This window comes from Salvelinus alpinus, chromosome 27, assembly GCF_045679555.1.
Source record: "Salvelinus alpinus chromosome 27, SLU_Salpinus.1, whole genome shotgun sequence".
In the NCBI taxonomy this organism is placed as follows: domain Eukaryota; kingdom Metazoa; phylum Chordata; class Actinopteri; order Salmoniformes; family Salmonidae; genus Salvelinus; species Salvelinus alpinus.
In genome coordinates, this window is record NC_092112.1 from 11,676,408 (window position 1) to 11,793,907 (window position 117,500).

Here is a 117,500-nt window from a genome sequence, read left to right on the forward strand (position 1 = left end):
CCCTGTCACCCCTGTTCATACCCTGTCACCACTGTTCATACCCTGTCACCCCTGTTCATACCCTGTCACCACTGTTCATACCCTGTCACCACTGTTCATACCCAGTTACCACTGCGTTGCAACTCTGTTGCTCTGTCTAACTCAAAGCCTGCAAATGTCACAGAAAAACCAGATAGTAACTCCTATGGAAGAATGCCAAAAACCCTTCAGGCATTTCTTATCTGACAGCTGTGGATTCATAAACTGTCACTTTGATACAGTCACACACCTCGAGTAGAGCTGAGAGGAGCAGGAGGATCGGACTCCACAGATGCTCTTCTCCCTACCATGAAAGTTGAGATGTCACGATCACTCTGAACAGTTCCTTAACACAAACCTGTCATGTTGAGATGTCACGATCACTCTGAACAGTTCCTTAAAACAAACCTGTCATGTTGAGATGTCACGATCACTCTGGACAGTTCCTTAACAAACCTGTCATGTTGAGATGTCACGATCACTCTGGACAGTTCCTTAACAAACCTGTCATGTTGAGATGTCACGATCACTCTGGACAGTTCCTTAACAAACCTGTCATGTTGAGATGTCACGATCACTCTGGACAGTTCCTTAACAAACCTGTCATGTTGAGATGTCACGATCACTCTGGACAGTTCCTTAACAAACCTGTCATGTTGAGATGTCACGATCACTCTGGACAGTTCCTTAACAAACCTGGGTTACAGCGTGGGACACCCTCATGTGACACAAGCATTGCGTCATTTGAACCTGGTTTTTCAAGGCTGTCAGACAGCTGCTCGTTGACGAGTCGTTGTGTGTTACGCTGTTGAGGAGGTTGGGTGGAGGTGTGTTACGCTGTTGAGGAGGTTGGGTGGTGGTGTGTTACGCTGTTGAGGAGGTTGGGTGGTGGTGTGTTACGCTGTTGAGGAGGTTGGGTGGTGGTGTGTTACGCTGTTGAGAGGAGGTTGGGTGGTGGTGTGTTACGCTGTTGAGGAGGTTGGGTGGTGGTGTGTTACGCTGTTGAGAGGAGGTTGGGTGGTGTGTTACGCTGTTGAGGAGGTTGGGTGGTGGTGTGTTACGCTGCTGAGAGGAGGTTGGGTGGTGGTGTGTTACGCTGCTGAGAGGAGGTTGGGTGGTGGTGTGTTACGCTGTTGAGGAGGTTGGGTGGTGGTGTGTTACGCTGTTGAGGAGGTTGGGTGGTGGTGTGTTACGCTGTTGAGGAGGTTGGGTGGTGGTGTGTTACGCTGTTGAGGAGGTTGGGTGGTGGTGTGTTACGCTGCTGAGAGGAGGTTGGGTGGTGTGTTACGCTGTTGAGGAGGTTGGGTGGTGGTGTGTTACGCTGTTGAGGGGGTTGGGTGGTGGTGTGTTACGCTGCTGAGAGGAGGTTGGGTGGTGTGTTACGCTGTTGAGGAGGTTGGGTGGTGGTGTGTTACGCTGTTGAGGGGGTTGGGTGGTGGTGTGTTACGCTGTTGAGGAGGTTGGGTGGTGGTGTGTTACGCTGCTGAGAGGAGGTTGGGTGGTGGTGTGTTACGCTGTGGAGAGGAGGTTGGGTGGTGGTGTGTTACGCTGCTGAGAGGAGGTTGGGTGGTGGTGTGTTACGCTGTTGAGAGGAGGTTGGGTGGTGGTGTGTTACGCTGTTGAGAGGAGGTTGGGTGGTGGTGTGTTACGCTGTTGAGAGGAGGTTGGGTGGTGGTGTGTTACGCTGTTGAGGAGGTTGGGTGGTGGTGTGTTACGCTGTTGAGGAGGTTGGGTGGTGGTGTGTTACGCTGTTGAGGGGGTTGGGTGGTGGTGTGTTACGCTGTTGAGGGGGTTGGGTGGTGTGTTACGCTGTTGAGGAGGTTGGGTGGTGGTGTGTTACGCTGTTGAGAGGAGGTTGGGTGGTGTGTTACGCTGTTGAGGAGGTTGGGTGGTGGTGTGTTACGCTGCTGAGAGGAGGTTGGGTGGTGGTGTGTTACGCTGCTGAGAGGAGGTTGGGTGGTGGTGTGTTACGCTGTTGAGGAGGTTGGGTGGTGGTGTGTTACGCTGTTGAGGAGGTTGGGTGGTGGTGTGTTACGCTGTTGAGGAGGTTGGGTGGTGGTGTGTTACGCTGTTGAGGAGGTTGGGTGGTGGTGTGTTACGCTGTTGAGGAGGTTGGGTGGTGGTGTGTTACGCTGCTGAGAGGAGGTTGGGTGGTGTGTTACGCTGTTGAGGAGGTTGGGTGGTGGTGTGTTACGCTGTTGAGAGGAGGTTGGGTGGTGTGTTACGCTGTTGAGGAGGTTGGGTGGTGGTGTGTTACGATGTTGAGGGGGTTGGGTGGTGGTGTGTTACGCTGTTGAGGAGGTTGGGTGGTGGTGTGTTACGCTGTTGAGGGGGTTGGGTGGTGGTGTGTTACGCTGTTGAGGAGGTTGGGTGGTGGTGTGTTACGCTGCTGAGAGGAGGTTGGGTGGTGGTGTGTTACGCTGTTGAGAGGAGGTTGGGTGGTGGTGTGTTACGCTGCTGAGAGGAGGTTGGGTGGTGGTGTGTTACGCTGTTGAGAGGAGGTTGGGTGGTGGTGTGTTACGCTGTTGAGAGGAGGTTGGGTGGTGGTGTGTTACGCTGTTGAGAGGAGGTTGGGTGGTGGTGTGTTACGCTGTTGAGAGGAGGTTGGGTGGTGGTGTGTTACGCTGTTGAGGAGGTTGGGTGGTGGTGTGTTACGCTGTTGAGGAGGTTGGGTGGTGGTGTGTTACGCTGTTGAGGGGGTTGGGTGGTGGTGTGTTACGCTGTTGAGGGGGTTGGGTGGTGTGTTACGCTGTTGAGGAGGTTGGGTGGTGGTGTGTTACGCTGTTGAGAGGAGGTTGGGTGGTGTGTTACGCTGTTGAGGAGGTTGGGTGGTGGTGTGTTACGCTGTTGAGGGGGTTGGGTGGTGGTGTGTTACGCTGTTGAGGAGGTTGGGTGGTGTGTTACGCTGTTGAGGAGGTTGGGTAGTGGTGTGTTACGCTGTTGAGGGGGTTGGGTGGTGGTGTGTTACGCTGTTGAGAGGAGGTTGGGTGGTGGTGTGTTACGCTGTTGAGAGGAGGTTGGGTGGTGGTGTGTTATGCTGCTGAGAGGAGGTTGGGTGGTGGTGTGTTACGCTGTTGAGAGGAGGTTGGGTGGTGGTGTGTTATGCTGTTGAGGAGGTTGGGTGGTGGTGTGTTACGCTGTTGAGGAGGTTGGGTGGTGGTGTGTTACGCTGCTGAGAGGAGGTTGGGTGGTGGTGTGTTACGCTGTTGAGGAGGTTGGGTGGTGGTGTGTTACGCTGTTGAGGAGGTTGGGTGGTGGTGTGTTACGCTGTTGAGGAGGTTGGGTGGTGGTGTGTTACGCTGTTGAGGAGGTTGGGTGGTGGTGTGTTACGCTGTTGAGGAGGTTGGGTGGTGGTGTGTTACGCTGTTGAGGAGGTTGGGTGGTGGTGTGTTACGCTGTTGAGGAGGTTGGGTGGTGGTGTGTTACGCTGTTGAGGAGGTTGGGTGGTGGTGTGTTACGCTGTTGAGGAGGTTGGGTGGTGGTGTGTTCCGCTGTTGAGGAGGTTGGGTGGTGGTGTGTTACGCTGTTGAGGAGGTTGGGTGGTGGTGTGTTACGCTGTTGAGGAGATTGGGTGGTGGTGTGTTACGCTGTTGAGGGGGTTGGGTGGTGGTGTGTTACGCTGTTGAGGGGGTTGGGTGGTGTGTTACGCTGTTGAGGAGGTTGGGTGGTGGTGTGTTACACTGTTGAGAGGAGGTTGGGTGGTGTGTTACGCTGTTGAGGAGGTTGGGTGGTGGTGTGTTACGCTGCTGAGAGGAGGTTGGGTGGTGGTGTGTTACGCTGTTGAGGAGGTTGGGTGGTGGTGTGTTACGCTGTTGAGAGGAGGTTGGGTGGTGGTGTGTTACGCTGTTGAGGAGGTTGGGTGGTGGTGTGTTACGCTGTTGAGAGAGGTTGGGTGGTGGTGTGTTACGCTGCTGAGAGGAGGTTGGGTGGTGGTGTGTTACGCTGCTGAGAGGAGGTTGGGTGGTGGTGTGTTACGCTGCTGAGAGGAGGTTGGGTGGTGGTGTGTTACGCTGCTGAGAGGAGGTTGGGTGGTGGTGTGTTACGCTGTTGAGGAGGTTGGGTGGTGGTGTGTTACGCTGTTGAGGAGGTTGGGTGGTGGTGTGTTACGCTGTTGAGGAGGTTGGGTGGTGGTGTGTTACGCTGTTGAGGAGGTTGGGTGGTGGTGTGTTACGCTGTTGAGGAGGTTGGGTGGTGGTGTGTTACGCTGCTGAGAGGAGGTTGGGTGGTGTGTTACGCTGTTGAGGAGGTTGGGTGGTGGTGTGTTACGCTGTTGAGAGGAGGTTGGGTGGTGTGTTACGCTGTTGAGGAGGTTGGGTGGTGGTGTGTTACGATGTTGAGGGGGTTGGGTGGTGGTGTGTTACGCTGTTGAGGAGGTTGGGTGGTGGTGTGTTACGCTGTTGAGGAGGTTGGGTGGTGGTGTGTTACGCTGTTGAGAGGAGGTTGGGTGGTGGTGTGTTACGCTGTTGAGGAGGTTGGGTGGTGGTGTGTTACGCTGTTGAGGAGGTTGGGTGGTGGTGTGTTACGCTGCTGAGAGGAGGTTGGGTGGTGGTGTGTTACGCTGCTGAGAGGAGGTTGGGTGGTGGTGTGTTACGCTGCTGAGAGGAGGTTGGGTGGTGGTGTGTTACGCTGCTGAGAGGAGGTTGGGTGGTGGTGTGTTACGCTGTTGAGGAGGTTGGGTGGTGGTGTGTTACGCTGTTGAGGAGGTTGGGTGGTGGTGTGTTACGCTGTTGAGGAGGTTGGGTGGTGGTGTGTTACGCTGTTGAGGAGGTTGGGTGGTGGTGTGTTACGCTGTTGAGGAGGTTGGGTGGTGGTGTGTTACGCTGTTGAGGAGGTTGGGTGGTGGTGTGTTACGCTGTTGAGGAGGTTGGGTGGTGGTGTGTTACGCTGTTGAGGAGGTTGGGTGGTGGTGTGTTACGCTGTTGAGGAGGTTGGGTGGTGGTGTGTTACGCTGTTGAGGAGGTTGGGTGGTGGTGTGTTCCGCTGTTGAGGAGGTTGGGTGGTGGTGTGTTACGCTGTTGAGGAGGTTGGGTGGTGGTGTGTTACGCTGTTGAGGAGGTTGGGTGGTGGTGTGTTACGCTGCTGAGAGGAGGTTGGGTGGTGGTGTGTTACGCTGCTGAGAGGAGGTTGGGTGGTGGTGTGTTACGCTGCTGAGAGGAGGTTGGGTGGTGGTGTGTTACGCTGCTGAGAGGAGGTTGGGTGGTGGTGTGTTACGCTGCTGAGAGGAGGTTGGGTGGTGGTGTGTTACGCTGTTGAGGAGGTTGGGTGGTGGTGTGTTACGCTGTTGAGGAGGTTGGGTGGTGGTGTGTTACGCTGCTGAGGAGGTTGGGTGGTGGTGTGTTACGCTGAGAGGAGGTTGGGTGGTGGTGTGTTACGCTGCTGAGAGGAGGTTGGGTGGTGGTGTGTTACGCTGTTGAGAGGAGGTTGGGTGGTGGTGTGTTACGCTGAGAGGAGGTTGGGTGGTGGTGTGTTACGCTGCTGAGAGGAGGTTGGGTGGTGGTGTGTTACGCTGTTGAGAGGAGGTTGGGTGGTGGTGTGTTACGCTGCTGAGAGGAGGTTGGGTGGTGGTGTGTTACGCTGCTGAGAGGAGGTTGGGTGGTGGTGTGTTACGCTGTTGAGAGGAGGTTGGGTGGTGGTGTGTTACGCTGTTGAGGAGGTTGGGTGGTGGTGTGTTACGCTGTTGAGAGGAGGTTGGGTGGTGGTGTGTTACGCTGTTGAGGAGGTTGGGTGGTGGTGTGTTACGCTGCTGAGAGGAGGTTGGGTGGTGTGTTAGGGGAGGGGAAGAGGACAGGTGGGAGAGGAGAGGTGGGGAGAGGAGAGGTGGGGAGAGGAGAGAGGGGGGGGGAGAAGTGGGGAGAGGAGGGGTGGGGAGAGGAGAGGTGGGGAGAGGAGAGAGGGGGGGGGGAGAAGTGGGGAGGGGTGAGGAGAGGTGGGGAGAGGAGAGGAGAGAGGGTGGGGGAGAAGTGGGGAGAGGTGGGGAGAGGAGAGAGGGGGGGGAGAAGTGGGGAGAGGAGGGGTGGGGAGAGGAGAGGAGAGGTGGGGAGAGGAGAGGTGGGGAGAGGAGAGAGGGGGGGGGAGAAGTGGGGAGAGGAGGGGTGGGGAGAGGTGGGGAGAGGAGAGGTGGGGGGGGGAGAGGAGAGGTGGGGAGAGGAGAGAGGGGGGGGAGAAGTGGGGAGAGGAGAGGTGGGGAGAGGAGAGGTGGGAAGAGGAGAAGTGGGGAGAGGAGAGGTGGGGAGAGGAGAAGTGGGGAGATGAGAGGTGAGGAGAGGAGAGGAGGGAAGCAATCAGGAACCAGAGGCCCAGGGCCAGAGGGGACAACCTGGGAGTGACCGACCTACACCTCCCCACACCTCAGGCCCTCTGGACAAACTACAGACACCTGCTGGTTGTAAATCAGGACCAGCAGGGGATTAGGGCTGGTAGAGGGGCTGGGAGGGCAGAGGAGAGGGACTGGGCCTTCCCCAAGCAGGGGGTCAGGGCTGGTAGAGGGGCTGGGCCTTCCCCAAGCAGGGGGTCAGGGCTGGGAGAGGGACTGGGCCTTTCCCAAGCAGGGGGTCAGGGCTGGTAGAGGGACTGGGTCTTCCCCAAGCAAGGAGTCAGGGCTGGTAGAGGGACTGGGTCTTTCCCAAGCAGGGGGTCAGGGCTGGGAGAGGGACTGGGCCTTTCCCAAGCAGGGGGTCAGGGCTGGTAGAGGGACTGGGTCTTCCCCAAGCAAGGAGTCAGGGCTGGTAGAGGGGCTGGGCCTTCCCCAAGCAGGGGGTCAGGGCTGGGAGAGGGACTGGGCCTTTCCCAAGCAGGGGGTCAGGGCTGGTAGAGGGACTGGGTCTTCCCCAAGCAGGGGGTCAGGGCTGGGAGAGGGACTGGGTATTTCCCAAGCAGGGGGTCAGGGCTGGGAGAGGGACTGGGTATTTCCCAAGCAGGGGGTCAGGGCTGGTAGAGGGACTGGGAGGGCTGATAGAGGGACTGGGTCTTTCCCAAGCAGGGGGTCAGGGCTGGGAGAGGGGCTGGGAGGGCAGAGGAGAGGGACTGGGTATTTCCCAAGCAGGGGGTCAGGGCTGGTAGAGGGACTGGGATGGCTGATAGAGGGACTGGGTCTTTCCCAAGCAGGAGGCAGATTAGACCTGAACTGATATAAACTCACACCTTGCTGCTTGTTTTGACACCCAGAGAGCACAGCTGGAGTAGTGGGGGAGAAAGAGAGGGGAAGGGTTCACAGGGCTGGAGTAGTGGGGGAGAAAGGGAGGGAAAGGGTTCACAGGGCTGGAGTAGTGGGGGAGAAAGGGAGGGAAAGGGTTCACAGGGCTGGAGCAGTGGGAGGGAAAGGGTTCACAGGGCTGGAGTAGTGGGGGAGAAAGGGAGGGAAAGGGTTCACAGGGCTGGAGTAGTGGGGGAGAAAGGGAGGGAAAGAGTTCACCTGGCTGGAGTAGTGGGGGAGAAAGGGAGGGAAAGGGTTCACAGGGCTGGAGCAGTGGGGGAGAAAGGGAGGGAAAGGGTTCACAGGGCTGGAGTAGTGGGGGAGAAAGGGAGGGAAAGGGTTCACAGGGCTGGAGTAGTGGGGGAGAAAGGGAGGGAAAGGGTTCACAGGGCTGGAGTAGTGGGGGAGCACAGGGGAAGGAAGGGGGAAGTAGAGGGGGTCAGGGTTCACAGGCCTGTGGGGCTTCAGATGGTCTCCAAGATGGAGGGGAAAATAGAGAATGGTGGAGCTGCCTAGGGAGGGAAAGGCCCCGTTGAGAAAGTGAATGAGGTTTGTGAACTTTGAACTACAGGCTAATTGGTGTTCTGGTATCAGGTCTATTCCTGCTTTGATGAGCTACAGGGGGTTCATTCCAGTTCTGTTGGAGAAGTTCCCTTAAAAACTACAGGTATATTTCCAAACAATATTCTCCTAAGAAGCAGAAATAGAGCTCTGATTAAAAAAACCACTTCAATGAGGAGACATACCTGGTTAACCTCAGAGGCGTTTATGAAGAGACAGACCTGATTAACCACCTCAGAGGCTTTTATGAAAGCAAACAGAACATATAGACTTTGGAGGAAATTATAGGAGAGAGCGAGAGAGAAAGGAGAGACAATTTTAAAGAGTGCTCAGGCTGAGATACGGAGGAGAGGTGTGAGGCAGAAAATCATTCTCAGTCACACTCAACTGACACTGAAAACATTAAATGGTACAGAGCTGTTCTTCAGCCTGCTGCTTCTCTACAGCCTGCTGCCTCTCTACAGCCGGCTGCTTCTCTACAGCCTGCTGCCTCTCTACAGCCGGCTGCTTCTCTACAGCCTGCTGCTTCTCTATAGCCTGCTGCCTCTCTGCTGCTTCTCTACAGCCTGCTGCTTCTCTACAGCCTGCTGCCTCTCTACAGCCTGCTGCTTCTCTACAGCCTGCTGCTTCTCTACAGCCTGCTGCTTCTCTACAGCCGGCTGCTTCTCTACAGCCTGCTGCTTCTCTACAGCCTGCTGCCTCTCTACAGCCTGCTGCTTCTCTACAGCCTGCTGCTTCTCTACAGCCTGCTGCCTCTCTACAGCCTGCTGCCTCTCTACAGCCTGCTGCCTCTCTACAGCCTGCTGCTTCTCTACAGCCTGCTGCTTCTCTACAGCCTGCTGCTTCTCTACAGCCTGCTGCCTCTCTACAGCCTGCTGCCTCTCTACAGCCTGCTGCTTCTCTACAGCCTGCTGCTTCTCTACAGCCTGCTGCCTCTCTGCTGCTTCTCTACAGCCTGCTGCCTCTCTAAAGCCTGCTGCCTCTCTACAGCCTGCTGCTTCTCTACAGCCTGCTGCCTCTCTACAGCCTGCTGCTTCTCTACAGCCTGCTGCTTCTCTACAGCCTGCTGCTTCTCTACAGCCTGCTGCCTCTCTACAGCCTGCTGCCTCTGTGCTGCTTCTCTACAGCCTGCTGCCTCTCTGCTGCTTCTCTACAGCCTGCTGCTTCTCTACAGCCTGCTGCCTCTCTGCTGCTTCTCTACAGCCTGCTGCTTCTCTACAGCCTGCTGCCTCTCTAGACTTGGCACTCCGGTACCGCTTGCCATGCGGTAGTAGAGAACAGTCTATGACTGGGGTGGCTGGGGTCTTTTACAATTTTTAGGGCCTTCTTCTGACACCGCCTGGTGTAGAGGTCCTGGATGGCAGGCAGCTTATCCCCAGTGATGTACTGGGCCTTACGCACTACCCTCTGTAGTGCCTTGCGGTCAGAGGCCGAGCAGTTGCCGTACCAGGCAGTGATGCAACCAGTCAGGATGCTCTCGATGTTGCAGCTGTAGAACCATGGCAAATCTTTTTAGTTTCCTGAGGGGGAATAGGCTTTGTTGTGCCCTCTTCACGACTGTCTTGGTGTGTTTGGACCATTCTAGTTTGTTGGTGATGTGGACACTAAGGAACTTGAAGCTCTCAACCTGCTCCACTACAGCCCCGTCGATGAGAATGGGGGTGTGCTCGGTCCTCCTTTTCCTGTAGTCCACAATCATCTCCTTAGTCTTGGTTACATTGAGGGATAGGTTGTTATTCTGGCACCACCAGGTCTCTGACCTCCCTATAGGCTGTCTAGTCGTTGTCGGTGATCAGGCCTATCTGCAAACTTAATGATGGTGTTGGAGTCATTGCCTAAAATTGCTAGATTCCATTACAAAGGCTTGATTAAATTACAAAGGCTATATTCAATTACTAAATCTAGATTAAATTACAAAGGCTATATTCAATTACTAAATCTAGATTAAATTACAAAGGCTATATTAAATTACTAAATCTAGATTAAATTACAAAGGCTATATTCAATTACTAAATCTAGATTAAATTACAAAGGCTATATTCAATTACTAAATCTAGATTAAATTAGTATGAGAACAGTCATGCGTATAATAGACACAAAACACACCTCAACATGTTCTATCCACCAACTAGGTAATCATTCACTCTGTTAATTGAGCGGTCCAACCTCTCTGACCCTCTTTAAGTTCTTATCAGTTTCTGTTGTGTTAAATACCAACAGTAGGCTAACATATCTACAGCTAACAGCCATAGGGATGCTAATAGTGCTGCTATGTCATGTCAATGAAGCAGGTTGGTTTTGCCTACAGAACAGAGCCAGAGGGGATAAGTCTTATGAAACTTTTGGTTGCGTCCCAGGCAGTATCAGACAGTGGTGCAGCCTGGGTGCCATTTGGGACGCAGACCCGTGGATATCCTGTGGGAGATACGCTGATTACTGTACTATGCAAACTAACACACGTAGAGGACAGTTTGAACAGGAAACATATTGTGTAATAAAATGTTTTTTAAAAAGTGCCGCATTGACTGACCCACTAGTGTCCATCTGGATCAGCTGGGTTCAGACCTTATCCTTTTGTATTTTCTTTTTCTAAACCATCTGCATACTCTGGCTGTAGGCCTAGGTTCCCACTATGTGGCCAAGATACAAAGGCAAAAAATACAATGGATATCAAAAATAGTCTTTCAGTCCTAATTTAAAGGTTAGTATTAAATTTAAAATCAGATTTTTAAGAATTAAAAAAGTGTAGGACTTTGCATCTTGGCCAGATAATGACAATCATAGGCCTGTGTGTGAAGTGGAAGTGGTTCTGTTATGTTATTTCACCTTTATTTAACCAGGTAGGCTAGTTGAGAACAAGTTCTCATTTGCAACTGCGACCTGGCCATGATAAAGCAAAGCAATTCGACACATACAACAACACAAAGTTACACATGAAATAAACAAAACATACAGTCAATAATACAGTAGAAAAAAAGAAAAGTCTATATACAGTGAGTCAAAGGTGGTAGGTCCTGTCCTCTAATGGCGATGGAAAGAATAGCAGCTTGTGATGTTAACAACTTATTACATGATAATAAACACTAATAACTCTTCAAATATAATTATTACAATAACAAAAATTTAAAAAAAGCATAATTTAAAAACTATTTCTAAATACATTGTTTCAATAAGAAATCTTTAAAATTATTAAGTAAGGACATGGTTACAGGAAACACTTTGTTCAGGTAGATGGATTATAAAAAAAAAAAAAATGGAGACAGGTTGTACTAAGGCATCTGAGTAAATAATAACACCAGGTAACTCTTAAGTAAGGACCTACATTCATAAACTAATTCTCTAGCGATACTCGTATTTTAGTTGGATGACCGACCTCAAGGTTTCTTCGATTACTGAAAACCTGGCGTGTGGAAAAGTACCTCAAAATATTTAAAGAGAGAAATGAGGATAAAAAACAATCAGCTGATGATGATGTCAGGCGTATCATCATCATCAGTTTCTTTCCATTGAGAACTGATAACTTAACCAAATAGATAGTATAAACATGTTGCATGTCAGTGGTTTGAACCAGTGGTATAAAGTGAAGTCAGTGACACTGCTTTACCAAATTACCAGGACGACTTCGTCGCCATCACCGGAATGGCATGCACTTCCTTTAACGTCATCACCACTTTGCTAGAATCTCCCGGCAGCTCTTGTACACTTTGACAAGGCAGTTTAGTCTTGGCTTTGAGCTCTGAAAGAATAATAATAGGTGGGTTATAATCCCGAGTGACTTTGACACTCCAGAGAGATGGCCTTGCCGTCGATGTCGGGGGTATGTTTCATCTTCCATATTGAATTGCTGATTACCGTTCTGCATAAGATCTCGCTTGTTGGATAACAATTACGTCTGGAGCGATATCTAGCTATTTCCAAACTACTGTGGGCTAGCTGTAACGTCTTCAGATAGCAGTGAGTTAACGTTACTAGCTAGCTAACAATGTGGAGACAGAAAAAGCTAAAAAAATAAGGAACATATTTTATGGATCCGGAATGTTATGCACTTCCTTTAACGTCATCACCATCAGCGGAATGGCATGCACTTCCTTTAACGTCATCACCATCAGCACTTTGCTAGAATCTTCCGGCAGCTCTTGTACACTTTGACAAGGCAGTTCAGTCTTGGCTTTGAGCTCTGAAAGAATATTAATAGGTGGGTTATATTCCAACAGGTATAATAGAGATTTAACAGGGTGAAAGTACCTCAATTCAAAGGCGAAAGTAGTCATTTTCATTCAACTTTAACCAACAGCAAGACCACTAGTGTTGTTTTACTAAACACACATACGTGCATCGTAAACAGTATTTTACAGATCAGTAATGACTCTGAGGCTCACCTGAAACAGCGGGACCACGCAAGAAACGGCATCAGGATCTGCGAGGTCTTTCAGCAGGATGCACAGGTAGTAGATGACTGTTTGCTGAAACAAATAGGTTAACGTTGTTGACTGCCCTGCCCTTGCAAATCATCAACCTTTAAGATAAGTTATAGCAGGATTCACCTAGCTTCTCCTGAACGAGACGCAAATCAATGACTTTAGTGATGATCAAATCCACTGTAGACACGTAGATTGGCAGGAAAACAAATAGCTCAGTAGTCTTCTATTTCCTCACCATGTGAATATCTTTATTAATTTACTATGTCTTTGATTTTCCTCACCATGTGAAAAGCTTCATTAATTACTATGTCTTTGATCTTCCTCACCATGTGAATAGCTTCATTAATTACTATGTCTTTGATTTTCCTCACCATGTGAAAAGCTTCATTAATTACTATGTCTTTGATTTTCCTCACCATGTGAAAAGCTTCATTAATTACTATGTCTTTGATTTTCCTCACCATGTGAATAGCTTCATTAATTACTATGTCTTTGATCTTCCTCACCATGTGAATAGCTTCATTAATTTACTATGTCTTTGATTTTCCTCACCATGTGAAAAGCTTCATTAATTTACTATGTCTTTGATTTTCCACACCATGTGAATAGCTTCATTAATTACTATGTCTTTGATCTTCCTCACCATGTGAACAGCTTCATTAATTACTATGGCTTTGATCTTGCCCATCTCTATGAAGCCTGTAGGACTCAGTGCCGGAGGCGTCGCTAGAAGACACCTGGTCACCCAGGGAACCAATGATGAGCAGCGTCTCACACGGTCCACGTTCACAAAGTGGATGTGGACCATCATACCGACCAGGGTGATGATTATGACACTGGAGAGAACGGCTGTGTTCTGAAATGAAGTAGATGAAATTGATGTTGAACTAATTGAACCGTACGAGTGTAACAGTAGAACTTTAGTCCGTCCCCTCGCTCCGACCCGGGGTCCGTCCCCTCGCTCCGACCCGGGGTCCGTCCCCTCGCTCCGGGCGCGAACCAGGGACCCTCTGCACACATCAACAACAGTCACCCACGAAGCATCGTTACCCATCGCTCCACAAAAGCCGCGGGCCTTGCAGAGCAAGGGGAACCACTACTTCAAGGTCTCAGAGCAAGTGACGTCACCGATTGAAAGGCTATTAGCGCGCACCACCGCTAACTAGCTAGCCATTTCACATCGGTTACACAAGGTCACACCAGTAGGAGACATTTAGGCATATTTAACATATAGCATGTATCATATGATCTCTATGCATACGTCTGAGTCAACTAGTTTAGTGGTCACCAACTGTGGCTCTGGAGAGCTACTGGTATTGTGGGCTTTTGTTATATCCCAGCACTAACACACCTGATTCAACTACACAACATCGGATGCAGTTGGTTGAAACAGATTGTTAGTGTCGGGCAAGAACAAAAGCCTGCACTCCCAGGAGATCTCCAAGAGCAGGATTGTTGACCACTGATGCACGTGCCAGTAGGTATCGAGGAGGAGTCCCAAATGGCCCTATTCCATATACAGTGTAGTACTTTTTGGTTCAAAGTAGTACACTGTATAGGGAATATGGTGCCATTTGGGACTGAACCAGCCCTAGTGTCCTTACCTCAGTAAAGAAGAATATGTGTAGGCAGATAGGCAGACAGCACAAGTGTACACCACCATTCTGCCTATGGAGACTTTAGCGGGGCTGACTGTGAACTCCCTGCAAAAAAAAACCGAGTGACTTTGACACTCCAAAGAGATGGCCTTGCCGTCGATGTATGTTTCATCTTCCATATTGAATTGCTGATAACAGTTCTGCATAAGATCTCGCTTGTTGGATAACAATTACAGCTGGAGCGATATCTAGCCATTTCCAAACTACTGTGGGCTAGCTGTAACGTCTTCAGATAGCAGTGAGTTAACGTTACTAGCTAGCTAACAATGTGGAGACAGAAAAAGCAAAAAAATAACGAACATATTTTATGGATCCGGAATGGCATGCACTTCCTTTAACTAAGTATTGATTATTGCACAAACCTAGGACAAAATCGATTAGAAAACCTCTTTGACCTTCCTAGCCAGCTAACAAACTACAAACACTGAGTTGCATAGTGGGGAATGTAGTCATATTATTGATAAATTAAAGCGATTCAAAGCAACAACTCTACTAGCTTTACTACATTTCCCAGAATGCTATGCGCGGTGTAACTTTTAACCTCTGGATCAAAACAAGCCGATCAGCTGATGAAACTGGGAACAACATCTAATGAAATGTAGCTGTCGGGCAGCGAAATTATCTTAACAAGCTATACACAATAACGGTGTCTTTGTGCTGAATAAATGGCAGTGCATGCCATGTTGTCTATTAAAGTATTATTGCGTATTTCTCTGTAGAAGCAACGGTTTAGGTTACGAAACAGCCGCCGTCCGCCGGGAAAACAATCTAGCTGCCAGTTCTTGGTTACTAGGTCCATCTTTTTGGTTTGGCGAAGGATTGTTTTGATGGTTTGGTGCTTGAGAAATTGGTCGTTGGGGTTGATGTAGAGTAACTGAAAAATACGCAAGTATCATCTTTTGTTATAAGCGGATTTGTTGATGTTTTTACACAGTCACCATTGCCTATTTCTGCTGTCAAATTGGCTTAGCCAACAACAATAACAACAACAGCTAACCGTACAGTAGGCTAACTAGCAGTAGCAAGATAATTACAATGTTATTGCTGTTTGACAGCTAACGATTACTTGCACATGGGGCTTGTAAGCTAGCTGCATGTCTGGACATGTATGTAGGAAGTCGTTGTTGTGATTGTTTTGCTGACAGACAGGCACATCTGTAGAGTACTTTGATGACATAGGTCACTTTGACATAGCCATATCACAGTTCATATTAAATGTCCATCTGCTAAGTGTTTTGGGGAGTATAGAAGAGACACCACTACTAGAAGAAAAAAACGCATAATGCGCTAGAGAAGAATACATTTAAATCTTTAACACTATAGAATATAGCCATAAACATATTTCCCATCAGTTTGGTTTCGCAGTGCAGTTTTAGACTCATCGGGCACAGGTTATCGACAGAAAGGTGCACTTGTTAGCAGTAACATACTGAAGTGATCATTATGAGTGGTCAAGGTCCGTCGGTTGATAAGGGGATGAACACCATCCTGGTGTGTCAGGAGAGCTACGCCTGCGGCGGCTCAGACGAGGCCGCCTTCGAATGCGACGAGTGCGGAAGCCTGCAGTGCGTCCGCTGCGAGCTAGAGCTCCATCGTCAGGAACGCATGAGGAACCATGACCGTGTCCGCATCGCCCCGGGACACGTTCCATTCTGTGACTCTTGTAAGGGCGACAGCAGCGGGTGTGGGGTGAACGGGGGCAGGCTGAGGGCGGTGGTGCGCTGCCAGGGCTGTAAGATCAACCTGTGTCTGGATTGCCAGAAGCGGACCCACAGCGGGGTAAACAAGAGGAAGCACCCCGTGACCCCCTACCCTCCTCCGGGTCAAGCCCAGGATAATAGCCTGGAGGCTGGGGATGGAGGGGAGATGGAGGCCCTCAAGGCAAAACTGGAGAAGGTGTGCAGCTTCTTACTGGTGGATGCGAAGGAGGAGATGCAGGTGAGTGATATGACCTCGGCTACATCTGAAATGGCTTCCTATTCCCTATAATAGGGCTACTTTTGACCAGGACCCACTATAGATTTAGTGACCTACTTTTGACCAGTAGTCATGTTGTCAAAAGTAGTCCACTACCATAGTTCTCTGGTCAAAAACTATTGCACTTCTTTCTAATTTAGTGACCTACTTTTGACCAGGACCCACTATAGATTAGTGTTCCATTTGGGATGTAGACATATTATGATCCAGGTCTTGAAACAACACCCATAGAAACCATGTATCCGTAGCAACTAACCACTAGGGACTTTTTAGATCTGAAAGCCAGTCTGTATGAGCCAATGGACAGGCTTCCTGTACGGAAGGCCAAGGAGAAATCAAACATATTGGTCCTTCAACCCGGACTGCAGGCAGTCTAAGCAAATACAGGTAATATAAAATAACAATACTTAGACTGCATCCCAAATAGCACCATATTGCCTATAAAGTGCAATACTTTTTGACCAGAGACCTATGGTAGTGCACTACTTTTGACAATATGACTACTGGTCAAAAGTAGGTCACTAAATGAGAAATAGTGCACCATTTGGTACACTGTGCTCTACTACCTCGGTTGGTGATTTAAACTAGCTCGCCTCAGGCTCTGTTGTCTTTCCCCTGTAGTTGAAGGATGAGGAAGACTTTGTGAGCCGGCTGGACTGTAGGCCTGAGGAACTCCTCAAGGTCGTGTCTATCTTCGGGAACACAGGGGAGGGGAAGTCCCACACCCTGAACCATACCTTCTTCCTGGGGCGGGAGGTGTTCCAGACGTCCCCTACTCAGGAGTCATGCACCGTGGGGGTCTGGGCTGCCATGGACCCCATTCACAGGGTGGTGGTGATCGACACAGAGGGACTGCTGGGGGCAGGTGAGGAGGAGAGAGGGGCAATGACAGGAATGTTGCTAAATGTCAGCTGCTATGACATTTTTATTCACGCAATTGACACAATAGCCGTTTAATCTGCTATCATATCAAATAAAGACAACGGTGGGAGCAGTAACGTCAGGAGGCATCTACTAACATGTCCTCTTCCTCTCTATTGGCCACCCAGGATCCAATCAGGGCCAGCGCACCCGGCTGCTCCTCAAAGTCCTAGCCGTCTCCGACCTCATCATCTACCGTACCCACGCCGACCGTCTCCACGACGACCTGTTCAAGTTCCTAGGCGACGCGTCGGACGCCTATCTGAAGCACTTCACCAGGGAGCTGAAGGCCACTACGACCCGATGTGGCCTGGACGTGCCTCTGTCCACTCTGGGACCGGCTGTTATTATCTTCCATGAGACCGTTCACACCAAGCTACTGGGCTCAGGTACAGGGTTGGCATTGCCAGGCTTATCAAGCTGTTAAGGTACTATTGGATGAAAACCTAACACTTGGCTCTTGTGCAAACAGTTCAGTATAACCTATTAGAACGTTCACCCATTTACATGGGACCATCCACACCAAACTAACTGGGATCAGGTAGGTGGTTCTGGTTGGCATTTAGCCTGTCTGCCAGGCTGTTTGTGCGATCGTGCCAACTCATTGTCAATCATTTTCATGCCAATGATGGTGATAGAGTTGTCCAGAGCACAAACAGATCTGGGACCAGGCTACATCAGTTATCAGGTAAAGTTAGAATGGGCATCTGTAGAGAGATAAAATGCTGGGATCAGGTGTAGGTATCCCTGCATTTGGTTACCTGTTAGTTTTACAATTTATTTAAAAATGGTTTTATTGATTTTAATGCGCTACGTGGCCTTGCATGTGAATACATGTCTGGCTTTAAAGATATCCGGTCCTCTGGCACTGGCCTTTTATACTGAACAAAAATATAAATGCAACAATTTCAATGATTTTACTGAGTTACACTTCATGTAAGTAAATCAGTCAATTTAAATAAATTGATTAGGCCCTAATCTATTGATTTCACAGGACTAGGAATACAGATATGCATCTGTTGGTCACAGATACCTTCAAAAAAAGGTAGGGACGTGGACCAGAAAACCAGTCAGTATCTGGTGTGACCACCATTTGCCTCATGCAGTGTGACACATCTCCTTCACATAGAGTTGATCAGGCTGTTGATTGTGGCCTGTGGAATGTTGTCCCACTGCTATTCGACGGCTGTGCGAAGTTGCTGGATATTAGCTGGAACACGTCGATCCAGAGCATCGTACACGTCGATCCAGAGCATCCCAAACATGCTCAATGAGTGACGTGTCTGGTGAGTATGCAGGCCATGGAACAACTGGGACATTTTCAGCTTCCAGGTATTGTGTACAGATCCTTGTGACATGGGGCCGTGCATTATAATGCTAAAACATGAGGTGATGGCGGAGGATGAATGGCACGACAATGGGCCTCAGGATCTCGTCACAGTATCTCTGCATTCAAATTGCCATCGATAAAATGAAATTGTTGTTTGTTGTCCGTAGCTTATACCTCCCCATACCATAACCCCAGCATGGGGCTCTCTGTTCACAACGTTGACATCAGCAAACCAATGCCATACAAGTGGTCTGCAATTGTGAGGCCGGTTGGATGTACTGCTGAATTCTCTAAAATGACGTTGGTATGGTAGAAAAATTAACATTCAATTATCTGGCATCAGCTCTGGTGGACATTCCTGCAGTCAGCATGCCAATTGCACACTCCCTCAACATCTGTGGCATTGTGTTGTGTGACAAAACTGCACATTTTAGAGTGGCCTTTTATTGTCCCCAGCACAAGGTGCACCTGTGTAATGATCATGCTGTTTAATCAGCTTCTTGATATGTCACACCCGTCAGGTGGATGGATTATCTTGGCAAAGGAGAAATCCTTACTAACTGGAATGTAAAACACATTTGTGCACAAAATCTGAGAAATCAGCTTTTTGTTCGTATGGAACATTTCTGGGATCTTTTATTTCAGCTCATGAAATATGGGACCAACACTTTACATGTTGCAGACATTTTTTTCTTCCATGTTGCAGACATTTAGTTAGGAGTTTGTTGTTCCATCAGAACCAAAACATTTGGTGAGACTGTCTTCAGCCACTACGGTCCTGGTGAGACTGCCTTCAGCCACTACGGTCCTGGTGAGACTGTCTTCAGCCACTACGGTCCTGGTGAGACTGCCTTCAGCCACTACGGTCCTGGTGAGACTGTCTTCAGCCACTACGGTCCTGGTGAGACTGCCTTCAGCCACTACGGTCCTGGCCTGGTGAGACTGCCTTCAGCCACTACGGTCCTGGTGAGACTGCCTTCAGCCACTACGGTCCTGGTGAGACTGCCTTCAGCCACTACGGTCCTGGCCTGGTGAGACTGTCTTCAGCCACTACGGTCCTGGCCTGGTGAGACTGTCTTCAGCCACTACGGTCCTGGTGAGACTGCCTTCAGCCACTACGGTCCTGGCCTGGTGAGACTGCCTTCAGCCACTACGGTCCTGGTGAGACTGCCTTCAGCCACTACGGTCCTGGCCTGGTGAGACTGTCTTCAGCCACTACGGTCCTGGCCTGGTGAGACTGTCTTCAGCCACTACGGTCCTGGTGAGACTGCCTTCAGCCACTACGGTCCTGGTGAGACTGCCTTCAGCCACTACGGTCCTGGTGAGACTGCCTTCAGCCACTACCGGCCTGGTGAGACTGCCTTCAGCCACTACGGTCCTGGCCTGGTGAGGCTGTCTTCAGCCACTACGGTCCTGGCCTGGTGAGACTGTCTTCAGCCACTACGGTCCTGGACTGGTGAGACTGTCTTCAGCCACTACGGTCCTGGCCTGGTGAGACTGTCTTCAGCCACTACGGTCCTGGTGAGACTGTCTTCAGCCACTACGGTCCTGGTGAGACTGCCTTCAGCCACTACGGTCCTGGTGAGACTGCCTTCAGCCACTACGGTCCTGGCCTGGTGAGACTGTCTTCAGCCACTACGGTCCTGGTGAGACTGTCTTCAGCCACTACGGTCCTGGTGAGACTGTCTTCAGCCACTACGGTCCTGGTGAGACTGCCTTCAGCTACTACGGTCCTGGTGAGACTGCCTTCAGCCACTACGGTCCTGGTGAGACTGTCTTCAGCCACTACGGTCCTGGTGAGACTGTCTTCAGCCACTACGGTCCTGGCTTGGTGAGACTGTCTTCAGCCACTACGGTCCTGGCTTGGTGAGACTGCCTTCAGCCACTACGGTCCTGGTGAGACTGCCTTCAGCCACTACGGTCCTGGTGAGACTGCCTTCAGCCACTACGGTCCTGGTGAGACTGCCTTCAGCCACTACGGTCCTGGTGAGACTGCCTTCAGCCACTACGGTCCTGGTGAGACTGCCTTCAGCCACTACGGTCCTGGCTTGGTGAGACTGTCTTCAGCCACTACGGTCCTGGTGAGACTGTCTTCAGCCACTACGGTCCTGGTGAGACTGTCTTCAGCCACTACGGTCCTGGTGAGGCTGTCTTCAGCCACTACGGTCCTGGTGAGACTGTCTTCAGCCACTACGGTCCTGGTGAGACTGTCTTCAGCCACTACGGTCCTGGTGAGACCGGCTTCAGCCACTACGGTCCTGGTGAGACTGTCTTCAGCCACTACGGTCCTGGTGAGACTGTCTTCAGCCACTACGGTCCTGGCTTGGTGAGACTGTCTTCAGCCACTACGGTCCTGGTGAGACTGCCTTCAGCCACTACGGTCCTGGTGAGACTGCCTTCAGCCACTCTGGTCCTGGTGAGACTGCCTTCAGCCACTACGGTCCTGGTGAGACTGCCTTCAGCCACTACGGTCCTGGTGAGACTGCCTTCAGCCACTCTGGTCCTGGTGAGACTGCCTTCAGCCACTACGGTCCTGGCTTGGTGAGACTGTCTTCAGCCACTACGGTCCTGGTGAGACTGTCTTCAGCCACTACGGTCCTGGTGAGGCTGTCTTCAGCCACTACGGTCCTGGTGAGACTGTCTTCAGCCACTACGGTCCTGGCTTGGTGAGACTGTCTTCAGCCACTACGGTCCTGGTGAGACTGCCTTCAGCCACTACGGTCCTGGTGAGACTGCCTTCAGCCACTCTGGTCCTGGTGAGACTGTCTTCAGCCACTACGGTCCTGGTGAGACTGTCTTCAGCCACTACGGTCCTGGCTTGGTGAGACTGCCTTCAGCCACTACGGTCCTGGTGAGACTGCCTTCAGCCACTACGGTCCTGGTGAGACTGCCTTCAGCCACTACGGTCCTGGTGAGACTGCCTTCAGCCACTACGGTCCTGGCTTGGTGAGACTGTCTTCAGCCACTACGGTCCTGGTGAGACTGTCTTCAGCCACTACGGTCCTGGTGAGGCTGTCTTCAGCCACTACGGTCCTGGTGAGACTGTCTTCAGCCACTACGGTCATGGTGAGACTGTCTTCAGCCACTACGGTCCTGGTGAGACTGCCTTCAACCACTACGGTCCTGGCCTGGTGAGACTGTCTTCAGCCACTACGGTCCTGGTCTGGTGAGACTGTCTTCAGCCACTACGGTCCTGGTGAGACTGTCTTCAGCCACTACGGTCCTGGTGAGACTGTCTTCAGCCAGTACGGTCCTGGTGAGACTGCCTTCAACCACTACGGTCCTGGCCTGGTGAGACTGTCTTCAGCCACTACGGTCCTGGCCTGGTGAGACTGCCTTCAGCCACTACGGTCCTGGTGAGACTGTCTACAGCCACTACGGTCCTGGTGAGACTGTCTACAGCCACTACGGTCCTGGTGAGACTGTCTTCAGCCACTACGGTCCTAGTGAGACTGTCTTCAGCCACTACGGTCCTGGCCTGGTGAGACTGCCTTCAGCCACTACGGTCCTGGTGAGACTGTCTACAGCCACTACGGTCCTGGTGAGACTGTCTACAACCACTACGGACCTGGTCTGGTGAGACTGTCTTCAGCCAGTACGGTCCTGGTGAGACTGTCTACAACCACTACGGTCCTGGTCTGGTGAGACTGTCTTCAGCCAGTACGGTCCTGGTGAGACTGTCTTCAGCCACTACGGTCCTAGTGAGACTGTCTTCAGCCACTACGGTCCTGGCCTGGTGAGACTGCCTTCAGCCACTACGGTCCTGGTGAGACTGTCTACAGCCACTACGGTCCTGGTGAGACTGTCTACAACCACTACGGTCCTGGTCTGGTGAGACTGTCTTCAGCCAGTACGGTCCTGGTGAGACTGTCTACAGCCACTACGGTCCTGGTGAGACTGTCTACAACCACTACGGTCCTGGTCTGGTGAGACTGTCTTCAGCCAGTACGGTCCTGGTGAGACTGCCTTCAGCCACTACGGTCCTGGTGAGACTGCCTTCAGCCACTCTGGTCCTGGTGAGACTGTCTTCAGCCACTACGGTCCTTGTGAGATTGTCTTCAGCCACTACGGTCCTGGCTTGGTGAGACTGCCTTCAGCCACTACGGTCCTGGTGAGACTGTCTACAGCCACTACGGTCCTGGTGAGACTGCCTTCAACCACTACGGTCCTGGCCTGGTGAGACTGTCTTCAGCCACTACGGTCCTGGTCTGGTGAGACTGTCTTCAGCCACTACGGTCCTGGTGAGACTGTCTTCAGCCACTACGGTCCTGGTGAGACTGTCTTCAGCCAGTACGGTCCTGGTGAGACTGCCTTCAACCACTACGGTCCTGGCCTGGTGAGACTGTCTTCAGCCACTACGGTCCTGGTGAGACTGTCTACAGCCAGTACGGTCCTGGTGAGACTGTCTACAGCCACTACGGTCCTGGTGAGACTGTCTACAGCCACTACGGTCCTGGTGAGACTGTCTTCAGCCAGTACGGTCCTGGTGAGACTGTCTTCAGCCACTACGGTCCTGGCTTGGTGAGACTGCCTTCAGCCACTACGGTCCTGGCCTCTGGAACAGCCTCCCGGAGGATCTGAGGGCCTCAGAAACTGTAAAGATTTTAAAGAAAGATCCTTTTAGCCATGCTTTTACTGAGTATAGAGGGATTTTATTCATACTATACTATCTATACTATTATCTATTTTATTATTGTTTTACTATTTTACTATTTTCATCTTTCATTTAGAAAAGGTTTTGTGTTTTATCTTTCTCACCTTGTATTATTTGAATAGTTAAGCACCTTGAAATGCATCCCCTGTGAGAAAGGTGCTCTATGAATGAAGTTTGATTTAGGGGGACAGGGTTAGGGGCTGAGACAGAGATATAGGCCGTAGCAGGGTTGGCCTCAATTCACTTTTTCATTTTAGAAAGTGGAAATAACTTTTCATTCTGGTCACCTATAGCTAATGTCTTTCCTTCTTCTCTCTCACTCCCTCTCTCTCCTCCACATCTCTCACTCTCCCCCTCTCCTCTATATCTCTCACTCTCCCACTCTCCCTCTCTTCTTTGTCTCTCTCTCCCCCTCTATCTTTCTCTCCCCCTCTCCTCTTTATCGCTCACTCTTTCCCTCTCCTCTTTATCTCTCTCCCCCTCTTTCCCTCCTCTCTCTCTCCCCCCCCTACTCTGTTTTTCTCTCTCTCTCTCTCCTCCACCCCTCTCTCTCCCTCTCTATATATATCTCTCTCTCTCCCTCTCTCCCTCCTCTGTATCTCCCTCTCCCCCGTCTCTATCTTTCTCTCCCTCTCCTCTATATATCTCTCTCTTTCTCCTCCACCCTTCTCTCTCTCCTCTACCCTTCTCTCTCTCTCTCCCCCTCTCTCCCTCTCCTCTATATCTCTCTCTCTCCCCCTCTCTCCCTCTCCTCTATATATATATCTCTCTCCTCTCCCTCTCTCCCCCTCTATATATCTCTCTCTCTCCTCCACCCTTCTCTATATCTCTCCGTCTCCCTCCAGACAACCCATCAGAGTCTGCAGAGCGTCTGCTTCAGGAGCGTTTCAGGAAGCTGGGTCTTTTCCCCGAGGCCTTCAGCTCCATCCAGTACCGTGGGACTCGAACCTACAACCCCCCGACAGACTTCAGTGGTCTGCTGCGTAGTCTGGAGCAACAGTTAGATAACAACACTACCCGCTCACCACGTTCTGCAAACGTCATATACAGAGCCCTGCAGGTGTGTGTGTGTGTGTGTGTGTGTGTGTGTGTGTGTGTGTGTGTGTGTGTGTGTGTGTGTGTGTGTGTGTGTGTGTGTGTGTGTGTGTGTGTGTGTGTGTGTGTGTGTGTGTGTGTGTGTGTGTGTGTGTTGAGCGTTTTGTAAATAATTCATGACCCTTTCAGCAGCTGTTTTAAACCAACACCTGTGACAAAGCGCTCTCTCTCTCTCTCTCCCCGCTCTCTCTCTCCCCCGCTCTGTCTCTCTCCCCGCTCTCTCTCTCTCTCCCGCTCTCTCTCTCCCCGCTCTCTCTCTCCCCCACTCTCTCTCCCCGCTCTCTCTCTCCGACGCTCTCTCTCTCTCTCCCCCGCTCTCTCTCTCTCTCTCCCGCTCTCTCTCTCCCCCGCTCTCTCTCCCTCTCTCTCTCCCTCTCTCCCTCTATCTATCTATAGGCCCTGAGTGAGCGTTTCAGCGGGGATATCCCAGAAGAGCACCTGGCCAGTAACTCTTTCTTCCCTGATGAGTACTTCACCTGCTCCAGTATCTGTCTCAGCTGTGGGTGAGTCTCTCTGTCTGTGTTCAGTTATCCCTCAGCTGTAGGAAGGAGTGTCTCTGTCTGTGTTCAGTTATCCCTCAGCTGTAGGAAGGAGTCTCTCTGTCTGTGTTCAGTTATCTCTCAGCTGTAGGAAGTTATTCTTCTCTGTCTCAGTGTTCAGTTATCTCTCAGCTGTAGGAAGTTCTCTCTGTCTCAGTGTTCAGTTATCCCCCAGCTGTAGGAAGTTATTCTTCTCTGTCTCAGTGTTCAGTTATCTCTCAGCTGTAGGAAGTTATCTCTGTCTCTGTCTCAGTGTTCAGTTATCCCCCAGCTGTAGGAAGGAGTCTCTCTGTCTGTGTTCAGTTATCCCTCAGCTGTAGGAAGTTATCTCTGTCTCAGTGTTCAGTTATCTCTCAGCTGTAGGAAGTTATCTCTGTCTCAGTGTTCAGTTATCCCTCAGCTGTAGGAAGTTATCTCTGTCTCAGTGTTCAGTTATCCCTCAGCTGTAGGAAGTTATCTCTGTCTCAGTGTTCAGTTATCTCTCAGCTGTAGGAAGTTATCTCTGTCTCTGTCTCAGTGTTCAGTTATCCCCCAGCTGTAGGAAGGAGTCTCTCTGTCTGTGTTCAGTTATCCCTCAGCTGTAGGAAGTTATCTCTGTCTCGGTGTTCAGTTATCCCTCAGCTGTAGGAAGTTCTCTCTGTCTCAGTGTTCAGTTATCTCTCAGCTGTAGGAAGTTATCTCTCTCTGTCTCAGTGTTCAGTTATCTCTCAGCTGTCTGCTCAGTGTACAGGAATGCTTTCTATTACTGTACGATGTTCAGTATCTTGTTATTACATGGTAAATGAATATAACATTGGCGCTGCTACATACCATTAGTAATGACCTGATAATTATTCTGGAAAATACCACCAGGAAATGTAAATACAAGGAATATATTACCTCTATAACAGGACAATAAAACCACCCGTTGACTACTGATGTCTTCAGTCCTACTAACATCATCCTCTTCCTGTCAGGTCTGGCTGTATGAACAGTAATAACATAGTAATAAACACTGTAATAACCCTCTTCCTGTCAGGTCTGACTGTATGAACAGTAATAACATAGTAATAAACACTAATAACCCTCTTCCTGTCAGGTCTGACTGTATGAACAGTAATAACATAGTAATAAACACTGTAATAACCCTCTTCCTGTCAGGTCTGACTGTATGAACAGTAATAACATAGTAATAAACACTGTAATAACCCTCTTCCTGTCAGGTCTGGCTGTGTGAATAGTAATAACATAGTAATAAACACTGTAATAACCATATTCCTGTCAGGTCTGACTGTATGAACAGTAATAACATAGTAATAAACACTAATAACCCTCTTCCTGTCAGGTCTGACTGTATGAACAGTAATAACATAGTAATAAACACTGTAATAACCATATTCCTGCCAGGTCTGACTGTGTGAACAGTAATAACATAGTAATAAACACTGTAATAACCCTCTTCCTGTCAGGTCTGACTGTATGAACAGTAATAACATAGTAATAAACACTGTAATAACCCTCTTCCTGTCAGGTCTGGCTGTATGAACAGTAATAACATAGTAATAAACACTGTAATAACCCTCTTCCTGTCAGGTCTGACTGTATGAACAGTAATAACATAGTAATAAACACTGTAATAACCCTCTTCCTGTCAGGTCTGACTGTATGAACAGTAATAACATAGTAATAAACACTGTAATAACCCTCTTCCTGTCAGGTCTGACTGTATGAACAGTAATAACATAGTAATAAACACTGTAATAACCCTCTTCCTGTCAGGTCTGACTGTATGAACAGTAATAACATAGTAATAAACACTAATAACCCTCTTCCTGTCAGGTCTGACTGTATGAACAGTAATAACATAGTAATAAACACTGTAATAACCCTCTTCCTGTCAGGTCTGACTGTATGAACAGTAATAACATAGTAATAAACACTGTAATAACCCTCTTCCTGTCAGGTCTGACTGTATGAACAGTAATAACATAGTAATAAACACTGTAATAACCCTCTTCCTGTCAGGTCTGACTGTATGAACAGTAATAACATAGTAATAAACACTAATAACCCTCTTCCTGTCAGGTCTGACTGTATGAACAGTAATAACATAGTAATAAACACTACTAACCCTCTTCCTGTCAGGTCTGGTTGTGTGAATAGTAATAACATAGTAATTAAACACTACTAACCCTCTTCCTGTCAGGTCTGACTGTATGAATAGTAATAACATAGTAATAAACACTGTAATAACCCTCTTCCTGTCAGGTCTGGTTGTGTGAATAGTAATAACATAGTAATTAAACACTACTAACCCTCTTCCTGTCAGGTCTGACTGTATGAATAGTAATAACATAGTAATAAACACTGTAATAACCCTCTTCCTGTCAGGTCTGGTTGTGTGAACAGTATGAACCATCGGAAGGAGGGAGTGGACCACGAGGCTAAACACCGCTGTCGCTACTCTGCTCAATACGACAACCGCATCTACACCTGTAAAGTAGGAACACAGACAGACACAGTCTCTGTCTCTCTCTGTCTCTCTCGCTGTCTCTCTCTGTCTCTCTCTCTGTCTCTCTCGCTGTCTCTCTCGCTGTCTCTCTGTCTCTCTCTCTCTCTCTCTCTCTCTCTCTCTCTCTCTCTCTCTCTGTCTCTGTCTCTGTCTCTGTCTCTGTCTCTCACACACACCACACACACGGCTCTGTCTGAGTATGTGCTCTCTGATCCTCAGGCGTGCTATGAGGGAGGGAAGGAGGTGATTGTGGTTCCCAAGACGACAGCCTCCTCTGACTCTCCCTGGTTTAGTCTGGCCACCTACGCCTGGTCTGGGTGAGTCCTGGACACGTAGAAATCCTCATTATAATATCCTGTATCCTCAAGGAATAGAATCCTCTGTTCTGATGTCATAGTAAGTCACTACCTCAAATGGAAAATAATTGTATTTTCTGACTCTCAATGTTTTTAGCTGATCACATCTGATCTCTGACAGTATAACTGAGAGAGTGTGTTAGCTGAAGTATTGTTGTTGTTGTTGTTTACAGGTATGTGATAGAGTGTCCCAACTGTGGGGTGATCTACAGAAGCAGGCAGTACTGGTACGGGAACCAGGACCCAGTGGACACAGTGGTCAGGACTGAAATACAACACGTCTGGCCTGGGGTAAGAACAACAGATGGGAGGGAACCAGGACCCAGTAGACACAGTGGTCAGGACTGAAATACAACACATCTGGCCTGGGGTAAGAACAACAGAGGGGAGGGAACCAGGACCCAGTAGACACAGTGGTCAGAAGTCCCACACATTCCAGAGGAGTCTCTGGTTGTTTCAGTTTGGCCGAAATGAAGCATTTGTTTTAGTAAATTGACTAGAATGTACCACAATAAGCCATGCATACTGACTGACCTCCCCGCCACTCCTACTACTAGTCTTGCCCTCTCGCTGGTGGTTTCAGGCCAGTTGCTGTGAAGAGTCTCTCTGGGTTGGGGTGTTTGTATAAGAAAGCCTTGTGACGATAATATTCTGGATCCCATAATTTCTTTTAAATGTTGATGCCATATAGAAGAATTGGAATTATGACAGTGTCAAATAGTTTAAGCCAAATTCTCATCTGTTGGTCTTCCTACACTAAACATGTTTCATGAGCTGAAATAAAAGATCCCTGAAAAGTTTCATACGTACAAAGAAGCGTATTTCTCTCAAATTTTGTGCACAAATTTGTTGGTGTGACATAAAAAGAAGCTGATTTAAACAGCATGATCATTACACAGGTGCACCTTGTGCTGGGGACAATAAAAGGCCACTCTAAAATTTGCAGTTTTGTCACACAACACAATGCCACAGATGTCTCAAGTTTTGAGGGATCGTGCAATTGGCATTCTGACTGCAGGAATGTCCACCAGAGCTGTTGCCAGATAATTGAATGTGAATTTCTCTACCATAAGCCGCCACAAACTTTGTTTTAGAAAATTTGGCAGTACGTCCAACTGGCCTCACAACCACAGACCACGTGTAACCACGCCAGCCCAGGACCTCCACATCCAGCTTCTTCACCTGCGGGATCATCTGAGACCAGCCACTCGGACATCTGATGAAACTGTGGGTTTGCACAACTGAAGAATTTCTGCACAAACTCTCTGCAGAAACCGTCTCAGGGAAGTTCAACTGACTCCTTGTCATCCTCATCGGCGTCTTGACCTGACTGCAGTTCGGCGTCGTAACTGACTTCAGTGGGCAAATGCTCACCTTCGATGGCCACTGGCATACTGGAGAAGTGTGCTCTTCATGGATAAATCGCGGTTTCAACTGCACCGGGCAGATGGCAGACAGCGTGTATGGCATTGTGTGGGCGAGCGGTTTGTTGATGTTAACGTTATGAACAGAGTGCCCAATGGTGGGGTTATGGTATGAACAGGCATAAGCTATGGACAACGAACACAATTGCATTTTATCGATGGCGATTTGAGATACTGTGACGAGATCCTGGGGCCCATTGTCGTGCCATACATCACCTCATGTTTCAGCATGATAATGCACGGCCCCTTGTCACAAGAATCTGTACACATTTCCTGGAAGCTGAAAATGTCCCAGTTCTTCCATGGCCTGCATACTCACCAGACATGTCACCCGTTGAGCATGTTCGGGATGCTCTGGATTGTCGTGTACGATGCTCTGGATTGTCGTGTACAACAGTGTATTACAGTTCCCACCAATATCCAGCAACTTCGCACAGCCATTGAAGAGGAGTGAGACAACATTCCACAGGCCACAATCAATAGCCTGATCAACTTTATGTGAAGGAGATGTGTCACACTGCATGAGGCAAATGGTGGTCACACCAGATACTGACTGGTTTTCTGATCCACACCTCTACCTTTTCTTTAAGGTATTCGTGACCAACAGATGCATATCTGTATTCCCAGTCATGTGACATCCAATGATTAGGGCCTTATTAATTTATTTCAGTTGACTGATTTCCTTCTATAAACTGTAACTCAGTAAAATCTTATAAATTGTTGCGTCTTATATTTTTGTTTGGTGTATTTATTTTAATTGTTATATTTGTGATGTTTAGTTATTTTTCTTTACAGATATTCCCATCTTTAAATGGGAGGTCTTTCTTTTTAACAGTGGTATCTAATCTCCTCCATAATTCCCCAAATTAATTTGTATTGATGGCCTCTCGTTTGTCAAGCTCATAGGTCATATAGAGAGATTTGTTCCTTCGTAATAACTTCTTATATGGGCTTAGGGTCTGTTGGTATATGAGACCTGTCTGTTGATTTACAGGGTCTATGGGTCTGTTGGTATATGACACCTGTCTGTTGATTTACAGGGTCTATGTCTGTTGGTATATGACACCTGTCTGCTGATTTACAGGGTCTATGGGTCTGTTGGTATATGACACCTGTCTGCTGATTTACAGGGTCTATGTCTGTTGGTATATGACACCTGTCTGTTGATTTACAGGGTCTATGTGTCTGTTGGTATAGGACACCTGTCTGTTGATTTACAGGGTCTTGCAGTTGAACCTTCTTTGTCAAACCATTTTTTCTTTGGGAGTGCTTTCTGTTTCAGATTACATGTTTTAACCAGTTTGATGAATCTGTCAATACATTAATTACTGTCTAAATTAATGCAATCTTTAAATTTGGCCAAAAATAACTGTAAATCAAGTTTTCAATTTCCATGCTATTTAACGTTGCCTTTTATTCACGAATGCTACTTTTTTCCACTTGTCTGAGGGCGGGACGGGGTAGAGTTTAGGTTCTGGTCCACTTGTCTGAGGGTGGGACGGGGTAGAGTTTAGGTTCTGGTCCACTTGTATGAGGGCGGGACGGGGTACAGTTTAGGTTCTGGTCCACTTGTATGAGAGCGGGACGGGGTACAGTTTAGGTTCTGGTCCACTTGTATGAGAGCGGGACGGGGTACAGTTTAGGTTCTGGTCCACTTGTATGAGAGCGGGACGGGGTACAGTTTAGGTTCTGGTCCACTTGTATGAGAGTGGGACGGGGTACAGTTTAGGTTCTGGTCCACTTGTATGAGGGCGGGACGGGGTACAGTTTAGGTTCTGGTCCACTTGTATGAGAGCGGGACGGGGTAGAGTTTAGGTTCTGGTCCACTTGTATGAGGGTGGGACGAGGTAGAGTTTAGGTTCTGGTCCACTTGTATGAGGGTGGGACGGGGTAGAGTTTAGGTTCTGGTCCACTTGTATGAGAGCGGGACGGGGTAGAGTTTAGGTTCTGGTCCGCTTGTATGAGGGCGAGACGGGGTAGAGTTTAGGTTCTGGTCCACTTGTATGATGGTGGGACGGGGTAGAGTTTAGGATCTGGTCCACTTGTATGAGGGTGGGACCGGGTAGAGTTTAGGTTCTGGTCCACTTGTATGAGGGCGAGACGGGGTAGAGTTTAGGTTCTGGTCCACTTGTATGAGAGTGGGACGGGGTACAGTTTAGGTTCTGGTCCACTTGTATGAGGGCGGGACGGGGTAGAGTTTAGGTTCTGGTCCACTTGTATGAGGGCGGGACGGGGTACAGTTTAGGTTCTGGTCCACTTGTATGAGAGTGGGACGGGGTACAGTTTAGGTTCTGGTCCACTTGTATGAGGGCGGGACGGGGTACAGTTTAGGTTCTGGTCCACTTGTATGAGAGCGGGACGGGGTAGAGTTTAGGTTCTGGTCCACTTGTATGAGGGTGGGACGAGGTAGAGTTTAGGTTCTGGTCCACTTGTATGAGGGTGGGACGGGGTAGAGTTTAGGTTCTGGTCCACTTGTATGAGAGCGGGACGGGGTAGAGTTTAGGTTCTGGTCCGCTTGTATGAGGGCGAGACGGGGTAGAGTTTAGGTTCTGGTCCACTTGTATGATGGTGGGACGGGGTAGAGTTTAGGATCTGGTCCACTTGTATGAGGGTGGGACCGGGTAGAGTTTAGGTTCTGGTCCACTTGTATGAGGGCGAGACGGGGTAGAGTTTAGGTTCTGGTCCACTTGTATGAGGGCGAGACGGGGTAGAGTTTAGGTTCTGGTCCACTTGTATGAGGGTGGGACCGGGTAGAGTTTAGGTTCTGGTCCACTTGTATGAGGGTGGGACGGGGTAGAGTTTAGGCTCTGGTCCACTTGTATGAGGGTGGGACGGGGTAGAGTTTAGGTTCTGGTCCACTTGTATGATGGTGGGACGGGGTAGAGTTTAGGTTCTGGTCCACTTGTATGAGGGCGAGAGGGCATGACCCATAAAGACATTGATTTGTTTCTTGCTCCATATCTGTAATGTCATAGTGGACTGCACTGTTTCCTAGTGCAGAGCGATATGTAAAACCTGCCCAGAGAGTCACCCTTCACCCTGCCATTAACAATGTCTCTCACCTCCATCCCTCCCTCGCTCTCTCTTTCTCTCTTCTTTTCTCCCTTTCCTCCCTTCCCCTCCCCTCCTCCCTCTTCCTCTCTTCCCCTCCCCTCCTCCCTCTTCCTCTCTTCCCCTCCTCCCTCTTCCTCTCCTCTCTCATCCTCCCTCTCTCCCTCTTCTCTCTCTCGCTCTTGCCCTCTTCTCTCTCTCCCCCCTCGCCCTCTTCTCTCTCTCTCCCTCCCTCACTCCTTCTCCCCTCCTCCCTCTCTCTCCTCTCTCTTCCTCCCTCTCTCTCTCCTCTCTCCCCCCTCCCTCTTCTCGCCCTCCCCTCTCTCCTTCAGTCGGATGGTTTTCTGAAGGACAACAACAATGCAGCTCAGAGACTGTTGGACGGTGTGAACTACATCTCCCAGAGTGTGTCAGAGCTCAGTGTAAAACCTGCCAAAGCTGTCACTTCCTGGCTCACCGACCAGATTGCCCCTGCCTACTGGAAACCCAACTCCCTCATCCTGGTACGTGGTCCTCACAGCCATCTGGACATACAGGTTTAGACACAGCGGGGATCCAATCATGGGATCCATTCCTAGCCAGTGATTCCCTAAATTGAGTTATTATGCCTCAGCTGTGCTGTGAACATGTTTAGACATATTCATGTTGTCATGGATTATTGTTTGACTGTGTAAAGACTGTCCATTGCTCCTATGACTGTGTAAAGACTGTCCATTTCTCCTATGACTGTGTAAAGACTGTCCATTGCTCCTATGACTGTGTAAAGACTGTCCATTTCTCCTATGAATGTGTAAAGACTGTCCATTGCTCCTATGACTGTGTAAAGACTGTCCATTTCTCCTATGACTGTGTAAAGACTGTCCATTTCTCCTATGACTGTGTAAAGACTGTCCATTTCTCCTATGACTGTGTAAAGACTGTCCATTGCTCCTATGACTGTGTAAAGACTGTCCATTTCTCCTATGACTGTGTAAAGACTGTCAATTTCTCCTATGACTGTGTAAAGACTGTCCATTGCTCCTATGACTGTGTAAAGACTGTCCATTCCTCCTATGACTGTGTAAAGACTGTCCATTTCTCCTATGACTGTGTAAAGACTGTCCATTCCTCCTATGACTGTGTAAAGACTGTCCATTCCTCCTATGACTGTGTAAAGACTGTCCATTTCTCCTATGACTGTGTTAAGACTGTCCATTTCTCCTATGACTGTGTAAAGACTGTCCATTCCTCCTATGACTGTGTAAAGACTGTCCATTGCTCCTATGACTGTGTAAAGACTGTCCATTGCTCCTATGACTGTGTAAAGACTGTCCATTTCTCCTATGACTGTGTAAAGACTGTCCATTGCTCCGATGACTGTGTAAAGACTGTCCATTGCTCCTATGACTGTGTAAAGACTGTCCATTGCTCCTATGACTGTGTAAAGACTGTCCATTCCTCCTATGACTGTGTAAAGACTGTCCATTCCTCCTATGACTGTGTAAAGACTGTCCATTTCTCCTATGACTGTGTAAAGACTGTCCATTGCTCCTATGACTGTGTAAAGACTGTCCATTTCTCCAATGACTGTGTAAAGACTGTCCATTGCTCCTATGACTGTGTAAAGACTGTCCATTTCTCCTATGACTGTGTAAAGACTGTCCATTCCTCCTATGACTGTGTAAAGACTGTCCATTCCTCCTATGACTGTGTAAAGACTGTCCATTTCTCCTATGACTGTGTAAAGACTGTCCATTTCTCCTATGACTGTGTAAAGACTGTCCATTCCTCCTATGACTGTGTAAAGACTGTCCATTTCTCCTATGACTGTGTAAAGACTGTCCATTTCTCCTATGACTGTGTAAAGACTGTCCATTTCTCCTATGACTGTGTAAAGACTGTCCATTTCTCCTATGACTGTGTAAAGACTGTCCATTGCTCCTATGACTGTGTAAAGACTGTCCATTTCTCCTATGACTGTGTAAAGACTGTCCATTTCTCCTATGACTGTGTAAAGACTGTCCATTTCTCCTATGACTGTGTAAAGACTGTCCATTTCTCCTATGACTGTGTAAAGACTGTCCATTTCTCCTATGACTGTGTAAAGACTGTCCATTTCTCCTATGACTGTGTAAAGACTGTCCATTTCTATTATGACTGTGTAAAGACTGTCCATTTCTCCTATGACTGTGTAAAGACTGTCCATTTCTCCTATGACTGTGTAAAGACTGTCCATTTCTATTATGACTGTGTAAAGACTGTCCATTTCTCCTATGACTGTGTAAAGACTGTCCATTTCTCCTATGACTGTGTAAAGACTGTCCATTTCTCCTATGACTGTGTAAAGACTGTCCATTTCTCCTATGACTGTGTAAAGACTGTCCATTTCTATTATGACTGTGTAAAGACTGTCCATTTCTCCTATGACTGTGTAAAGACTGTCCATTTCTCCTATGACTGTGTAAAGACTGTCCATTGCTCCTATGACTGTGTAAAGACTGTCCATTTCTCCTATGACTGTCCATTTCTATTATGACTGTGTAAAGACTGTCCATTGCTCCTATGATGTGCTTGTGTTTTGAGATTGTGATATAATCTCTCTTGTGCTCTCTGTGTCTCTGTAACAGAAATGTTGTAGGTGCAGTGAGGTGTTCCAGGACAACGATACTAAGCATCACTGCCGTGCCTGTGGTGAGGGCTTCTGTGACGGCTGCTCCTCCAAGAACCGTCCCGTTCCAGAGAGGGGCTGGGGGCTCGCCCCCGTACGGGTCTGTGATGCCTGCTTCCAGAACCAGGGCATCTCAGAAGGTTTGGACATGTTGTATATCAAACATGATGTCCCAATAGGTATTTAAAGAATACTCTTAGATAAACCTGGATGTCACATGAACATCAAAATTAGGAGGTAAATCGTGTAATCAAATCAAATGTTATTTGTCACATGCGCCGAATACAACAGGTGTAGGTAGACCTTACAGTGAAACGCTTACTGACAAACCCTTAACCAACAATGCCGTTTTAAGAAAAAACAAGTGTTAAGTATTTACTAAGTAAATTGAAGTAAACAATAAATAAATACAAATAAAAATGTAAAATAATAAAATAACAGTAACGAGGCTATATACAGGGGGTACCGGTAGAGTGAATGTGCGGGGGCACAGGTTAGTCAGGGACAAGTTGAAAATGTCAGTGAAGACACTTGCCAGTTGGTCAGCTCATGCTCGGAGTACACGTCCTGGTAATCCGTCTGGCCCCGCGGCCTTGTGAATGTTGACCTGTTTAAAGGTTTTACATCGGCTACGGAGAGCGTGATCACACAGTCCTCCGGAACAGCTGGTGCTCTCATGCATGCTTCAGTGTTGCTTGCCTCAATGTTTTCCTCTTTTTTCCCCCCGGTTGACATATCTTATGAATACTATTTGTTTCTCCTTCCTTCCTTCTGTGCGTGTGTTGTAGAGCTGCTGGATGCAGCGTTGGAGGAGGAGGAAGGAGGGACACTCAGTAGGAGAGTAGGAGAGGCTGTTCAGAATACACTGGGAGCTGTGGTCACCGCTACATACATCCCTCTGGGTGAGTACTGTAGCCCTCTGGGTGAGTACTGTAGTCTAGACTACTCTGTGGTCACCAACACATACATCCCTCTGGGTGAGTACTGTAGCCCTCTGGGTGAGTACTGTAGTCTAGACTACTCTGTGGTCACCAATACATACATCCCTCTGGGTGAGTACTGTAGTCAAGACTACACTGTGGTCACCAATACATACATCCCTCTGGGTGAGTACTGTAGTCTAGACTACTCTGTGGTCACCGCTACATACATCCCTCTGGGTGAGTACTGTAGCCCTCTGGGTGAGTACTGTAGTCTAGACTACTCTGTGGTCACCAATGCATACATCCCTCTGGGTGAGTACTGTAGTCAAGACTACACTGTGGTCACCAATACATACATCCCTCTAGGTGAGTACTGTAGTCTAGACTACTCTGTGGTCACCGCTACATACATCCCTCTGGGTGAGTACTGTAGCCCTCTGGGTGAGTACTGTAGTCTAGACTACTCTGTGGTCACCAATGCATACATCCCTCTGGGTGAGTACTGTAGCCCTCTGGGTGAGTACTGTAGTCTAGACTACTCTGTGGTCACCAATGCATACATCCCTCTGGGTGAGTACCGTAGTCTAGACTACACTGTGGTCACCAATACATACATCCCTCTGGGTGAGTACTGTAGTCTAGACTACACTGTGGTCACAAATACCTACATCCCCCTGGGTGAGGATTGTAGTCTAGACTACACTGTGGTCACCAATACATACATCCCTCTGGGTGAGTACCGTAGTCTAGACTACACTGTGGTCACAAATACATACATCCCTCTGGGTGAGTACTGTAGTCTAGACTACTCTGTGGTCACCGCTACATACATCCCTCTGGGTGAGTACTGTAGTCTAGACTACACTGTGGTCACCAATACATACATCCCTCTGGGTGAGTACTGTAGTCTAGACTACACTGTGGTCACCAATACATACATCCCTCTGGGTGAGTACCGTAGTCTAGACTACACTGTGGTCACCAATACATACATCCCTCTGGGTGAGTACTGTAGTCTAGACTACACTGTGGTCACCAATACATACATCCCTCTGGGTGAGTACCGTAGTCTAGACTACACTGTGGTCACCAATACATACATCCCTCTGGGTGAGTACTGTAGTCTAGACTACACTGTGGTCACCAATACATACATCCCTCTGGGTGAGTACTGTAGTCTAGACTACTCTGTGGTCACCAACACATACATCCCTCTGGGTGAGTACTGTAGTCTAGACTACTCTGTGGTCACCAACACATACATCCATCTGGGTGAGTACTGTAGTCTAGACTACTCTGTGGTCACCAACACATACATCCCTCTGGGTGAGTACTGTAGTCTAGACTACTCTGTGGTCACCAACACATACATCCCTCTGGGTGAGTACTGTAGTCTAGACTACACTGTGGTCACCAATACATACATCCCTCTAGGTGAGTACTGTAGTCTAGACTACTCTGTGGTCACCAACACATACATCCCTCTGGGTGAGTACTGTAGTCTAGACTACTCTGTGGTCACCAACACATACATCCCTCTGGGTGAGTACTGTAGTCTAGACTACTCTGTGGTCACCAACACATACATCCCTCTGGGTGAGTACTGTAGTCTAGACTACACTGTGGTCACCAATACATACATCCCTCTAGGTGAGTACTGTAGTCTAGACTACTCTGTGGTCACCACTACATACAGTGCATTTGAAAGTATTCAAACCACTTGACTTTTTCAACATTTTGTTACGTTACAGCCTTATTCTAAAATGTATTAAATTGTTTCCCCCCCATCCTTCTACACACAATACCAAATGATGACAGTGAAAACAGGTTTTAAAAATAAATAATGAAATATCACATTTACATAAGTATTCAGACCCTTTACTCAGTACTTTGTTGAAGCACCTTTGGCAGCAATTACATCCTCGAGTCTTCTTGGGTATGATGCTACAAGTTTGGCACACCTGTATTTGGAGAGTTTCTCCCATTTTTCTCTGCAGATCCTCTCAAGCTCTGTCAGGTTGGATGGGGAGCGTCGCTGCACAGCTATTTTCAGGTCTCTCCAAAGATGTTTGATCGGGTTCAAATACAGGCTCTGCCTGGGCCACTCAAGGACATTCAGAGACTTGTCCTAAAGCCACTCCAGCGTTGCCTTGGCTGTGTGCTTAGGGTCGTTGTCCTGTTGGAAGGTGAACCTTCACCCCAGTCTGATGTCCTGAGCACTCTGTACTTGCTACTTTCATCTTTCCCTCGATCCTGACTAGTCTCCCAGTCCCTGCTGCTGAAAAACATCCCCACAGCATGATGCTGCCACCACCATGCTTCACCGTAGGGATGTTGCCAGGTTTCATCCAGATGTGACGCTTGGCATTCAGTTCAATCTTTGTTTCATCAGACTAGAGAATATTGTTTATCATGGTCTGAGAGTCTTTAGGTGCCCTTTGGCAAACTCCAAGCGGACAGTCATGTGCCTTTTACTGAGGAGTAGCTTCCGTCTGCCTACTCTACCATAAAGGCTGATTGGTGGGATCTGCAGAGAAGGTTCTCCCATCTCCACAGAGGACACTGGAGCTCTGTCAGAGTGACCATCGGTTTCTTGGTCACCTGTCTGATCAAGGCCCTTCTCCCGATTGCTCAGTTTTTCCAGGCGGCCAGTTCTAGGAAGAGTCTGGTTCCAAACGTCTTATATTTAAGATTGATGGAGGCCACTGTGTTCTTGGGGACCTGCAATGCTGCAGAAATGTTTTGATACCCTTCCCCAGATCTGTGCCTCGACACAATCCTGTCTCTGAGCTCTATGGACAATTCCTTCGACCTCATGGCTTGGTTTCTGCTCTGACATGCACTGTCAACTGTGGGACCTTATATAGACATGTGTGTGCCTTTCCAAATCATGTCCAATCAATTGAATTTACCACAGGTGGACTCCAATCAAGTTGTAGAAACATCTCAAGGATGATCGATAGAAACAGGATGCACCTGAGCTCAATTTCAAGTCTCATAGCAAAGTGTCTGAATTCTTATGTAAATAAGGTATTTGCAATTTTTTCTAAAAAACCTGTTGTTACTTTGTCATTATGGGGTATTGTGGGTAGATTGATGAGGGGAAAAAATATATTTGATCCATTTTAGAATAAGGCTGTAACGTAACAAAATGTGGAAAAAGTGTTCTGAATATTGACCACGTGACTCCCTGTATAGCGGGCCGCGGTCACGTGACTCCCTGTATAGCGGGCTGCGGTCACGTGACTCCCTGTATAGCAGGCTGCGGTCACGTGACTCCCTGTATAGCAGGCCGCGGTCACGTGACTCACTGTATAGCAGGCCGCAGTCACGTGACTCACTGTATAGCGGACACGTGACTCACTGTATAGCAGGCCGCGGTCACGTGACTCACTGTATAGCAGGCTGCGGACACGTGACTCACTGTATAGCGGGCCGCGGACACGTGACTCACTGTATAGCGGACCGCGGACACGTGACTCACTGTATAGCAGGCCGCGGTCACGTGACTCCCTGTATAGCAGGCCGCGGTCACGTGACTCCCTGTATAGCAGGCCGCGGTCACGTGACTCACTGTATAGCAGGCCGCGGTCACGTGACTCACTGTCTGTAGGAGCAAATAATTTTCGTGAACGGGGTGGTGTACGTAATTAACTGTAAGGTCAATAAGAGATAAGATTTAAAGGTGCAATATGCAGAAATCACTCCGCCTTCTCCTGGGTGCTTAAATTCTAAATGTTTGTCTGAGTTCAGTGTATGTGACATAACATGCAGTCATTGTACCATCTAAAAATATATTTTCATTAAACCAAAAATTTCATATTTTCACCTGTTTTGAAGCTGGTTTACAAAAGTAAAAGACGCAAAAAAACTGAACTTAAGACCGGGAAGCATAGAAATTGAGTAGATCTGCAGCTTGCTTTCAATGAGAATGACGGATCTATAACATGCGTTTCTATGTGAATTTGGTCGGGTCGCCCAAAAAATGACATATTGTAGCTTTAATAGAGGCTTAAGAGGGAAAACTGTGATGGGTCACTTTGACATAGCCATGTCCTCCAAAACTAAAGTGTGTGTGTGCCTGTCTGTGTATAACTGTGTGTCTGCGTGTCCTCTCCTCTCCTCTCCTCTCTCTCCAGGTCTGATGAAGGATGCAGCTCGTCCAGCCTACTGGGTTCCAGACCAGGATATCCTGTGCTGCTGTGAGTGTCAGAGAGACTTCTCCGCTCCGCGTCTCTCCATCCACCACTGCAGGGCCTGCGGCCAGGGCGTGTGTGACGACTGCTCCCCTGAACGAAGAGCGGTGCCCTCTAGGGGTTGGGACCACCCGGTGCGTGTCTGCAACACCTGCCACCAGAAACCAGGGGACCTCTAGGAGATAGGGAACACATTGGCACCCTATTCAAAAGTAGGGCACTATATATGGACTAGGGCGCCATTTGGGACGCAACAAGAGAAACAGTCAAGGGTTGTGTTCATTAGGCTCGAAATGGAAGAAAATGCTCCAAAACAGAGGGGGACTATCTGTACTTGCCCAATAAGTCGATTTTTGTTTTCCCGCTTCTAAACCTTTTTGCTACGGTGTGCCCTAATGAACACGACCCGGGTTCCACCTAAAGCTGTGGAACTCCCGTCTCTCTGTGGCTCAGGCCAGGGAGTTCTTGTTATTCATTGTGATGTCATCCGTCCTAAAGCCTTGGGACGTCACTTTATCCTTTGACGAGAGAGAGAGAGATACGTTCCTTGGCTTAAAGAAGAAGTTCATTCCACGTTTTAAGATGATTGGCCTAAATAACTACCAACCTGTATAATAATCTTGGACGCTGGGTGGTTGTATATGTACTTTTAAACGGCACGGACAGACAATAATAGAATAGCATTAATTCCTAATCGACTGTATTTATTTTATATACAGTACCAGTCAAAAGTTGACACACCTACTCATTCAAGGGTTTTTCTTTATTTTCTACTATTTTCTACATTGTAGAATAATAGTGAAGACATCAAAACTATGAAATAACACATATGGAATCATGTAGTAACCAAAAAAGTGTTCAACAAATCAAGCATTCCAGGTGAAGCTGGTTGAGAGAATGCCAAGAGAGTGCAAAGCTGTCAAGGCAAATGGTGAATGAAGAATCTCAAATATATTTTGATTTAACACTTTTTTAACACATGATTCCATAGTTTTGATGTCTTCACTATTATTCTACAATGTAGAAAATAGAAAAAAATTATGAAAACCCCTGGAATGAGTAGGTGTGTCCAAACTTTTGACTGGTACTGTATAATAATATGGGAAGTTTACTATAGTGGGGTAAAAGTTATTTGTTTTGCATAACAATGCTATCTCAAGCCCCATTTCTACCTGGTGCTAACATGGATCTTGACTACATTCTGATTTTGCCCACATTTCCAGAAATGTGTCTGTTATTCATCCAATGTGTCTGCATTGTGACCAAACTTCCTGGTCCCTTCCTTTATGAAAATTATTTCACAGCTATTCTTTCAAAAATAATATTTATATATTGTAAGACACATATTGATGTAATCAGTCAATTGTGCCACCTGTCAGTGATTTTAAAGGGCAGAATGAAGATTTAAAATGGTGTCTCTGTCCAGGTCTGTCTACACTTGTAAGGTGTCTGACTACCTCCAGAGGTGGGCAGGATGATCTGATCACAATGTATTTTTTGATTGTCTACACCAGTCTGAAAATGTGGGCACAATCAGAATGTAGACAAAAATCAGGACAAAGGACGCAAGTTAAAACCAGGTGTAAACAGGGCTATTGAGTGACAGACTGACTAGAATAGATTGCTGAGTGGGAACCATAGAATGATTAGAATTTGAACCATTCTAATTCTATGATAGGAGTTGCCTTCAAATAGTAAATGGCTCACAGAGTGTAGAATAGCTAGTGTGAAAGGATATCAACACTCTTTGGGGCTGGACCCTGAAACATTCACTTCATAGTATCACATATAAACCATTACACCACCTGAGACTGTGGTAGCTAGCTGTGCTTAATAAGATTAGCTGAAATGATCTAGCCTGGTCCCAGATCTGTTTGTGCTGTTTTGACAACTCTTATATGTACAATAGGAGTTGGCAAAACAGATTTAGGTCCCAGGCTGAAAAGTACAGGGTAGGTGCAGAGTAACCATGGAACCATGGAATCATAGAATCAGCTGTAAAGTTCTAGAACAGGTATCATGATTCATCTCATACAGAAGAACACTGCTTTAGATAGACTGAAGATCAGAACCATTTGTCTGTTTTAATGTACCATGTGTGCTTACGTAATAAAACTTGACAACCTCAGGGTGTGGTTATAGAACAAGCTGAACCTCAAAGTGTGTGTGTTATCATAAAAAAAAGCAGATTGGTTATGTGGGAGGTCTGTTGACAATGCTATTTTTTTGTTTTTTTTAATAATTCCAAGACGCCCATTCAATCACCATGGATAAAATGCATTGTTTTGAATCGTATAAACTTTACATCATTATTGAAATCTGTTTCGGATTAATAATTACCGTTATTATAAAGACAACAAAAAAAAAACTTCAATAATAAACTCACTGGCCAGTTGATGAATTGCAGTTTCTGTGGACATAATTCAGGGTTCACTGGTAGACAAATATAGTAGACAGCAAATAGTCCTGGATCCATGTTCCAGCAGTCCGTCTACGGTCAGACCCAACTCTCCACTCCGCAGCTCTACGGTCAGACCCAGCTCTCCACTCCGCAGCTCTACGGTCAGACCCAGCTCTCCACTCCGCAGCTCTACGGTCAGACCCAGCTCTCCACTTAGCAGCTCTACGGTCAGACGCAGCTCTACGGTCAGACCCAACTCTCCACTCCGCAGCTCTACGGTCAGACCCAACTCTCCACTCCGCAGCTCTACGGTCAGACCCAACTCTCCACTTGAAGTCTTGAATCTCCAGGCTGATAACTTTAGGCAGTAAGAATCTCCTTCATTCCAGTTACTTTGCAAAGAAAGGTTCTTTGTCCATTTTCCTTCTTCTCTTCCAGTTCTTTCAGACTGGTGGTCAACAGGAACAGAAGAGTAGTGAGCCCCTGACTACTACCCCTTTTAACCAAGGTCCAGTCAAGCCCTCCCCTAGCAGGCTGCCTCAGTCCTCCCCTAGCAGGCTGCCTCAGTCAAGCCCTCCCCTAGCAGGCTGCCTCGGCCAAGCCCTCCCCTAGCAGGCTGCCTCGGTCAAGCCCTCCCCTAGCAGGCTGCCTCGGTCAAGCCCTCCCCTAGCAGGCTGCCTCGGCCAAGCCCTCCCCTAGCAGGCTGCCTCGGTCAAGCCCTCCCCTAGCAGGCTGCCTCAGTCAAGCCCTCCCCTAGCAGGCTGCCTCAGCCAGGCCCTCCCCTAGCAGGCTGCCTCAGCCAGGCCCTCCCCTAGCAGGCTGCCTCAGTCAAGCCCTCCCCTAGCAGGCTGCCTCAGCCAAGCCCTCCCCTAGCAGGCTGCCTCAGTCAAGCCCTCCCCTAGCAGGCTGCCTCAGTCAAGCCCTCCCCTAGCAGGCTGCCTCAGTCAAGCCCTCCCCTAGCAGGCTGCCTCAGTCAAGCCCTCCCCTAGCAGGCTGCCTCAGTCAAGCCCTCCCCTAGCAGGCTGCCTCAGTCAAGCCCTCCCCTAGCAGGCTGCCTCAGTCAAGCCCTCCTCTAGCAGGCTGCCTCAGTCAAGCCCTCCCCTAGCAGGCTGCCTCAGTCAGGCCCTCCCCTAGCAGGCTGCCTCAGTCAGGCCCTCCCCTAGCAGGCTGCCTCAGCCAGGCCCTCCCCTAGCAGGCTGCCTCAGTCAAGCCCTCCCCTAGCAGGCTGCCTCAGCCAGGCCCTCCCCTAGCAGGCTGCCTCAGCCAGGCCCTCCCCTAGCAGGCTGCCTCAGTCAAGCCCTCCCCTAGCAGGCTGCCTCGGCCAAGCCCTCCCCTAGCAGGCTGCCTCAGTCAAGCCCTCCCCTAGCAGGCTGCCTCAGTCAAGCCCTCCCCTAGCAGGCTGCCTCAGTCAAGCCCTCCCCTAGCAGGCTGCCTCAGTCAAGCCCTCCCCTAGCAGGCTGCCTCAGTCAAGCCCTCCCCTAGCAGGCTGCCTCAGTCAAGCCCTCCCCTAGCAGGCTGCCTCAGTCAAGCCCTCCCCTAGCAGGCTGCCTCAGTCAAGCCCTCCCCTAGCAGGCTGCCTCAGTCAAGCCCTCCCCTAGCAGGCTGCCTCTGCTACTACCCCTCCTCCCTCCTGGTAGTCACTGTTATAAGGGAAGTAGTACAGATCGTGCCTGACAGCCATGAGGAGACCAGGCAGGCCTCTGCTGCCTCCTAGCTGGGAGGAGAAGACCACGCTGGGGATCATGTCCTTCCCAGCAGGGTGGGGAGATGGGATGGTCCTCAGGAGCTGGCCGTCCGCCAGAGACCACAGACGGGTGTAGCAGTCCTGACCCACTGGAGAAGACAAATGAAAAGATACTTATCATTCTTTTCTCATTTCATTTGACATGTACATTTCAGTAATTTAGCAGGCACTTTTCTTAAATGTTTATTTGGATCCTCATTAGCTTTTGCAGAAGCATCAGCCACTCTTCCTGGGGTCCACAAATAAATATATTAAAAAAAGACAAGTAACAAAACACTGATAGACCAGGACAGTCACACACATTTTAAAATACAACAACACAAGACCGTGTGTCCCCTGACAGTCGCTGCTGTTCCATGAGATGTTGTTTAATAGGAGTTCCATGCGATCATGGCTCTTTACAATACTGTGCGTTGCCGTGAATTCGTTTTGGACTTGGGAGACTTGTGAAGAGACCCCTGGTGGCATGTCTTGTTGGGTATGTATGGGTGTCTGAGCTGAAATCTGGAATTTATCATCACAGTAATATTCCTCATAAAACCTCTTGAGAGAAGCAGTTCGTCTCTCATCAACCGTCAAACCAGGAAAGACTGGCTTGTAATGTTGTAGATGTTAGTCATGTATGTAGAGTGAAGGGCAGATGTGCTGCTCTGTTTTAAAACAAATACAATGATTTTAGTTGTAGATGTATTTTAAGACCAGTTTATTATGAATCAGCCATTCTGATAATGACTAACTCCTTATTTAGAATGGCATTGAGCTCACTGGCTTTGAGGTGCTGACATGTAAAAGTGTTGAATCATATGCATACATAGTCATTGTACCTTTTGTGTAAGACCAGTGGCAAATCATTTGTAAAAATAGAGAAGAGTATCGGTCCAAGGTAACTGCCCTGAGGGACACCGCACTGTACATATCCTGATGTTAGAGATGCTTCCATTGGATAAATAACTCTCTCCAACCAGGTGATGTAAAGCCATAGCAAGTGAGTTTCTTCAATGACAATTTAGGATCAATAACATCACAGGCTGCACTGAAATATAACTCATCTTATTATCCATTTCTTTTAACCAATCATCTGTCATCCGAGTCAGTTGAGTATCTTTGTCTACAAGCATCCAGAGAGACTTAAAGTTAGTGCATTCCCTTCCTTGGAGTAATTACTAAGTTGAAGTAATCAAAAAGTAGTAACCTGAATTTGCATCACTCTTGAAGAGAAGTTAAGCCCTGTAACCTACCAGCCATCAGCAGTGAGGCCCTGTAACCTACCAGCCATCAGCAGTAAGGTCCTGTAACCTACCAGCCATCAGTAAGGTCCTGTAACCTACCAGCCATCAGTAAGGTCCTGTAACCTACCAGCCATCATCAGTAAGGCCCTGTAGCCTACCAGCCATCAGTAGTAAGGTCCTGTAGCCTACCAGCCATCAGTAGTAAGGTCCTGTAACCTACCAGCCATCAGTAAGGTCCTGTAACCTACCAGCCATCAGTAGTAAGGTCCTGTAACCTACCAGCCATCAGTAGTAAGGTCCTGTAACCTACAAGCCATCAGTAGTAAGGTCCTGTAACCTACCAGCCATCAGTAGTAAGGTCCTGTAACCTACCAGCCATCAGTAGTAAGGTCCTGTAACCTACCAGCCATCAGTAGTAAGGTCCTGTAACCTACCAGCCATCAGTAGTAAGGTCCTGTAACCTACCAGCCATCATCAGTAAGGTCCTGTAACCTACCAGCCATCATCAGTAAGGTCCTGTAACCTACCAGCCATCATCAGTAAGGTCCTGTAACCTACCAGCCATCATCAGTAAGGTCCTGTAACCTACCAGCCATCATCAGTAAGGTCCTGTAACCTACAAGCAAACATCAGTAAGGTCCTGTAACCTACCAGCCATCATCAGTAAGGTCCTGTAACCTACCAGCCATCATCAGTAAGGTCCTGTAACCTACCAGCCATCAGCAGTAAGGTCCTGTAACCTACCAGCCATCAGTAAGGTCCTGTAACCTACCAGCCATCAGTAAGGTCCTGTAACCTACCAGCCATCATCAGTAAGGTCCTGTAACCTACCAGCCATCAGTAAGGTCCTGTAACCTACCAGCCACCAGTAAGGTCCTGTAACCTACCAGCCATCAGTAAGGTCCTGTAACCTACCAGCCATCAGTAAGGTCCTGTAACCTACCAGCCATCAGTAAGGTCCTGTAACCTACCAGCCATCAGTAAGGTCCTGTAACCTACCAGCCATCAGTAAGGTCCTGTAACCTACCACCCATCATCAGTAAGGTCCTGTAACCTACCACCCATCATCAGTAAGGCCCTGTAACCTACCAGCAGTAAGGTCCTGTAACCTACCAGCAGTAAGGTCCTGTAACCTACCAGCAGTAAGGTCCTGTAACCTACCAGCCATCATCAGTAAGGCCCTGTAACCTACCAGCCATCAGCAGTAAGGTCCTGTAACCTACCAGCCATCATCAGTAAGGCCCTGTAACCTACCAGCCATCAGCAGTAAGGTCCTGTAACCTACCAGCCATCATCAGTAAGGCCCTGTAACCTACCAGCCATCATCAGTAAGGCCCTGTAACCTACCAGCAGTAAGGTCCTGTAACCTACCAGCAGTAAGGCCCTGTAACCTACCAGCCATCAGCAGTAAGGCCCTGTAACCTACCAGCCATCATCAGTAAGGCCCTGTAACCTACCAGCCATCATCAGTAAGGCCCTGTAACCTACCAGCCATCATCAGTAAGGCCCTGTAACCTACCAGCCATCATCAGTAAGGCCCTGTAACCTACCAGCCATCATCAGTAAGGCCCTGTAACCTACCAGCCATCATCAGTAAGGCCCTGTAACCTACCAGCCATCATCAGTAAGGCCCTGTAACCTACCAGCCATCATCAGTAAGGCCCTGTAACCTACCAGCCATCATCAGTAAGGCCCTGTAACCTACCAGCCATCATCAGTAAGGCCCTGTAACCTACCAGCCATCATCAGTAAGGCCCTGTAACCTACCAGCCATCATCAGTAAGGCCCTGTAACCTACCAGCCATCATCAGTAAGGTCCTGTAACCTACCAGCCATCAGTAAGGCCCTGTAACCTACCAGCCATCATCAGTAAGGCCCTGTAACCTACCAGCCATCATCAGTAAGGTCCTGTAACCTACCAGCCATCAGTAAGGCCCTGTAACCTACCAGCCATCAGCAGTAAGGCCCTGTAACCTACCAGCAGTAAGGCCCTGTAACCTACCAGCAGTAAGGTCCTGTAACCTACCAGCAGTAAGGTCCTGTAACCTACCAGCAGTAAGGTCCTGTAACCTACCAGCAGTCAGGTCCTGTAACCTACCAGCCAGCAGTAAGGTCCTGTAACCTACCAGCCATCATCAGTAAGGCCCTGTAACCTACCAGCCATCATCAGTAAGGCCCTGTAACCTACCAGCCATCATCAGTAAGGCCCTGTAACCTACCAGCCATCATCAGTAAGGCCCTGTAACCTACCAGCCATCATCAGTAAGGCCCTGTAACCTACCAGCCATCATCAGTAAGGTCCTGTAACCTACCAGCCATCAGTAAGGCCCTGTAACCTACCAGCCATCATCAGTAAGGCCCTGTAACCTACCAGCCATCATCAGTAAGGTCCTGTAACCTACCAGCCATCAGTAAGGCCCTGTAACCTACCAGCCATCAGCAGTAAGGCCCTGTAACCTACCAGCAGTAAGGCCCTGTAACCTACCAGCAGTAAGGTCCTGTAACCTACCAGCAGTAAGGTCCTGTAACCTACCAGCAGTCAGGTCCTGTAACCTACCAGCAGTCAGGTCCTGTAACCTACCAGCCAGCAGTAAGGTCCTGTAACCTACCAGCCATCAGTAGTAAGGCCCTGTAACCTTTAAGCCATCATCAGTAAGGCCCTGTAACCTACCAGCCATCATCAGTAAGGCCCTGTAACCTACCAGCCATCATCAGTAAGGCCCTGTAACCTACCAGCCATCATCAGTAAGGTCTGTAACCTACCAGCCATCAGTAAGGCCTGTAACCTACCAGCCATCATCAGTAAGGCCCTGTAACCTACCAGCCATCAGCAGTAAGGCCTGTAACCTACCAGCCATCAGCAGTAAGGCCTGTAACCTACCAGCCATCATCAGTAAGGTCCTGTAACCTACCAGCCATCAGCAGTAAGGTCCTGTAACCTACCAGCCATCATCAGTAAGGCCTGTAACCTACCAGCCATCATCGGTAAGGTCCTGTAACCTACCAGCCATCATCAGTAAGGCCCTGTAACCTACCAGCCATCATCAGTAAGGCCCTGTAACCTACCAGCCATCATCAGTAAGGTCCTGTAACCTACCAGCCATCATCAGTAAGGCCCTGTAACCTACCAGGCATCAGTAAGGCCCTGTAACCTACCAGCCATCAGCAGTAAGGTCCTGTAACCTACCAGCCATCAGTAAGGTCCTATAACCTACCAGCCATCAGCAGTCCCTCAGGTTCGTTGACGTGGAGGGGTAAGTAGGCGTGTTGGTTATGATGACCCTCGTACTTCTGCACTGGTTTTGTTACTCGTACATCCCACAGCTTGATCTGCAGTGAGACATATCAACACACAGGTAAAACAGAGTTGGAAAAGGCTAACTTTACCACACGTGTGTGTGTGTGTCTGTCCCACCTCTCCAATCATGTCCGCGGCCAGTAGGTAGTTCTCATCCTGTAGTATTCGTACGGAGGTGATAGCAGAGTCCTGGTAGAACCTGCAGGCCTTCCAGCTGTGGTCCCGTCTGCCTTTCTGACGCAGGTCGATACTGAAGATCTCTCCTGACCTACAGCCATTAAACAGGACCGGAGCCTGGATGGAGGGAGAGGGGAATGAGAGAGGGGAATGAGGGAATGAGAGAGGGAGAGAAAAATTAGGGGAATGAGAGAGGGGAATGAGAGGGGGAGAGGGGAATGAGAGGGAGGGAGAGGGGAATGGAATGAGAGGGAAGGAGAGGGGAATGGAATGAGAGGGAAGGAGAGGGGAATGGAATGAGAGGGAAGGAGAGGGGAATGGAATGAGAGGGAGGGAGAGGGGAATGAGAGGGAGGGAGAGGGGAATGAGAGGGAGGGAGAGGGGAATGAGAGAGGGAGAGGGGAATGAGAGAGGGAGAGGGGAATGAGAGAGGGACAGGGGAATGAGGGAGGGACAGGGGAATGAGGGAGGGACAGGGGAATGAGGGAGGGACAGGGGAATGAGGGAGGGACAGGGGAATGGGGGAGGGACAGGGGAATGGGGGAGGGACAGACAGGGGAATGAGGGAGGGACGGACAGGGGAATGAGGGAGGGACGGACAGGGGAATGAGGGAGGGAGGGACAGGGGAATGAGGGAGGGAGGGACAGGGGAATGAGGGAGGGAGGGACAGGGGAATGAGGGAGGGAGGGACAGGGGAATGAGGGAGGGAGGGACAGGGGAATGAGGGAGGGAGGGACAGGGGAATGAGGGAGGGAGGGACAGGGGAATGAGGGAGGGAGGGACAGGGGAATGAGGGAGGGAGGGACAGGGGAATGAGGGAGGGAGGGACAGGGGAATGAGGGAGGGAGGGACAGGGGAATGAGGGAGGGAGGGACAGGGGAATGAGGGAGGGAGGGACAGGGGAATGAGGGAGGGACAGGGGAATGAGGGAGGGAGGGACAGGGGAATGAGGGAGGGACAGGGGAATGGGGGAGGGACAGGGGAATGAGGGAGGGACAGGGGAATGAGGGAGGGACAGGGGAATGAGGGAGGGACAGGGGAATGAAGGAGGGACAGGGGAATGAGGGAGGGACAGGGGAATGAGGGAGGGACAGGGGAATGAGGGAGGGACAGGGGAATGAGGGAGGGACAGGGGAATGAGGGAGGGACAGGGGAATGAGGGAGGGACAGGGGAATGAGAGAGGGACAGGGGAATGAGAGAGGGACAGGGGAATGAGGGAGGGACAGGGGAATGAGGGAGGGACAGGGGAATGAGGGAGGGACAGGGGAATGAGGGAGGGACAGGGGAATGAGGGAGGGACAGGGGAATGAGGGAGGGACAGGGGAATGAGGGAGGGACAGGGGAATGAGGGAGGGACAGGGGAATGAGGGAGGGACAGGGGAATGAGGGAGGGACAGGGGAATGAGGGAGGGACAGGGGAATGAGGGAGGGACAGGGGAATGAGGGAGGGACAGGGGAATGGGGAGGGACAGGGGAATGAGGGAGGGACAGGGGAATGGGGAGGGACAGGGGAATGAGGGAGGGACAGGGGAATGAGGGAGGGACAGGGGAATGGGGGAGGGACAGGGGAATGAGGGAGGGACAGGGGAATGAGGGAGGGACAGGGGAATGAGGGAGGGACAGGGGAATGAGGGAGGGACAGGGGAATGGGGGAGGGACAGGGGAATGAGGGAGGGACAGGGGAATGAGGGAGGGACAGGGGAATGAGGGAGGGACAGGGGAATGAGGGAGGGACAGGGGAATGAGGGAGGGACAGGGGAATGGGGGAGGGACAGGGGAATGAGGGAGGGACAGGGGAATGAGGGAGGGACAGGGGAATGAGGGAGGGACAGGGGAATGAGGGAGGGACAGGGGAATGAGGGAGGGACAGGGGAATGAGGGAGGGACAGGGGAATGAGGGAGGGACAGGGGAATGAGGGAGGGACAGGGGAATGGGGGAGGGACAGGGGAATGGGCTGTTAAACTCTGAAGGTCAATAATAAAGAAGTTTGAGAAGCGCCCCTCCATCTGTTCATCTCTCACACAGACACACTTCAGAAATATCAGCCTCTCACCAGTGTTGGTTACACTTTGTGACAATGAGTCTAAGTGAATGGCATGGCACCACTAACTCACCCTGAGGGCAAACTGCTGTGCCAACACATCACTGCCGATGCCATACGTCTGTCTCCTGCCCGTCACTGCGTCCGTCACTATCACCCTGCGAGACAGACCTGGCAACAGACGAACACAAAGACCACAGGAGACAGGCAGGGAAACGGCCACAGGAGACAGGCAGGGAAACGGCCACAGGAGACAGGCAGGGAAACGGCCACAGGAGACAGGCAGGGAAACGGCCACAGGAGACAGACAGGGAAACGGCCACAGGAGACAGACAGGGAAACGGCCACAGGAGACAGGCAGGGAAACGGCCACAGGAGACAGGCAGGGAAACGGCCACAGGAGACAGGCAGGGAAACGGTCACTCAAATGGTGCTTTTCAAAATGGCCACCAGGGCAGTGTTATTAAGAGAAAAGACAGGCTGGCTACCAGAATCTAACCTGCAACGAGTGTTGTATATATATATATGTGTGTGTATAAAAGGAACAGTAAAAAGAACATAATGTTATTGTCATTAAATGATCTGTTATTATTAATGAACAGGCAAGTTTCAGTGAGATGTTTCATGTAGGAACATTGTATAAAATGGTGAACTGAAAGGCATCGCTTGCTACAGTATCACTAACATTGTAGAGTGTAAAATGCTCATCAATTGGTAAAGATGACGGAAGGCATCCAACTAACCAGTGCTAAATGTTTTGTCGGCCTGAGGGTTGAGACACCAGGCACAGGACCAGGCTGTAGAGATCTTAAAACTACACAGCATCCCCGGCTGGTCTGGAGAGGAGGAGGAGAGAGAGAGAGAGAGAGAGAGGAGGAGAGAGAGGAGGACAGAAAAGAAGGAGAGGAGAGAGAGAATGAGAGGAGGAGGTGAGGAGAGAATGAGAGAGAGGAAAGAAGGAGAGTGAAATTATGAATGTGCTCAGCATGAAATATACGAACATTATAGTCTACAGTAAAATGTCATGAAAAGAAAAGTGTGTTCTGAGAGAAGCACATGGAAAAGGGGTTACCTGGGTTGGAGTTGCTGAAGAGCGAGGCTGGTAGTAAACTGACACAGCCAGGAGTCTCTGCCATGCCCACCAGACACAGGCTGAACACTGGAGTCAAGAAAACACTAGCTCAACACCTCTCTAAGTACAGCTACTGACAACGGTCTGAACATGCCGAGGGGACCTTTGACCCCGTCGGGACAAACTAGTGTGACTAGACAGGGTCATGAACCTAACATAGCAGGCCTAAAAGAAACGCCTGAGCGGAGTTCCCACATCTGGCTTTCAGCGGAGAAGGAAGGTTTATTTAGCCGTATCCTGGTAAAACCGGAAGCATCCGGGTTGTTGGCAACTCCGCTAAGGACGCAGGGTCATAAACCACATTGAGTAGCATCCCAGTCTGCTGTGTCAGAAGGATACAGGACGTGTGAGTCAGAGTGGGTGACGGAGGCCCAGCAGATGGAGTTCACCTGAAACACAGACAACATGTATAGAACACAGGTACTGAACAGGTGTAACAGACAACATGTATATAACACTGGTACTGAACAGGTGTAACAGACAACATGTATATAACACTGGTACTGAACAGGTGTAACAGACAACATGTATATAACACAGGTACTGAATAGGTGTAACAGACAACATGTATATAACACAGGTACTGAACAGGTGTAACAGACAACATGTATATAACACAGGTACTGAACAGGTGTAACAGACAACATGTATATAACACAGGTACTGAACAGGTGTAACAGACAACATGTATATAACACAGGTACTGAACAGGTGTAACAGACAACATGTATATAACACAGGTACTGAATAGGTGTAACAGACAACATGTATATAACACAGGTACTGAATAGGTGTAACAGACAACATGTATATAACACTGGTACTGAATAGGTGTAACAGACAACATGTATATAACACTGGTACTGAACAGGTGTAACAGACAACATGTATATAACACAGGTACTGAACAGGTGTAACAGACAACATGTATATAACACAGGTACTGAATAGGTGTAACAGACAACATGTATATAACACAGGTACTGAACAGGTGTAACAGACAACATGTATATAACACAGGTACTGAACAGGTGTAACAGACAACATGTATATAACACAGGTACTGAACAGGTGTAACAGACAACATGTATATAACACAGGTACTGAACAGGTGTAACAGACATGTATATAACACAGGTACTGAACAGGTGTAACAGACAACATGTATATAACACAGGTACTGAATAGGTGTAACAGACAACATAGGTTAGCATATAGGTGTTCAAGATGCCTGGGTAGATATTCCTACCATCCAGCATGAATCTAATGGCCAAATCCAAAACTAGCCTTCATTCCCAGTCCTCTCTCCCCAGCTCCTAACCCTTCCCTCCGTCCCTCCCTCTGTCACCTTTCTGTTGGTAGAGGTTATCCTCAGCCCTCTCTCTCCTTCCCACCTTTCTATTTGTAAAGTAGAGGTTGTCACACATCTCGACAGACAGGGATCCCCTGCTGCAGCCTCTGAAGTTCATGATGCCGTACTTGCAGCCTCCGTGAGACACGTCGTTAACCGTGAACACTCGCTCACATGCAGAGTCACCCTGAGAGAGAAGAGGAGAGGAAGTGTGGGGAAGAGGGAGAGAGAGGAGAGAGGAGGAGGAGAGGAGGGGATGAGAGAGAGGAGGAGGAAGAGAGGAAGAAATGAGGGGAGGAGGAGGAGAGGAGGAAATGAGGGGAGGAGAGGAGGTAATGAGCGGAGGAGAGGAGGTAATGAGCGGAGGAGAGAGAGGAGGAAGAGAGAGAGGAGGAAGAGAGAGAGGAGGAAGAGAGAAAAGAAGAGGACAATTAGACTGGTGTAAACTTCTTCCTATCATTGCCAACATTTTTCTTAAAAGTCAATAGAAAGTGCACGAGAGAGAGAAAGTGTGTGTGTGTGTGTGTGTGTGTGTGTGTGTGCGTGCGTAACTCACCACTATGAGTCTAAAGTTGTCTGTGTTGGGACTGCTGCTGTCAGAGCTCTGGACCTCCAGTCTGTGACGTCTCATCCCACTCACCTTCATCTCGTGGATCAGCCTGGGCACACACAATCATAAGGGACACAATAACGTACGTATGTACGTGTGTGTATGCGTGTCCTTTTGATACCGTACCTACTGTAAGAGTTCCCAGGCAGCAGACCCAGGTGTCTTTTCTGCAGCAGCAGAGCTGAGTTCAGGCCTGTTCTTGGTGCTTTCTGGAGGGACAAACAAAACACACTAGAAAAGCCCTTCAGAGCTGCTGTCGTTTTCAATTAGGGAAGGAGAGACGTCATCTATCCACGACAAGATACAAATGACAAAACATTTTTTTAATTCAACAGGGTACCAAAAAGCCCCTGAATCCAACGTTCCCCAGTCTGTAGTAGTACCTTCCTGGGCCTCTCGTCCTCTGTGATCATCCTGGCCCTGTGTTTCTCCTGCTCTCTCTCCTGCAGCAGCCCTCTGGTCAGAGGGTTACAGTTGTTATGGCCCGGCAGCAGCCGGAAGTAACGGTTCTTCTCAGCGTCAAAGTAGAATCCCGGCAGCTCTGGAGATGGAAGGACAGGACAAGGTGCACGTGGACGGTAAAGACGTGGAGTCTGTATTGTCCTTGTACGTGCAGTGGGGTGTGTGTGCAGTGACACACTTGGGACTGCACTGATTTATAAGTAGTCATTCTACAGCCATGTAAGAAAGGTGTCTGTGTGTAACTGACCTGGAGCAGCAGAGGAGGAGGAGGAGGAGGAGGAGGAAGAGGCTGCACTATTAGAAATAGGCCTACTCTCTGGGGTCCTGTCTCTGTAGGAGGGGCCTGCTTCACTACTGCCATACCTGGGGACCAGAGAGGAGTTTGTTTTTTTAACCTTTATTTAACTAGGCAAGTCAGTTAAGAACTAATTATTATTTACAACGACGGCCTAGAAACAGAGGCCAAAACCCTAACCCGGGCGACGCTGGGACAATTGTGCGCCGCCCTATGGTACTCCCAATCACGGCCGGATGTGATACAGCCTGGAATCGAACCAGGGTCTGTAGTGACGCCTCTAGCACAGAGATGCAGTGCCTTAGACCGCTGCACCACTCTGGAGCCCAATACCACCATTACACAGGTAAAACAACACACTGGCAGGATTATAACAAGAGTTTAGGAATACATGTCATTCAGATCATATAACATACACTGAATTAAGATGAATGGCATCAGCATTTGATAGATCAAGTAAACGAACTGTAAATAAGGTCGTTTACACATAATTTGTGCCAACTAACCTGTGGTCGTGAGAGACGTTGTCACCATCCTACCTTTGTTCCTGTGTTCTGTGCCTTGCGTTGTCCCTTTGCCAGTCAGAGCGGTAACCGAGTCGCCTTCGGTCCCTGCCTCTGTCACGCCAATTCCCTTTCTTCATCCCTGCTACTGCTATGGACACAAATGACGGACAGTAAACATCAACACGAAGTTTGTCACTCGCTTGCTTCTGTGTTGTGTACTTTGTAGCTAGCTAGCAAGTTAGCTAATTCGGCTATCCATTTCGCTTGCTAACAAAATCCCCTTAAATACAGACACGTGGTACGTAGACAATTTGAATCATTATCATATTTAAAATGAAATGGGGTTATTCGTGTAGTAATTAGAGGACACGACGTTGATCAAATATATTATTGAACATAGGAGCTTGACACAAAGTTCACTTTACCTGCTACAACGTTGCACCCACGTGACCAATTTAACACCCGCCCCTAACCCTCATTGGGTTATCGCTCACAATAGTGGCCCTCTTTGCGGCTTCACTATTGGCTGCTTGTGCTATCAATCACTATCGTTTCCTCTAACGAAATGTAACTTTAATCATATTTCTCATGAATGAAACATTGTAACATTGTATCAGAGATGACTGTCGTCTGTAGTGATAAAGAAGTTGTGATTGGTTTAGGTTATGGATAGAGCATTGCTTTGTAATGAATTTCTTGTGTAAACAAACCTTCGTGTTTGATTAATGCTTCTATAATATGAATCAAACCAAAATCTGCCCCATGTTATTGTATTTTACTGCACTACTGCATAGGATCATATCATTCTTCTAATACCATTCTATTTGTTTTTTGCTTAAATGCCACTGAAGGAAGAAGAGTCTTTAATATGTTGAGAAAATAAAAGATGGTCGGTTTGCGACAGGCACAAAGGAACACAGTAGGGACAACTGACCATGTTTTTATTTTCCCTGCTCGGAAATGGAGCCACTCCTTGGAATATCTCTTTCATACACCGGGTTATATACCCACACTACGCAATGGATTTATACTTGCTAGTGAACGGTGACGATGTGCATATGTGTGCAACATCACAGATTAATATGAAGTTGTACTCTAGCTACTGTATCAAGCTTATCGTCTTTATGAAACGCTTTTGACAGTTTTCTCATAAGCCACGCCCGATATCTGGATACTATCATTGTATTGGTTAAGGAGCGGGGCGCCTAGAACCTTATTGGTTGTTTTCTTCATAGGGGTCCCAAACAGCTCCGAGATTTAGAGTATTGGGTTACAGTTTCGCAGCAAAATGGCGACTGTCATTCAGAATCCTCTCAAATCGTAAGTAATCTTTAAAATGCTATATTCCTTTCCCCGAAAAAAAAACCGCATTTGCTTGGATGCAAAGGTTGCATTCAATACAGGAGAAATGCACAACAAATTGAGTGGAATAATGCAATAGCGGATTTTATATGATGTTTGTAAACATATCATAACGTGTATTGAAACAATTATAAGTTAGGACAAAATGTGTCGTTTTGTTTGTATGTATTAGTCTCTACACGAATGGATTCGGAGCATAAAGCATGTAGTCGTGAGAACGCTTTTAAGAAAATATATTTATATGCGCATGAAACAATGTTCTGCACTCCGTTTTACGCTGCGTGGACAAGTCAATTGTGTATGGACTTCTTTTACAAAAGTTGTTAGATATTCGGCTACATTAATAGCCTAAGAACACCGGGATAAGTGTTTGTTAACAGATATAGATATAGGCTACTTCCATTGTTCAGGTCCGTTTTATTACTTGGAATTCACGTCAACTAACCAGCGCTTCTTTTGTGCGCTCTCTCATCAATAGCCAACATTAGGATAATGTATATTCAGTATTTATAATGTGGGATTATTTTCACAGTAAAAAAACACACGGAGTACCAAGTGATGATGGGCTATCATTTGAGTAGCCTATGCATGGGATTGCTTTTTACTGTCTGCGACAGATTTCGGGAGCAAAAGGTCCGATCAGGCTGAGCGCACAGGAGCCGTGTCCGTGAAGGGAAAACTGTTTACCATCAGGAATCGCTTTACTGGGATCGGCTCATAGAACTAGTGGTCTAATCTAATGTGATAAATAACAAGTCTATGCGTCTCAATAGTGTCAACACTGTTTTTGAGCACGGAACACATCTCTATGAGCTGTATGTGTTTTGTCTGTCTGCTATTGAAATGAAGCAACAAGTCAATGTACCTCCTGACTTCTGTAGTCACTACTGCTCTCCTGTAGTCACTACTGCTCTCCTGTAGTCACTACTGCTCTCCTGTAGTCACTGCTGCTCTCCTGTAGTCACTGCTGTAGTCACTACTGCACTCATGTAGTCACTGCTGTAGTCACTACTGCTCTCCTGTAGTCACTACTGCTCTCCTGTAGTCACGGCTGCTCTTCTGTAGTCACTACTGCTCTCCTGTAGTCACTATTGCTCTCCTGTAGTCACTGCTGCTCTCCTGTAGTCACTACTGCTCTCCTGTAGTCACTATTGCACTCCTGTAGTCACTGCTGCTCTCCTGTAGTCACTACTGCACTCATGTAGTCACTACTGCTCTCCTGTAGTCACGGCTGCTCTTCTGTAGTCACTATTGCTCTCCTGTAGTCACTATTGCTCTCCTGTAGTCACTGCTGCTCTCCTGTAGTCACTGCTGTAGTCACTACTGCACTCATGTAGTCACTGCTGTAGTCACTACTGCTCTCCTGTAGTCACTACTGCTCTCCTGTAGTCACGGCTGCTCTTCTGTAGTCACTATTGCTCTCCTGTAGTCACTGCTGCTCTCCTGTAGTCACTACTGCTCTCCTGTAGTCACTACTGCTCTCCTGTAGTCACTGCTGCTCTCCTGTAGTCACTGCTGTAGTCACTACTGCACTCATGTAGTCACTGCTGTAGTCACTACTGCTCTCCTGTAGTCACTACTGCTCTCCTGTAGTCACGGCTGCTCTTCTGTAGTCACTATTGCTCTCCTGTAGTCACTGCTGCTCTCCTGTAGTCACTACTGCTCTCCTGTAGTCACTACTGCTCTCCTGTAGTCACTACTGCTCTCCTGTAGTCACTACTGCTCTCCTGTAGTCACTGCTGCTCTCCTGTAGTCACTGCTGTAGTCACTACTGCACTCATGTAGTCACTGCTGTAGTCACTACTGCTCTCCTGTAGTCACTACTGCTCTCCTGTAGTCACGGCTGCTCTTCTGTAGTCACTACTGCTCTCCTGTAGTCACTATTGCTCTCCTGTAGTCACTGCTGCTCTCCTGTAGTCACTACTGCTCTCCTGTAGTCACTATTGCACTCCTGTAGTCACTGCTGCTCTCCTGTAGTCACTACTGCACTCATGTAGTCACTACTGCTCTCCTGTAGTCACGGCTGCTCTTCTGTAGTCACTATTGCTCTCCTGTAGTCACTATTGCTCTCCTGTAGTCACTGCTGCTCTCCTGTAGTCACTGCTGTAGTCACTACTGCACTCATGTAGTCACTGCTGTAGTCACTACTGCTCTCCTGTAGTCACTACTGCTCTCCTGTAGTCACGGCTGCTCTTCTGTAGTCACTATTGCTCTCCTGTAGTCACTGCTGCTCTCCTGTAGTCACTACTGCTCTCCTGTAGTCACTGCTGCTCTCCTGTAGTCACTGCTGCACTCCTGTAGTCACTGCTGCTCTCCTGTAGTCACTGCTGCTCTCCTGTAGTCACTACTGCTCTCCTGTAGTCACTGCTGCTCTCCTGTAGTCACTACTGTAGTCACTGCTGCTCTCCTGTAGTCACTACTGCTCTCCTGTAGTCACTACTGCTCTCCTGTAGTCACGGCTGCTCTCCTGTAGTCACTACTGCTCTCCTGTAGTCACTGCTGCTCTCCTGTAGTCACTGCTGCTCTCCTGTAGTCACGGCTGCTCTCCTGTAGTCACTACTGCTCTCCTGTAGTCACGGCTGCTCTCCTGTAGTCACTGCTGCTCTCCTGTAGTCACTACTGCTCTCCTGTAGTCACTGCTGCTCTCCTGTAGTCACTACTGCTCTCCTGTAGTCACTGCTGCTCTCCTGTAGTCACGGCTGCTCTCCTGTAGTCACTACTGCTCTCCTGTAGTCACGGCTGCTCTCCTGTAGTCACTGCTGCTCTCCTGTAGTCACTACTGCTCTCCTGTAGTCACTACTGCTCTCCTGTAGTCACTGCTGCTCTCCTGTAGTCACTGCTGCACTCCTGTAGTCACTGCTGCTCTCCTGTAGTCACTGCTGCTCTCCTGTAGTCACTACTGCTCTCCTGTAGTCACTGCTGCTCTCCTGTAGTCACTACTGTAGTCACTGCTGCTCTCCTGTAGTCACTACTGCTCTCCTGTAGTCACTACTGCTCTCCTGTAGTCACGGCTGCTCTCCTGTAGTCACTACTGCTCTCCTGTAGTCACTGCTGCTCTCCTGTAGTCACTGCTGCTCTCCTGTAGTCACTACTGCTCTCCTGTAGTCACTGCTGCTCTCCTTTAGTCACTGCTGTAGTCACTACTGCTCTCCTTTAGTCACTACTGCTCTCCTGTAGTCACTGCTGCTCTCCTTTAGTCACTGCTGTAGTCACTACTGCTCTCCTTTAGTCACTACTGCTCTCCTGTAGTCACTACTGCTCTCATGTAGTCACTACTGCTCTCCTGTAGTCACTGCTGCTCTCCTTTAGTCACTGCTGTAGTCACTACTGCTCTCCTTTAGTCACTACTGCTCTCCTGTAGTCACTACTGCTCTCATGTAGTCACTACTGCTCTCCTGTAGTCACTGCTGCTCTCCTTTAGTCACTGCTGTAGTCACTACTGCTCTCATGTAATCACTGCTGCTCTCCTGTAGTCACTGCTGTAGTCACTACTGCTCTCCTGTAGTCACTGCTGTAGTCACTACTGCTCTCCTTTAGTCACTACTGCACTCATGTAGTCACTACTGCTCTCATGTAGTCACTACTGCTCTCCTGTAGTCACTACTGCTCTCATGTAGTCACTACTGCTCTCCTGTAGTCACTACTGCTCTCCTGTAGTCACTACTGCTCTCATGTAGTCACTGCTGCTCTCCTGTAGTCACTACTGCTCTCCTGTAGTCACTGCTGCTCTCTTGTAGTCACTACTGTAGTCACTACTGTAGTCACTACTGCTCTCCTGTAGTCACTGCTGCTCTCCTGTAGTCACTGCTGTAGTCACTACTGCTCTCCTGTAGTCACTGCTGTAGTCACTACTGCTCTCCTTTAGTCACTACTGCTCTCATGTAGTCACTGCTGCTCTCCTGTAGTCACTACTGCTCTCCTGTAATCACTGCTGTAGTCACTACTGCTCTCATGTAGTCACTACTGCTCTCTTGTAGTCACTATTGCTCTCCTGTAGTCACTGCTGTAGTCACTACTGCTCTCTTGTAGTCACTACTGCTCTCCTGTAATCACTGCTGTAGTCACTACTGCTCTCTTGTAGTCACTACTGCTCTCCTGTAATCACTGCTGTAGTCACTACTGCTCTCATGTAGTCACTACTGCTCTCTTGTAGTCACTACTGCTCTCCTGTAATCACTGCTGTAGTCACTACTGCTCTCATGTAGTCACTACTGCTCTCCTGTAGTCACTACTGCTCTCCTGTAGTCACTACTGCTCTCCTGTAGTCACGGCTGCTCTCCTGTAGTCACTACTGCTCTCCTGTAGTCACTGCTGCTCTCCTGTAGTCACTGCTGCTCTCCTGTAGTCACGGCTGCTCTCCTGTAGTCACTACTGCTCTCCTGTAGTCACGGCTGCTCTCCTGTAGTCACTGCTGCTCTCCTGTAGTCACTACTGCTCTCCTGTAGTCACTGCTGCTCTCCTGTAGTCACTACTGCTCTCCTGTAGTCACTGCTGCTCTCCTGTAGTCACGGCTGCTCTCCTGTAGTCACTACTGCTCTCCTGTAGTCACGGCTGCTCTCCTGTAGTCACTGCTGCTCTCCTGTAGTCACTACTGCTCTCCTGTAGTCACTACTGCTCTCCTGTAGTCACTGCTGCTCTCCTGTAGTCACTGCTGCACTCCTGTAGTCACTGCTGCTCTCCTGTAGTCACTGCTGCTCTCCTGTAGTCACTACTGCTCTCCTGTAGTCACTGCTGCTCTCCTGTAGTCACTACTGTAGTCACTGCTGCTCTCCTGTAGTCACTACTGCTCTCCTGTAGTCACTACTGCTCTCCTGTAGTCACGGCTGCTCTCCTGTAGTCACTACTGCTCTCCTGTAGTCACTGCTGCTCTCCTGTAGTCACTGCTGCTCTCCTGTAGTCACTACTGCTCTCCTGTAGTCACTGCTGCTCTCCTTTAGTCACTGCTGTAGTCACTACTGCTCTCCTTTAGTCACTACTGCTCTCCTGTAGTCACTGCTGCTCTCCTTTAGTCACTGCTGTAGTCACTACTGCTCTCCTTTAGTCACTACTGCTCTCCTGTAGTCACTACTGCTCTCATGTAGTCACTACTGCTCTCCTGTAGTCACTGCTGCTCTCCTTTAGTCACTGCTGTAGTCACTACTGCTCTCCTTTAGTCACTACTGCTCTCCTGTAGTCACTACTGCTCTCATGTAGTCACTACTGCTCTCCTGTAGTCACTGCTGCTCTCCTTTAGTCACTGCTGTAGTCACTACTGCTCTCATGTAATCACTGCTGCTCTCCTGTAGTCACTGCTGTAGTCACTACTGCTCTCCTGTAGTCACTGCTGTAGTCACTACTGCTCTCCTTTAGTCACTACTGCACTCATGTAGTCACTACTGCTCTCATGTAGTCACTACTGCTCTCCTGTAGTCACTACTGCTCTCATGTAGTCACTACTGCTCTCCTGTAGTCACTACTGCTCTCCTGTAGTCACTACTGCTCTCATGTAGTCACTGCTGCTCTCCTGTAGTCACTACTGCTCTCCTGTAGTCACTGCTGCTCTCTTGTAGTCACTACTGTAGTCACTACTGTAGTCACTACTGCTCTCCTGTAGTCACTGCTGCTCTCCTGTAGTCACTGCTGTAGTCACTACTGCTCTCCTGTAGTCACTGCTGTAGTCACTACTGCTCTCCTTTAGTCACTACTGCTCTCATGTAGTCACTGCTGCTCTCCTGTAGTCACTACTGCTCTCCTGTAATCACTGCTGTAGTCACTACTGCTCTCATGTAGTCACTACTGCTCTCTTGTAGTCACTATTGCTCTCCTGTAGTCACTGCTGTAGTCACTACTGCTCTCTTGTAGTCACTACTGCTCTCCTGTAATCACTGCTGTAGTCACTACTGCTCTCTTGTAGTCACTACTGCTCTCCTGTAATCACTGCTGTAGTCACTACTGCTCTCATGTAGTCACTACTGCTCTCTTGTAGTCACTACTGCTCTCCTGTAATCACTGCTGTAGTCACTACTGCTCTCATGTAGTCACTACTGCTCTCCTGTAGTCACTACTGCTCTCCTGTAGTCACTATTGCTCTCCTGTAGTCACTACTGCTCTCCTGTAGTCACTACTGCTCTCCTGTAGTCACTGCTGCTCTCCTGTAGTCACTATTGCTCTCCTGTAGTCACTATTGCTCTCCTGTAGTCACTGCTGCTCTCCTGTAGTCACTACTGCTCTCCTGTAGTCACTACTGCTCTCCTGTAGTCACTGCTGCTCTCCTGTAGTCACTATTGCTCTCCTGTAGTCACTATTGCTCTCCTGTAGTCACTACTGCTCTCCTGTAGTCACTATTGCTCTCCTGTAGTCACTGCTGCTCTCCTGTAGTCACTACTGCTCTCCTGTAGTCACTGCTGCTCTCCTGTAGTCACTACTGCTCTCCTGTAGTCACTACTGCTCTCCTGTAGTCACTACTGCTCTCCTGTAGTCACTACTGCTCTCCTGTAGTCACTGCTGTAGTCACTACTGCTCTCCTGTAGTCACTACTGCTCTCCTGTAGTCACTACTGCTCTCCTGTAGTCACTGCTGTAGTCACTACTGCTCTCCTGTAGTCACTACTGCTCTCCTGTAGTCACTACTGCTCTCCTGTAGTCACTACTGCTCTCCTGTAGTCACTACTGCTCTCCTGTAGTCACTACTGCTCTCCTGTAGTCACTGCTGTAGTCACTACTGCTCTCCTGTAGTCACTACTGCTCTCCTGTAGTCACTACTGCTCTCCTGTAGTCACTGCTGCCTGGATGTTGGTGATAACAACTTTGTTTCTGTGTAAAAGCCTTGCAGCATTCTCCCATCTGTCTGTGAGAAGTGATGTGATTCTATTCACAGACCGGCTGTATGTCTCCGTCCCACATGGAACCATATTCCCTGTGTGTAGTGCACACATTTTAACCAGGGATCTGTTCAGAAATAGTGCACTACATAGGGAATAGTGTACCATTTGGGACACATGCAGACTCTTTGCCTCCTAGACACGCTAGACTATCAGGACATATTTACCCACATTTGCTGTGGAATGTAGCGAAGGGGTCTGGCACAGAGTTATGACACAGCCTATTGTTGGAGTGGTAGTCAGAAGAACAGACTGCATTCCTGGTCTACACTAAACAAGCTCCATTGTTTGGTCTAACAGATGGTCCTTCACTGACAGCCAAGCAAAGCAACCAAACAGACAGTGCGGTCAACGTGTTTGTGTCCCGATGGTGCATGGGCTGAAATATGCATGCAGTTACACACAAGATGCCGTCTTGCCAATTGACTACTAAAAACGATATCCATAGATAATGTTGTTTTCACCATAGATATACTGTTGTTTTCACTATAGATACTGTTCTTAGTCACTTGGCTACGTTCCTGGTTGAACCAGTGTGAAGTCAAGCTAAATTCTACCTGGCCCAGACTATATTCTATCTGTTTTAAAGCCAGGCTAAATTCTACCTGGCCCAGACTATATTCTGTCTGTTTTATAGCCAGGCTAAATTCTACCTGGCCCAGACTATATTCTGTCTGTTTTATAGCCAGGCTAAATTCTACCTGGCCCAGACTATATTCTGTCTGTTTTATAGCCAGGCTAAATTCAACCTGGCCCAGACTATATTCTATCTGTTTTAAAGCCAGGCTAAATTCTACCTGGCCCAGACTATATTCTGTCTTTTTTATAGCCAGGCTAAATTCTACCTGGCCCAGACTATATTCTGTCTGTTTTAAAGCCAGGCTAAATTCAACCTGGCCCAGACTATATTCTATCTGTTTTAAAGCCAGGCTAAATTCAACCTGGCCTAGACTATATTCTGTCTTTTTTATAGCCAGGCTAAATTCTACCTGGCCCAGACTATATTCTGTCTGTTTTATAGCCAGGCTAAATTCTACCTGGCCCAGACTATATTCTGTCTGTTTTATAGCCAGGCTAAATTCTACCTGGCCCAGACTATATTCTGTCTGTTTTATAGCCAGGCTAAATTCTACCTGGCCCAGACTATATTCTGTCTGTTTTATAGCCAGGCTAAATTCTACCTGGCCCAAACGACATTATTTTTCTATGGTGTTATCTACCATTTCAGAAGACTCCTCCATAGGAAATTCAGTTAAAGCATGAAAGAAAGGACCTTTTGTCTGCAATGCATTGTATCACAGGGATGGAGAGAGTCTAGTTTTACATAGATATGAATCACATATTCAAATATATCCTCTTTGTGCCAGGCCTTGTCAAGGGAAAAGGGGATACATAGTCAGTTGGACAATTATGTCTTCTGCAATTTAATCCATTTAACCCAGAGAGGTGCAGGGGACTGCTTGTCGCTCTCCCTCGCCATCTTGGGTTTAATGTGGTTCCTATCTGACCATTGTGTTTCTATGAGAGGTGTCGGGTTTTGCACTTAGCTCGTAACAACATCCCCTGTTCTGTTGATAAGAGGTTTGGGACAGTGGGAAGTTCAATGTCCATGGCTTGTCTCCTGCTCTCTGCATAAAACAAAACCATTTTTAAATAACAAAGAGCATAGGCTTAAGAAGACTGGATGCATATATATACTTATATTCATACTTAGGAGATGGACAAAATGGGGAGAGAGAGAGCGCGAGAGAGAGAGAGAGAGAGAGAGAAAGTGTGAGGTCCCTCACTATGGTGATAATACCGTATGGTCCCTGGCAATTCCCAGCCCTACTGGATACTTTAATATATTATGCTATTAGCGTTTTTAAAACGGTGGTTACATTTGAAGTTAGTTATTACTATAGTATTATCAATGAATAAGACTATTCTCTGACGAAGTGAGTTCAGTTATTACCATTTTAATTACAGGACGCCTCAGTGTTGAGCCTGTCTGGGAAACACAAATAACAGAAAGTCTCAAGATGGTGTACCTGTTAAGTCACATCGTTAACAACAGGAAGATAACAGCATACCTGCTAGTGCTGCTGTCTCACATCAAATTAACATTTAGTCAGCATATGGCATCATCATGACACGTCATCTGGCATCTCAGAATAAACCATTCACATCGTTCTTCTGAATTGTGGATGTTCTAAATATTATTCATGTTTATTTATTCATTTGATTTATTTTATTTTACCTTAGCAAGTCTTTTTTGGGGGGGGGATTCAACGATGTGTCTTTGAAAGAGAGCAGGCAACATGTCAGCAAAGGGAAACATTGCATTTACATAGACCCCCTCCCCCTTCCCACAATGCAACACAATAAAAGAAGATCATACAGAAACAATAGTCAGAGACAATATGCTACACTGGCCTGTTTCTGCAGGGTCGGGGTCCGTGCACTCGCTGTAAACGTGTGTCTCTGTGACTTGAACTGTGAGGTTGGAGGCACTTACCCATGAGGGATATAGAGCTGGGCAGATCTGGCTCGGTGTTTATAGAATGCGGGGGCGGGCTGAGCACGGGGGAAATGTATAGGAGAAGAAGGTGTGTGTGTATGGGGGGGGGGGGGGGGTGTCTGGAGGAGTGGGGACTGTGTGTGTGTGTGTGTGTGTGTGTGTGTGTGTGTGTGTGTGTGTGTGTGTGTGTGTGTGTGTGTGTGTGTGTGTGTGTGTGTGTGTGTGTGTGTGTGTGTGTGTGTGTGTGTGTCTGGCTTACAGGAACCCACTCCCCTCCCCTCCCCCATTTAGCGTGAGAGGAAGAGGGAGCTAGAGTGATTGATGGGTGAATTACACGTGTGCTTTCAGACCAGCTCTCAACACTGGGGCAGCTCCCCGGCTCTCTGGCCTTTTGTGATTCCCGCTCGGTTTTTGGGAATGGCCGAGCTGGCGGGAATGTTTTCCAGGCGTTGGGAATTAGAACGGCCAGGAACATTTGGCACCCTTTCCCCTTGTGTCGTGCACTTCTTTTGTCCAGGGCCCATAGGCCTCTGGTCTAAAGTAGTGCACTAGATAGGGAATAGTGTGCCATTTGGGACACAACATTGTTTCACAGGGAGACTCATGGAGGGATCATAAATCCTTTTTCCTGTTCAGCACATGGATCTGGCACGTTTCTGTATGTAGACTGAGGGAGAGGGGGGAGAGGGTGTGTGTACGAGTGGGGAGAGGGTGTGTGTACGAGGGGGGAGAGGGTGTGTGTACGAGTGGGGAGAGGGTGTGTGTACGAGGGGGGAGAGGGTGTGTGTACGAGGGGGGAGAGGGTGTGTGTACGAGTGGGGAGAGGGGGGAGAGGGTGTGTGTACGAGTGGGGAGAGGGTGTGTGTACGAGGGGGGAGAGGGTGTGTGTACGAGGGGGGAGAGGGTGTGTGTACGAGTGGGGAGAGGGTGTGTGTACGAGTGGGGAGAGGGTGTGTGTGTGTAAGGTTGAAGGGGAGAGTGTGTGTGACATTATTTTCATACATCTCAATCTCACTATCCTACTCTCTCTCCATCGCTATTTCTCCCTCTCTCCCAGTGTCCCTCTCCAACTCTCCCAGTGTCCCTCTCCCCTTTCCATCTTTCTATCGTTCTCCCTCCATCTCTCCCTCTCTCCCAGTGTCCCTCTTCATCTCTCTATCGCTCTCCCTCCATCTCTCCCTCTCTCCCAGTGTCCCTCTCCATCACTCGATCACTCTCCCTCTCCCCTCTCCCTTGAAAAAGAGATTTCAAATTTCAATGAGCCCTTCCTGGTTGAATAAAGATTAAACAAACAAAAATAATCTCTATCGGTCTCCCTCGCTCTATCACTCTCCATCTCTCCCCTTTCCATCGCTCTATCGCTTTCTCTCAATTCTTCTCCTCCTGTCTGTCTGGGTCTGGGGAAACAGTTTTCCTCCCCCTTCTCCTACAAAAACCTCTCAGCTCCACCTAGCCTCCCCTAGCCCCCTAGCCACCCCAAGCCACTCATAGCCTCCTCTAGCCACCTGGAGGAGGATGAGGAGGTTTGGAGGAGGGTTGAGGTAGGATGAGGAGGTTTGGAGGAGGACGAGGAGGGTTGGAGGAGGTTGAGGAGGGTTGGTTGAGGAGGGTTGGTGGAGGTTGAGGAGGATTGGAGGAGATTGAGGAGGGTGGGAGAAGGATGAGGAGGTTTGGAGGAGGATGAGGAGGGTTGGAGGAGGTTGAGGAGGGTTGGAGGAGGATGAGGAGGGTTGGATGAGGTTGAGGAGGGTTGGAGGAGGTTGAGGAGGGTTGGATGAGGAAGGCTGGATGAGGAAGGCTGGAGGAGGTTTGGAGGAGGATGAGGAGGTTTGGGGGAGGTTGAGGAGGGCTGTAGAAGGGTAAGGAGGGTTGGAGGAGGTTGAGGAGGATTGGAGGAGATTGAGGAGGATTGGAGGAGATTGAGGAGGGTTGGAGGAGGGTTGGAGGAGGTTGAGGAGGGTTGGAGAAGGTTGAGGAGGATGAGGAGGGTTGGAGGAGGTTGAGGAGGGTTGGTTGAGGAGGGTTGGTGGAGGTTGAGGAGGATGAGGAGGTTTGGAGGAGATTGAGGAGGGTTGGAGAAGGATGAGGAGGGTTCGAGGAGGATAAGGAGGGCTGGAGGAGGTTGAGGAGGGCTGTAGAAGGGTGAGGAGGGTTGGAGGAGGTTGAGGAGGATTGGAGGAGATTGAGGAGGGTTGGAGAAGGATGAGGAGGGTTCGAGGAGGATAAGGAGGGCTGGAGGAGGTTGAGGAGGGCTGTAGAAGGGTGAGGAGGGTTGGAGGAGGTTGAGGAGGATTGGAGGAGATTGAGGAGGGTTGGAGGAGGATGAGGAGGGTTGAAGGAGGATGAGGAGGGCTGGAGGGTTGGAGTAGGTTGAGGGCTGGAGGAGGATGAGGAGGGCTGGAGGAGGATGAGGAGGGTTGGAGGAGGATGAGGAGGGTTGGAGGAGGATGAGGAGGGTTGAAGGAGGATGAGGAGGGTTGAAGGAGGTTGAGGAGGGTTGGAGGAGGATGAGGAGGGTTGAAGGAGGTTGAGGAGGGTTGAAGGAGGAGGAAGAGGAGGGTTGGTTGAGGAGGGTTGGAGGAGGATGAGGAGGTTGAGGTGGGTTGGAGGAGGAGGATGAGGAGGGCTAGAGGAGGATGAGGAGGAGGAGGATGAGGAGACGGATGGTTGGATGAGGAGGGCTGGAGGAGGAGGATGAGGAGGGTTGGAGGAGGTTGAGGAGGGCTGGAGGAGGATGAGGAGGGCTGGAGGAGGATGAGGAGGGCTGGTGGAGGACGAGGAGGCCTGGAGGAGGATGAGGAGGACTGAGAGGGCTTTATACAGCAGGGTTTAACCTCTTCTGATAGAGGAAGCACTACCTATGTGTAGGAGACACACACATGCGCAGTCATCATACACACGCACACACATACACTCAGTCTGAAGGTAACTGTAGAACCGCAGCTAATTCTAGTCTGAGGTGGAACCGTTTTCCAAGTTGGTGTTTACCACTAAGACCTAAATTAGATTTGCTGGGGGGGGGGGCTGGATATATACACGACATGGCCAAAGTATGTGGACACCTGCTCGTCGAACATCTCATTCCAAAATCATGGGCATTAATATGGAGATGGTCCCCCCTTTGTTGCTATAACAGCCTCCAATCTTCTGGGAAGGTTTTCCACTAGATGTTGGAACATTGCTGCGGGGACTTGCTTCCATTCAGCCACAAGAGCATTAGTGAGGTCGGGCACTGATGTTGGGCGATTAGGCCTGGCTCACAGTCAACGTTCCAATTCATCCCAAAGGTGTTCGGTGGGGTTGAGGTCAGGGCTCTGTGCAGCCCAGTGAAGTTCTTCCATACCGATCTCGACAAACCGTTTCTGTATGGACCTCGCTTTGTGCACGGCGGCGGCAGGTAGCTTAGTGGTTCGAGCGTTGGGCCAGTAACCGAAAGGTTTCTGGATCGAATCCCCGAGCTGACAAGGTACAAATCTGTCGTTCTGCCCCTGAACAAGGCAGTTAACCCACTGTTCCCCTGTTGGCCATTATTGTAAATAAGAATTTGTTCTTAACTGACTTGCCTAGTTAAATAAAGGTTAACAAAATAAAATAGTTATGCTGAAACAGGAAAGGGCCTTCACCAAACTGTTGCCTCAAAGTTGGAAGCACAGAATAGTCTAGAATGTCAAAAACAGCCCCAGACCATTATTCATCCTCCACCAAAATTTACAGTTGGCACTATGCATTGGGGCAGGTAGCATTCTCCTGGCATGTGCCAAACCCAGATTTGTCTGTTGGACTGCCAGATGGCGAACTTTGATTCATCACTCCAGAGAACATGTTTCCACTGCTCCAGAGTCCAATGGCAGCGAGCTTTCAATTCAATGATGTGGAAACAACATTGATTCAACCAGTGGGAGAGAGAGGGAGGGGAAGAGGGGGAGGGAGAGAGGGAGGGGAAGAGGGGGCGAGGGAGAGAGAGGGAGAGAGGGGGAGGGGAGGAGGGAGAGAGAGGGAGAGAGGGAGATTCGAGGGGAAGAGGGAGAGAGGGGAAGAGGGAGAGCGAGGGGAAGAGGGAGAGAGGGGAAGAGGAGGGGAAACTCTTTGGCCTTTATTTCATAGACAACCTGTCCCCAACAGAAGGATTCAATAGGACTGGGCTCTATAGGTTAAGTCTATAAATGAATATTCATGGTATATTCATATTAACCTCTCATTGGAAGTGTGATACTGTTACCACTGCTTTACGCATATGGAATGTAATTAGAACTTTTGCCATCCAATGAAAAGCTTCAGGTCATGATTATTCATAGATACCTGTGAGTTGCTGGGGGGCTCTAGAGGTTGAATAGAAGAGAGAGGAGAGAGAGGTGCATTAGAATATGAAGCATGAGGGAGGAGGGACTCTGTTGGTCTCTAGGGAGAGAGAGGTGCATTAGAATATGAAGCATGAGGGAGGAGGGACTCTGTTGGTCTCTAGGGAGAGAGAGGTGCATTAGAATATGAAGCATGAGGGAGGAGGGACTCTGTTGGTCTCTAGGGAGAGAGAGGTGCATTAGAATATGAAGTATGAGGGAGGAGGGACTCTGTTGGTCTCTAGGGAGAGAGAGGTGCATTAGAATATGAAGCATGAGGGAAGAGGGACTCTGTTGGTCTCTAGGGAGTGAGAGTGGTGAATGTATTGAGACAGATGAGGGAAATGGAGAGTGAGAGAGAGAGAGACACACAGAGAGACAGAGACTCCTCCCTCTTGGTGAGTGGCTTCCTGCTGCTGTGTAGTTCCACTGTAAACAGCATGTGAGAGTGGGTAGCAGTTAAACTAAGCCTGACTGGTTTGAACACTACTATTTACATCCGGCGCCGAAAAGAGATGGCCGCCTCGCTTCGCGTTCCTTGGAAAATATGCAGTATTTTGTTTTTTTATGTGTTATTTCTTACATCGGTACCCCAGGTAATCTTAGGTTTCATTACATACAGTCGGGAGGAACTACTGAATATACGATTAACGTCAACTCATCATCGTTCCTACCAGGAATATGACTTTCCCGAAACGGATCCAGTGTTTTGCCTTCCACCCAATACAATGGATCTGATCCCAGCCGGCGACCCTGTGCGACGCCGTAAAAGGGGCAAACGAGGCGGTCTCCTGGTCAGGCTTCGGAGACGGGCACATCGCGCTCCACTCCCTAGCATACTACTCGCCAATGTCCAGTCTCTTGACAATAAGGTTGATGAAATCCGAGCACGGGTAGCATTCCAGAGAGACATCAGGGATTGCAACGTGCTCTGCTTCACGGAAACATGGCTAACTCAAGAGACGCTAACGGAGTCGGTGCAGCCAGCTGGTTTCTTCATGCATCGCGCCGACAGAAACAAACATCTTTCTGGTAAGAAGAGGGGCGGGGGGGTATGCCTTATGATTAACGAGACGTGGTGTGATCATCATAACAACACACAGGAACTCAAGTCATTCTGTTCACCTGATCTAGAACTCCTCACAATCAAATGTCGACCGCATTATCTACCAAGGGAATTCTCCTCGATCATAATCACAGCCGTATATATTCCCCCCCAAGCAGACACATCGATGGCCCTGAACGAACTTTATCTGACTCTTTGTAAACTGGAAACCACACACCCTGAGGCTGCATTCATCGTAGCTGGGGATTTTAACAAGGCTAATCTAAAAACAAAACTCCCTAAATTCTATCAGCATATCGATTGTGCTACCAGGGCTGGAAAAACCCTAGATCATTGTTATACTAATTTCCGCGACGCATATAAGGCCCTCCCCCGCCCCCCTTTCGGAAAAGCTGACCACGACTCCATTTTGTTGATTCCAGCCTACAAACAGAAACTAAAACAACAAGCTCCCGCGCTCAGGTCTGTTCAACGCTGGTCCGACCAATCTGATTCCACGCTTCAAGACCGCAATGTTCCGCATTGCGTCCAACAACAATATTGACGAATATGCTGATTCGGTGAGCGAGTTCATTAGGAAGTGCATTGACGATGTCGTACCCACAGCAACGATTAAAACATTCCCAAACCAGAAACCGTGGATTGACGGCAGCATTCGCGTGAAACTGAAAGCGCGAACCACTGCTTTTAACCAGGGCAAGGTGACCGGAAGCATGACCGAATACAAACAGTGTAGCTATTCTCTCCGCAAGGCAATCAAACAGGCTAAGTCCCAGTACAGAGACAAAATCGAGTCGCAATTCAACAGCTCAGACACAAGAGGTATGTGGCAGGGTCTACAGTCAATCACGGATTACAAAAAGAAAACCAGCCCCGTCGCGGACCAGGATGTCTTGCTCCCAGACAGGCTAAACAACTTTTTTGCCCGCTTTGAGGACAATACAGTGCCACTGACACGGCCCCCTACCAAAACCTGCGGGCTCTCCTTCACTGCAGCCGAGGTGAGTAAAACATTTAAACGTGTTAACCCTCGCAAGGCTGCAGGCCCAGACGGCATTCCCAGCCGCGTCCTCAGAGCATGCGCAGACCAGCTGGCTGGTGTGTTTACGGACATATTCAATCAATCCTTATCCCAGTCTGCTGTTCCCACATGCTTCAAGAGGGCCACCATTGTTCCTGTTCCCAAGAAAGCTAAGGTAACTGAGCTAAACGACTACCGCCCCGTAGCACTCACTTCCGTCATCATGAAGTGCTTTGAGAGACTAGTCAAGGACCATATCACCTCCACCCTACCGGACACCCTAGACCCACTCCAATTTGCTTACCGACCCAATAGGTCCACAGACGATGCAATCGCAACCACACTGCACACTGCCCTAACCCATCTGGACAAGAGGAATACCCATGTGAGAATGCTGTTCATCGATTACAGCTCAGCATTTAACACCATAGTACCCTCCAAACTCGTCATCAAGCTCGAGACCCTGGGTCTCGACCCCGCCCTGTGCAACTGGGTCCTGGACTTCCTGACGGGCCGCCCCCAGGTGGTGAGGGTAGGTAACAACATCTCCACCCCGCTGATCCTCAACACTGGGGCCCCACAAGGGTGCGTTCTGAGCCCTCTCCTGTACTCCCTGTTCACCCACGACTGCGTGGCCATGCACGCCTCCAACTCAATCATCAAGTTTGCGGATGACACTACAGTGGTAGGCTTGATTACCAACAACGACGAGACGGCCTACAGGGAGGAGGTGAGGGCCCTCGGAGTGTGGTGTCAGGAAAATAACCTCACACTCAACGTCAACAAAACAAAGGAGATGATTGTGGACTTCAGGAAACAGCAGAGGGAGCACCCCCCTATCCACATCGACGGGTCAGTAGTGGAGAAGGTGGAAAGTTTTAAGTTCCTCGGTGTACACATCACGGACAAACTGAATTGGTCCACCCACACAGACAGCGTCGTGAAGAAGGCGCAGCAGCGCCTCTTCAACCTCAGGAGGCTGAAGAAATTCGGCTTGTCACCAAAAGCACTCACAAACTTCTACAGATGCACAATCGAGAGCATCCTGTCGGGCTGTATCACCGCCTGGTACGGCAACTGCTCCGCCCACAACCGTAAGGCTCTCCAGAGGGTAGTGAGGTCTGCAGAACGCATCACCGGGGGCAAACTACCTGCCCTCCAGGACACCTACACCACCCGATGTCACAGGAAGGCCATAAAGATCATCAAGGACAACAACCACCCAAGCCACTGCCTGTTCACCCCGCTATCATCCAGAAGGCGAGGTCAGTACAGGTGCATCAAAGCAGGGACCGAGAGACTGAAAAACAGCTTCTATCTCAAGGCCATCAGACTGTTAAACAGCCACCACTAACATTTAGCGGCCGCTGCCAACATACTGACTCAACTCCAGCCACTTTAAAAATGGGAATTGATGGAAATTATGTAAAAATGTACCACTAGCCACTTTAAACAATGCCACTTAATATAATGTTTACATACCCTACATTACCCATCTCATATGTATATACTGTACTCTATATCATCTACTGCATCTTGCCATCTTTATGTAATACATGTACCACTAGCCACTTTAAACTATGCCACTTTATGTTTACATACCCTACAGTACTCATCTCATATGTATATACCGTACTCTATACCATCTACTGCATCTTGTCTATGCCGTTCTGTACCACCACTCATTCATATATCTTTATGTACATATTCTTTATCCCTTTACACTTGTGTGTGTATAAGGTAGTAGTTGTGGAATTGTTAGGTTAGATTACTTGTTGGTTATTACTGCATTGTCGGAACTAGAAGCACAAGCATTTCGCTACACTCGCATTAACATCTGCTAACCATGTGTATGTGACTAATAAAATTTGATTTGATTTGATTTGATTTGATTATATGAAAACATTCCACTGGCCTCTCAAACTGGCCTCTCCAATTGTCACTGCGTGTGTGTGTCCGTGTGTGTGTGTGTGTGTGACAATGCAATACTAACAAAGCCATTTGCACTACCCAACGTCCAATCTGTTGTCGAGAATGTCAGAAGTATCATCATGGCATGTTATAGAACTCAATTCAATTTAAAGGGCTTTATTGGCATGGGAAACATATGTCAACATTGCCAAAGAAAGTGAAATATATAATAAACAAAAGTGAAACTAACAGTAAACAACACACAGAGAGACAGGCAACGAGAGGCAGATGAATATAGTAGCTTATAATTAATCAATATGGCACGAGAAGGTGTGGATACAGCCACAAACCCCAGAGGTGCCTTATTGCTATTATAAACTGGTTACCAGAGAAGTAAACATTTATTTTAGAGCATTAAAAATTTATATTTTGTCATATACGGTCAAATACATATATACGGTATACGGTCTGATATACCACGGCTCTCAGCCAATCAGCATTCAGGGCTCGAACCACCCAGTTTATAATACAACCTATCATATCAGGCACACAGAGAGACAGGCAACGAGAGGCAGATGAACTGGTTATGTCAACTTTTAACTTTGTCTAAGCTCAGTGTTTTGCGACTGAAGAGGTAACAGGGCTTGAACCAGCAAACCAACATTTACATAGCAAATGCACTGTCTCCAGTGGGGGAAACATATGTTTACATTGCCTAAGCAAATGGAATAGACAATTCTCTGTCTCGCGCTCTCTCTCTCTCAATATCAATTTCAATTTAAGGGCTTTATTGGCATGATCGTCGTCAAGGAAATGACCGGACCAAGTTGCAGGCGTGGTAAGCGTACATTCCTTTATTTTAAATGTCGCCAACAAAAACAATAAACAACAAAACGAACGTGAAGCTCTGTAAGGCTATACATCCCGCTAACAAAGACAACAACCCACAAATGAGAAAAGGAAAAAAAGGCTGCCTAAGTATGATTCCTAATCAGAGACAACGATAGACAGCTGTCCCTGATTGAGAATCATACCCGGCCAAAAACAAAGAACCAGAAAGCATAGACTTTCCCACCCGAGTCACACCCTGACCAAACAAACAGAGAATAGAAGGATCTCTACGGTCAGAGCGTGACAAGTAGATAATAAACAAAAGTGAAATAAATTATAAAAAATTAACAGTAACAGTCACAAAGTTCCAAAAGAATAAAGACATTTCAAATGTCATATTATGTGTAAATAGTCCAAGTACAAAAGATAAATAAATAAATAATTAAACATAAATATGGTATTCTTCACTGGTTGCCCTTTTCTTGTGGCAACAGGTCACAAATCTTGCTACTGTGATATTTCACCTAGTAGATATGAGAGTTTATCAAAACTGGATTTGTTTAAAAAATCTTTGCGGGTCTGTGTAATCTGAGGGAAATATGTGTCTCTAATATGGTCATACATTTGGCAGGAGGTGAGGAAGTGCAACTCAGTTTCCACCTCATTTTGTGGGCAGTGAGCACATAGCCTGTCTTCTCTTCAGAGCCAGGTCTGCCTACGGCGGCCTTTTTCAATATCAAGGCTATGCTCACTGTGTCTGTACATAGTCAAGGATTTCCTTACGTTTGGGTCAGTCACAGTGGTCAGGTATTCTGCCAAATAGCATTCTAGTTTGCTCTGTTTAAAAAAAAAAAAAGAAGGATTCTTTCCAATGTGTCAAATAATGATCTTTTTGTTTTCTCATGATTTGGTTGGGTCTAATTGTGTTGCTGTCCTCCTCCTGGTATTAGTTGAAGTGTTTCCAGTCTCAACAGGAACAGGAAGCTACTTCTCTCTCTCTCTGGAGACTCACAGGTTCTATCAGGAAACTCTCTCTGAGAGGAAAAGGGTTTCTGTAACATGAAAAACTTACATAAGCAACAGATCAACTATTCAACCCGTAATGGACACAGAGAGTCACATGGCTTAGAGCAAAATGTTCTGATGTTCCAGATCTGTGTGTGTGTGCGTGTGTGTCTGTGTGTGTGTGTCTGCGCATGTGTGTGTGTGTGTATGTATGTTTGGATTATAGGACACTTTTCATCCCACATCTTTAAAGGCATACCGTGACAATCCCACTCTCTCTCTCCCTCTCACACACACACACACACACACACACACACACACACACACACACACACACACACACACACACACACACACACACACACACACACACACACACACACACACACACACACACACACACACACACACTGGAGTGTGGTGTGCTCCTCTGTAGCTGGGCCTAGCTGTACATCCTAGCTGTACATCCTTATGTAATGGTGTAGAGAGACCTGAGGGAAGGAACACACACTCTCCTTGGTAGGAGTGGGACAGAAATATCCAGAGAATATGGCAGGGCAGAGACAGAGGGAGAGAGAGAATATGGCAGGGCAGAGACAGAGGGAGAGAGAGAATATGGCAGGGCAGAGACAGAGGGAGAGAAAGATGCCGGTAGGGGAAGAGAGAGCTGTGATGGGGAAAGGGAGGAGCTTGGTATAGAAGGGGAGGATTTTGGTATAGAAAGGGAGGAGCTTGGTATAGAAGGGGAGGGGCTTGGTATAGAAGGGGAGGAGTTTGGTATAGAAAGGGAGGAGCTTGGTATAGAAGGGGAGGAGCTTGGTGTAGAAAGGGAGGAGCTTGGTATAGAAGGGGAGGAGCTTGGTGTAGAAAGGGAGGAGCTTGGTGTAGAAAGGGAGGGGCTTGGTGTAGAAAGGGAGGAGCTTGGTGTAGAAAGGGAAGAGCTTGGTGTAGAAAGGGAAGAGCTTGGTGTAGAAAGGGAGGAGCTTGGTATAGAAGGGGAGGAGCTTGGTGTAGAAAGGGAGGAGCTTGGTATAGAAGGGGAGGAGCTTGGTGTAGAAAGGGAAGAGCTTGGTGTAGAAAGGGAGGAGCTTGGTATAGAAGGGGAAGAGCTTGGTGTAGAAAGGGAGGAGCTTGGTGTAGAAAGGGAGGAGCTTGGTGTAGAAAGGGAGGAGCTTGGTGTAGAAAGGGAGGAGCTTGGTGTAGAAAGGGAAGAGCTTGGTGTAGAAGGGGAGGAGCTTGGTGTAGAAAGGGAAGAGCTTGGTGTAGAAAGGGAAGAGCTTGGTGTAGAAAGGGAGGAGCGAGTGAGAGGTACGTCTTTTTATTTAACCTTTAAATTAATTTAAATAATTTTTAATGAACCTAATTTTAACAGGGAAGGCATATTGAGACCTATTTAGGAATCAGTCAAGTAAAATCAATTCATTAGGCCCTAATGTATGGATTTCACATTACTGGGAATGCAGATATGCATCTGTTGGTCACAGATACCTTTAAAGAAAAAGGTAGGGGGGCCTCCCGAGTAGCACCGCGGTCTAAGGCACTGCATCGCAGTGATAAGGCGCCACTACAGCCTCGGGTTTGATCACAGGCTGTGTCACAGGCAACCGTGACCGGGAGACCCATGGAGGCAGCGCACAATTGGCCCAGCGTCGTCCGGGTTAGGGGAGGGTTCGACCAGGGGGGGGCTTTACTTGGCTCATCGCGCTCTAGCGACTCATTTTGGCGGGCCGGGCGCCTGCAGGCTGACGTCGGTCATCAGTTGAATAGTGTTTCCTCCGACACATTGGTGCAGCTGGCTTCCAGGTTAAGTGGGTGGGTGTTGAGGAGCGCGGTTTGGCGGGTCATGTTTCGGAGGAAGCATGACTAGACCTTCGCCTCTCCCGAGACCGTTGGGGAGTTGCAGCAATGAGACAAGATCGAAATAGGAGAGAAAAAAGAGGGTAAAAAAATATATATATAATTTTAAAAAAGGAGAGCAGGTCCCAGTGTGGATCCCTGTGGTACACCTTTATGTACTTCAAGAAATTCCGACTTAACCCCACCAATCACGATGGCCTGAGTTCTGTCACTAAGTTAACCATGAACAGGCGTCAGTGCTCAGGCCTATCGAGGTCAATTTATTCAGTAAAACTACTGTAATGTTTCTGGCAGTAATCCTGCATTCCAACCTGACAGAAATCTACTGGTCATATTGGCTGGCAGAAAATGAGAGAAAGGGGGTAGGAGAGAAAGAGAGAGAAGGGGGGTAGGAGAGAAAGAGCGAGATGGACATGAGGTAGTGAGAGACAGATTGGGAGGGAGAGGTAGTGAGAGAGGGAGAGGTAGTGAGGGAGAGATTAGAAGAGAGAGGGAGAGGTAGTGAGAGACAGATTAGGACAGAGAGGGAGAGGGAGAGGTAGTGAGATACAGATTAGGAGAGACAGGGAGAGGTAGTGAGAGACAGATTAGGAGAGAGATGGAGAGGTAGTGAAAGACATATTAGGAGAGACAGGGAGAGGTAGTGAGAGACAGATTAAGAGGGAGAGATAGTGATAGACAGATTATGAGAGAGAGGGAGAGGTAGTGAGAGACAGATTATGAGAGAGAAGGAGAGGTAGTGAGAAACAGATTAGGAGAGACAGGGAGAGGTAGTGAGGGAGAGATTAGGAGATGAAGAGATGAAGAGAGAAAGGGAAGAGGGAGAGAGAGCTAGGTAGGACACATCTGTTAATGGTCCTCCTGCCAGTAATGGTCCTCCTGGCAGTAATGGGCCTCCTGCCAGTAATGGTCCTCCTGCCAGTAATGGTCCTCCTGCCAGTAATGGTCCTCCCTGCCAGTAATGGTCCTCCTGCCAGTAATGGTCCTCCTGCCAGTAATGGTCCTCCTGGCAGTAATGGTCCTCCTGCCAGTAATCCTGATTTCCATCCAGCATGTGACATGTTTAGCTGGTCAGATCCCAGTGTTATCAAGTCAATGGTAAGGTCCTTGGTAAAGGTCAAGGGGATGTCTGTGTTTATCTTTAGGCCTTCCTGCCATCTTCAGCACAACACTGCAGGGCAAGCGGTACCGGAGCGCCAATTCTAGGTCCAAAAGGCTTCTAAACAGCTTCGACCCGCAAGCCATACGACTCCTGAATATCTAATCAAATGGCTACCCAGACTATTTGCCCCCCCCCCCCCTCTTCTACACTGCTGCTACTCTGTTATTATCTATGCATAGTCACTTTAATAACTCTACCTACATGTACATATTACCTCAAAAGACCTCGACACCGGTGCCCCCGCAGATTGACTCAATACCAGTACCCCCTGTATATAGCCTCCACATTGACTCTGTACCGGTACCCCCTGTATATAGCCTCCACATTGTCTCTGGACCGGTACCCCCTGTATATAGCCTCCACATTGACTCTGTACTGTTACCCCCTGTATATAGCCTCCACATTGACTCTGTACTGGTACCCCCTGTATATAGCCTCCACATTGACTCTGTACCGGTACCCCTGTATATAGCCTCCACATTGACTCTGTACCGGTACCCCCTGTATATAGCCTCCACATTGACTCTGTACCGGTACCCCCTGTATATAGCCTCCACATTGACTCTGTACCAGTACCCCCTGTATATAGCCTCCACATTGACTCTGTACCGGTACCTCCTGTATATAGCCTCCACATTGACTCTGTACCAGTACCCCCTGTATATAGCCTCCACATTGACTCTGTACCAGTACCCCCTGTATATAGCCTCCACATTGACTCTGTACCGGTACCCCCTGTATATAGCCTCCACATTGACTCTGTACCAGTACCCCCTGTATATAGCCTCCACATTGACTCTGTACCGGTACCCCCTGTATATAGCCTCCACATTGACTCTGTACCGGTAAGCCCTGTATATAGCCTCCACATTGACTCTGTACTGGTACCCCCTGTATATAGCCTCCACATTGACTCTGTACCGGTACCCCCTGTATATAGCCTCCACATTGACTCTGTACCGGTACCCCCTGTATATAGCCTCCACATTGACTCTGTACCAGTACCCCCTGTATATAGCCTCCACATTGACTCTGTATCGGTACCCCCTGTATATAGCCTCCACATTGACTCTGTACCTGTACCCCCTGTATATAGCCTCCACATTGACTCTGTACCGGTACCTCCTGTATATAGCCTCCACATTGACTCTGTACCGGTACCCCCTGTATATAGCCTCCACATTGACTCTGTACTGGTACCCCCTGTATATAGCCTCCACATTGACTCTGTACCTGTACCCCCTGTATATAGTCTCCACATTGACTCTGTACCGGTACCCCCTGTATATAGCCTCGCTATTGTTATTTTACTGCTGCTCTTTAATTATTATTTAATTATTTGTTACTTTTATTTCTTTTTTTTTTTGTATTTTTCTTAAACTTGCATTGTTGGTTAAAGGCTTGTAAGTAAGCATTTCACTGTTGTATTCGGCCGCATGTGACAAATAAAAATTTGATTTGAAGTACGTAACCTTATGTAGAGATGTAGATATACTGTTGGCCATTAGAAAGGTAATACATTTATTAGGCAAAGAGTGTTTTTTCCTAATCAATGAATCTGATCAGGGGGAAAATCTAGGCCCTGTAGTTAATTATAGGTGTTTTAATACCAACACGTACTGTGGCATGATACCTTTTACACATGCTCTTGTCATTCTGTCAGTCTTACTAATTATACTACCGCTGTTTCTAGGGTGGAAGTCATTTATTTTATAAGAGTGACAGCAGCGCATTGCTAAGTTAACAACGTGACATTAATTGAGTTATAATGACACCAGATGTGTTCTAGAATCTTGAGGACAACTGTCTCGTCACTAACGGGATTCTAAATCTAATACTGTTCCTCCTCCCATTTACTTCCTGAACGGGGATGCCAACACGAAGCAGCTATTGTCCCAGTTAAAACAATATCTGTAAACGATCTGCTTGTTATTGTGTACATTAAACTCTTTGAATTAGATACACAGCAGTCAATCCACATATACACTTCAGTCTGATCGTAACTTCTCTGTGTGTTTGGTGTTTTAAAGGTGTTTTTACCTGCTTGTCTTATCTGGGATAATAAAGATGGATTCATTTATTGATAGGTGGCTTGTCAGTTAGAAAACGTTATTCCCCTCCTTTTCTCTCGATAATAGCAGAAGAAGAAAAAGCTTGTTTAAACCACCGGTCATAGATTGACCTGCTCAGAAACCGTTGTGGTCTGTATTCACTGCAGGCACACAGTCCTTACATACACATTGTGTGATTAGTGGTTAATGTTGCTGCTGCCCCCAACCCTCTCAGCTCCATGGCAGATATGTAGAATTGCAGGAAATTAGCTTTAAAACGGCAAACTCCCTCTCTCCTTCCCGATCTCCTTCCCTACCTCCTTCCCTATCTCCTTCCCTATATCAGAACACTGCTCTTCTTTGTACCCCGGTTGAAACTACAGCTTGTCCTCTTTGTCCAGTCTGGCATTCCTCACATAGCGATCTGTGTATCTTCTGGGGGGAGTGAGGGAGGGAGGGAGGGAGGGAGGGAGACCGAGGGAGGGAGGGACCGAGGGAGGGAAGGACCGAGGGAGGGAAGGACCGAGGGAGGGAGGGAGGGAGGGAGGGAGGGAGGGAGAACATCAGATCTAATGTCGACTGAGATCTACCCTGGGAGAGACACTCTAGACCCTCTCACCTTCCCTCTTAGCCCTGGTTGTGGTAAAGGGTGGTGTAGACCCTCTCACCGATGTACAGACTCAGGGAGCATAGCCTTGCTATTGAGAGGGGCCGCCATAGGCAGACCTGGCTCTCTTTTGTACTTGAACTATTTGCACATAATATTACATTTGAAATGTCTTTATTCTTTTGGAACTTTTGTGACTGTTACTATTAATTTTTTATAATTTATTTCACTTTTTATTTATTATCTACTTCATTTGCTTAGGCAATGTAAACATATGTTTCCCCCACTGGAGACAGTGCATTTGCTATGTAAATGTTGGTTTGCTGGTTCAAGCCCTGTTACCTCTTCAGTCGCAAAACACTGAGCTTAGACAAAGTTAAAAGTTGACATAACCAGTTCATCTGCCTCTCGTTGCCTGTCTCTCTGTGTGCCTGATATGATAGGTTGTATTATAAACTGGGTGGTTCGAGCCCTGAATGCTGATTGGCTGAGAGCCGTGGTATATCAGACCGTATACCGTATATATGTATTTGACCGTATATGACAAAATATAAATTTTTAATGCTCTAAAATAAATGTTTACTGCTCTGGTAACCAGTTTATAATAGCAATAAGGCACCTCTGGGGTTTGTGGCTGTATCCACACCTTCTCGTGCCATATTGATTAATTATAAGCTACTATATTCATCTGCCACTTGTTGCTTGTCTATGTGCCTGCTAGGTTGTAGTATAACTCGTATGCTAATCAGCCTCTTGTGTTTATACAGGCTAGGTGACCAGTTCTACCGGGAGGCCATAGAACACTGTCGCAGCTACAACGCCCGCCTGTGTGCCGAGCGGTCCGTCCGCATGCCCTTCCTGGACAACCAAACTGGCGTGGCCCAGAACAACTGCTACATCTGGATGGAACAGCGCCACCGCGAGCCAGGTGGGTGTACTGCAGGGCAGAGTAGCAAAATGGCACACACACACACACAGCCGCAGACACACACACACACACACAAAGTCAGAATAAATAGATATAATGAAAGCCGGCAGGCCACAAAGGATAGGGTGTGGTCCCAGGGCCCAGCATGCTAGATTAAGGGAGAGGCTATTGGCCCAGTATGCTAGATAAAGGGAGAGGCTATTGGCCCAGTATGCTAGATAAAGGGAGAGGCTATTGGCCCAGTATGCTAAATTAAGGGACAGGCTATTGGCTCATCATGCTAGATAAAGGGAGAGGCTATTGGTCCAGTATGCTAGATAAAGGGAGAGGCTATTGGTCCAGTATGCTAGATAAAGGGAGAGGCTATTGGCTCATCATGCTAGATAAAGGGAGAGGCTATTGGCCCAGCATGCTAAATTAAGGGACAGGCTATTGGCTCATCATGCTAGATTAAGGGAGAGGCTATTGGCCCAGTATGCTAGATAAAGGGAGAGGCTATTGGTCCAGTATGCTAGATAAAGGGAGAGGCTATTGGTCCAGTATGCTAGATAAAGGGACAGGCTATTGGCTCATCATGCTAGATAAAGGGAGAGGCTATTGGCTCATCATGCTAGATAAAGGGAGAGGCTATTGGCCCAGCATGCTAGATAAAGGGAGAGGCTATTGGTCCAGTATGCTAGATAAAGGGAGAGGCTATTGGTCCAGTATGCTAGATTAAGGGACAGGCTATTGGCTCATCATGCTAGATAAAGGGAGAGGCTATTGGCTCATCATGCTAGATAAAGGGAGAGGCTATTGGTCCAGTATGCTAGATAAAGGGAGAGGCTATTGGTCCAGTATGCTAGATAAAGGGAGAGGCTATTGGTCCAGTATGTTAGATAAAGGGAGAGACTATTAGCCCAGCATGCTAGATAAAGGGAGAGGCTATTGGCTCATCATGCTAGATAAAGGGAGAGGCTATTGGTCCAGTATGCTAGATTAAGGGACAGGCTATTGGCTCATCATGCTAGATAAAGGGAGAGGCTATTGGTCCAGTATGCTAGATAAAGGGAGAGGCTATTGGCTCATCATGCTAGATAAAGGGAGAGGCTATTGGTCCAGTATGCTAGATAAAGGGAGAGGCTATTGGCCCAGCATGCTAGATAAAGGGAGAGGCTATTGGTCCAGTATGTTAGATAAAGGGAGAGGCTATTGGCTCATCATGCTAGATAAAGGGAGAGGCTATTGGCTCATCATGCTAGATAAAGGGAGAGGCTATTGGTCCAGTATGCTAGATAAAGGGAGAGGCTATTGGCTCATCATGCTAGATAAAGGGAGAGGCTATTGGCTCATCATGCTAGATAAAGGGAGAGGCTATTGGCCCAGCATGCTAGATAAAGGGAGAGGCTATTGGCTCATCATGCTAGATAAAGGGAGAGGCTATTGGCTCATCATGCTAGATAAAGGGAGAGGCTATTGGTCCAGTATGCTAGATAAAGGGAGAGGCTATTGGCTCAGCATGCTAGATAAAGGGAGAGGCTTTTGGCCCAGTATGCTAGATAAAGGGAGAGGCTATTGGTCCAGTATGCTAGATAAAGGGAGAGGCTATTGGCTCAGCATGCTAGATAAAGGGAGAGGCTATTGGCTCAGCATGCTAGATAAAGGGAGAGGCTTTTGGCTCAGCATGCTAGATAAAGGGAGAGGCTATTGGTCCAGTATGCTAGATTAAGGGAGAGGCTATTGGCTCATCATGCTAGATAAAGGGAGAGGCTATTGGCCCAGCATGCTAGATAAAGGGAGAGGCTATTGGTCCAGTATGCTAGATTAAGGGAGAGGCTATTGGCTCATCATGCTAGATAAAGGGAGAGGCTATTGGTCCAGTATGCTAGATAAAGGGAGAGGCTATTGGTGTCCAGCTCTTAGTAAACATCATATTGTTCCCTCTGGCTCAATGGACGGCTGGCCATCTGCAGACTGTAAAGAGATACCTGCAAGGCCTCCTGGGTCTCAGGTCAAATCAGGAAACAGGAATGCAATGGACAGGCTACTAAGGAGTTATCTGGAGGTTATTTCAGTGAGGTGTATGTTACACTGTATGTATATTTGTTAAATGTTTTTTGTTGTTCTGACGTGTGTGTGTGTGTGTGTGTGTGTGTGTGTGTGTGTGTGTGTGTGTGTGTGTGTGTGTGTGTTAGGTGTGGCTGCTGGACAGATGTATACGTACCCTGCACGGTGTTGGAGGAAGAAGAGGAGGCTCCACCCCCCTATGGACCCTCAGCTACGCCTCTGTGAACTACGACTGGGTAAGAAAATAACACCTCTCTCTCTCTCTCTCTCTCTCCCTCTCCGTCTCTCCCTCCCTCGCTCCCTCTCCCTCCCTCTCTCCCTCTCCGTCTCTCTCTCTCATTCCCTCCCTCGCTCCCTCTCCGTCTCTCTCTCTCTCCCTCCCTCCCTCGCTCCCTCTCCCTCCCTCTCTCCCTCTCCGTCTCTCTCTCTCATTCCCTCCCTCGCTCCCTCTCCGTCTCTCTCTCTCATTCCCTCCCTCGCTCCCTCTCCGTCTCTCTCTTCCTCCCTTGCTCCCTCTCCGTCTCTCTCACCCTCCCTCGCTCCCTCTCTCTCTCTCTCTCTCCCTCCCTCGTTCCCTCTCCGTCTCTCTCACCCTCCCTTGCTCCCTCTCTGTCTCTCTCTCTCTCCCTCCCTCGTTCCCTCTCTCTCTCTCTCCCTCCCTCGTTCCCTCTCCGTCTCTCTCACTCTCCCTCCCTCGTTCCCTCTCCGTTTCTCTACCCCCCCTCCCTCGCTCCCTCTCCCCCTCTCTCGCTCCCTCTCCCTCTCCCCCTCTCCGTCTCTCTCTTTCACCAACACTGGTTACACACAAATGCATGCACTTCGTCAGACACTACACAATCACGTAGACACACATTCCTGGTTCCCCCTCGTCAGTCTGTTCTGCCCCTATAGCTACAGAGTGGCCTTAGCCTCAGCGCTAACGTTAGCTATCTGAACATCTGGCTCTGGTTAGCCTCTCTCTCCAGGTTCTCTCTCTCTGCCTGAATCAATGCCTCCTCTTTCTTTCCTCTAGGACACACACACACACACACACACACACACACACACACACACACACACACACACACACACACACACACACACACACACACACACACACACACACACACACACACACACACACACACACACACACTCCTCCACCTCTCTTACATTCTCACTCACGCATGGACAAATGATTAGAGGGGCCCAGTATAGGTTGTTCCTGTGCCTCAGCTAAGGAGAGGGTCCTAACCCTAATGCAAGACCACTGAGATAGTTATACAGGCTAGTAGAGGAACGCCAGGGGAACCTGATCAGAGATAGTTATAAAGACTAGTAGAAGAACGCCAGGGGAACCTGATAAGAGATAGTTATACAGGCTAGTAGAGGAACGCCAGGGGAACCTGATCAGAGATAGTTATAAAGGATAGTAGAGGAACCCCCAGGGGAACCTGATCAGAGATAGTTATAAAGACTAGTGTGACCCTAGACTACCAGACCATGTGACTGACCCAAGACTACCAGACCATGTGACCCTAGACTACCAGACCATGTGACTGACCCTAGACTACCAGACCATGTGACCCTAGACTACCAGACCATGTGACCCTAGACTACCAGACCATGTGACCCCAGACTACCAGACCATGTGACCCCAGACTACCAGACCATGTGACCCTAGACTACCAGACCATGTGACCCTAGACTACCAGACCATGTGACCCAAGACTACCAGACCATGTGACCCTAGACTACCAGACCATGTGACCCCAGACTACCAGACCATGTGACCCCAGACTACCAGACCATGTGACCCCAGACTACCAGACCATGTGACCCTAGACTACCAGACCATGTGACTGACCCTAGACTACCAGACCATGTGACCCTAGACTACCAGACCATGTGACCCTAGACTACCAGACCATGTGACCCTAGACTACCAGACCATGTGACCCTAGACTACCAGACCATGTGACCCTAGACTACCAGACCATGTGACCCTAGACTACCAGACCATGTGACCCTAGACTACCAGACCATGTGACCCTAGACTACCAGACCATGTGACCCTAGACTACCAGACCATGTGACCCCAGACTACCAGACCATGTGACCCTAGACTACCAGACCATGTGACCCTAGACTACAGACAGACAGACAGACAGACAGACAGACAGACAGACAGACAGACAGACAGACAGACAGACAGTATACTAACCATAGAACACTGACTACAACACAAAGCTGTATGTATACAATGGTATGGGAAACACTGCCTCCTCCACCCTCCACAATGGTATGGGAAACACTACCTCCACCCTCCCCAATGGTATGGGAAACACTACCTCCACCCTCCCCAATGGTATGGGAAACACTACCTCCCCAATGGTATGGGAAACACTGCCTCCACCCTCCCCAATGGTATGGGAAACACTACCTCCACCCTCCACAATGGTATGGGAAACACTGCCTCCTCCACCCTCCCCAATGGCATGGGAAACACTACCTCCACCCTCCCCAATGGTATGGGAAACACTACCTCCACCCTCCCCAATGGTATGGGAAACACTACCTCCACCCTCCCCAATGGTATGGGAAACACTACCTCCCCAATGGTATGGGAAACACTACCTCCTCCCTCCCCAATGGCATGGGAAACACTACCTCCACCCTCCCCAATGGTATGGGAAACACTGCCTCCACCCTCCCCAATGGTATGGGAAACACTACCTCCACCCTCCCCAATGGTATGGGAAACACTACCTCCTCCCTCCCCAATGGCATGGGAAACACTACCTCCACCCTCCCCAATGGCATGGGAAACACTACCTCCACCCTCCCCAATGGTATGGGAAACACTACCTCCCAATGGTATGGGAAACACTGCCTCCACCCTCCCCAATGGTATGGGAAACACTACCTCCCCAATGGTATGGGAAACACTACCTCCACCCTCCCCAATGGCATGGGAAACACTACCTCCACCCTCCCCAATGGCATGGGAAACACTACCTCCACCCTCCACAATGGCATGGGAAACACTACCTCCACCCTCCCCAATGGTATTGGAAACGTTACCTCCACCCTCCCCAATGGTATGGGAAACACTACCTCCACCCTCCCCAATGGCATGGGAAACACTACCTCCTCCCTCCACAATGGTATGGGAAACACTACCTCCACCCTCCCCAATGGCATGGGAAACACTGCCTCCACCCTCCCCAATGGTATGGGAAACACTACCTCAACCCTCCACAATGGTATGGGAAACACTACCTCCACCCTCCACAATGGTATGGGAAACACTACCTCCCCAATGGTATGGGAAACACTACCTCCACCCTCCACAATGGTATGGGAAACACTACCTCCCCAATGGTATGGGAAACACTACCTCCTCCCTCCCCAATGGTATGGGAAACACTGCCTCCACCTTCCCCAATGGTATGGGAAACACTGCCTCCACCCTCCCCAATGGTATGGGAAACACTACCTCCACCCTCCCCAATGGTATGGGAAACACAACAGTACCCTGGCAACAGTACGCTGACAACAGTACGCTGGCAACAGTATGCTGACAACAGTACCCTGACAACAGTACGCTGACAACAGTACCCTGACAACAGTACGCTGACCACAGTACGCTGACAATAGCACACTGACAACAGCACCCTGACAACAGCACCCTGACAACAGTACGCTGACAACAGTACCCTGACAACAGTACGCTGACAACAGTACACTGACAACAGTACCCTGACAACAGCACCCTGACAACAGTACGCTGACAACAGTACCCTGACAGCAGTACCCTGACAGCAGTACGCTGACAACAGTACGCTGACAACAGTACGCTGACAACAGTACCCTGGCAACAGTACGCTGACAACAGTACGCTGGCAACAGTACGCTGACAACAGTACCCTGACAACAGTACGCTGACAACAGTACCCTGACAACAGTACGCTGACCACAGTACGCTGACAATAGCACACTGACAACAGCACCCTGACAACAGCACCCTGACAACAGCACCCTGACAACAGTACCCTGACAACAGTACGCTGACAACAGTACACTGACAACAGTACCCTGACAACAGTACGCTGACAACAGTACGCTGACAACAGTACGCTGACAACAGTACCCTGACAACAGTACCCTGACAACAGTACGCTGACAACAGTACCCTGACAACAGTACGCTGACAACAGTACGCTGACAACAGTACGCTGACAACAGTACCCTGACAACAGTACCCTGACAACAGTACCCTGACAACAGTACGCTGACAACAGTACCCTGACAACAGTACGCTGACAACAATACGCTGACAACAGTACGCTGACAACAGTACCCTGACAACAATACCTTGGCAACAGTACCCTAACAACAGTACCCTGACAACAGTACGCTGACAACAGTACCCTGACAACAATACCTTGGCAACAGTACCCTAACAACAGTACCCTGACAACAGTACCCTGACAACAGTACGCTGACAACAGTACCCTGACAACAGTACGCTGACAACAGTACCCTGACAACAGTACCCTAACAACAGTACCCTGACAACAGTACCCTGACAACAGTACGCTGACAACAGTACGCTGACAACAGTACCCTGACAACAGTACCCTGACAACAGTACCCTAACAACAGTACCCTGACAGCAGTACCCTAACAACAGTACCCTGACAACAGTATGCTGACTGAACTACTGATATGAATCATAATATCAAGAGACAGGAATGTAACAGTACCTCTCCTGGGCTTTAGGATACGCACCGTGTTTATTCAGTGTTTCCCGTCTGGGGGGGGGGGGGGGAGAGAGGGCAGTGGAGAACAGAGGAGAGGAAAGGAGAAGGGATGAGAGGAGAGGAGAGAAGAGGGCAGGGGAGAAAAGAGGAGAGGGGAGAACAGAGGAGAGGAAAGGAGAAGGGATGAGAGGAGAGGAGAGAAGAGGGCAGGGGAGAAAAGAGGAGAGGGGAGAACAGAGGAGAGGAAAAAAGGAGAAGGGATGAGAGGAGAACAGAGGAAAGTAGAGGAGAGGAGAGGGCAGGGGAGAACAGAGGGGAGGAGGAGAGGGGAGAACAGAGGAGAGGAAAGGGGAGGAGGGGAGTGGAGAACAGAAGAGAGAAGAGGGCAGGGGAGAACAGAAGAGAGGAGAGGAGGAGGGGAGGGGAGGGGAAAACAGAGGAGGGGAGAGGAGAACAGAACAGAGAAGAGGGCAGGGGAGAACGGAGGAGAGGAGAAGAGAGGGGAGGAGGAGGGGAGGGGAGGGGAAAACAGAGGAGGGGAGAGGAGAACAGAACAGAGAAGAGGGCAGGGGAGAACAGAGGAGAGGAGAGGAGAGGAGAGGAGAGGAGAGGAGAGGAGAGGAGAGGAGAGTGGCTTTGGACCATTCTGCCCTGGTCCTATTGGGTTGAGTGACAGTACAGAGCCGTAAAGGTTCTGAAGGGGAGATACACAGCATGAGTAATCTGTAGCTAGCTACCTCATTGCTTTCTGCTCTGCTACCCTCCTCCCCCTCTCTCAGGGAACAACAGCAGAGGGAGGGGGAGAAGGGGAAAGGAGGAGAGAGCTAGGGGAAGGCGGAGGCAGGGCGGGAGGATGTGTCTCGTCAAAGTCAACCTAGCTACAGCAGACACAAAGAGAGGGGGAGGAGGGAAGAAATGGAGTGAGGGAGAGAGAGGGAAGATTAACCTTGCTTCTGCTATTAATAACAGATGCATCCTCCCTTCATCCCTCTATCTTCTTTATTATAAACTATACAACAGGAAGGAAGCAGAGATTATCCTCTCACTACTCAGTATATCTCCACGGAAATGAAAGAGAAAGAGGGGGGAGTGATAAAGGGGGGAGAGAGGGAGAGGGAGCGAAAGGGAGAGATAAATAGAGAGAGTGAGGTACTGCATGCAATTAGACAAGTGAATAGAGAGGGAAAGAATATATTTATTTGGCTGTAGGAAGAGGGGGAGGAGGGAGTTTAGAAGAAGAGGGGGAGGAGGAGGTTAGAAGAAGAGGGGGAGGAGGGAGGTTAGAAGAAGAGGGGGAGGAGGGAGTTTAGAAGAAGAGGGAGAGGAGGAGGTTAGAAGAGGGGAGGAGGGAGGTTAGAAGAAGAGGGAGAGGAGGGAGGTTAGAAGAGGGGGAGGAGGGGGAGGTTAGAAGAAGAGGGAGAGGAGGGAGTTAGAAGAGGGAGGGGAGGAGAAAAGAAGAAGAGGGGGAGGGGGAAGGTTAGAAGAGGGGGAGGAGGGAGGTTAGAAGAAGAGGGGGAGGAGGGAGGTTAGAAGAAGAGGGGGAGGAGGGAGGTTAGAAGAAGAGGGAGAGGAGGGAGGTTAGAAGAAGAGGGGGAGGAGGGAGGTTAGAAGAAGAGGGGGAGGAGGGAGTTTAGAAGAAGAGGGGGAGGAGGGAGTTTAGAAGAAGAGGGGGAGGAGGGAGTTTAGAAGAAGAGGGGGAGGAGGGAGTTTAGAAGAAGAGGGAGAGGAGGGAGGTTAGAAGAAGAGGGGGAGGAGGGAGTTTAGAAGAAGAGGGAGAGGAGGGAGGTTAGAAGAAGAGGGAGAGGAGGAGGTTAGAAGAGGGGAGGAGGGAGGTTAGAAGAAGAGGGAGAGGAGGGAGGTTAGAAGAAGAGGGAGAGGAGGGAGGTTAGAAGAGGGGGAGGAGGAGGGAGGTTAGAAGAAGAGGGAGAGGAGGGAGGTTAGAAGAAGAGGGGGAGGAGGGAGGTTAGAAGAAGAGGGGGAGGAGGGAGTTTAGAAGAAGAGGGAGAGGAGGGAGGTTAGAAGAAGAGGGGGAGGAGGGAGGTTAGAAGAAGAGGGGGAGGAGGGAGTTTAGAAGAAGAGGGAGAGGAGGAGGTTAGAAGAGGGGAGGAGGGAGGTTAGAAGAAGAGGGAGAGGAGGGAGGTTAGAAGAGGGGGAGGAGGAGGAGGTTAGAAGAAGAGGGAGAGGAGGGAGTTAGAAGAGGGAGGGGAGGAGAAAAGAAGAAGAGGGGGAGGAGGAAGGTTAGAAGAGGGGGAGGAGGGAGGTTAGAAGAAGAGGGGGAGGAGGGAGGTTAGAAGAAGAGGGGGAGGAGGGAGGTTAGAAGAAGAGAGGGAGGAGGGAGGTTAGAAGAAGAGGGGGAGGAGGGGGAGGTTAGAAGAAGAGGGGGAGGAGGGGGGTTAGAAGAAGAGGGGGAGGAGGGGGAGGTTAGAAGAAGAGGGGGAGGAGGAAGGTTAGAAGAAGAGAGGGAGGAGGGGGAGGTTAGAAGAAGAGGGGGAGGAGGGGGAGGTTAGAAGAAGAGGGGGAGGAGGGAGGTTAGAAGAAGAGAGGGAGGAGGGGGAGGTTAGAAGAAGAGGGGGAGGAGGGAGGTTAGAAGAAGAGGGGGAGGAGGGAGGTTAGAAGAAGAGAGGGAGGAGGGAGGTTAGAAGAAGAGGGGGAGGAGGGGGAGGTTAGAAGAAGAGGGGGAGGAGGGAGTTTAGAAGAAGAGGGGGAGGAGGGAGTTAGAAGAGGGAGGGGAGGAGAAAAGAAGAAGAGGGGGAGGAGGAAGGTTAGAAAAAGAGGGGGAGGAGGGAGGTTAGAAGAAGAGGGGGAGGAGGGAGTTTAGAAGAAGAGGGGGAGGAGGGAGTTTAGAAGAAGAGGGGGAGGAGGGAGTTTAGAAGAAGAGGGAGAGGAGGGAGGTTAGAAGAAGAGGGGGAGGAGGGAGTTTAGAAGAAGAGGGAGAGGAGGAGGTTAGAAGAAGAGGGAGAGGAGGGAGGTTAGAAGAAGAGGGGGAGGAGGGCGGTTAGAAGAAGAGGGGGAGGAGGGAGGTTAGAAGAAGAGGGAGAGGAGGGAGGTTAGAAGAAGAGGGGGAGGAGGGAGGTTAGAAGAAGAGGGGGAGGAGGGAGGTTAGAAGAAGAGGGGGAGGAGGGAGGTTAGAAGAAGAGAGGGAAGAGGGGGAGGTTAGAAGAAGAGGGGGAGGAGGGAGGTTAGAAGAAGAGGGGGAGGAGGGAGGTTAGAAGAAGAGAGGGAGGAGGGAGGTTAGAAGAAGAGGGGGAGGAGGGGGAGGTTAGAAGAAGAGGGGGAGGAGGGAGTTTAGAAGAAGAGGGGGAGGAGGGAGTTAGAAGAGGGAGGGGAGGAGAAAAGAAGAAGAGGGGGAGGAGGAAGGTTAGAAAAAGAGGGGGAGGAGGGAGGTTAGAAGAAGAGGGGGAGGAGGGAGTTTAGAAGAAGAGGGGGAGGAGGGAGTTTAGAAGAAGAGGGGGAGGAGGGAGTTTAGAAGAAGAGGGAGAGGAGGGAGGTTAGAAGAAGAGGGGGAGGAGGGAGTTTAGAAGAAGAGGGAGAGGAGGAGGTTAGAAGAGGGGAGGAGGGAGATTAGAAGAAGAGGGAGAGGAGGGAGGTTAGAAGAGGGGGAGGAGGGGGAGGTTAGAAGAAGAGGGAGAGGAGGGAGTTAGAAGAGGGAGGGGAGGAGAAAAGAAGAAGAGGGGCAGGAGGAAGGTTAGAAGAGGGGGAGGAGGAATGTTAGAAGAAGAGGGGGAGGAGGGAGGTTAGAAGAAGAGGGGGAGGAGGGAGGTTAGAAGAAGGAGGGAGGTTAGAAGAAGAGGGGGAGGAGGGGGAGGTTAGAAGAAGAGGGGGAGGAGGGAGGTTAGACGAAGAGGGGGAGGAAGGGGAGGTTAGAAGAAGAGGGGGAGGAGGGAGGTTAGAAGAAGAGAGGGAGGAGGGGGAGATTAGAAGAAGAGGGGGAGGAGGGAGGTTAGAAGAAGAGGGGGAGGAGGGAGGTTAGAAGAAGAGAGGGAGGAGGGAGGTTAGAAGAAGAGAGGGAGGAGGGAGGTTAGAAGAAGAGGGGGAGGAGGGGGAGGTTAGAAGAAGAGGGAGAGGAGGGAGGTTAGAAGAAGAGGGGGAGGAGGGAGTTAGAAGAGGGAGGGGAGGAGAAAAGAAGAAGAGGGGGAGGAGGAAGGTTAGAAAAAGAGGGGGAGGAGGGAGGTTAGAAGAAGAGGGAGAGGAGGGAGGTTAGAAGAAGAGGGGGAGGAGGAGGTTAGAAGAAGAGGGGGAGGAGGGAGGTTAGAAGAAGAGGGGGAGGAGGAGGTTAGAAGAAGAAGGGGAGGAGGGAGGTTAGAAGAAGAGGGGGAGGAGGGAGGTTAGAAGAAGAGGGGGAGGAGGAGGTTAGAAGAAGAGGGAGAGGAGGGAGGTTAGAAGAAGAGGGGGAGGAGGAGGTTAGAAGAAGAGGGAGAGGAGGGAGGTTAGAAGAAGAGGGAGAGGAGGGAGGTTAGAAGAAGAGGGGGAGGAGGAGGTTAGAAGAAGAGGGAGAGGAGGTTAGAAGAAGAGGGAGAGGAGGGAGGTTAGAAGAAGAGGGGGTGGAGGAGGTTAGAAGAAGAGGGGGAGGAGGGAGGTTAGAAGAAGAGGGGGAGGAGGGAGGTTAGAAGAAGAGGGGGAGGAGGAGGTTAGAAGAAGAGGGGGAGGAGGGAGGTTAGAAGAAGAGGGGGAGGAGGGAGGTTAGAAGAAGAGGGAGAGGAGGGAGGTTAGAAGAAGAGGGGGAGGAGGAGGTTAGAAGAAGAGGGGGAGGAGGGAGTTTAGAAGAAGAGGGAGAGGAGGGAGGTTAGAAGAAGAGGGGGAGGAGGGAGGTTAGAAGAAGAGGGGGAGGAGGGATGTTAGAAGAAGAGGGAGAGGAGGGAGGTTAGAAGAAGAGGGGGAGGAGGAGGTTAGAAGAAGAGGGGGATGAGGGAGGTTAGAAGAAGAGGGGGAGGAGGGAGGTTAGAAGAAGAGGGAGAGGAGGGAGGTTAGAAGAAGAGGGGGAGGAGGTTAGAAGAAGAGGGGGATGAGGGAGGTAGAAGAGGGAGGGGAGGAGAAAAGAAGAAGAGGGGGAGGAGGAAGGTTAGAAGAGGGGGATGAGGGAGGTTAGAAGAAGAGGGGGAGGAGGGAGGTTAGAAGAAGAGGGGGAGAAGGGAGGTTAGAAGAAGAGGGGGAGGAGGGAGGTTAGAAGAAGAGGGAGAGGAGGGAGGTTAGAAGAAGAGGGGGAGGAGGGAGTTTAGAAGAAGAGGGGGAGGAGGGAGTTTAGAAGAAGAGGGAGAGGAGGAGGTTAGAAGAGGGGAGGAGGGAGGTTAGAAGAAGAGGGAGAGGAGGGAGGTTAGAAGAGGGGGAGGAGGGGGAGGTTAGAAGAAGAGGGAGAGGAGGGAGTTAGAAGAGGGAGGGGAGGAGAAAAGAAGAAGAGGGGGAGGAGGAAGGTTAGAAGAGGGGGAGGAGGGAGGTTAGAAGAAGAGGGGGAGGAGGGAGGTTAGAAGAAGGAGGGAGGTTAGAAGAAGAGGGGGAGGAGGGGGAGGTTAGAAGAAGAGGGGGAGGAGGGAGGTTAGAAGAAGAGAGGGAGGAGGGGGAGGTTAGAAGAAGAGGGGGAGGAGGGAGGTTAGAAGAAGAGGGGGAGGAGGGAGGTTAGAAGAAGAGAGGGAGGAGGGAGGTTAGAAGAAGAGGGGGAGGAGGGGGAGGTTAGAAGAAGAGGGGGAGGAGGGAGGTTAGAAGAAGAGGGGGAGGAGGGAGTTAGAAGAGGGAGGGGAGGAGAAAAGAAGAAGAGGGGGAGGAGGAAGGTTAGAAAAAGAGGGGGAGGAGGGAGGTTAGAAGAAGAGGGAGAGGAGGGAGGTTAGAAGAAGAGGGGGAGGAGGAGGTTAGAAGAAGAGGGGGAGGAGGGAGGTTAAAAGAAGAGGGGGAGGAGGAGGTTAGAAGAAGAGGGGGAGGAGGGAGGTTAGAAGAAGAGGGGGAGGAGGGAGGTTAGAAGAAGAGGGGGAGGAGGGAGGTTAGAAGAAGAGGGGGAGGAGGAGGTTAGAAGAAGAGGGAGAGGAGGGAGGTTAGAAGAAGAGTGAGAGGAGGGAGGTTAGAAGAAGAGGGAGAGGAGGAGGTTAGAAGAGGGGAGGAGGGAGGTTAGAAGAAGAGGGAGAGGAGGGAGGTTAGAAGAGGGGGAGGAGGGGGAGGTTAGAAGAAGAGGGAGAGGAGGGAGTTAGAAGAGGGAGGGGAGGAGAAAGAGAAGAAGAGGGGGAGGAGGAAGGTTAGAAGAGGGGGAGGAGGGAGGTTAGAAGAAGAGGGGGAGGAGGGAGGTTAGAAGAAGAGGGGGAGGAGGGAGGTTAGAAGAAGGAGGGAGGTTAGAAGAAGAGGGGGAGGAGGGGGAGGTTAGAAGAAGAGGGGGAGGAGGGAGGTTAGAAGAAGAGGGGGAGGAGGGAGGTTAGAAGAAGAGAGGGAGGAGGGAGGTTAGAAGAAGAGGGGGAGGAGGGGGAGGTTAGAAGAAGAGGGGGAGGAGGGAGGTTAGAAGAAGAGGGGGAGGAGGGAGGTTAGAAGAGGGAGGGGAGGAGAAAAGAAGAAGAGGGGGAGGAGGAAGGTTAGAAAAAGAGGGGGAGGAGGGGGAGGTTAGAAGAAGAGGGAGAGGAGGGAGGTTAGAAGAAGAGGGGGAGGAGGAGGTTAGAAGAAGAGGGGGAGGAGGGAGGTTAAAAGAAGAGGGGGAGGAGGAGGTTAGAAGAAGAGGGGGAGGAGGGAGGTTAGAAGAAGAGGGGGAGGAGGGAGGTTAGAAGAAGAGGGGGAGGAGGGAGGTTAGAAGAAGAGGGGGAGGAGGGAGGTTAGAAGAAGAGGGAGAGGAGGGAGGTTAGAAGAAGAGGGGGAGGAGGAGGTTAGAAGAAGAGGGAGAGGAGGGAGGTTAGAAGAAAAGTGAGAGGAGGGAGGTTAGAAGAAGAGGGGGAGGAGGAGGTTAGAAGAAGAGGGGGAGGAGGGAGGTTAGAAGAAGAGGGGGAGGAGGGAGGTTAGAAGAAGAGGGGGAGGAGGGAGGTTAGAAGAAGAGGGGGAGGAGGGAGGTTAGAAGAAGAGGGAGAGGAGGGAGGTTAGAAGAAGAGGGGGAGGAGAGAGGTTAGAAGAAGAGGGGGAGGAGGAAGGTTAGAAGAAGAGGGGGAGGAGGGAGGTTAGAGGAAGAGGGGGAGGAGGAAGGTTAGAAGAAGAGGGAGAGGAGGGAGGTTAGAAGAAGAGGGGGAGGAGGGAGGTTAGAAGAAGAGGGGGAGGAGGAGGTAAGAAGAAGAGGGGGAGGAGGGAGGTTAGAAGAAGAGGGGGAGGAGAGAGGTTAGAAGAGGGAGGGGAGGAGGGAGGTTAGAAGAAGAGGGGGAGGAGGAGGTAAGAAGAAGAGGGAGATGAGGGAGGTTAGAAGAGGGAGAGGAGGAGGTTAGCAGAAGAGGGGGAGGAGGTCTGAGACCTTGACCTCTGGTGGCGGCGATGAAAAATAAACAGAGTAAAGAAAACAGCCAGACCTCTCCTCCTCTCCCCTCATCCCTCTTTTATCCCCTGAACCTGGTGTATTTCATGTTTTATTGTTTCTGACTCTGACACGACCCCCATTGGTTTAGACCAATAAGAAACAGCATTGGGAAGGAGACTGGCCATTGGTGCTCTATGATCTCTCTCTCACACACACATACACACACACACACACACACACACACACACACACACACACACACACACACACACACACACACACACACACACACACACACACACACACACACACACACACACACACACACACACGCAGAGCAGCTGAGGAAGCTGTCTTATGGTAATTTAACTGAATGATACTGGCACACATTTATACCTGCTGTAAAGTGTGTATGTTACAAATACAATTTGATTTAATTAGCCACACACACACACACAGAGCTCAGAGGTGTCAGTGCTGGGCTGGCTAACCGCTAACATAACCAAAACATAAGGCACTGTTTATATCACTGAACTGTTCGCCTGGGAAGATGTGTGCTTGGTTTATACAATAGTCAATTATTCTCTCTCTCTCTCTCCCCCAGAGGCAGAGCTGGCCCCTGAGAAGGAGCCCTCCCCAGGAGAGGCCACAGCTCTGGAGACCCTGCTCAGAGGGGAGGGGCTACTGGAGAAGAAGAAAGACATCATCAAGGAGGACGAGACCCTTCTGGAGATACAGGTAATGGCAAGAGAGAGGAGACACACACAAAGAGGAAACAGTAGATGGGCCTTATTGGCATAGCATGCAGCCAAATACAATAACTTTACATTTCTTTACATTATAAGATCACACTTTCGACTGTCATGATGGAAACGCAGAGAATTCCTGATGTGTGAATTGTGTCAAATATCTACTTTCTCTCCTCTCACCTTCTGCCCCTTTTTCTGATTTCTCCTCCCCCCCGGTCCTTACCCCTTCCCCCTCCCTCCTGTGTTACTCGTCTGTAGAGGGTCTTGGAAGCAGACGAGAATGGGGACGGTTTCCATGACGACGAGGACTTTGAAGTGGACACTCCGAAGAGGAAGCAGAGGAAAGGAAGGGTGAGGGAGTCTCAGAGAAGGGTCTTCTACGACATCAAAAGGAACATCAAATTCAACATACCAATTAGGATCTGGCAAAAAAATACTTGAATCAGTTATAGAACTCATTGGCCTTTATGGTTTTGAGGGGTCCGTGTACAATGTAAAACACCAAATAATGCATGCAGAGCAGAATTAGGCCGATACCTGTTAATTATCAAAATCCAGACGAGACGTTAAATTCTACAACCACCTAAAAGGAAGCAATTCCCAAACCTTCCATAACAAAGCCATCACCTACCAAGATTAACGTGGAGAAGAGTCCCCTAAGCAAGCTGGTCCTTCACAAACACAAACATACCCCACAGAGCCCCAGTACAGCAACACAATTAGACCCAACCAAATCATGAGAAAACAAAAGGATAATTACTTGACACATTGGAAAGAATTAACAAAAAAACTGAGCAAACTAGAATGCTATTTGGCCCTAAACAGAGAGTACACAGTGACAGAATACCTGACCACTGTGACTGACCCAAACTTAAGGAAAGCTTTGACTATGTACAGACTCAGTGAGCATAGCCTTGCTATTGAGAAAGGTCGCCGTAGGCAGACCTGGCTGTCAAGAGAAGACAGGCTATGTGCACACTGCCCACAAAATGAGGTGGAAACTGAGCTGCACTTCCTAACCTGCCAAATATATGACCATATTAAAGACACATATTTCCCTCAGATTACACAGACCCACAAAGAAATCGAAAAAACAAACCCAATTTTGATAAACTCCCATATCTACTGGGTGAAATACCACAGTGTGCCATCACAGCAGCAAGATTTGTGACCTGTTGCCACAAGAAAAGGGCAACAAGTGAAGAACAAACACCATTTATAAATACAACCTATATTTATTTGAAATGTTTTTTATTCTTTTTGGAACTTTCGTGAGTGTAATATTTTCTGTTAATTTTATATTGTTAATTTCACTTGTGTTTATTATGTATTTCACTTGTGTTTATTATCTATTTCACTTGTGTTTATTATGTATTTCACTTGTGTTTATTATCTATTTCACTTGTGTTTATTATCTATTTCACTTGTGTTTATTATGTATTTCACTTGTGTTTATTATCTATTTCACTTGTGTTTATTATCTATTTCACTTGTGTTTATTATCTATTCCACTTGCTTTGGCAAAGAGAGAGAGCTAAAGAGGTCTAGTGTGGTGTGACATCGTGTATTTGTCTTCACAGGGCAGAGGGTCCAGTCGCAGGAGGACAGAAGCTGCTACCAACGATGATGTGGATAAACCTTACGTCTGCGACAGTAAGACAAAATACAACCACAGACATCTCCTGTATGATTGTGAATGATGTCTTTTCGGGTAACAGGGTTAGATTGATGACAGGCTGAGACCAGAGTAGCTGGTTCCTGATCGGAAATATTATTGCCAGACAACCTAACCTGCTGTTATGTAAATCCAAATTTTGAGTCAAAACTTTTTGAGCTCAATTCAATCCGTAGTGCTGAAGATCTGCTTAATGGCGTGATTAATGTTCCCCGCGGTCGCAAACGATGTCGGAAAGCTTACAACACAGATATTCTGCGCTACGGATTGAATCCCTAGGATAGGATAAAGTAATCCTTCTAACCCCCCCCCCCCTTAAAAGAGTTAGATGCACTATTGTAAAGTGGTTGTTCCACTGGATATCATAAGGTGAATGCACCAACTTGTAAGTCGCTCTGGATAAGAGCGTCTGCTAAATGACTTAAATGTAATGAATCGAACTTTTCTGAATCCCACTTCTAACAGGAAATGACCTGTTATTGTTTGTTATTAGGTCTCACTGTTGTACTATTATCTGGACATGGTCAGCTGCCTAAGATACACTACATGACCAAAAGTATGTGGACACCTGCTCGTCTAACACCTCATTCCAAAATCATGGGCATTAATATGGAGTTGGTCCTTCCTTTGCTGCTGTAACAGCCTCCACTCTTCTGGGAAGGATTTCCACTAGATGTTGGAGCATTGCTGCGGGAACTTGCTTCCATTCAGCCACAAGAGCATTAGTGAGGTCGGGCACCGATGTTGGCCTGGCTCGATTAGGCCTGGTTCGTAGTCGGCGTTCCAATTCATCCCAAAGGTGTCTGATGGGGTTGAGGTCAGGGCTCTGTGCACGCCAGTCAAGTTCTTCCACACCGATCTCAACAAACCATTTTGGTATGGACTTTGCTTTGTGCACGTTTGCATTGTCTTGCTGAAACAAGGAAAGGGCCTTCCCCAAACTGTTGCCACAAAGTTGGAAGCACAGAATCTTCTAGAATTTCATTGTGTGCTGTAGCGTTAAGATTTCCATCGGACTGCCTGATGTTGAGGCGTGATTCATCACTCCAGAGAACGTGTTTCCAATGGCGACGAGCTTTGCACCACTCATTTTGCGCGTGGTGATCTGAGGCTTGTGTGCGGCTGCTCTGCCACGGAAACCCATTTCAGGAAGCTCCCGACGAACAGTTATTGTGCTGACGTTGCTTCCAGAGGCAGTTTGAAACTCGGTAGTGAGTGTTGCAACCGAGGACGGACCATATTTACACGCTAGGCGCTTCAGCACTCAGCGGTCCCGTTCTTTGAGTTTGTGTGGCCTACCACTTTGCGGCTGAGCCATTGTTGCTCCTAGACGTTTCCACTTCACAGTAACAGCACTTACAGTTGACCGGTGCAGCTCTAGCAAGACAGAAATTTGACAAACTGACTTGTCGGAAAGGTGCCATCCTGCCACGTTGAAAGTCACTGAGCTCTTCAGGACGGGCCAATGTTTGTCTATGGAGATTTCATGGCTGTGTGCTCGATTTTATACACCTGTCAGCAACGGGTGTGGCTGAAATAGCCGAAATCCACTAATTTGAAGTGGTGTCCACATACTTTTGTGTATATATAGTGTAGCTTCAGATCAATTACCTTATTTGACTTTCCTTGGGGTGAGAGAAGCCCTGTTCCCTCTCTAGCATGTCGGACGTTAGCGTAGCATGCTACTTCTACCTAAATGAAAACATGGGAGGAACTGGTACTCATGTCATGAGATATTATAGCCTCTTTTGAATTGAAACTCTTTATTTTTCTTATTTTTCTTTCTTTCTTTGTTCTTTGTTCTTTTCATGTGCTCTGTGTTCCTTCCTTTCCAGACAGAAACAAACAAAAGCATAACTCAAAAACTGCCGACTCAGGTATCTGGATATGCACGCGTCCTCTTTTCTCTGCGTGGCTTCTCTCTAACGACGAGACCAGGGACTAATGGGGTTTGGTTGATTTGAGCTAGCCTGGGTCACGTTCAGACGGGTACACAGTTACACCACATCCAGGCGGGGGAACAGATATGCTTATTTTTAAATGTAGAATATAGAAGGATGTTAGGTCTATACAATATGTTTCTATGTTGCACCCTCCTGAATGGGGCCCTGGCTGTCTTTCTGTTTCTGCTTTGGCTAACAATAGCCAAGGATAAAGTAGAAATGCATCTGGCTACCAGCTAAACCAATCTAAGCAATCTATCGCTATGATGCTTACTAATTGCATAAGCATACGATTCTTGATTCTTAGACCAAAGCAAGCTTGCATGGCGCTAACATACCTTTACGGCGTCTGCTGGTTTGTTATCAAGTTGCTGGGGAAGAATGATCTTTGAGCATCAGCTGAGCTAACGCAGGTTTCTGTAGTGTTGTAAAGATGCTGTCACAGACAACCTAACCCGCTGTCACTGTGGTTTCTGGGTATTACAGACAACCTAACCCGCTGTCACTGCGATGTTACCAGACAACCTAACCCGCTGTCACTGTGATGTTACCAGACAACCTAACCTGCTGTCACTGTGGTTTCTGGGTATTACAGACAACCTAACCCGCTGTCACTGTGGTTTCTGGGTATTACAGACAACCTAACCTGCTGTCACTATGGTTTCTGGGTATTACAGACAACCTAACCTGCTGTCACTATGGTTTCTGGTTATCACAGACAACCTAACCTGCTGTCACTATGGTTTCTGGGTATTACAGACAACCTAACCTGCTGTCACTATGGTTTCTGGTTATCACAGACAACCTAACCTGCTGTCACTATGGTTTCTGGGTATTACAGACAACCTAACCTGCTGTCACTATGGTTTCTGGTTATCACAGACAACCTAACCTGCTGTCACTATGGTTTCTGGGTATTACAGACAACCTAACCTGCTGTCACTGTGATGTTACCACAGAAAGCAACATTCTCAACAGCGTTCTCAGAGTGGTCACCATTTCCCGACAGAGTTTTTTTTACAGTGCTGTGTCTTTCTAGAGAGTCCTTTCATAAAGACGTTGTTAGTTTAAGGGATCATAGGCTACTATCCTAGTAGGAATGTGCTGGTAAATACGTTCCCTTGTATTGTTGTTAGTTAGATATTTAGAAGTGTCAATCCTCTTCAGAAAAAGCCCTCCCCAACAAGATATTGAGAACTTTGTTAACGGTTGGTCGTTCTGTCTTGAAAACTGGGTTGTCTTCAGTAGTGCACACAGTAGCAAAACACTTTTTTTGAAACGGTAAATAAAAATGAGATTTCAGTTTAGAACCATAGCGTTTCCCTCCGTTTCAAAGCAATTTCCTCGTGTTCTGTGGTTCTAATGGATTCTAATGCTTCTGTGTTCTACAGTCTGTGGCAAGCGCTACAAGAACCGCCCAGGCCTGAGTTACCACTACGCCCACACACACCTGGCAGAGGAGGAAGGGGAGGAGGAGAGGGAGGAAGAGATGCCACCGACCCCGCCACCACACCGGCCAGACCCAGACCCAGACAACCACAAACGTAAGAGACCTGACCAGGGTTTAAACTACATGCTTAGTAGTAGTACAGGGTTATAACTTAATGATGGAATGGCACCCTATTATCTCTGACATAGCACTGTTGAATGGATTGTATTATCTCTGACATAGCACTGTTGAATGGAGTGTATTATCTCTGATATACCACTGTTGAATGGAGTGTATTATCTCTGACATAGCACTGTTGAATGGAGTGTATTATCTCTGACATAGCACTGTTGAATGGAGTGTATTATCTCTGACATACCACTGTTGAATGGAGTGTATTATCTCTGACATAGCACTGTTGAATGGAGTGTATTATCTCTGACATAGCACTGTTGAATGGAGTGTATTATCTCTGATATACCACTGTTGAATGGAGTGTATTATCGCTGACATAGCACTGTTGAATGGAGTGTATTATCTCTGACATAGCACTGTTGAATGGAGTGTATTATCTCTGACATAGCACTGTTGAATGGAGTGTATTATCTCTGACATAGCACTGTTGAATGGAGTGTATTATCTCTGACATAGCACTGTTGAATGGAGTGTATTATCTCTGACATAGCATACCACTGTTGAATGGAGTGTATTATCTCTGACATAGCACTGTTGAATGGAGTGTATTATCTCTGACATAGCACTGTTGAATGGAGTGTATTATCTCTGACATAGCACTGTTGAATGGAGTGTATTATCTCTGACATAGCATACCACTGTTGAATGGAGTGTATTATCTCTGACATAGCACTGTTGAATGGAGTGTATTATCTCTGATATACCACTGTTGAATGGAGTGTATTATCTCTGACATAGCACTGTTGAATGGAGTGTATTATCTCTGACATAGCACTGTTGAATGGAGTGTATTATCTCTGACATAGCATACCACTGTTGAATGGAGTGTATTATCTCTGACATAGCACTGTTGAATGGAGTGTATTATCTCTGACATAGCACTGTTGAATGGAGTGTATTATCTCTGATATACCACTGTTGAATGGAGTGTATTATCTCTGACATAGCACTGTTGAATGGAGTGTATTATCTCTGACATAGCATACCACTGTTGAATGGAGTGTATTATCTCTGACATAGCACTGTTGAATGGAGTGTATTATCTCTGACATAGCACTGTTGAATGGAGTGTATTATCTCTGACATAGCACTGTTGAATGGAGTGTATTATCTCTGACATAGCATACCACTGTTGAATGGAGTGTATTATCTCTGACATAGCACTGTTGAATGGAGTGTATTATCTCTGATATACCACTGTTGAATGGAGTGTATTATCTCTGACATAGCACTGTTGAATGGAGTGTATTATCTCTGACATAGCACTGTTGAATGGAGTGTATTATCTCTGACATAGCATACCACTGTTGAATGGAGTGTATTATCTCTGACATAGCACTGTTGAATGGAGTGTATTATCTCTGACATAGCATACCACTGTTGAATGGAGTGTATTATCTCTGATATACCACTGTTGAATGGAGTGTATTATCTCTGACATAGCACTGTTGAATGGAGTGTTTTTTCTCTGACATACCACTGTTGAATGGAGTGTATTATCTCTGACATAGCACTGTTGAATGGAGTGTATTATCTCTGATATACCACTGTTGAATGGAGTGTATTATCTCTGACATAGCATAGCACTGTTGAATGGAGTGTATTATCTCTGACATAGCATACCACTGTTGAATGGAGTGTATTATCTCTGACATAGCACTGTTGAATGGAGTGTATTATCTCTGACATAGCACTGTTGAATGGAGTGTATTATCTCTGACATACCACTGTTGAATGGAGTGTATTATCTCTGACATAGCACTGTTGAATGGAGTGTATTATCTCTGACATAGCACTGTTGAATGGAGTGTATTATCTCTGACATAGCACTGTTGAATGGAGTGTATTATCTCTGATATACCACTGTTGAATGGAGTGTATTATCTCTGACATAGCACTGTTGAATGGAGTGTATTATCTCTGACATACCACTGTTGAATGGAGTGTACTAGATAAGGAATTTGTTTTATTTAACCTTTATTTAACTTGGCAAGTCAGTTAAGAACAAATTCTTATTTACAATGACAGCCTACCAAAATTCAAAAGACCTCCTGCAGTGACGGGGGCCTGGGATTAAAAATAAAAAATAGATTAAATAATAATATAGGACAAAACCCACATCACGACAAGAGAGACAACACTACATAAAGAGAGACCTAAGACAACAACACAACATGGCAGCAACACAACATGGCAGCAACACAGCATGGCAGCAACACAGCATGGCAGCAACACAGCATGGCAGCAACACAACATGGCAGCAGCACAAAACCGGGTACAAACATTGTTGGGCTCAGAGAACAGCACAAAGGGCACGATGGCAGAGACAACAATACATCAGGAATAGGATATCATTTGAAATGCTGCCTCGACTTCTCATCTGTCTTCTTGTCCGTCTGTCCTAATGATACATATAGATGCTCTACATCTCAGAAAGGCCCATACAGATAGATACATGTCTAGTTACTCCTCGTACTGTGTACAGTGGCCTTCAGAAAATATTCATACCCCTTGACTTATTCCACAATGCTGTCATCAAGGCAAAGGGTGGCTACTTTTTGAAGAAAAGAAAATATATAATATAATTTGATTTGTTTTACACTTATTTGGGTACTAAATGATTCTATATGTGTTATGTCATAGTTTTGATGTCTTCACTATTATGCTACAATGTAGAAAATAGTAAAAAGAAAAACCCTTGAATGAGTAGGTGTGTCCAAACTTTTGACTGGTACTGCGTATATATATACACACACACTATATATGTTCCTAATGTTTCGTACACTCACTGTGTGTATATATATGTATATCATATATATCCTACTCCTGTACAGCTCAGAGGGCGGCAGACGGTTCCATCATCCCTAACGACTACTGTGACTTCTGTCTGGGAGACTCTGACTCCAACAGGAAGACTGGACAGGCTGAGGAGCTGGTGTCCTGCTCTGACTGCGGACGCTCCGGTGAGTAGACTGCTCTACAGACTGCTCTACAGACAGCTCTACAGACTGCTCTACAGACTGTACTATAGACTGCACTGTAGACTGCTCTACAGACTGCACTATAGACTGCTCTACAGACTGCACTGTAGACTGTGCTACAGACTGCTCTACAGACTGCTTTACAGACTGCACTGTAGACTGTGCTACAGACAGCTCTACAGACTGCACTATAGACTACTCTACAGACTGCACTGTAGACTGCGCTATAGACTGCTCTACAGACGGCACTACAGACTGTACTACAGACTGCTCTACAGACTGCTCTACAGACTGCGCTATAGACTGCTCTACAGACTGCACTACAGACTGCACTATAGACTGCACTACAGACGGCACTACAGACTGTACTACAGACTGCTCTACAGACTGCTCTACAGACTGCTCTACAGACTGCTCTATAGACTGCACTATAGACTGTACTACAGACTGCACTACAGACTGCTCTACAGACTGTACTACAGACTACACTACAGACTGCACCACAGACTGCTCTACAGACTGCTCTACAGACTGCACTACAGACTGTACTACAGACTGCACTACAGACTGCACCGCTGCGTGTCTCATCAGACCTGTACGTACTGTAGGAAGGCCAAGCTGCGTCCTTCATGACTAGAGATGACCCACACTTTAAAACTGTAAATATATTCTTCTAATATTACACAGTGTAATATAGCCAAGGATGGCTTCAGTCTAGTGTTAGAGAAAGTCATGTTTAACCTATATTACTTTGATTCCAATGAACCAATTAGAAATGAAATCACTGAACAGTAGTAGACCAGGGTTGTATCCCACCATATCTTCTCTGTTCAGTCGTGAACAGTAAGGACACAGAGACAGGTCAGACAGGTCAGACTGGTCAGACTGGTCAGACTGGTCAGACTGGTCAGACTGGTCACAAATCCTCCGTTTTCATTTGCTTCCACACATTTCATCTTTGATTTGATTTTCTTCTTTTTGTGTCTTTTATGCATCGCTCTGCTGGCCCCAGGCTATGTTGGTTCTCTCTCTGCCCCCCCCCCCCCCCCCCAGGATGGGTGATGTCTTTGTGTTGGCCGGAAGAATGGGTGATGTGTTTGTGTTGGCCAGAAGGATGGGTGATGTGTTTGTGTTGGCCAGAAGGATGGGTGATGTGTTTGTGTTGGCCGGAAGAATGGGTGGGTTGGTGAGTGTCCGTTCCCTCTACAGTCTGGTTCCTCTCAAGGTTTCTTCCTACCAAGGGAGTTTGTTTGATTCAATAGTGGTGATTGTCATTGTCTTGTCGATGAGCCTTCTGGTAGTTAGCTCTCTCTGCGCTAGCTGTGTTGTGTTCTTTAGTAAATGATTATTGATAGGTTTCACTCAGCTACCTTCCTCCATGCTACATGAGCTTGTGAACATAAACATCAACACAACCCTAATGCTTGATAGAAGACTGGAATCCAGGACTGTAAATAGGCCTTATTTCACTTACATACACCCTTTTTCCATGTTCATTTCCTCATGACGCTTTTTGGCATAAATTTTTTTTTGGAGGGGGTGAGCGGTGGAGGTATTTAATTCACAATCAGAAAGGCCTCTCTACCTTTTCATCAATTCAGAGTGATTGCTCATTTCAAACTCATAGCTCACAACTCACACACAGTTCATGTCAGGGAACTTTCTCAGTTGATTGTTGCTTTGCTCACCTGGCTGATATATTCACGCCAGCTGGCCAGGGCTGTGGGGGAGCAGGAAGACAGGTGGGAGCAGGAAGACAGGTGGGAGCAGGAAGACAGGTGGGAGCAGGAAGACAGGTGGGAGCAGGAAGACAGGTGGGAGCAGGAAGACAGGTGGGAGCAGGAAGACAGATGGGAGCAGGAAGACAGGTGGGAGCAGGAAGACAGATGGGAGCAGGAAGACAGGAAAGAAGACGAGCGTTCTCGAGGAGTTGTTCTGCGACGCGTCCGAAAGCGAGTCAACCTTTTATGGCTTTGAGGACGTCGAAGCTGGAGGACATTTTTGTTTTTCCGACGATGAAGACAATCGGTGCTGAGACAGAACTCTTTTTCTTGAAAAGCAAAATTCTTTGCAGAAAAACTGCAGCTCCTTTTTGTGTTTTTTGGACTTTTTGTAGATATGAATAAGTTAGGGAATGTTATTTTCCTACAAAACAAACTCTTGAGAACAAGGATAGACATCAAGGCATCTGTTGCTGTTTGAGAGAGCTTTTTCTTGGAGCTTTTCTTGTTTTTCCTCTGAAGGAGAATAGCCAGTGCTGTTCTGTATAACATGGATTTAATAATTTAGTAAAGCCTAAATAGTTCAAGAATTGACCGGAATTAAACCCAAATATAAACTGGTCCTATACCTCTTGAGCATGCTGCTGTTACCTCTGGACTGTAAGGGTGTGGAGGAGGGGTGTGCCTGGACCCTGAGTCGCTCCATTGGTCAGAGAGGACAGTTAGCCGAGAGGTAAGAGCCAATCGGCATCTTCTTGTCCCTCTCTCTCTCTCTCTCTCTCTGTAGAGACCATTGAAACCAGCTGGTGTAGGAACACATGGAAAGAAGATGATTGTACAAATGTGTCAGTCATTGTTCCACCACCGTAGGATGGAAGACATTACCTATCCAAACAGACAGTCACACATTCACTCTGGCTCTTGGATCCAAGATGGGGTAGAAAATGTTTCTAGAAACGTACCTTTAATTGATCAACGACACTTTAATTGATTAACGTCATTTCCCATTCAATTCAATCACCTTACGTTAATGCATCATCTTGTTCTATTCCTTCTTCTCTTTCCATACAGGCTACAATTATCTCCCGGACAGAGACTGACTGTCATGACGTAGCCAGGACAGAGACTGACTGTCATGACGTAGCCAGGACAGAGACTGACTGTCATGACGTAGCCAGGACAGAGACTGACTGTCATGACGTAGCCAGGACAGAGACTGACTGTCATGACGTAGCCAGGACAGAGACTGACTGTTATGACGTAGCCAGGACAGAGACTGACTGTCATGACGTAGCCAGGACAGAGACTGACTGTCATGACGTAGCCAGGACAGAGACTGACTGTCATGACGTAGCCAGGACAGAGACTGACTGTCATGACGTAGCCAGGACAGAGACTGACTGTCATGACCTAGCCAGGACAGATATTGACTGTCATGACCTAGCCAGGACAGAGATTGACTGTCATGACCTAGCCAGGACAGAGACTGACTGTCATGACGTAGCCAAGACAGAGATTGACTGTCATGACGTAGCCCATAATTCTGCAAAAATATCCTTCATGTACAATGCAAAACCCAAAATAATGCATGCAGATCAGAATTAGGACAATACTCGCTATTTATCAAAATCCAGAAAATAGTTCAATTCTACAACCACCTAAAAGGAAGCGATGCCCACACTTTCCACCACAAAGCCCTCACCTACAGAGAGATGAACCTAGCAAAGAGTCCCCTCAGCCAGCTGGTTCTGGGGCTCTGTTCACAGACCCCACAGAGCACCAGGACAGCAACACAATTAGACCCAACCAAATTATGAGAAAACAAAAAGATAACTATTTGAAACACTAGATAGAATCAACCAAAAAAACTGAGCGAACTAGAATGCTATTTGGCCCTAAACAGAGAGTACACAGTGGCAGAATACCTGACCACTGTGACAGACCCAAACTTAAGGAAATCCTTGACTCAGTGAGCATAGCCTTGCTATTGAGAAAGGTCGCCCTAGGCAGACCTGGCTCTCAAGAGAAGACAGGCTATGTGCACACTGCCCACAAAATGAGGTGGAAACTGAGCTGCACTTCCTTACCTCCTGCCAAATGTATGACCATATTAGAGAGACATATTTCCCTCAGATTACACAGACCCACAAAGAATTTGAAAATAAATCAAACATTAATAAACGCCCGTATCTGTTAGGCGAAACACGGCAATGTGCAATCACAGCGGTAAGATCTTTGACCCGTCACCGTTAACACAGGGCAACCAGTGAAGAACAAACAACATTGTAAATACAACCCATATTTATCTGTTTACTTCCCCTAGTCATCATACTACAACTATTTACACATTGTTAAAAACACTGTACGTGTCAGATTTAGTTGTTTCTTTTCACTTTTGTTTGTTTACTTCACTTACTTTGGCGACGTAAACACGTTTCCCAATAAAGTCCGGTATGAGAGAGTTGGCTGTGTGCCCGGTCCAATGTGTCTCTGCCAGGACTGTTTGGTATCAGAGAGAGGAGCGCTTATGGCTCATGTATGGCTCATTGATACCCCATTGACGCTGATGAGAACTCACTTGTGGTTTTATGAATGGGTAACGTGTGTTATTGTGACAACTCCATTATAGTAAAGTAGGCCAGTCACAAGCCTGCTATATACCTAAGTCAGAGACAGTTTTGTGTATTTTTATTTTTTTTTGTATTTGGATTTTAGCCACAACTTGTCATAGACTTATGAATGACTGAGGAGACAAACAGATACCTATTTTTGCTTTATTCATTTAACATATAGTAGAACTTATTGACCATTATTGCAGTTTATAAAACACATCAGAGCTGTTGTGTTTTTCTGCATTGAGTTGTAATGTAAATGAGTCATCTGTCTCTTTCTCCTTCCTTCCCTCCCTCCTTGCCTCCTCCATCCCTCCTTCCTTCCTTCCCTCCCTCCCTCCCTCCCTCCCTCCCTCCTTCCCTCCCTCCCTCCCTCCCTCCCTCCCTCCTTCCCTCCCTCCCTCCCTCCTTGCCTCCTACATCCCTCCTTCCTTCCCTCCCTCCCTCCCTCCCTCCCTCCTTCCTCCCCTCCTTCCTTCCTTCCCTCCCTCCCTCCCTCCCTCCCTCCCTTCCTTCCCTCCCCAGGCCACCCAACCTGTCTGCAGTTCACAGACAACATGATGACGGCGGTGAAGACCTACCAGTGGCAGTGCATCGAATGCAAGTCCTGCAGCCTCTGCGGCACCTCCGAGAACGACGTAAGTGCGATGAATAACCGTTCCTAGACCTGTGCCTGTATTCAAAGTGTGCCTACTCTGAGACTCTCTGCTCTGGGCCCACAAGACTCCTTAAGACTGGAGACTCTAGTTAGCTCCCATAACTACCTAGCCTTTAGCTCAGTGGGCTACCATTGTCTCGAGAGGCATTATGTCAGTTCACAGTAGAAGGGATTTAGCATTGTGTCAGTTGTATTATGTCTGTGATGTGGTGTTGTGTCAGGTACCACCCTGCTTCAGTTACCACCCTGCTTCAGTTACCACCCTGCTTCAGTTACCACCTTGTGTCAGTTACCACCCTTTGTCAGTTATCACCCTGTGTCAGTTACCACCCTGCTTCAGTTACCACCTTGTGTCAGTTACCACCCTGTGTCTGTTATCACCCTGTGTCTGTTATCACCCTGTGTCTGTTACCACCCTGCTTCAGTTACCACCCTGTGTCTGTTATCACCCTGTGTCTGTTATCACCCTGTGTCAGTTACCACCCTGCGTCAGTTACCACCTTGTGTCAGTTACCACCCTGTGTCTGTTATCACCCTGTGTCAGTTACCACCCTGTGTCTGTTATCACCCTGTGTCTGTTATCACCCTGTGTCTGTTATCACCCTGCTTCAGTTACCACTATCTTGAGAAGTGAGTTAACATTGTGTGTTTGTCCCTGTAGGACCAGCTGTTGTTCTGTGACGACTGTGACAGAGGATACCACATGTACTGTCTGAAGCCCCCCATGACCAAACCTCCTGAAGGTAAGACCACTGGACGGTGTAGTATACAGTATACAGACTGGACGGTGTAGTATACAGTATACAGACTGGACGGTGTTGTATACATTATACAGACTGGACGGTGTTGTATACAGTATACAGACTGGACGGTGTTGTATACATTATACAGACTGGACGGTGTAGTATACAGTATACAGACTGGACGGTGTTGTATACATTATACAGACTGGACGGTGTTGTATACATTATACAGACTGGACGGTGTTGTATACATTATACAGACTGATAGTAGGACTGGACGGTGTTGTAACAGTATACAGACTGGACGGTGTAGTATACAGTATACAGACAGGACGGTGTTGTATACATTATACAGACTGGACGGTGTAGTATACAGTATACAGACTGGACGGTGTAGTATACAGTATACAGACTGATAGTAGGACTGGACGGTGTAGTATACAGTATACAGACTGATAGTAGGACTGGACGGTGTAGTATACATTATACAGACTGATAGTAGGACTGGACGGTGTAGTATACAGTATACAGACTGATAGTAGGACAGGACGGTGTAGTATACATTATACAGACTGATAGTAGGACTGGACGGTGTAGTATACAGTATACAGACTGATAGTAGGACTGGACGGTGTAGTATACATTATACAGACTGATAGTAGGACAGGACGGTGTAGTATACATTATACAGACTGATAGTAGGACTGGACGGTGTAGTATACATTATACAGACTGATAGTAGGACAGGACGGTGTAGTATACAGTATACAGACTGATAGTAGGACAGGACGGTGTAGTATACATTATACAGACTGATAGTAGGACTGGACGGTGTAGTATACAGTATACAGACTGATAGTAGGACTGGACGGTGTAGTATACATTATACAGACTGATAGTAGGACAGGACGGTGTAGTATACATTATACAGACTGATAGTAGGACTGGACGGTGTAGTATACATTATACAGACTGATAGTAGGACAGGACGGTGTAGTATACAGTATACAGACTGATAGTAGGACAGGACGGTGTAGTATACAGTATACAGACTGATAGTAGGACTGGACGGTGTAGTATACATTATACAGACTGATAGTAGGACAGGACGGTGTAGTATACATTATACAGACTGATAGTAGGACAGGACGGTGTAGTATACAGTATACAGACTGATAGTAGGACTGGACGGTGTAGTATACATTATACAGACTGATAGTAGGACAGGACGGTGTAGTATACATTATACAGACTGATAGTAGGACAGGACGGTGTAGTATACAGTATACAGACTGATAGTAGGACAGGACGGTGTAGTATACAGTATACAGACTGATAGTAGGACAGGACGGTGTAGTATACATTATACAGACTGATAGTAGGACTGGACGGTGTAGTATACATTATACAGACTGATAGTAGGACTGGACGGTGTAGTATACAGTATACAGACTGATAGTAGGACAGGACGGTGTAGTATTCATTATACAGACTGATAGTAGGACAGGACGGTGTAGTATACAGTATACAGACTGATAGTAGGACAGGACGGTGTAGTATTCATTATACAGACTGATAGTAGGACAGGACGGTGTAGTATACAGTATACAGACTGATAGTAGGACAGGACGGTGTAGTATTCATTATACAGACTGATAGTAGGACAGGACGGTGTAGTATACAGTATACAGACTGATAGTAGGACAGGACGGTGTAGTATTCATTATACAGACTGATAGTAGGACAGGACGGTGTAGTATTCATTATACAGACTGATAGTAGGACAGGACGGTGTAGTATACAGTATACAGACTGATAGTAGGACAGGACGGTGTAGTATTCATTATACAGACTGATAGTAGGACAGGACGGTGTAGTATACAGTATACAGACTGATAGTAGGACAGGACGGTGTAGTATTCAGTATACAGACTGATAGTAGGACAGGACACACAGCTCAGTGTTAATACACACAGTGTCTCTGTTGGCCTGACGTACAGTCTCACCGGGAGACTTGGAGAGTTCCGGAACAATGTTTTTAAACGTCGAGACATTAAACAGAGGCACAGAACTTACAACTACCAGCACATGAACAGAACGTTGCACTTCCTGTCCACAACAAGAAGATCAAGTGTTTTGACTCACATCTCTCTCCGCCCTCTCTCTCTCTCCCCCCCTCCTCTCTACATCGCTCTTTCTCTCCCCCCCTCCTCTCTACATCGCTCTTTCTCTCTCCCCCCTCCTCTCTACGTCGCTCTCTCTCTCTCCCCCCCTCCTCTCTACATCGCTCTCTCTCTCGCCCCCCTCCTCTCAATATCGCTCTCTCCCCCCTCCTCTCTACATCGCTCTCTCTCTCTCGCCCCCCTCCTCTCAATATCGCTCTCTCCCCCCTCCTCTCTACATCGCTCTCTCTCCCCCCTCCTCTATACATCGCTCTCTCTCCCCCCTCCTCTCTACATCGCTCTCTCTCTCTCCCCCCCTCTCTACATCGCTCTCTCTCCCCCCTCCATCTCTCTCTCCCCCCTCCTCTCTACATCGCTCTCTCTCTCTCCCCCCCTCTCTACATCGCTCTCTCTCCCCCCTCCATCTCTCTCTCCCCCCTCCTCTCTACATCGCTCTCTCTCCCCCCTCCTCTCTACATCGCTCTCTCTCTCTCCCCCCCTCTCTACATCGCTCTCTCTCCCCCCTCCATCTCTCTCTCCCCCCACCTCTCTACATCTCTCTCTCTCCCCCCTCTACATCTCTCTCCCCATCTCTCTCTCCCCCCTCCTCTCTACATCTCACTCTCCCCCTCCTCTCTCTTTCTCCCCCCGCCTCTCTACATCTCTCTCTCTCTCCCCCCTCCTCTCTACATCTCCCCCCTCCTCCTCTCTCTGTTCCCCCCCTCCTCTACATCTCTCTTTCTCCCCCCTCCTCTCTACATCGCTCTCTCTCTCTCCCCCCCTCTCTACATCGCTCTCTCTCCCCCCTCCATCTCTCTCTCCCCCCTCCTCTCTACATCGCTCTCTCTCCCCCCTCCTCTCTACATCGCTCTCTCTCTCTCCCCCCTCTCTACATCGCTCTCTCTCCCCCCTCCATCTCTCTCTCCCCCCACCTCTCTACATCTCTCTCTCTCCCCCCTCTACATCTCTCTCCCCATCTCTCTCTCCCCCCTCCTCTCTACATCTCACTCTCCCCCTCCTCTCTCTTTCTCCCCCCGCCTCTCTACATCTCTCTCTCTCTCCCCCCTCCTCTCTACATCTCCCCCCTCCTCCTCTCTCTGTTCCCCCCTCCTCTACATCTCTCTTTCTCCCCCCTCCTCTCTACATCTCTCTCTCCCCCCTCCTCTCTACATCTCTCTCTCCCCCCCTCCTCTCTACATCTCTCTCTCCCCCCTCCTCTCTACATCTCTCCCTCTCTCTCTCCCCCCTCCTCTCTCTTTCTCCCCCCGCCTCTCTACATCTCCCCCTTCCTCCTCTCTCTCTCCCCCCTCCTCTCTACATCCCCCGCCCCTCTCTCTGTCCCCCCCCCCCTCCTCTCTCTCTCTCTCTCTCTCTCTCTAGGGAGCTGGAGCTGTCACCTGTGTTTGGATCTGTTGAAGGACAAGGCCTCAGCCTATGAAGAGCCATAGCATCACACACACTGACACCATAATGGATTTACAGGCTCAGGGCGTAACGTTCAGTCTCACCTCGTTCACTTTCTCAGTTTCTTGTGTGAGGAGAAAGTGCTACCCTCTACCTCTGAAATGGAGACACAACCCTACAGATGCAACACTTCTACAACATGCAATCCTTATCTGCCAATCAGTTCTCTACCTCACAACATCACAACCAACCACAGACAGAACCCAACAGGCAAACAGCCAATTACATTCCACCAATGATTTACCCGGGTATCATGTGATGTCATAATTAAGCGACATAGGTCAGGACCACTTTGAACCAAAATGTCATGCTGTGCTATAAAAATTTAAATACACACAAAGAATAGTAATTAGTTGAAATAGTAATCTGGTTCCACGGTGTTTGTACCATATGATCGTTAGCTAACTAGAGATGTTTTGTCTTAGCTGAGATCAAAAAAACACTTATGTGCCTAACAAGGAGAGTTTGTGTCTGTTTGACAAACATTTCGTTTTCCAGTCCCGTCCTTGTTTAGATTTCCCGGTGACTTTCATATTGCACCAAGCCATATTAACTATTTGAAATAGCATTAATCACAGGACTTGTCAAACATATTTTTTATCTAGATGTAACGCTATCCCCCTTAGGGGTCATTGCAGCCATTATTTTATATTTTAGTTGGATCTTGAGTTTTTTTTTTATCCCAGTTTGTGGTTACTAGGATACCAAGTATCCAATGACAACGATCTAAACAGTTATTCATTTAAAAACGGGTCGAAAATGTCTGGTTGTTGTGCCTGTTGCTGTGGACGGATGCCTTGTTTGATAGAGAAAGCAACGCAAAACGGTGGCAGTCGTGCTCCACTTCAGAGTCTGCCCTCTAAATCACCTTTCACGTTACCATACGAGAGGTTCTGCATGTCGTTTAATAAAAACTATTTGAAGATTGATCATGTAGGACATTGGGACAATATAGGACTGCATCCATAGACCGTAGAGAGACATATTCACACTGGGTCACAGACATATACAAAAACACATACCTCGTAGCTCTACCGCCACGTTTCAGTCGGTGAATGGTACAAGGCTATCGTTCAACTGGCGTGTAGGATACCTCGCATTCTCCACGTGTAATGCGTCCGTTTTTTTTTGTACATTTTGTATTTTATGTATTAGTAAATGTCAACTTGTTTTATAGGCTTCCCTTCCACTTTGTATATCATTCAAAACTTTTAATGTAAAACTCCAAATTATTATATAATGATTCACGTTCTTCCCACGTGAACACGATGTCAATAGATTGCACTGAACAAGGTCATTATAGATTACATTATAGGACTATTGGATAGATTTAAAAGAACACAGAAAACGTAAACACAATCCTGAAACAGTGGTAGAAGACCTGAAATTGTTTTTAGCGATGTTGTTTAAAAAAAAAAATTTAAAAAGGAGAAAAAAAAGTATTTAATGCTAAAATGAATGACGGCGTCATGACTGGAAATGTCTTACAGCTATTTTCTTATTTTGTTTTGTGCTTTTTGTGTTTGATATTGTTTCTCCTCAGACAATCATGAAGTAGACTAGATACTGCATATTGCTTGAGTCCCAAATGGCACCCTATTCCCTATATAGTGCACTACATTTGACCAAAGACCTATGGGCCCTTGTTAATAATAGTGCACTACTTTTGACCAAAGACCTATGGGCCCTTGTTAACAATAGTGCACTACTTTTGACCAAAGACCTATGTGCCCTTGTTAACAATAGTGCACTACTTTTGACCAAAGACCTATGGGCCCTTGTTAACAATAGTGCACTACTTTTGACCAAAGACCTATGGGCCCTTGTTAACAATAGTGCACTAATATAAGGAATAGGATGCCCGTTTTGAGATGCATCCATGATGTTAATTAACATCTGAGTGGTTTCCTTGTTTTCACCCCTAATGTGGGCTGTTTTAACAACTTCCTGTTTATATCACCATGCCAACTTCACACTCTTGAAAAATATGTGTGTCAATATAATTTTGTTTTATATTGGAGACCATCAATTATATATGGATATTATTTTGTGTCGGTTTTGGGTACTTTGTTAAAAGTTTGAATGTATGTTTTAGTTTTTTGTGTTGAAATAAAATAAATGTAGTCCTTGGTTATACTCTTGACTAATTCCTTTGTTTGAGCTGCTTGGTGACATCGCTCAGAGATCTGTTTGACCTTTAGTTGAATGTGTTGTGGCATAAGAGCAGCCCGCTAGAAATGACTACAATGTAAATATCTGTAAAACCTCTCAGTTTAGTGCAGGTCGAGGTCAAAACTAGGCATCTACTGGCTCCATTTTGTAGACGTATTGTTCTCACCCTCACGTGCCACATGAGTGTTTAGTATTTACTTCTCTCTCTGCACATTTATACACCTATTCCTTCTCTGTGATCATCACAGACAAGGGACAGTTTGTTGTGTCGTAAAGTTAAACCATCCAAGGCTTTGTAACCTTGATATATATCAGTAAGAGCTCGGGGTCATTCAGTGACTACATTTTTTTTAGTCTTCACTCACAATTACATCCTTGTTTTTCAGGCCTGACCTCTGACCTCTCTATAATAGTCCTGTGTGACCCCTGCTTTCCCTGACTAGTAGTCTTCCTGAGCACGTTGAGGACCTTAGGGCCAGTCTGTTTGTGGTATCAGGTCTTCCTGAGCATGTTGAGGACCTTAGTGCCAGTCTGTTTCTGGTATCAGGTCTTCCTGAGCATGTTGAGAACCTTAGGGCCAGTCTGTTTGTGGTATCAGGTCTT

The 117,500-nt window shown here is 48.2% G+C and overlaps 3 protein-coding genes and 1 pseudogene across 4 annotated transcripts; 2 read left to right on the forward strand and 2 right to left on the reverse strand.

Moving 5' to 3' along the window:
• Positions 1 to 11,791: 11,791 nt before the first annotated feature.
• LOC139555967 (phosphatidylinositol N-acetylglucosaminyltransferase subunit H-like) lies at positions 11,792 to 14,269 on the reverse strand (annotated as a pseudogene).
• A 14-nt stretch (positions 14,270 to 14,283) lies between these two features.
• Positions 14,284 to 41,582, forward strand: LOC139555963 (zinc finger FYVE domain-containing protein 1-like). The gene is made up of 12 exons (XM_071369384.1): positions 14,284 to 15,788; positions 16,449 to 16,692; positions 16,877 to 17,137; positions 23,578 to 23,792; positions 24,224 to 24,330; positions 26,737 to 26,845; positions 27,077 to 27,174; positions 27,387 to 27,504; positions 32,021 to 32,191; positions 34,295 to 34,475; positions 35,124 to 35,237; positions 39,398 to 41,582. Exons 1-12 carry the CDS (start codon positions 15,294 to 15,296, stop codon positions 39,631 to 39,633), a joined length of 2,349 nt encoding a protein of 782 aa, XP_071225485.1. The 5' UTR covers positions 14,284 to 15,293; the 3' UTR covers positions 39,634 to 41,582.
• Positions 41,509 to 55,188, reverse strand: wdr21 (WD repeat domain 21). Its single transcript, XM_071369385.1, has 14 exons — positions 55,129 to 55,188; positions 54,737 to 54,851; positions 54,150 to 54,265; positions 53,824 to 53,981; positions 53,567 to 53,649; positions 53,387 to 53,489; positions 52,874 to 53,017; positions 51,819 to 51,868; positions 51,420 to 51,499; positions 51,091 to 51,183; positions 50,421 to 50,518; positions 48,244 to 48,420; positions 48,044 to 48,158; positions 41,509 to 43,688 (listed from the first exon to the last, which is right to left on the reverse strand). The coding sequence occupies exons 2-14, from the start codon at positions 54,838 to 54,840 to the stop codon at positions 43,450 to 43,452; spliced, it is 1,560 nt and encodes a 519-aa protein (XP_071225486.1). The 5' UTR covers positions 54,841 to 54,851; positions 55,129 to 55,188; the 3' UTR covers positions 41,509 to 43,449.
• Positions 55,189 to 55,896: 708 nt separating this feature from the next.
• On the forward strand, positions 55,897 to 116,861 carry LOC139555966 (zinc finger protein DPF3). 2 transcript variants are annotated; one of them, XM_071369388.1, is made up of 12 exons: positions 55,897 to 56,023; positions 82,040 to 82,200; positions 84,375 to 84,482; positions 96,998 to 97,131; positions 97,401 to 97,493; positions 98,723 to 98,795; positions 100,653 to 100,694; positions 102,152 to 102,304; positions 105,219 to 105,347; positions 110,224 to 110,336; positions 111,018 to 111,099; positions 114,642 to 116,861. In XM_071369388.1, the coding sequence occupies exons 1-12, from the start codon at positions 55,992 to 55,994 to the stop codon at positions 114,707 to 114,709; spliced, it is 1,188 nt and encodes a 395-aa protein (XP_071225489.1). In that variant the 5' UTR covers positions 55,897 to 55,991; the 3' UTR covers positions 114,710 to 116,861. The 2 variants fall into 2 exon arrangements, with proteins under 2 accessions (XP_071225489.1, XP_071225490.1); XM_071369389.1 differs by lacking the exon at positions 100,653 to 100,694.
• Positions 116,862 to 117,500: the final 639 nt, after the last annotated feature.

Excerpts from the sequence above, each read along its gene's own strand:
- LOC139555963 (XM_071369384.1), top strand. The coding sequence starts at position 15,294 with ATGAGTGGTCAAGGTCCGTCGGTTGATAAGGGGATGAACACCATCCTG. Across the intron at positions 27,505-32,020 it reads TACAACACGTCTGGCCTGGG|TCGGATGGTTTTCTGAAGGA; the intron begins GTAAGAACAACA and ends TCTCTCCTTCAG. Across the intron at positions 35,238-39,397 it reads CGCTACATACATCCCTCTGG|GTCTGATGAAGGATGCAGCT; the intron begins GTGAGTACTGTA and ends CTCTCTCTCCAG.
- wdr21 (XM_071369385.1), bottom strand. The coding sequence starts at position 54,840 with ATGAAGAAAGGGAATTGGCGTGACAGAGGCAGGGACCGAAGGCGACTC. Across the intron at positions 53,018-53,386 it reads ACAACTTTAGACTCATAGTG|GGTGACTCTGCATGTGAGCG; the intron begins GTGAGTTACGCA and ends CTTCTCTCTCAG. Across the intron at positions 43,689-48,043 it reads TGAGGGACTGCTGATGGCTG|TGGGTCAGGACTGCTACACC; the intron begins GTAGGTTATAGG and ends TGTCTTCTCCAG.
- LOC139555966 (XM_071369388.1), top strand. The coding sequence starts at position 55,992 with ATGGCGACTGTCATTCAGAATCCTCTCAAATC. Across the intron at positions 56,024-82,039 it reads ATTCAGAATCCTCTCAAATC|GCTAGGTGACCAGTTCTACC; the intron begins GTAAGTAATCTT and ends GTGTTTATACAG. Across the intron at positions 84,483-96,997 it reads CCTCTGTGAACTACGACTGG|AGGCAGAGCTGGCCCCTGAG; the intron begins GTAAGAAAATAA and ends TCTCTCCCCCAG.